This window comes from Bidens hawaiensis, unplaced genomic scaffold (assembly GCF_021521415.1).
Source record: "Bidens hawaiensis isolate Kalapana, Puna unplaced genomic scaffold, B.hawaiensis_p1.1 tig00018483_1, whole genome shotgun sequence".
In the NCBI taxonomy this organism is placed as follows: Eukaryota; Viridiplantae; Streptophyta; class Magnoliopsida; order Asterales; family Asteraceae; genus Bidens; species Bidens hawaiensis.
In genome coordinates, this window is record NW_027492791.1 from 272,371 (window position 1) to 392,571 (window position 120,201).

Here is a 120,201-nt window from a genome sequence, read left to right on the forward strand (position 1 = left end):
AACTTCTCAGTCGACCGTCTTGAAATTAGGTAATTTAGATTGCAAGGATGTCAAGAAGGTGAAAGTGTTAAGACTTAAGATAAGGATAATTGTTGAATCTTCATCATTACAATAAGTGCAAATAGTGAGCCCATTGCCAACCCACCTTCACTTACACAAATTTATTGAGTATTTTATATGCTAAAATCAATCTTTTTATAACTAAATTATCTTATTTTTTGTATGATTGATGAGCATCGGTGGTGTTATATTGACTTAAGTGGTTGACTTGACTTTGGTACTAAAGCATTGAAGCAGAGATATGATGAGAGATCCCAGCAATGGTTGGCGACAATTCTATTAGCACACTTTAGTTTTTGGTTATGATTTTGATTTCCAGTTAGACATGCAGACTAAATTCATTAACGGAGTCGTCTTTAACCTTTGGATGGACTGAGTGGTCTAACACATCCCGCTCCTCTCACTAGTAAGGTTGCAAAAGACGCTATGCGGACCCTAGAAGGCTGACCGGGAAGTTGGGAGTTGATAAATATAAAGAAAATTAATTTTTGGATATTATATATTTATCAAAATAAGCATAATTCACGTCAAAAAAGGGACTCTAGGTTACTCGACGACTTTTGAATGACTTTTAACTAGCTTTTAAAGAATCCTAGCCCGACTTTTGACCGCCTAGTGCAACTTATATTATATATTTATCAAAATAAGCATAATTCACGTCAAAAAAGGGACTCTAGGTTACTCGACGACTTTTGAATGACTTTTAACTAGCTTTTAAAGAATCCTAGCCCGATTTTTGACAGCCTAGTGCAACTTTTAGAAATTCCAAGCCCAACAGTTGACCACCTAGCCCACCTCACCCGACTTTTGACCGACTTTGACCGCCTTCGACTACGAGGACTAGAGGTGCACAAAACAACCGGTTTCAGACCCGACCCGGCAGTTCCTACCCAAAACTAGACCAGACCCTACCTTACCCGCAGATACAGACCGGGTTTTGGGTTTCCCCTGAAACTGTACGTGGAACAGCTTCCGCCAATACCCGGTCAAAACCTGACCCTACCCTACCCGAAACCCGAAAAAAAACCCGTGGAATCAGTCAAAACCTGGTCAAATACCGACTATACCCGGTTCTGGTTCCTGAGAATACCTGGTTTGTGCACCTCTAACGAGAACCGACTAGTCAGCCTTGGATTCCAACTTTTACAACACTGCTCGCTTAGAGGTGCGCATTCCGGTTAACCGGTTAATTCTACTAACCAGTTAATTATTTGGCAGGAAATAACCGGTTAATCTGGTGATGTTCCCGCTTCTCCCACTGTCATTCTTCCCGATTTGCTCCCACTTCTCTCCATTTTCTTATGTTTCTTTCCCGCACCTCGGCAAATTCTCTCCCGGTCCCGTATTTACCTCATCTTTACTAACAATATATATAGTAATTATGCATATCATTCATTGAAAAATTCAAACACTCTACACTGAATTTAGTTGTGTAGGGTTACAACATACTCTTATTTTAAACCAAAACAAGTTAAAAGGTTATTTTAAACCAAAACAACTAACATTACCGGGTTAAACCGAGCATACTCCTAACAAGTTAAAAACCCCGACCGTTTCACAACATCCACAATAACAGTTAATAACAAAGAACCTGAAGTTAGGACTTTGGTATATACATTCATTTCAGGTTACAACGTGCATTCTCATTCTAGAATGTTCAGAGGACACGAAGCTGAGCAAGAAAGGCAGCGCAGAGTTCCAGAAACAGAAACTGAGGCCCGTTCACCCTTTGTAGATCAAGTAGATACTTTTCTTCACGGGTTTTATAAAGCTGCAAGAACACGCGTTCCAACACTCGTTACAAAGTTAATATATGCAGACTAGTTTTAAAAAGGGATTACTCTATAGAATAGTAACCAAGTTTTGAAACTGTTCCAATCAGGTCACTCATAAAATGTTTTGTTCCAATCAGATCACTAAAGTTTCATTTTTGTTCTAATCCTAGATATTTTATATGGATAGCAGGTTATGTAGATTTTTTTTAAATAGTTGGACATTGCAAAATATTGTTTTAAAAACTGAGAAAAAAAATTAAAATTGCAAAAAATTGCAAAAAAAAAAAAAAAAAATCAGATTTTTTTTTGCAATTTTCAGTTTTTACTTAGCAATTTTCTAGATTCTTTTTTTTTTTTTGCAACTTTGCAATTTAAAAATTATTTCTCAATTTTTTAAAAAATATTTTGCAATGCCTAACTATTAGAAATAGAAAAAACCTACATAACCTGCTATCTAAGTCAAATATCTAGGATTAAAACAAAATGAAAACTTTAGTGACCTGATTGGAACAGTTATAAAACTTGGTTACTATTATATAGAGTAATCCCTTTTAAAAATGGTGAAAAGATTGTGTTACCTGGACTTCAAACTTGACGACATTTGGAGATGTCGTGACGATGTCAGCATGCTGTACTATGTTTGCTGACTCATCTCCAAAGTAATGACTACTTTGCATACCGTTGTCGTTTGTTGGACCTTCTTTATGCATTGGGTCCCACCTGCATTTCATGTTGTAGTGGCCTATTTTCTTCCAGCATACATTCAGTTCGTGTAACGCCTTTAAAACTTCGGTCATTATCTCACGAGGGTGGGCCCGCGACTGTTGAAATTAGCCATGAATATCATTAACGGTTAACCAACTACGGACCAAAGAACTATGAGCAATTACTATCTTTGTCAAGCATATAATAATAAACAGGCAAATATAAACGATAACTGAACCTGAAGCCCGAGGGCCCATTTCCTCTCCACCTGGCCCATTTTATTCCTTGATAATCTATGAATCCAGTTGCGCGTTGCGCTATAGGTGACGTGGCAGCCTCGTTTGGATAATTACGGTTGTACCCCTCCTGCATTGACGACGGTGCACAAAAATCAGTTTTAGGGGTGTAAACAAGCCAAGCAGCTCGCGAGCTGATCAAATCGAGCCGAGCTTAAGAGAGCCCGATGCCAATATATAAGCTTGTTTAATAAACGAGCCTAAGCCCGAGCTTGTTTATTATTTCTTTTAAGCTCAAGTTGACTCGCGACCCTAGAAGAGCCCAATATTTATATAACGTTTATATTATATAATATACTAAATGTATATATTTATATAATAATAAATATTATATATAAATTTATGAACAAAATTACTAGATAATTATATATTTTGATAACACATAGATTTATAACTAAAATATATATAAAAATAAATAAAAATGTATATTAATTAATTAAGAAACAATAAACAAGCCAAGCTTGAGCTTTACTTATCGAGCTTGAGTTGGCTGTATAAAAATGTATATATTTATATTATAATAAATATTATATATAAAGTTATGAACAAAATTACTAGATAATATTTATTATGCTAACACATAGTTTTATAACTAAAATATATATAAAAATAAATAAATATGATATTAATTAATTAAGAAAAAATAAACAAGCCAAGCTTGAGCTTTACTTATCGAGCTTGAGTTGGCTCGCGAGCTTATACAAGCTGCCTATAATTTATATGATTTTAATAAAATATATTGAATATATATTTATATAATAATAACCATTACCATTATATATAAAAGTATGATAAAAATAACTAAACAATATATATTATGTTATATATAAAATTTATGATAAAAATACATAAATATTAACTATAAAAGGATATAAATTAGTTAACATATAATAAACGAGCCGAGCTCGAGAAACTACTTGCAAACCAAGCTTGAGCTTTAAAAATATAGCTCAAAACGAACTGAGCTCGAGCTCAAAACGAGCCAAGCTCGTTTGCACCCCTAATAGAAACCTAAAAAGGAAAAAGAATAAATCAAGAGTCAAACTATTGAACTAACCACAGGTTTCTGGAACTCGGCTCCAAGGTAACTCTTTGAGTTACGCAACCTATTATCCAGCAGCAAGTAATACGCAACGGTACCCTAAAAAACAAAACAAAAATTAACATCATAACATAATATCAGTAAAACTACATAAAATAAACAAACAAACAAACAAGCAACCTCATTTTGCACACGGTTGCGTAGCGACTCAACAAGACCATCCCGGTCAAACCCCATCTTAATCACCTCCTTAAGAATATCTTCATCAGTCTGCAACAAAAAAAATTTACCATAATTACCAATTTACCCTTGCGCGACATTCAAGATTCCTAATATGATTTCCAATAATATTCGCATTAGACATTTCAAACCTTTTTAACTTGCTGAGTAGAATCAGGTGGAGCCACGGCTAAGTAACAGGGCAAGTGGGCTTGGAACCATGGGTGTGCACGAATATCCGGGATAGTCATACGTTTCATCGGGTCAACCACGAGCAACCTCGGGATCAAATCCCGAGCACCAGGTGATAAATGGCTAGGAAGTGTATATATCCCACCCTTAAAAACAAATCATGATTAACCACACATAATAGTTTGTTAAGATAATAATATTAATCGTCACACCTTAATTTTCTTAAACAAATTAGGAATATTTTCATTGTCGAAAGGAAGGGTCCCACAAAGAAGAGCGTACAAGATCACACCGCAGCTCCATACATCAACCTCTGGTCCAGCATATAGTTTCCCAGATATAACCTAATTAAACAGCATAATAACACTTAAAAAAATGCACAAATGGGGACCAAACTTGCAATATGATCAAACCACAAGGATCATTTGTGCAAATTTCTCTAATATTTATATAATATATTGTACATAAAATACAATAAACTTCATGATAACTTTTGATACCTCTGGAGCTGCATAATTTGGACTCCCACAACTTGTTTTCAAGAAATGACCGTCACGCATGATATTACTCAAACCGAAATCTGCAATTTTGATATTGCATTTGGCGTCTAATAGCAAATTCTCGGGTTTAAGATCTCGGTGTACCACCATATTACGGTGGCAGTACTCCACGCCGGATATTATCTGCTTAGATACATTGTTGTAAGTTTATATTACATGGTAAAAGTTATTAAATAAAAAGTAAAAAAATGATTTTCACCTGCTGAAAAAAGTTGCGAGCTTCATCCTCGTGCAACCGACCCTTTTCCACAATGTAGTCAAACAGCTCACCGGATTTCACGTATTCACAAACGACATAAATATCCGATGGTGTCTCTACAACCTCGTACAGACGGACTATATGTGGATGCATGAATAATCTTAATATCTTGATCTCTCTTCTTACTGCAAAAGTACAATAATTTATGAGTAAACTGCGGTTTTCGTCCTTGAGGTTTGTCCAAATCTGTGGTTTTAGTCCAATAGTTTCAAACTTGCGATTTTCGTCCTTGTGGTTTCATTTCACTTGCATTTTAACCCGACTACACTAACCCCGTTAAGTCTTGTCGTTAAACGCATCATCGTGCCTCTTACGTTAGGGGCAATTTTTGTCCTTTTTTTCCCAAATAATCCCAACCCCTAATTCACAAGCCCCCTCACATGAGGGGTTGGGGTGTATTTGGGAAAAAAAAAGACAAAAATGTCCCTCGCGTGAGGAGCACGTTGATGGATTTAACAAACAGACTTAACAGGGTTAGTGGGGTCGGGTTTAATTGCAAGTGAAATGAAACCACAGAGACGAAAATCGTAAATTTGAAACTATTGGACTAAAGCCGCAGATTTAGACAAACCACAGGGACGAGAACCGCAGTTTACTCAAAAATTATATAAAGTTATATGACTTTTTATTTAAAACTTGGTCTATAATCATTTCAAAACATTGTTACCGGCTTACCTTTTTCTTCCATATCCATGTTTTTGACCTTGCGACGGTTGAGGATCTTTATAGCAACTTTGTGCCCGGTCAACGTATGTTCTGCAATTTTGACTTTTCCAAATGAACCGATACCAAGCGTTTTCCCGAGCTTATAATTCGTAAGAATGATTCCACACTGCTCCCACCTCGCGCTGACCCCTCCATAGATTATCCTGTAAAAAAAGTTGATTGAAAATAATAAATAACTATTTAACAAAACATTAATATCTTCAACATTAATAAAAGCTTTAACAAACTCAAAATGAAATCTTGGTTTTCGACATAAAGTAACTTATTGGACCAAAGCAATAGCACAAATATTTCAACATGATGACACTCTTGGAAAAATAGGTTAACTTAGCTTGTAAGTCTGTCAAGAAGGAGAAAGTGGCAATTATTACAAAATATCCCAAATTGAAAATCACAAATTTTAAGGGTGTAAACGACCCGACGGCTCTTTTCAGTATCTTTTTCTGCAGCTCGAGCTCGGCTTGTTTAATATTTATAAACTACATCATATATGCTTTTGATTATTCTTATATATTTTGATAAAAACCTGAAACTAGCCTAAGGTTGGGCCGAGCTCGTGTGATACCTTAAACGAGCCAAAGGCGCAAAGCTCAACTTGAGCTCGGTTGTGCAGTGTGAAATTTTAATACATAGAAGTCCAAAAAAGGTAAAACTTAAAAATACACAAGGCTTGACAAGCCTAAACGAGATTCCCATACAAGGCTAGGTAGCAAGCTTTATTTAAGGCGGGCTCAGCTAGAGCACAAAAAAGCTCGGCTCGATTTTTAGCCTTTTCTCGATCCGATCTCAACTAGCTCACTGGTTTGCACCCCTAATAATATTATGAATGCTCACTGAAAAGGGTGTAAGTTACAATCATTTTGGAACATCACAAGATAAAAATCACCAAATCTATACAGTATTCATGAAAGTTATTAAAATAAAATAAAATTATCAAGAAAGCTCAGGATCGGGTACGTTAAGTAACGAGCTTTATTTGAAGACCGGCTCGGCTTGAGCTCAAAGCTTGTTTCGAGCCTTTTATCGATCCGATCTTAACTAGCTCGTGATTGGCTCGTTTGCACCCCTAATAATATCATGAATGCTCACTGAAATGAGATAACTTGCAATCATTTTGAATATGACAACATAAAAAACCTCAAATTGGTACCATATTCATGAAAATAAAGTATAAATTATCAAGAAAGGATACAAATTTGTCTTGAAAACACTAAAAGTGGCTTAAATAATAAGCAGGAAATAATTGGTAATCAAAAAGAACTGAAATTGATTCATTGAATCCAACATGCAACCCCATTGATAGAACTAATCAAAGTTCAAGATTCTTGAAACATATAGATATTGACCTAATTCCTAAACAATCATCCCATACAAGGCTCTAGCTCCAGCTTGATAACTAACCAAGCTTTATTTGAGGCCCGGGCTCAGCTTTAGCTCGAAAAAGCCCAGCCTGGTTCAAGCGTTTTATCGATCTGATCTAAAGTAGCTCGCTCGTTTGCACCCCTAATGATATCATGCATGCTCACTAAAAATTATGTAAGTTACAATCATTTTGGAACATCACAAGATAAGATTCATCAAATCTATACAAAATTCATAAAAATAAAAAAAATTATCAAGAAAGCATTCAAATTGTACAGAAAACACTAAAAGGTAGCTTTATTGATAAGCAGATAATAACTGGTAATCAAAAGGATTTGAAATTGATTCAATTGAACCCAACATGCAAGAATCTTGAAACGGGTAGAAATTGACCTAATTCCCAAATTAAAAAGAGTTACAGATCTGGGTTACGAAATTAAACAAAAACCCATGAAAATTAGGCATCAATACATGCAGAAAGATGAAACAATTGATGGTAATTTGAAGGACTAACCGAGTTAACAGATGAACAGAGTCAAATCATATAAAGTGTTTCCAATGAAATTGTGGCGAATAATAACAATAATAATAATAATAATAATAATAATAATAATAATATTGAAAATGAAAAGAACGGTGGACCTGAAAAGGGTTCAAAGGTGGAAAACTCGAAGCTTTATAGTTCGGTTTGGTTCAGTTATTAATCTAAATTGAAATAGAAGGCATCGGTTATTCTATTTTATTAACCAATTGGTCGGTCTTTGGTTTATTCGGTTAGTTAATCGGTTTTTATTTCGGTCGGGTTAATAACCAAAACATAAGTTAGGAGCATGGTTGCATAAGTCACTAACGTTGTTAGACCTGTTTACCGGTTGTATAAACATTTATATCTATTTTAAATGTTTATATAAAATTTGAATTGTAGCACACTTGGGACAAACAAGTGATTGTGGGATTGAGGCTTGGAGAAGAATATTAAATAGGGTCAATTCCCGGGTCTAGCATAAGAAGTTGGTTTGAAGGAAAACCCGTAAAACCCGATTGTAATTCAAGTCAAATAAACAATACAATATTAATAGGAGAAAATCATGATTAGTATCTAGCATAAACCACGTGTATGCTTAAATCAGACATCATGAACCATTATCAATGACTAATAAAAGATAACCCAAACCAAAATATATTTATTTATCATGAAAATGGTAGTCTGACCATATGAAAGTCAATGTTACAAATTTTGTCTCAAATCGTTGAAACCGGACCCATCAGACCCTAGTAAGACACATACCGTATATTTTTGTCGGTTTTGGATCAGGGTCAGTTGACGATGAGTTATTGAGTCTCAGGCCAAGTCTAGCCTGGAAAAAAAAAATTTGCACACTCCTACACGAAAGGATTAACTCGTGCTTTGCTCGATGATTTTCTTTCGAGTCTCAACATCCGTCAACCTCCTGTTTTCGACTACATGGATATATTAAGATGTATATTTTAGAAGATTGTTTATTTATATTAGAATCTTCTTTATATTATTATTGTAATCCGTTCCATGTATATATATATATATATATTGATTAGGTCATATTTATTTCTCTCTATATATATTTAAAAGGCGAAGTCATATGTTTACAAGTGCCTGCCATTGGTATCACCCTAATTATCAAGTAAGTTTGTGAACTAATTATCATCTTTAATTCTTTATGAACTGTGATTCTTTGCTTTTAACCTTAGTTTGAAGTTGACTTTAGTGGTATCATCAAAAAATCAGTCAAATAATACTTTCATTCACATAAATGCTCCATGCAAAGTTTTTTGTAAAGATAATAAACCAACACAATTATGCATGGTGTTGAATCTTTCTTAGTAAATATGGAGTAATAAACTTTACTCTTATGATAACAATTAATAAATGGCTTAGTTTCGGTTTTCGAAAAATATAAACAGCTCACGATTTAACTTAAAAATTGTCAAAATCGGATCGTGAACACTCGCTTGTTGAGTAGATCTAGTTATTTTCTTTAGTCATATATTCATACCTATGCTGTTGTATATCTTTATTATAACCTTCTTTATCACTAACTAGTGATTCTAATTGTCCTGTTAAATTTTTTTAAACAGCTTGATTTGGGCGCGTTTTGGTGTATCTTTATTTCGACACGTTAAAGTTATTGGCATGGCATCTCTAGGGAACGTTAGTTATACTCGTCTTGCTGATGAGGAGAAAGCGCATACGGAGAATGAAGGAAAATATGATCCACAGTCGGATTACTCACTATCGTCGAAATTCATTTGGCTTGTAGTTTTGGCTGTTCTCGGTTGCGGGCTTATCATTCTCTCGTTCTTCGTCTCCACTGATCACATCGGGTTCAGGGATCTCACAGCAGATGAAAAAGGAGCCGCAGCAGCAACAACAACAGCAACAAAAATGGACGAAACAATATATTATACAATGACAACAATACCAACAACAGACGCGACAATAATAATAACCAAAACACCTTTTTATACAATGACAACAACAGCAAGAAGGTTTACAACTGCAGCATCAACAACAACAATTAAAACACCTTCTGATACAATAACAACAACAGACGCAACAACAACAGTAATTGAAGGATTAATCTTGATAAAGGTTTAAAGTTTAAAGAGTTTGAGTTTGAGTCGGTTTAGTTTATTTAATTAGTAGTAAGTTTTGGTTATTAATTTATTTAGTTTCCTAGTTTGAGTCTAATTAGGTTTCTTGGTGAGCAAGTTAAGGTTTTAGTATAAATAGATGGTTTAGGGTTATTGTATTTTGTGTGGTTTTCGTTCTTAATAATATTGAAAGAGTCGTGAGGAGTTCTCACAAAATTATCGGTATTGTTCGTGTTGCTCGATCCAATTAAGTCCAACAGTAATAACCGAAACACCTTCTTATACACTGACAATAACAACAACAACAACATACGCAACAACAGACACAACAACAGGTGCAATAACAATAACAACAATAACCAAAACACCTTTTTATACATGGACAATAACAACATCATATACAACCATCAACATACAACAACAGCCGCAACAAGTTGGTTATACGACTTCAACGATGATCTGGAATAGTGGTCAAGAAAGCAATCCTTCTGTTGGTTAAATTGGTGTTCGTTTATAGTTCGTGCTTCTAATGCACATGTTTTAATTAGTTGAAAGAAAAACAAAGGCTTTAATTACTTTTTGGATAGAATACTGCAAATTTATTTAGTTTGATTTACCTTACTTATTGTGATGATTTTGACCGAAAAAAATACATACATGTATTTGTGTAGTTGCTTACTTAAGCCAGTTTTTATCATTTTATATTTGTACATTTTATGAAGCCGAGTAAGCCCAAACCGTGAGTAACAGTTAGGTTTGATATGGTTTAAAATTTCAATGGTTTGGTTTGATTTGTTAACAAAACTGTTACTAACGGTTTGGGTCGCGATTTTTAATCCAAAAACTCTCAAAATAGACCGGTTTAAAGCCTGGCACAATAAAAATAATCATCAGAAAGTAAGAAATGGCTCAAATTATACATAACAAGTGTTTGTGTATGCACAAATAATCCTTGACTAGTCGTTCATTACAAGTATAATCGGATTTTTTCCCCATGGGGTCGGTGATCTTTATACCATCGATAAACGGTGAATTTAAGTTGATCTAACAAAATAAAAAACAAAAATTGTTTTTTTTATTTAATGGTCTTTTTTAAGCAATATATAGATATTTAATGGTCTATTTCAAATAGTGTTGAAGATGAGGGGCTTCAGGTGTATTCAAACACAAATGATTGCCAATGAATCCTATGATGACATGCACCACAAAAAGCAAAATTTTGTCCTCTATAAATTGATAATTTTCTACAATCTTCACTTTTGGGAACAAAAACAATAGGCCTTGGTAACTGAACCTGGATCCGACAATCTGATTGTCGGATCCACTTTTCGTCTTCCCTCTGGTGAGGTTCTACCATTATTATTGCATAGGGTGATGGAGCTAATATAATTGCTCTAACAACATAATCATCATCATCAATCATCTCTTTCGGGTCCGCTTCTATGTTCTTTTGTATGAAACTTATTATTTTGATGCATTTCATATTATCAAGAATGCCTTTTGACATTCATATGTTTCTTGTTTCTTTTCTTCTTTATTTGATAGATTCCCATATACACACTCATTCCAAAACCAATAATATTTCGAAAAATGCAAGAAACGCAAATATTGCTTGAATGTTATACACAACACGATTATACACCGCCTACTTTACTCCCTCCCACCATTTTGCATTATCTTTTATGCAATAAGCACATTATGCGGTTCACAACATATTTTGGGTTCTGAAACGAACGTGAACATATCCATATGTATAGAGAAAGAGGCCGGTTTTTTCTACAAAATGATTTTTGCATGCAAAGCGTACGAAAAAATTAACGTTGTGACACGTGTATTTTAGGGCGAGAGAGTATATGTGTCCGTCAAATTAAAGATGGTTTTAAACACACTATTGTAATGGTTTGGACGACCATTATTATTGTTCATACATGTATCATGCACAAACATTTTTATAAATTCTATGCTTGAAGTTTTCATGGATATATATATATATATATATATATATATATATTCCTTCCAAGAATTGAGTTGGGTTGCTTTAAAGATTATATATTGATCCTTATTGCAGAATTCTTGCATTCACTACCTTAATAATCGTTTTTTTACTGAATCAAGAAGACCACAAATTCATTGCACGAAAATGGTTTTACACGATAAGAAAATGAGGAAGCAGAACAAGAATTTAGAAAACAGTGTTCTTGTTCATACATCTTCAAATTCCAATATTAACCGCACTCAGAAGGAATGTCATTCTAATTCTAACGGTACTTTCTTTCGTTTATTTTGCGATTTTCAACGATAAAACTTCGTTTCCTACTAGTCACGCGGTTTATCATTTGCACACTTTGCTTGCAGTGATTTGCAAAGAAGAAACATGGGTTGACTCAGTTAGCAAAGTTGACGAATCTGATTCAGATGTTCACGACGGTATAAAAAATGAACACGGATAAATAAATAATCATGAGAAGAGCACAATTAACTAGAGTAATTTTGTTAACACTAGAGTAATTATTATTACACTATATTATTTTTTATAACATAATTACTCTAGTTCAAAACTGTAATTACTCTAGTTATTTGTATGTTTAGTACATTAGTTTTATTTGTACCGGATCCCACCCTAAATAATTTAAACTTAGATTAAGGAATTTACATTTGTTTAAAAAAACCTTTTTTTGTTAAAATTATATTTACAGATGGTTCTCATAATCCATCAAGTAGTCCACAGATAAAGAAATCATCGGTCACTATGCTTCCGTTGAAGAGGACTTCACTTGAAAGAGAAGAAACCGATGAATTCAGTAAGTTTTACGATCATAACAGTAATTGTTTCGTAAATTTAAACTAACTACGAAGTACAAAACACAAAATAAACACCTTGTTTTGTTCTTGCAGGCATTTCAAAAAGATACTTTTGTCGTCCGCGTGCAGGCTTCTTGGTTCCATGTTGTACAAATGACAAGGCAGCCCCTGGATGTTGGTCCGCCATTGATGCCTCGAGTTTCACTCTTTGAGACGAAAACTTTTTCAAGTAATAATCTTTTTGCATCTTTTAAAAGTTAAAACCAAGGTTGCAAAAGTCGCCGGGCGGACCTTAGGCAGCCCGACTGGGAAGTTGGTCAGGGAGTACTCGGACAGGGTAAATATAAAGAAAACTAATTTTTGGATATTAAATATATGTCAAATATCATAAGTTTACTAATATTTTAAAAAAAAAATAGGTTAATATCAATATATATAAGAGAAATACATTTTTAAATACTAAATTATTTTAAAAGTTGCTAATCATTAATTAAAAAATAATATTCGTTCTTTAATATTACAGAAATACGAATTGTTTTGTTTTAAAGGTCAAAATCGGCCAAAGTTAATCGATAAGATCTGATTCTGGCTAAGATTTACCACCTTTGATCGATTCTTAGTAACTAGGCGGAGTTAAAGAAAGTCATCTCGTCACATAGCTTGTAGCGATTACTCGGGGGGTGCTCGGCCTTGTATACCTACTTTTACAACATTGTTTAAAACATATAATTCACAAAATAATTTAACTATTTTTGCAGACACAAATCAAAGAGTCCTGCCCAAAGTTACTGTCCTTATACTCCAATAGGTATTGACCTCTTTACATCTTCACGAAAAGTCAACCACATTGCGCAATTTCTCGAGCTTCCTTCGGTCAAATGCGATGGAAAACTGCTGATTGTCAATATTCAGGTTCGAAATCTTAATTTTCTTGATTTAAATTTGGTTTCATGAGATACAAATATTTTAAGTTTTTAACTCGCGGTTTTTACTTTCTACAGCTGCCTACTTATCACGCTGCTATGTTCAATGGGGACGGTGATGGCGAAGGTTTGAGTCTTGTTTTGTATTTCAAATTGTCTGAAACATATGAGAAAGATGCATCTTTACAGTTTCAAGAAAGCATTAAGGTAATCAAGAATGAATGTATATCTTTTTATAATTATTTTTTAAATAATTCTAAATTTTTTTTATTTTTGAAGAGTTTTATTGAAGATGAAATGGAGAAAGTGAAGAGATTCACAAAAGAAACGGTCGTGCCGTTTAGAGAAAGATTGAAGATCATGGTGGGCGTTGTGAATCCCGAAGAAATTGTTACCAATGGCACTGAAAGGAAGCTTTTGAATGTTTATAATGAAAAACCAGTCATAGTTTTATCAGGTACACACACATTATGTTGTTCTTAGTTGTAAAATTGATATAAACATGGGGGCAGGTTCAATGCAGAACCGTATATAACACAAGAACCGCATTCAGAGGAGGCTCTGAGGGTGGACGATGTGGGCGCTCGACCGGGGTACGTGTTTTTCAGAGACATAAAAATTTTTAAAAAAAAAACTTGATATTATATATTTATATATATATATATATATATACATATAAACGTTAGTTTTCAAGGGTCCCTTCAAGTTCTTAAATAATTTAACAGTTCTGTAATGATACTCATCCTATATATATATATATATATATATAGAATACCCAAACATTTTAGCTATTAGCTTATTCAGTATGCCATAAACTCATTCTAATACCATGATTTTGCTAATTGTTATGTTTATTGCTATAACTTTAATCTCCGTACAAAAAAATCAGTTTATATTATTTAGTTCGTCTAGGCTTAAGGGGCATATTTTTTCTGTCTCGGCCTGGGTACGTGAATTCTCAGAGTCGCCATTGACCGTTATCTAAGCTTATAGCATGATTATTAAAACACATCATGGTTTTGTGTATTGACATGTTATAAACTTTTATATGATTGTAGGGATCGAATTCTTTGAAATCGACTTGGATATTCATCGGTTTAGTTTCTTAGCAAGAAAGGGATTAGAAGCATTTCGTGCTCGCTTGAAAAATGGGACTCTGAATTTGGGGCTAACTATTCAGGTATTTATGATTGTTGTTTAAATGCTTTGAATTTGCTTAAGGAAATTGACTTGAGTTGGCTTGTAAACGAACTGAACGAACACATACAAGGGCATTATCGTATTTGTTCATTTAACTTTAAACAAACACAAACATGAGCGTGAAAATGAACCAATATTGTGTTCATTTTCATTCGTTTAAAAAATGAACATGTTCGTGTTCATTTGTGTTCGCTTATTTTATATCTAAACGAACAGTTCACGAACATAAATGAATATAACTAAGCAAAGATAAACAAACATATATGAAAGTACGTAAATGAACACAAACAAACATAAACGAGCATAAATGGACACAAGAAAAAAACACAAACGAGCAAATATTAAACATTAAGTAAATGTTCCAAAGTTTCATCCAAACGAACATGAATGAACATATATGGGTGTGCAAGAAACCGAAAAAACCTATCCAAAACCGAAAAAATCCAAACCGAACCGAAACAAAAACCGGCGGTTTGGTTTTACGTTTTTGTAAAAACCGAACCAGCATGTAATAAAAACCGAATAAAACGAACCGAACCGAATTCCTAATTTTTTTTATATTTTATATTAAGTTATTTATAAGAGTTTAATAAATATTTAACTCAAATATTTTTGGTCAAATCTATAACAGTCTACTATTTTACAATTAACAAAATTGTTTATATCTAAATTCATTATTTTTTGCAAACTTTGTTTTCGGCCTAAAATTTTCAAGCTCAAATGGCAAAAACCGAAACCAAACCGAAAAAAACGAAACCGAACGTTTTCAAAAAATCCAAAAAACCAAAGTTTGGTTTTCGGTTTGGTTTTAGCCGAAAACCACACTGAACCGCACAACGCACACCCCTAAATGAATGAACATAAACGAACTTCCCGCGGAACGGTTCAAGAACAGTTCACTGAACGTTCGCTACATTTACATGCCTAGATTTGAGTTTCTTTCTTTTTGGCATAACTTTCTTATATTTTTTTTATATTTTTTGTTACTATATTTATTAAAATATAGGCACAGAAGCCTGAAGAATTGCCAGAAAAAGTGCTATGCTGTTTGAGATTAAACAAGATTGACTTTGTAAATCATGGACAAATTCCCACCATTGTTCCTCATTGATGAAGATTCAACTGCAACTCTTTGTTTTTTCAAGAATGTCACCTACAGAAAGACACAATAAATTAAAGACAACTATACTTATGTTTTCTTTAGTTGATGCTGATCTGAGTGGTGTAACCATGTAAATACACACTGATAAAATATAAACAACATTATCCTTTTTCATGATTCGTAAAATAGACGTGAAAACGTTGAACCATGCACGCGTGTTAACTTGCAGATATTAAACTGAAACGTAAACATAGAAAAAAAAATAGTCTAAACGGTAAAGAGCATTATTCAAGTGGGTTATAAATAATATAGTATATAATGATAATGATGATAATAAAAATATTAAATATATAAATAAATTTACAAAGTATTGGGTTTTTTAAATTAAGTGTAAAGTATACATAGGGTGATTAGGGTCTATTAAATTTCAAATCAAACTATTAGATTTTTTTTAATTTATTAGATGGTGATTAGATGGTGATCTGAGTGAGAGTCGTTTTGATAAATAATGTTGAGGTATGACTTTTTTATTGTATTTTAGAATTTTTTTAAGAGGGTTTTTTACCACAAATTCTTTTTACACTTCTCATTTTTGTCTGCGTTTGCATTTTAACTTTTTCCTAAAAAAATTAACAAATACGGGGATATTATTTAATAAATTAGCATGACCGGTTAAGACCATCCTAAGTATATGATATATGAAGCGTATCAAATAACCGGAAATTCTTCACAATCCTACATTGTTTGCTCTCACAGAATACCAAAATACTCTCGAAATTATATCACAACTAGTATACCGTTTAATGTTTTAAATCAATGCGTCGCCTAAACTTGCAAAATAGTGTTTTTAAGGCTATGCATTGTGATGACAGCGACAATAAGGGCTTATATAGTAGGCCCGAATGTTTCTATTAGGCTTTTAAGATAAACTTGACTCTCATATAAAGTTAAAACCAAACATTATTGTAAACTGTTTATGTTCATAACACGGTTACATAGACCTCTCGCCTCTATATATAAAAAATCGGTAATTACACGTAAAAACACTCTATTCTGTAATAATAAGACTAGCTACCAGTGTAAAACTGTAAATTGAGGACCAAGCCTTTATATTTCATCAACCTTAAATTACAAACATGTACTTGTGCTTCTTGTCCTCCTTTCATTCTTTAGTGCAACCATCCAAGCAAATGGTACAACCTCCAACACACATTTTACCTCTATTCTACATCATATATCTGCATCAATAATCCAAAAGAAACATGTAATTATTAGAGAATATTATAGAATATATTATTAGAGTTTAGGTATTATACTGTTACCATAGTTAGAAAATTGCATTTAATTATGTTTTCTTGTATTTATTTCATTGTACTTCTATATATAGTTGATCAGTAATACATTGTATCTTACAGGCTTTTCATTATTACCATGCAAGCTTCAATTTTTATTTTCCGGGTCATTGTTTCTTGCTTCGAGTAACCACGCCCACAAAAAAAAATTTAAAATTATATACAAAAATGATATTGAGTGTACCTCTTGCAAATCTTGATCTAGAAGCACCTTGTCTTCCATTAGTTCTATGCGGCTTGATAAACGTAGGACCTGCGTATCTAAGCCTGTCTTGTTCAAGATGATCCTGTTGCATAAAACACATTGGGTGGGATCTGGTACAAATAATATTAACCTACTAAACATACAAATAACTAGAGTAATTATGTTATTAAAAAAAGAGTAAACTGCGGTTTTCGTCCTTGTGTTTTGTTCAAATATGCGGTTTTAGTCCAATAGTTTCAAATTTGCGATTTTATCGTCCATGTGGTTTCATTTCACTTGCAATTAAACCCGAATTCATTAACACCGTTAAGTCTGGTCATTAAACCCATCAATGTGCCCCTCACGTGAGGTGCAGTTTTGTCCTTTTTCTCCCCAAATAAACCTCAGTCCTAATTCGCAAGCCCCCTCACGTAAGGGGCTGTGGTGTATTTGGGGGGGAAAAGGACAAAACTGCCCCTTGCGTGAAGGGCACCCTGATGGGTTAAATTACCAGACTTAACAGAATTAGTGAATTCAGGTTTAATTGCAAGTGAAATGAAACCACATGGACGAAAATCGCAAATTTAAAACTATTGGACTAAAGCCGCAGATTTGGACAAACCACAATGACGAAAACCGCAGTTCACTCAAAATAAAATAGTGTAATAATAATCATCTAATTCAAAAGTTATAGTTATTTGTACATTTTTCATGATAAAAGTCATTTGTATCTGATCCAAACCGCAAACCAAATATTTTTTATGTTACAAGATCTTCTATTTATATCTAAAGATGACTTACAGATGATAGATCTTGAGTAGTTGTTGAATCTTGCTCATAGATTGGTTCTATTGACCGAACATTTTGACTTGTTGGGGTCAAAAAACTAACTTGTTTTCGTCGTTTTGTTGACCACCCGAGAGTCCCGTTTGATGTGGTTGCTAATACAGGCAACGTGCATATCGTGTCAGCTTGAGATACATCAGTAATTTGGGAACTCGCAAATGATAAGTCGCTAGTATCACCGGGTCCTCTAGGTACTTTGAAATATGCACTTCGTCGCGCCTAGCCAACCATAAGACCACCATAATAAACACAAGTCAGTTAGATGGTGTTTAACATAATGTTTTGAAAGTGATTATGATATCAGATGATCAAGTTTTAAAGATTAAACCTCGGTTTGTTCTAGCAAAGCTTTTTGTCCTCTTCTCGGATTTTTTAAAGTCGAAGATGCCCGAAGTCTCCCGCCATCTTTCCTTCTGATATTCATCAGTTTACATTTATATTAAAAATTTGAATCACATAAAAATATTTAAAAAATCTAACCCGCAAAAGGTTAATAATATTAATCACCTGCGTGCTTCTTCGCGAAACTTTGCATCAATCTCTTTGCAGGGTGTGTACTTAGGCAAGCTTGAAGGATCACAAGCATACGGTCTCGTACGAAAATACTAAAAATTAACAAAAAGAACTAAAAAAGGCGTTAAAACTATGTTGTATTTAATTTCTTAACATATTCATGCGATCATGCAACTGTTTACCTCGGATTGAAGAGCTGACGTGGCACTCATGCGTTTTTCAGCTTCTATAGAAAGGAAAGATTCAAGTAGATTCACAGCAGATTCTGGGAGATCTTTAAACTCTTCGCGAAGAGAGCTCGCATAAGCATGTCGAGGCTTAGACATTTTTGCGAGAGGAAGTGTCGGCTTATTCCAGTACTCGTTAGATGGGGTGCCACAAAGCATGAAAATTTTATGCAATTGTTCAACCTTAAAATGTTACATTAAGAGTAAAGAATTGGACAAAAGTCGGCCCGTTTTGTATTGGTTATGTGGTAAATATGCTATCTATGTAAAAAATTACAAGAAAATAAACATATTTTCTTAAGTTTCTGATGCAGAAGCATCCGGCCCATTAAGTCGGCCCGTCCAAATGTTTTGTTTTGTTTTTCTAAATAGGATTGGTAGGTCTTTTGTTTAGTTCAGTTGATTGTTTTTAATAAATAAATTCTTAAGGTTTAAGTTTGTTAACCAAATTATTCGGTTTGAATGAAATCATTGCGAGCCATTTGATTGCTAGTCAAAACTGCATCAGTTTCTACCTTTTACGCGTTTCTACTTGATTATATTAAAAACTAAAAACAAATTGCATTTAAATGTTAATTACCTCGGTTCTTCCCTTGAGAACCGGTCTGCGAATAAAAAGCTCAGCGAAAACACACCCGACACTCCACATGTCAACATGCGTTCCATACGTTGTCGACCCTAAAAAAAGCTCGGGAGGACGATACCACAATGTGACCACACGGCTAGTCAACGGCTGCCTGCTGGAAACAAAATTAGCCAGCCCAAAATCAGCTATCTTCAACTGACCTTCATTATTCACTAAAACGTTTGACGTTTTAATGTCCCGATGAAGAACTCCTCGCGAGTGAAAGTGCTCAATCCCCTTCAATAACTGTCTCATGTAACATTTTATCTGCAGCCCATAAAATGTTTTTAGTACATATAATAAAGTTTGAATATTTATATTATTTAGTTTTGGAAACCTGAGAGTCAGTGAATCGGATGTCGGGAGATGATATAAGCCCTGCAAGATCATGTTCCATATACTCGAACACAAGGTAAATGTTTGATGATAAACGAGACGTAATAATTCCTTCGAGTTTAATAATATTCGGATGATCAAGCTTTCTAAGAATCATGATTTCCCGAGCCATAAACCTCACGCTTTCTGGCTGTAAATTGTCGAACCGAACCTTCTTCAAAGCTGTCATTTTACCAGTTCTGAGATCACGGGCCCGGTACACATTACTATATGTTCCTCTACCAATCTGCATTAACAGATAAACAAAAAAACCAAATATTCAATTGTAAACAATTAAACAAACACGTTTAGATACCCTTTTGCTTACACTACGGCTATATTTTTGAAATTCGAAAAACTTTACGCCCGCCACATTATTTAATTAAAATTTAACCAAATGTATTTTAATATATTTTAAATGTATTTTTTTCGTGTTCGTTTTTTATGCACCGAAACGATACTGACCGACTTTCTGACGCGTTCCAGCCGTAAAATTTAAACAAAATATATCCAAATGTATTTTAATAAATTTTAAAATGTTTATTTCCTTTTCGCTTTTTACGCACACTAACGAGCCGAAATGATACCAACCGAATTTCTGAGGCATCCACGCCACATTATTTATGTAAAAGATTTAACCAAATGTATTATAATACATTTTAATATATTTAAAATAATTTTTTTCATTTTCAATTTTTTTGCACCCATATGATACCGACCAAATTTCCGACGCGTCCCCCGCCGCAGCACGTGGGCTCCGTTTGAATAATTTTTTTATTATTTTTTTTTGTATCTAACATTATATATTTTGGGTTTTCTCTTTTATTTGTTATAACAAGTACACCGAAACCAACCAGGTCCCACCCGTTAACCACACGATACAAAACGCTATCAAACATTAAAAATTAAAACCCCGCATCAACGCATGGGTAACCATGCTCGTTAAAAACAATATATAAATCACATTATACCTTTTCGAGCCTCTCGAACCTATCCGATTTCTGCGGAACCCAACCATCAATGGCTTCAGCGGCCACGGCACTAAGCCAAGGTGGCCAACCCGCGGCAACATGCTCCGCAACCGTAGACCTTCCAAACCTTAAACTAAATGTAAATGATGGCTTTTTAACATGCTTATTATTATTATTATTAACATCATCATATTCTAACACCACATCCTTATTACATATCTTATTATTATTATTCTTGAATGAATTATTGGTTTTAGGTGTTACAATGGGATGATGAATATTGGATTTGACAGCATGTTTGGAGCTAATGCAACCCATTTGGATTTAGATTTTTAAGATTTAGATTTAATATATTTGTCCCCAAAACCCATCAAAAGATTTTGGGGAGAATTTGGTTTGAAATTGTTGGTTAATTTCCAAAACAAATGAGACATTGCTAATTGATATTGAATGGCGTTGTGTTTAGGACCAACATGTGTTATGTCTTGTTGTTTATATAGTTTTGGTCCACATATTATTATGGAAATTAAATATGTCTGTACGGGTTGTATAAATGACCAAGGTGTGTTTGTTTTTCCAGAGGTAAAATGTCTGCAATCTGCGGACCATATCTGCAGATATCTGTAGAAGAAGAGGTGGACCAAACCTCTGCAGTCTGCAAGAAGAAAACTGTTTGTTTTTTAACGTTTATAAACTGCTAAAATAAACTGGTGGTGGTGTACGAACTGTGGTAGTGGGTGGTGGTGGTGGTACTGGATGGTGATAGTGGTAATGGCGGATGGTAGGTGGTGGGTGGTGGTGGACGACGGCGGTGGTGGTGCTGGTGGTGAAAGGCGATGGTGGGTGGTGGTGGACGATGGTATATGAAATTAATCTTTTATATATTGATATGACTCATATAGGCTTATGCAAGTCATATAGGCCCGATGCATTATACTGAGATGAGCGTTTATAAAAAAAATAACTAACCTGAAGACAACACATAATATTTTACCATGTGCCAGAAGAAAGAGGTTCCATCCTCGATAAGGAAAAAACAGTTATGATCAAGGGACCACAAAGCACATGTGGCATAGGCATAAAAGGAATCGAGACAGTTATACGGTTACCATTATATGTATATCTTGATCTTAAAGTGTACGTTATTGAAATTTTGATTACCCGTAAATTGGATTCTAACAATCCCACATATTTACTGTCAGACGATAATAATCTCACCTCATAATATAGTTGCCACCGGTCTCAACTTTCACACTAATTATTTTCATTGAACCTCCGTTAAAAAGAACTTAGAGTTAAAAAATTTTCCAAATTCCAAATTGATGTTTTAGGGCATATGACTGGATTGAGGATACGATTCGATTAATGTAAAATTAACCTCGAAACGTTGCTCCAAACGGCTTGATTTTTGTTAATTGGAAGTTTAAACATCTTAATTAAAGTACCATTTCGTCGTTTGGAGCACCGTTTCGAGGTAAGTTTTACATCAATCGACTCGTATCCTTATTCCGATCAAAATCCCTAACGCATCAATTTAAAACTGGAAAAAACTTAACGGCGTTGAGTTTTCTTTAATAGTGTTCCAATGAAAACAATTAATGTGAAAGTTAAGAGCGATGACAACTATTTTCAAATGTGTGATTATTATCAACCAACTGCAAAAGACATGATTATTAAAATTCATCATCATCGTACTCAGTATATCCCAACAATAGCAAAGCTATTGTAGGGTCTGAGGAGGGTAAAATGTAGACAGCCTTACCTCTACCCCGTAGAACAGAGAGGCTGCTTCCGGTGAGACCCCCGGCTCGATAGTAGTTTTGCTTTAAGCCTTGGACATAAGGCACATAACACTCAACCATTAGGACACCGCCGATTGGTGCATGTACCCTTGTCTTTCGGCTATCAACGCCACCACATGATGCCTAATTAACCTTCCGCCACTTTTAACGTTATTTTCACGATATTAGTACAATAACGTCAAAATTAGCGCAATTTCACTTTTACCCACCCGAGGATTCACATACATATAACATATGCATTATATGTGTGCACCACAAGCAGAGCGATATTATTAAAATTCAATTTACCTAAAAAAATTCACAGGCATCCAAAAGCAAAAACATTATAATACCAGTGATATAAATTTCCAGGATCCGCCACTTGTGCCAAGTGACTTCTAGTGCAGTAAGATAAACGAAAATTACATTTACATAATTAAAATAAACAATCGCCCCAATCATATCCGAAGACATTAACCAGCCAATTCACAAAGTTTGAACTCGTTACCCTGCAGCATCTCATAAACAATAAACCGTGTATAACTTAAACAAAATACCCCGTTTAACTCACAGGTCACAAGGCACCTATCATCTAGGTCCACGTATGTATAACTTAAATTTTTATCGTGTAACGTATGCTCCAATTAATCAAGTCGTCTTAACAAATACGCAACCTGCACTTCTTTAGTCAAAGGCATAATCCAGTCCCCATAAATATCAGCAACTAAACTTGGGTTAATCTTGTACACTGGCTCGGGTTCAGCTTCCGTGGGCCCCACATAGACCACCTGCCCGTAAGTCCTCGCTTTTGTTTCAACTCTTCTCTGTATCGCCTCCTCCACAGCCGGATATGTCAGCAATTCCATCAGCTTTTTACCATCCTGCACGAACGAAATTTAAAGATTATACAAACCCAAAAACATTTCCAATAAAATATGTTCAAACTAGGGGTGGCAAATGTGACCCATGGGTTGAATAGGTTGTATTAAAATGTATATAATGGGTCAAACGAAAAAATAAAAATGATTGAACGGGTCAAAACGGGTTGGCATTTCTCAAGGTTTTTTTTTGTATGGAAAGAGAAAAACGGAGAAAACTTTTTAATATTTTTACTTTTTGATTTATATTTCAAGTTATAATTTTTTTAATAATTTTTTTTTGAATTTTTTAATGAGGGGTTTTTGAAATTTCAACCCATTTTGACTCATTTCAAAAACCCCTCATTAAAAAATTCAAAAAAAATAATTAAAAATCATAACACGAAATATAAATAAAAAACTAAAAAAGTAAAAGTACTAAAGTTTCCTCCGTTTTCTCGTTCCATAAAAAGGAAAAAAAACGTCAAACCGTTTTGACCCGTTTCCATCATTTTCTTTTTTTAGTTTGACCCATTCTGATTCATTGTATACATTTTAATACAACTCATTCAACCCAATGGGTCACATTTGCCACCCCTAGTTCATATATTAAAGTATCTTTACTTGTGCTTTAATGGCGGCTTCATAATCATCTGGTGAAGCTTGAAACTTTGCTTCTGCTACAAATTTACCGTAATGAATTCGTTTAGACAGAACCTGCAAGATAAAGATTGTAACTTTATGGTTATAAATCATGCATAAACATGAAAAAAGTTAAAAAGGTCGAATCTTGAACCGGTAAATTGCAGTACCTGCAAGCAGATAGTGTCACATGTTGCAGTTGACCCGCAATTACCATCGTTTCCTTTCTTGACCAGTCTTGGAAGAAGATCTTTAAAGTACATATCCCATATTCTTTTGTTGATATTGATCAAATCAGCACTAGGATGCAACACCTATGCGCAATAAAAAAAAAGCATTATATAACATTTTTAAAATGCTATTTTCTGCTATATATACAGGATTTAACCTGCGGGTATTGCAAAGGAGGCAACATAGATTCAGGCAAGTCATTTGGGAAAAAAGGGTGTTCATCAGGGTTCTTGTATCTTCCAACCTATTTCAAGATCAGTCAAAAAGATTACTTTTTTATTATCTTTTTGATGTTAAACAGCTTCAAACTGCAATGAAACTACCTTAGCGTGAATCTTTTCGGTTTCTCTGACCATGAATTCAAGTAAAGAACCCTGGAAGCCGTCCATGAAGAAAGCTTTCGGGTCATACGTATCCTCATTGTAGCAATACTGAGCTCTTTCAACAAGGCTAAAGATTATGCTATCCTCTTGTCGAATTAAAGAGCTTCGTATACCGTCAAGAGTGTAAATCTCACTCAAATCTACTCTACTTGCATTCTTTATTCTACAAGAATACAAAAATGGATCAAATAAAAGCATAATCTTGAAACAAACCCATAAAAGGGTAAAGGAAACTAATGGACTTAATAATATAGGTTAATTAAATAAAGATAATAAAATTATGAAGTTCCAAGAATAACAACTAGTGGCACTTGTCTTCTAGCTCAATATTGATCATACTATCACAAGTTCAAATCTTGAAACAAACCCATAAAAGGGTAAAAGAAATTAATGAACTTGATGACATAATTTGCTTAATTTAAATAATAAAGTTCCAAGAATAACAACTAGTGGCACCTGTCTTCTGGGTCAAGATTGATCATATTATCACAAAGTTCAAATCTTGAAACAAACCCATAAGGCAAGCCGTAGTGGGGGCGACAAATCCCCACATTTGGGGCGATTTTAGGCGGTAAACCCCCCCCCCCCGGTGCGACATGAACTTGTCGCCGATAAAGGTTAGAAGAATATTAGTATCTTATTAAATGGACCAATGGCAAGCCTTGGGGGGCGACTTTTGGGCTACAACACCACTGTACCCCTAAAATAAAAATCGCCCATTTACCGACATGACGCCACATGTCAAAAATTACCCCATTTTGTAGCCCACCACTACACATAGCCTAACATGGTACAAGAAATTAATGAACTTGAAGACATAATTTGCTTAATTAAAGATAACTAATATCATAAAGTTTCAAGAATAACAACTTGTGACACTTGACTTGGCTCAAGATTGATCAAATTAACAAAAGTTCAAATCTTGAAACAAACCCAAAACAGGGTACAGCAAATTAACCAACTTGATGAAATAATATGCTAAATTAAAGATAATTTAAATCATAAAGTTTTAAGAATAACAACTGGTGACACTTGTCTTCTATTCTTCTAGCTCAATATTGATCATATTATCACAACGTTCAAATCTTGAAACAAACCCATAACAAAGGTACAATAAAGTAACCAACTTTATGACATAAAAAATAATAAAGATTCAAGAAAACTAAAAAAGAGTACCCTAGGGATGCAGAGGCCTGAACAGATTGTATGTGTTTCTTTTGAAACCCATAAATGGCTGGAAAGTTGCAAGCTTTCAACAATGGAGGTGCAAGTTGGCCGGAAAACCTCCAAGATTTTGGCCGGAGGACGGCGGCGGTGGCCGGAGATGCTTGGAATCTCCATAGTTTGGTCTCCATATTAGTTGGAAAAATAATAATAAAGTTGTTAATTTGGTGTCAAGAAAGGCATATAATATAAAATTGGAAGCAAGGTAATTAATTAAAGAAATAGAGATGTGAAATGTGGCCAATGAAGAAGACTAATAAGAAGATGGTGGAGGGTTGGTGGGCTTTGGGGTTAGGTAAACAAGGGTTGGTTTGATACTTTGATTGGTCTACAAAGTGACAAATGAACTTGTGTCCCATAGGTGACTTTCTTAGTTCATTTTTTTTAACGGCCAACTAAGTAACGCCGGATACTTCGTACGCGGCCTCCATTGGTTAAAGGTAGCCCGAGCCGGCCACTAGTCCGGACGGACGGAGCCCCTAGCGGTCCACCTATTGAGGGATTCACCGGATAAAACCCGACCCCCAAGCCCGCCAAACGGCACGACAGCGAGGAGCCGGTAAAACCGGGTGAGATCAGGACCCGAACCCTGGCAAGCCAGGGTCATCCCTCATATCTCTCATATAAGTTGGTGATAGTGAGGTTTGAACCCCCTACCTCTCACTTATCAAATGAGTGCTCTACTATTGAGTCATTGCTCATTTTAGTTATTGGTCTACAAAATATTAGGTATAAATTTTTTATATTTATGTTGATTACCTTAATTAAATGGCACAATTCGTAAATTGCGGTAAATTTGAAGGAGGAAAAGTGTAATTTGTATCCGGTCATCATGAAGTTATAAAAAAAGTAATGTAAGCGGTTTTCCGTGCCAACCCACAACATTAACAACGTATCTAATGTATATGAGACATGGACCATATTTATACGAGCTCATTCACATAACTCACGCCCAACCATCAACATTGGTTACACTTACATGTAGTTAGATAGAAATCAAAGATTAGGAGTATATAAGGTGGATATGCTCACGAGACTTTATAGTTAGGTTGGAAAACTTTTAATATAAAGACCTTTGGCTTTAGCCAATCGGCCTCGGGTCCCACTATTATGGTGAGAACAACTACAAACCTTAGATCTAACCATGATAAGCCATCATCTCTAAGGCATGTAGAAGATTAAATGGTGTCAAGACCAGTTCAGCCTGTTAGATCTAAGTGACAACTACATTAATAGATTTCTACATGCCTACAATCATAGTGATGTTTGTTTGGAAGTTGGTGCACCTTTGATTACATTGTTTCCTAGTTTAATCATTTACTATTTGCTTCAATATTGGATCGATTTAATGATTTTCTGAATTGAACCACGCCCTAATCGAACTGACAATATTAGGCTGATTATGGTTAACAAGATTTCCATACCCGTGTCTGAATCAAACCGACCGATTATATTTATTTTTTAATATTATAGATTCTATTGATTTTTTAATGCTATCATGCTATGTAATACAATAAAAAATATATAAATATGTGTAATAATTGTCAAAAAATTTCAAGGCCGTACTTTGAGGACCAAATAATGCCTAATTATATTTTTGAGTCATTTTTAGCAAGACCCAAATTCCGATTAACTGATTTATAACCAAACTACTATAACCTTCAACCGATTAACCAAAATCGTCATATCCAATCAATTACGGTTATGGTTTTCCATTAACCTACATCTTGGTTATAGTTATGTTTTAGGCCAAAACCGACCCAAACTAAACCATATACCCCCTACTATATATAGTTTATAAACTCAAAATAATTTATAAAACTTTAATTCAACTTATATATACAAGCTTTCTTAAAATACACATGAACAATAATATTTATTTTCGACGATTAAAACCCCCTCAATACTCCTATATTCACATCATTTGTCTTGGTTAAAACCCAAAACCTTCAACTAAACTTGTGTGTCAGATTTAACACCACTTACCAAGTCAACCCAAAGGGGCGCCAAAGTCAAAGGCGTGAGCAGCTTGATAGGCTTGGGAGTGGAGATGAGTATGTGGGCCCGTGTCAACCCAAAGGATGAAACCCCTTCATTTAACCTCAAGCGTCAAACCTTTTAACTAGAGGTGTAAATGACTCAAACCGCGCGCAAGCTTTTTAAGTTCGGCTCATTAAAAAGCTCGATCGAGTCTAAGCCCGAGCTCGAGCCTAACAATAAACTCGTTTAATAAACAAGCCTGCGCTCAAACTTCACTTATCAAGCTTGAGCCGGCTCACAAGCCTAAACGAGTCTGTCATTTATATAATTTTTAAAAGTATATATTTAATAACTATTAAATCATGTATATAATGTTATGTAAAAATATTTAAAAATAACTAAAAAATATATATTATTTTGAACATAATATTATAACCGAAAAAAATATATAAAATAATTAATAAATAGTAAACGACTAACGAGCCGAGCCTAAGCTGAGCTCGAGCTTGTAAATCTACTGACAAGCTCGAGCCTTGATAATAAAGCTCGGAACAAACCGAAAGCTCTGTATAAGTTAAACGAGTCGAGCCCGAACTACAATAATAATATTATTATCATCATCATCATTACATGGTCTCCTTCATCTCCATCCTCCCCTTACAATGCAAGTTCCGACCCCAATCCGGTCACCGGCGTGGTTCTCCACCCGCCGTCTCCTCGAACACAAACTCCATAACTGCACCAACCCACACCACTTAAACCAACTCCACACACTCATTTACAAACACAATCTCCATCAAGACCCATTCATCATCCCTAAACTCATCACCGCCTTCTCACTCTGCCGGAATATTCCCTCAGCCGTCAAAGCCTTTGACCAGGTCAAACACCCCAATACCCACTTACACAACACCTTAATTAGAGCCCATGTGAGTAATAATCACAAAACCCTAGCTTTTACTCTGTTCTTCAATATGCTCAATTCGGGTCTTGTTCCGGATAATTTCACTTACCCATTTCTATTGAAGGCTTGTAATGGTGAAAAGGATTTGAATTTGGTTAAAATGATACATTGTCAAGTTTTGAAATTAGGGTTTTGTTTGGATATTTATGTACCGAATTCGTTGATTGACGCGTACTCGAGGTGTGGTTCGGGTGGCTAAGGAGGTGTTTGGGGTCATGGAGTGTAGAGATGTTGTGTCGTGGAATACGATGATCGGTGGGCTGGTGAAAGCGAATCGGTTAAGTGACGCGCGCCAAATGTTCGATGAAATGCCTGAACGAGACTTGGTGAGTTGGAATACGATATTGGATGGGTACGCTAAGTCGGGGCGGTTAGACGATGCGTTTGAGTTGTTCGAGAGGATGCCGGAGAGGAACGTGGTGTCGTGGTCGACTATGCTTACGGGGTATAGTAAAGTGGGCGATATGGATATGGCACGTATGTTGTTTGATAAAATGCCGGTTAAGAATTTGGTGTCGTGGACGATTATGATAGCCGGGTACGCACAAAAAGCGCTTGCGAAGGAGGCTGTTGAGTTGTTTTTTAAAATGGAGGAAGCGGGGTATCGGCCCGATGATGGAGCGATTATTAGTATTTTATCCGCGTGTGCAGAGTCGGGGTTACTTTGGTTAGGTAAACTCGTGCATCAATCTATTAAACGAAATAAATACCAATGTAGTACGTTAGTCGAAAACGCGTTGATTGATATGTACGCCAAATGCGGAAGCTTAAACAAGGCGTTAAATATATTTAACACGATGAAAATGAAAGATTTAGTTCCTTGGAACGCGATGATTCACGGGCTCGCGATGCACGGGCACGGAAGCGACGCGCTCGATCTTTTTACCGAAATGAAAGAATTAGGATTCGTTCCGGATAAAGTCACATTCATCGGCGTGTTATGCGCGTGTACACACGGCGGTTACATCGACAAAGGGATTCAATATTTCTACACGATGGAACGAGACTACGGGATTCCACCGGAGATCGAACATTGCGGTTGCGTGATCGATCTTTTAGCGCGTGGAGGACGACTCCAAGAAGCTTTTAGGCTAGTTAAAACCATGCCGGTTGAACCAAACATGATAATATGGGGTGCGCTTTTAGGAGCGTGCAGGGTTTATAACGCGGTTGAGCTTGCACAAGAAGTGTTGGAGCATTTGGTTAAGTTAGAGCCCGAGAACGCTGGTAATTATTCGATGTTGTCGAATATATACGCTGCGACCGGGAACTGGGCTGGGGTCGCGGATGTGAGGTTGAGGATGAAGAACACGGGTAATGAGAAGCCGTCGGGGGCGAGTTTGATCGAGTTAGAAGACGGTGTTCATGAGTTTACTGTTAAGAATACTAAGCATCCTGAGTCTGATAAGATTTACCAGATGGTTGATGGATTGAGTGCTCATATTGAGAAGGTTGAGTATTGGCCATATACTGAGTACGATGATGATGATGATGATGATGATGATGATGATGATGATGATATTGAGAAGGTTGAGTATTGGCCAGATGTAATATAATCTTGTTGTATTTATAAATTATAGTCATACTGATATGCCCTTAGATGAAACATAAAACATGGTATGATTAGATTCATTATGTAATTAAGTTTTGTCATATTTTGATATACATGAAATGTTTTGATCCTTTGTTCACTCAAGCATTTTAAACAACTAAAAAAACTGGATTGCGAATATGAAATATGGCAAGCATCTCAAAGTTAAAGGAGGAATCCCGACCATTATTTTATGTGACCCGGGCGCGGGGACATCCCATCTACAATTTCTGTATAAAGAGGGCAACGACGGTCTAAAGGAATGGGCGGATGAAACTGTTCAATATGCTTTCCTCTACGAACCAATGTTCACCACCCAATCATAAGAAGAACAAGGCACCCAGAAGAACACACCTACGGGCTACGTCTAATATGTGGGTGCTCTATATATATCAACTCCTGCAAAAAGAAAGGTAATGGTTTAATTTTGGTACCGTTACAAATATAACCGTTACCGACCAAAATCACATCAATCTTATGGAAAAAATAAAGAAATTCGTCGTGCAACGCACACAAGGGAAAAATATAAGTTATTCATTTAAGGGCAAAACATTAAACCTAGGATGAATCATGAATGTAATCTTGACGACAAGCCCAACTTAAATTGGACTTATATTATTGTTTTGTTTTATAGTTATGCAATATATTTAGGTATTGGTTGATGATAAGCTATTTTATTACCCTTATATTAAACTTTTGTAGTTATTCGATTACCAGTCAACTATCTTTATAGGGTATTTAAACAATTAAAAAAATAAATCTGTGTATTTTTCTCATTTACATATATGTGTATAAAAAGGAAAGTTGATAGCAAATAAGAATAATTAAACATGAACTTTGATGTTTTCCTACTTTTTGGATTAGTTAAATAATCTTATCCCTGTTGAATATCAAGGAATCAATTACCATAAAAGGTTAGATATATAACAAAGAAACTAATGATCATTTTATCTATTTTAATATATACTCTAATTATGGATAGTTTTTAAAATTTCAACACTAAATAAATATTTTGTTAAAACTTAACAATGGAGGTATTTTTTAACTTTAATCAAAATAACAATAGACACAATAATGAAAAATATATATATATATATATATAGGTAAAGGATGGAATACGAAAATCATTTATCGTACAATAGGTACGCGACATCCTGGAACATCGATCTTCAATAACCCTAAAATCATAATTACGCGAGCCGGCCTCCGTCAAACTCTTCTCCCGTCGATTCCGACCACCTTCACCATCGTCGTTCAACGATTCCGTCCACCATCCACCATCGCGACCTTCGTCTACCGTCGTGACCACCATCTTCTTCCGACACAACCATCAATCGTTGCTCACAGGTCAGTTGTCAAATTGAGCAATTGAATTTGAAATTGAAATTTTTGAACCTAATTGATCAATTAACCTTGAAATCGATCCAATTAATCATCAATTTGAAGATTCGATCGATCAATTTTGATAAACTTTAAACCTGAACGTTTAAAGGTTTAACCTTTAAACGTTTAAAGGTTGTGAATTTTGTTGAACGTATTAGTATTTTTAACCTTGAACGTTTAAAGTTTTGCGAATTTTGCTTGAACATTTTAGTGAAACGTATTTCGCGTACGTAATGTACGTTAACTCACCCCTATATATATATACGTTGTAAAAGAATTCAGTGGTGTGGATTGTCTTTAAACAGTCTGTCTTTAACTAGTGGTTTTAATTTGAAACTTTGATAGTATAGTGTTAATCATCGGGTTGATAGATTATATAGGTAAAGCGATGAGCCCGAAAACAACTCATATATTTATAAGTGTCGTGTTTTAAACCCAATACATTAAGGCTCGAATGCATGATCCAAGTTAATCTCTTGACCTCACTTGATAATCTTTACCACAATAAAATCCCCAACCTTTGTTTATATATATATATATATATATATATATATATATATATATAGTGGCGTAGCCATAAATATTTTCCTACGGGTTCGGAAAATTTCGAGGAACGGACGACCGATTGTTTATGACTTAAACTTGGGTTTTTCTACGATTTTGATGTTGAATTTCTATGCGTTCGATGTCAAAATACACTAATATATAACACTAAAACAAAATTGTGTACGAGTCGAGTCCGGTCGAACCCGTTCCCTTAAAGTTGGCTATGATATAATTATATATCAAGCGTTAAAAACGTGTGAATTAAAAATATATGGTCAGTCAGTCAAGTTTCTTTTTGATTAGTAGTTTTTTTTTGTCGTCGGAGTGAACATGCATAAATTATAATTGTTAAGTGATTAGGTGTTCAAACTGCTTATCAATTAATGTCAAAAAGAAAAAAAAAAACTAAACACATTTTTTAATGTGAAATTATATTTGATTTTTTAACGATGGCCAAAAAAAGCTACAAAATCCATTTTATAATTTAATAAAGTATAATACAACTTTTTATCCTTTTCTTCCTTATTTTACTTAAAGCATGTAAAAACTATCAGTATTACGTTGACGTAGTGACACGAATTTGTTCGGTATTAGTTAAGTTTGTTACGGTACCAACACTAAATCGAAAGGTAAATATGTAAGCGCACGAAATAGCATCAACATATGTTCAACTTATGATCAAAGTAACACGAATTTGGTCGGTGTCAGTTAGGTTAATTACAGCACCGACACTAAAACTAAAAAAAATTACTAAATACCCATAAGAGTAGCGACACTCATATAGATTATGATACAGAAAATACCGTTTTTAAAACGATATTTATTCAGTCGGTACAACCAGGGAATGGGCGAAACATAGGCCCCCCCCTCTTTTTCCTCAAGAAACTTTAGAAATAGACAAGCAATAACACTTTTCCAAACGATATTTCGTATTCGTGTTCCTTTGTTAAGGAATTGAGCTTGTTCATGTTCTTTCGTGTCTGTTCGTTAATATTGTAAACAAATATTAACGGACACAGACGGGCGTAACTGGACACGGATTAACACAAATGAACATAAACAAACATATTTAATTTGAGAAATAATATTAAATATAAATTAACATAAAATCAACAAAAAAAAAATCCAAAAATACATACATAATATAATAAAAATAAAAAAACTTATCATTCTATCAAAACAATCTTACTAAAAAATAAATAGCTAAAACAGTAATGGTAAAGTTATAATAAACGAATGTAATCAGACAGACATAAATGAACGTAATCGAGTTCACGAACACAAACGAATGAAAGCGACCATTGTTCATGTTCATCCCGCGAAACTTACCAAACAAAATTCTTTGCCCATTCATTTATTATTTATTAAACAGACGAACATTCCTGAACCCTCCTCGCTTTAAAAAGTTTACAAAATAATAATAATTGAAAAACAATAACAATGATGGAACCCATTTGTAACGTGGGTGGGTGACAAAGAATTGATTGTGACGCCACTTGCCTACATTTCCGTAACTCTTGAGACTTGTGGTTGTGAAAAACTTTTTGCAATTTTCGGATAATAAACTATTTCTATTTTATTCCTCAAATGATTTTTTTTCTAAAGTATATAAATTAACTAGTAATATTTTGTAACAATCGATATAAATCCTACACAAAGAGGAGATATATCAAGTCAATAAGATATCTTATACCTGTATATCAATTAATTTGCAACTAAGGTGTGCGTAGTTCGATTTGGTGTGATTTTGGGCTAACTTTGGTTTTTTGGATTTTAGAAAGCATTAGGTTTCCGTTTTGGTTTCGGTTTTTATTATTTGAGCTTGAAAATTTTAGGCTGAAAAAAAGTTGACAGAAAATGATAAATTTAGGTATAAAATGATTTGATTAATAACTATTATGCATTTGGCAAAAAAATATATGAGTTGCACGTTTATTAAATTCTTATAAATTACTTAGAATAAATAATAAAATAAATAAAAATCTAGAATTTGGTTAAGTTTTTATTACATGCAAAACCAAAATCAAAACGCAAGTTCGGTTTTTATCAAAACGTAAAACCAAACCGTCGGTTTGTATTTATGTTTGGAATTTTCGATTTTGGGTCAATTTTTTTTTCTTTCTTGGACACCCCTATTTACATTCTTAGCAATAGTAGTCGATGATGATCGGTTGGGCTAACTATGTAAGCGTGTGACACTCCTTTCCCATGGACCACCGGTGTGGTGTGCCATGGTCGTAGAGCCTAAGTAACCCCCCCCCCCCACCCCACCCCCCTAATGGTTTCTAAAAACTTAAAGCATAATACAGTGCAACATTATCAATCACGTACTATAATAATAGTTTCTAAAAGCTTAAAAACAAAAGTCATTAACACAATATCATATTACCACGGGACCATTCGGGTAGCTAATTCTTTTAGATAGATTTTTCATAACCTTTTTTATTATTATTAATACTAATGTAATAATCTAAAAGCTTAAACCATACAACTTTATACAAGAATAAAGTTGAAATACTTATATGAAAACACAAGGAAATTTCATAAAGTCCATATCCTAATCCTAACAATTAATAAAATAAAAAAAAGCTTATGAGTCAAGATCATATAATATCCAGTTGTTTTAAATTAAATCAGTTATATAATTTAATATTTTGATGTCACTATAACTATCTTTAAAAAGCATATTTAAAACTTAGAAGGTATTAGCCTACAATCCATTGCCTACCTTATTTAAAACAGTATGAGGTGGAGTCCTTTGAACTTGGAATACTATTGGTATGTCATTTGGTTTGTTTTTGTTTATTAATTATTAGCTAAGGGTAATCGGAGCACTCGCCGAGCAACGCGATTTGAACAACCAATCAAAAAGAATCACCTCACTCATATATGACTGAACCTGATTCATTTATAGTTATGTACTCGAAGTACTTGAATCAATAAACTCAATCAATCATTGTTTTCTTCACCATAGTCTTTGGCTTCTACTTCCTGAAATCACTACCTGATTCCTTTTGCCAAATCATTGGTAGCGGTGTACCTGATCGGATGATTGAACTACCCGAATTACACCTCGATCATCCTAACATATGTAAAACAAAATCCGGTCACAGCAAGGAAAAATAGTTAATGTTTGCCTTATTCTTTATCAGTTAGTTGATTTTTGAGACCAAACGAACCCGTAGATTATCCATTTTTTTCTTTTCGGAATGACAAACTCGGACACTCTTTAATCCTACTTCTAAACATGTATATATATTTTTGACAACCGCAAGACTTGAACTCATGAACTATGTGAAAACAATTTTGTTAAACACCTTGTGTTGACATACCAAAGACTCTTTAGTGATCGACTTAGGGATGAGCGTGGGACAGTACCCGTATCCGTACCCGTACTTGTACCCGTTTGTACTCGTACCAAAATCAATAAAAACACGTACCAATACTCGTACCAAATTTTTCGGTATGGTACGAGTACGGGTACGGGTATTGGTACGGGTATTTTGGTACAATACCCGTTTTTGTACCACTTTGCTTTTTTTATTTCCAAATTTTTGACGATCTTGAAACTGGTACCGATACAAGTAACAAACAACCTGAATTAGTCCGAGCATCGGTACTTGCACAGGTACATGACGGGTACCAAATTAGTACAGGTACCAAATTGGCCATCAATTTATGATAAGATAGTATTGAAGAACCCTAACTCGGTCGCCGACATTAACTGATTTGTTTGTTGGTTCGTGTCTTGGATATTATATTATTTAATTTTGAAGAAACGTTTGGTAGTTTTTCAATAATAACTTGGTTGGAGAATTTATTTTATATATTAAATATGAAGAATCTCAATTAAACCTTTATATAATCCAAACATGTACAAAATACCAAACGTACCCGTACCGTACCCGTACATGTACCCGATTGTACCTGTACCAAAGTTCAACAAAAATGAATACCAATACCCGTACCAAATATGCTAAATTGGTATGAGTACGGATATGTGTACGGGTACGGTACGAGTACAAATACGGGTATTAGGGACAAAATGCTCATCCCTAGATCGACTAATTATCTCATAGAAAACCTTTTATAAAGTTTATTACTTTTTTATAAGTAAAGTATGTATATAAATAGTTGTTCAACTTTGAAGAGAAAGGCAGGAAATTATTAGCATCCATTAAATTTGGTCAATAATTACCTAAATGATTTTTTAGACATAAATATTGTATAGACATCAGACAACACCATTTTTTCCCAACTATGTAATGATAATATTTTATTTAACAATGTTTTTTCCCAACCTTACCTATGATGGATTTCAACTATCCCTAGTTATTTAACACTTAAAGTTCAACTTGAAAACTCTCTAGATAAAAAACCTCAACAATAAGGTAAAACTGCCGCCAATGCACCAACCAACGACCCCCTTTAAGAGAAGTAATCTCGCTACCATTAAGCCAAAAAAAACATGTGGCTTTTTCTTTTGTACGAACAATAAATTCTTTAAATTATCTACTGACTAAATTCACCACATTGGCAAAGGCGAAGGTTATGAAGGACCCAGAGTGTCCTCGGTCACCTCGTTTTTTCGCTTAGTAATGTAAATTTTTGTGATTTTGTCTAAATTTTTTCATAGGTATTGAGTTCGGACACCCCTAAAATATAAGTATGCGACTTCAGTCACCTCTTTGATTAAGTCAGGCTTCATCACTATATATTAGGATACACTTGTTTTTCGATTATGAGAAAACTCACCTCTTGGCTAATAATAATAATAATAATAATAAGGTATATTGGTTTTTATAAATCTTAACCACCGCCTTTTGGCCGCAATCGGTCCCAACTAACAAACTGGCTGCTGATGGTCCAACTTTTAACGTATTTGTTCCCAACGGTCCGTGACTAACATAATCCTAACGCCGTTAGTTGCAGGTCGCCGAAAAAATGTTTTTGGCCGGAAAACTCACATTTTTCTATGAAAGACTCAACATTTTTGTCCCACGCATCTTTGTAACATTTTTTCTGGCGCAACGTTCTTTCGGCCAAAAATGTTTTTTTCTGGCAACTTGTAACTAACGGTGTTAGAATTTCGTTAGTCGCGGACCGTTGAGAATAAATACGTTAAAAGTTGAGACCGTCAGCAACCAAAAGAAGAGATTGAAATTAATAAAAACCAATCTAAATAATAATAATTTTATAATAATCATAAATTATGTAAAGGCAAAAGGCCAAAAGGGACATAAGGTGGAAAGAAAGAGAGAATCTAGAAATTTGAAGTGATATACAAACACATATATGTGAATATGTATGAGTGAATGTATGTATAGCTCTCTCTCTCTCCCTCTATATATATATAAATATAAATAAATATAGTTGAATTATATATTGAGATTTGGTGGGCAAATAAGCAATGAAATTTATGTGTTTCAGAGACCACATCTTGACAAACAAAACAACAACCCTCTTCTCTCTCTCACTTCATTCCAATTCCAGTTCTAATTCTCTCTCATTTCTAGAGAGAGAAAAACTATATTACTATTACTCTCTCTCTATATCTATATAACTATATCTATCTGTATCTATATCTTATCTCAAATCACTCTCTTTCTCGTATCTGTTTGATCAGAACAGTGGCCCAGCGGATCGTAGATTTATTATTATTATTATTATTATTATTATTATTATTATTTTAAAACTCAATTTCACAAAATTCGGAGCTTAATTTCAACGGAATGAGGTAGATTCGTTTCTGATGTAACGGTTATTAGTTTAATTAGGTTAGATTTTGTTGTGAATTTTGAATTATGTTTTTGTTTAATTACACTTGTTATATGTGCTTAGATTGATAATTCAATAATTTAGGTTCATGATTGTATATTATTATTATTATTATTATTATTATTATTATTATTATTGTGTTTGATTTGATTTGGTTTCCTTTTATGTGAAAATTGTTTGGTGGATGAAGTGTGAAACATCAAAAGTTACTTTATTATTATTATCTATATTTGAGAGAGAGACTACATCCTCATATATAGGGGTGCAAGCTTAGCTACTTGAGAGCTTGAGCAGAGCTTTAACTTGTTTAAGGTACTACACGAGCTCAAGCCGAGCTAACGCTCGTTTTAAGGTGTTTCCCAAAATATGTAATTTTATTAAAAACGTATATTAATTTATTAATAAATAATAAACGACCAGATCCCGAGCTTGAAAAAACAACTCACAAGCCGAGCTCGAGCTCTCGTAAGTCAAAACAAGTCAACCTCGGGATCGGCTCGTTTACACAATTACACCCCTGGTTGCATTGTGCAAGCGAGGCAAGCAGCCGAGCCACTCATGAGCTATTCGAGATCAGAGCGATAAAAAGCCCGAACGAGTCGATACTTATTGAGCTCGAGCAGAGCCCAAGCCTCAAAGAAAGCTCGTTTAGTTATCTAGCCCGAGTTCGAGTCTTGTCTGGGAAGATTGTTTAGGTCTGTCGAGCCTTAACGAGCCGAGTGCATATTTTTAGTTGTATCTCTTTTGGACTTCTATGTATTGATCTCACACTTCGAAGCCGGTATCGAGCCGAACTTTGGCTTGCTTAAGGTACTGCAGATGAGCTCGATCCGAACTTAGGCTTGTTAAGATTTTTCTTATAATATATAATAATTAAGAATGCATATAAATTTAATAATAGAATAATAATAAACAAGCCCGACTCACGAGCCGAGCTCGAGCTCTCATAAGTCAAATCGAGTCAAGCTTGGGTTCGGCTCGTTTACACCCTTACTCATATATTGTTTGGCGAGATTCTATATGCTGATATTTTGTTTTCACTGCTTTGTTGGATCATTCATATCCATGCTTCACATATTCAATATCTTGAAATTGATTCAAATTTTCAGTTTGTGCGTACTTTCAAAACTGGAAGCATATTGTTCATCACTGTAAATGATGACAGTTATGTTACTTGATTATAGTGCAGGAATGGCAGCCAAGGTACAAGCTAAAACATATTTTCACAGTTCCATGATGGATCTAAACAACGGTTTGTTCAATGTTATGTGGGACCCGTATCATGATAACCGAAACCAGGGTTACAACTCGTTTTTGATGAGCCAAACCATGGACGGATACCCGGGATATCCAAAAGAACAAATGAAGCAAACTATTTTGAAGCAAGAGTCGATATTCAGGCATCAGGTTAATATTTTTTTCCAAGTTGTGTCTTATTTTATGTATAAAGAATCGAGTTTCGTTTGTATAAAAAATATTTTTTTTTTAATGTTCTAGCTTCAAGAACTTCATCGCGTTTATAAAAGACAGAGAGACTTGATGAATGAAATCAGAATGAAAGACTGTTACAGTTTTACAATACCAGCAAAAGCACCGAATTCGGGTCGTTTTTTAAATCAAGCTTGTTCACAGAGAAGAGTGATTGATTTAGAACTGCCTGCTGATGTGGAAGATGATAATGAAGAAAATCAACCAGTGAAAAATGTTAATAATATAAGCACAAAAAGAGCTTTTAATTCGGCTGATCTTAACGAATCGATTCAGATGGAAGAGGCATCTTCTGCAGCATCTTTTATAACTAAAAACGGTGATTATAGGCAAAATTTATCCACAAATTCACAGTTTTGGTACTCACAAGCTGCGCCGAATAAAGCTAACGAGTGTTTATCAAAGAGAAAAACGTTATTTGGTGTTGAAATCAGCGAAAGTAGCCGTTGTTCATGGGATCAAAATACTTCACCACATGCAGTTTCTAACGGAATCAAGAATCTTGAAACACTGTTGCCTCATTGGCTTACACAAACCAAAGGTAAAGAAACCGTACCTTATCAGATGAACTTAGATTCGTTGCAGCAACATTCTCAGCAGTTTTTCAAGAAATCTGAGAAGCTTCAGACTGATAATTCCCATGGAATTACAAAAATTCTCGGGGTCCCGGTCCCGGTTCAAGATTCAACCGTCCATGACACGAATGCTGAAAATGATAAAAATAACCGTGTTTCAGAATCAAGGCACGTGATTGATTTGAACATGTCTTTTGATGAAGAAGAAGATATTTCTGCAACACCAAACGTTCGAGAAACCGTTGTTAATATTGCTTCAATGGAGATCGACTTAGAGACTCCTGCAGACCTTGAAGCCGAAACAGATGCTGATGATCAAGAGCTTGTTAAATCTGCAGCCGAGGCTATTGTGTCCATTTCATCGTCTGATCCACCGCCAGCTGGCACTTTGCTGATGTGGTTTGCAGAGGTGATTGAATCTGATGCTTGTATTAATATTAAAGATAGTATACCTTTCAGTATGGATGAGTTTGAGTACATGACGTTAAACCTGGAAGAAACCGAGGTGGATAACCTATACTATAAGCCGACGACGGTGACAGAGAACGAAGAAGACGGTGACGGTTTATCGAGAAAACCGGCGATAAAAAAGGGAGTGGGAAAGAGAGGTAGACAGAGGAAAGATTTTCAAAGGGATGTGTTACCGGGAATTGTTACTTTATCAAGGCGAGAAGTGACTGAAGATCTTCAAACATTTGAAGAGGCGTTTAACGGTATTGGCGTGTCGTGGCAGTCGAAGAGGAAAGGTGGCAGGGGCAGGCGGCAGACGGTGGCGCTCAGCCCCCCGCAGCCGGCTCCGGTTGAGGAGAGTGTTTGTCGGGAGGTGGTGGCGTTGGAGGAGAAAAGTCTTAGCGGGTGGGGAAAGAGGACGAGACGGCTGCCTCGACAACGGTGTCAAAATGGTGGTAATCATCAGTCTCTTGCTTTGAAGTGTTAAAAGAGTTAAAACCTTTGTGTTATTGTACATAGACTACAAGTGATGAAATTTGCCTTCAACAAAGTTGGATTATTTTGGTGAGATGAACATCATTTTGTTTTGTGATTTTGGTAGTCTTTGATTCATAAACTTCTTTTTAACAAATTTAAATTCCCAACTAATAGTTGTAATCCCGAACGGTTTCTAAACCAAAGAAAGCCAACGACTTTAACATCTTCGACTACCTTCATAAGTAGGCTTGTGATTAAAGATCACGTCATTACGAGCCCTTCAACACCAAAGATTTGTAAAAATAATCGAGTGAAATCACCCTTCGCCTTTTTCTTCGGGACATTGATAAACTTGTGAAATCTCTGAAAAATCATAGATTGATTACACAAGATTAAAAAACAAGACAAATTAACGGTTCGGCGCTTTACAATGCTCGCCACAACAGGAATGATTCGCTAAATCTTCGATGAGATGTGTAAACTTTAAACCAAGTGAATGTTCTATGCGGATATGTAATATAGTTTTTTTTATATATAGATCTATTTTGAAAACCCAAATCTTTATAAGTTTTCTAAATTTTTATTTCTGTGTTTTTATAATAGAACAAATCTAAACTGTTTTTGAAACAAGAAAATAAAAAGGGTCCTACCGGGAGTCAAACCCAGGTCGCTGGATTCAAAAGTCCAGAGTGCTAACCACTACACCATAGAACCAGTTATGAAAATTAATATAAACAATATAATAATCTGGGGATAAAATTTTAGAATCTCTCAAGACCATTAGCTTTAGCTGTTGTGACTCTTCTGTATTCAGCTGCAGATATTTGTGGTGAGCCGGAGTTTATGACGAAGACGGAAGCCGCTTACCATGTGAAGGCTGAAGGCAGTCTCTAGCCGGAATATGCGAGTGATCTAAAGAGGACTGTATTAATAATGTATAATATAAGGTGTGTTTAATAACACCTATGGGTTGTTATTATATTAATACGGGTAGGATTTTTCACACATGGTACGAGTCACGTATTGTCACATATAGATCGAATAGATCATACGGCCGTATGATTTATCAATAGTGTACACATAGTGTGTGAATGGTAATGGTATGTGTATAAACTATAAAGTAACTACCTTTTTCTAAATTCTTTGTTTTTCATGTAAAACGTTTAAAATAAGAAATAAAAATCAAATAACTGTCCAGTTTAAACACTTCCTTCCAAGGATTCTAATAGTTTTTTATTCAAACAACAAAGATTTAAACATCTATTCAAATATTGCTATATGTTTTAGTAATACAAAAGATATATCAAATAGCCTTTGGCGTAGCGCTACATGACGTTAAATATTCTTATGTGAATATACGATTGATAGAGAGAGCCACCTTCAAGGAATGAAAACATCTATTAATATAATCCCAAAACCAGTTCTCATATGAGTCAACTTAAAATTACACATAAACCCAAGTAAAATAATTACTTAAACCAAAGTATAAAGCCCAATAATAAAGCCCAAATAACATTAGTGTAATACGAGCGCGCACTCCCTCGTCACCTAATTTGCTTAATCTCTAACGTTATTTTCTCAATTGGCACGTTAATCTAATAACACTAAAATTACCAATAAATGGTGCCATATATTTTAGTAATAAAAAATATATATGATAGAAGGATATATCAAAACGCTTTCAGCCTAACAATACAAGATGTTATGTAAGGCTTTATCTTTCTAAACGCTCGATCTTCCCACATCTTGTTAATTGTAATATTTTGAAGCCCTAAAATTTGTCATACATATTTTGTTTTGCAGCCCATCATTTGAGCTTTATAAGACCAGGCGTATTGGCCTAATCGTTGCCTTCAAAATGTGATGAACACCACCCCCATCCTCGTTTTATAAGACCAGGTTCGTTGTGCACACAACGAAGGTGGGATGGGGTAGGGGTGAGCAATAACTGAATCGTTAACCGAAATCGAACCGAAAACCGACGAAACCGAACCGATATAACCGAAAACCGAATTAACCGAAATTAACCGAACCGAACCGAACTCTTCATTTTTTAATTTTTTCTAGCCTTTTTCCCTCTATTTCATGTATTATATGTATTAATAATTTAATACTATCATTTTTATGTGTTTATATCTCCATTTTATATACGAATATCTCAATTTCATATATTTATACCTTCATTTCATGTAGTTATGCATCCATTTCATGTATTTTTAAGCAAAATTTTAACACAAGTTTGATATTGGTTATTAACTGAAATTAACCGAACCGAACCGATAATCGATCGGTTAGGTTGGGTTAATGATAATAACCGAACCGAACCGTGCACACCCCTAGGATGGGGTGGGGGATGGGGGGGTGCAATCAATTTTTATTTTATTTTTAATTTATATTTGTATATATATTTCAAAAAATTAAAATAATAATAATTGTGTAATGATTGAAATGAGGTTACGCGGCATTTTACCAAAAGTCCAATGCATCACATTTTTAAAGGCAATCATTGCTGACTAGAACGCCACATTTTGCACAACCTCCTATGTGCTTAATCTATACTATATATAATGTATGAGAGAACGACAAATTAAGACACTTGGTTTTAAAGGATTTACAAATCAATCAACACATGATACAACCTTTAATGCATCTAGGATAAGGGCAAACTTGTCTACTAAAAGAATCAAATATGTTTATTAAATAATAGTTACAAGATTAACCCCTTCACTTTGATTAAATTTTGTAAATTTTAAAACTAGTTACAACTATGATCCTTGATCTTTCACTCATATGTGATTTTTATTTTCATTTTTAACTCAACTTCTCATGATTTTTAAACGTTGATAATTTTTTCATACGCTAATATTTTTTTTAAAGAAATTACACAATAAAAACGAGCAAGTTTTTTTCTCTCTTTAATTTGAGTATCATATTGTTATATTTTTTTCCATTTTAAAAAATAACATTTTACGTATCAGCGTTTGCGGTCTGGTTTTGATGATTTTACATTAAATCGTGGGTCAAACGGTCGGTAACTGGTTTTTGTCGAAAACCGAAACGAACCTATGAAAATTGAAAACGACCCGCCAAAAGTTAATCCAAAAGTTAATGAAAAAAATCAAACCAATGACCCGTTTGAACATTTTTCGGATTCAAATCGAACAACGAATACCCATAAACTTGTTACATGATTACAAATGTATGTGTTTCCACTTTCCCGCTGCATCGCGCGGGTACCCGTCTAGTTACCACCACGCGCACGGCTTAAAAATCTCATTTTATAAAATGTTATTTCGAGGTAAACTAGGTCTCGATTAACGGTTCAGTTATTGCCCACCCAACCCGGTATTATAGCTACGGCCCAAAACATGTAGGCCTCTTCTTCATTATCCTGATTGATTTGCAGCAGACAGAGAAGACAGCAAATCACTCATATCCAATCTGTAAGAAACCAAACATAATAATAATAATAATAATAATAATAATAATAATAATAATAATATAATATAATATAATATAATATAATATAATATACTATACTTACTTTTGCCTTTAATTTCCGTATCATTCAATTTTTTAGGGTTTAATACCATCGCCTTGTACCAATTTTGTTATTTAGGGTTTATGCTTCGATGTAATTACTGTTGAGTTGTTGTTATTAACTTAATACATATCAGATTAGTATTTAGAAATATATTTATTAAACAATGACTGTTCAGAGATTAGAATTAACTAATAAGATAACCTAACTATGCAAAATTGCTATGGATTTGGTTGCATGTTTTGACTTACGAAAAGCTCGAACTCGGCTCGTGAGTCGTTTTTCAAGTTCAGGCTCGACTAGTTATACGTATTTTTTTAATTATTTTTGCATATACTGGGAAAAACCTTTAATGAGCTTAAGCTCGTCTCGGGACTCGAGCTCGTGTAGTATAGTAAACGAGCCAAAGCGCGGATCATTTTGACTTACGAAAGCTCGAGCTTTTTTTTTTTATCTCGAATTGTGTGAATCGTTTTTTCAAGTTTGGGCTTGACTCGTTTGTTGTTTTGGGAAAAACTTTAAATAAGCTTAAGCTCGTCTCGAGCTTATGTAGTACAATAAACGAGCCAAAGGCCGGCTGTAAATTTAATACATAGAAGTTAAAAGAGATGAAACTTAGAAATACACAAGGCTTGAGCTCGGGTCGATAACTAAACGAGCTTTATTTGAGGCCCGACTTGAGCTCGGAAAAGCTCGACTCGCTTCGGGCTCTTTCTTCGCAAAGCTCGAACTCGGGCCGAGAGTCATTTTTTCAAATTCTGGCTCGGCTTGACTTGTTTATTATTTATTAATTAACTTATATTTTAATTATGTTGTATAGTTTGGGAAACCTTAAACGAGCATAAGCTCTGGTCGAGCTCGTGTAGTACAATAAACGAGCCAAAGTTCGGTTACGCGATGTGAAGTTAATACATAGAAGACAAAAGTGGTTAAAGTTAAAAATACACAAGGCTTGAGCTTGGGCTTGATAATTAAACAAGCTTTATATGAGGTTCAGGCTTGGAAAAGCTTGGCTTGTTTCGAGCATTTTATCGATCCGATCTCGACGTCTCGTGTAGCTCGCAAGCGGCTCGACTCATTTGCACGCTTAGTGTTTTTTATGATTTAAAAACAGTTTTGAATCTGAAAACTACTTTATTGAACTTCTGAGCTCATAGTTATGTTTTTTTTTTGAATCAGACAATTGCAGAAGATACTTGAAGTCTTGAATATATATAAAGTATCCATACATATGTGGAATTTTGCATCCAAATGTCTAGCTGGCACCGGCGGGCTAAGATTTAGAAACCGCTTCAAACCGCTAACACAAAGTGTTCAAGAATCATCAGATGATGAAGCTTCTGCTGTTGTTAGTAAAGAAGAGGGATTAGAGTGTCCGATATGCTGCGAATACTTCAACATAGTCGAAAACGTACCTTATGTTTTATGGTGTGGTCATTCACTCTGTAAAAACTGCATCTTATCTCTTCCGTGGGCCATAGGCAAGATCCAACCTTTACCCGTTCGGTTACCTCTTCTAATATCTTGCCCCTGGTGCAATCTTTTATCGCCTCGCGTTGTAATAAAAGGAACCTTAAAGTTTCCAAGAAAGAATTACTTTCTTCTTTGGATGGTTGAGAGAATGACAAGTGAACAGGTTAAATCAAATGATGATTCGACAATGTTGACTTTGAATGACGGTCAAACGGGCCGATCATCTGGGCCCGCTGCAGGGAACAGTCGTGTTGGTTTTGTTAAGAGGGTGGTGGTTTTTTTGGTTGAAATGACTGCTAAGTTCCCGTTGGTGTTGATCCTTTTGATGATTGTGTTATATGCGGTTCCTGCAAGCGCGATAATACTGGCTTTGTATGTTTTGCTTACTGTTGTGGTTGCGGTTCCTTCGTTTCTGGTTTTGTATTTTTCGTATCCTAGTTTGGATTGGTTGGTGAGGGAGATCGTCGGGTAGTTAAGTTGGTTGGTTCAGTTCGGTTTGTGTGATTACAGTTGGTGTACAAATGGTTTTGTTGTTGTTAGCTGTTTTCTGTGTATATGTGTGCCTTTGGGAGAGGCTATAATGTTTAATTCTGTTGAATAAAAGTGAATTTGTGTAAATAATTAATTCTAGTTAAACAAATGGGTTTATATAATGTTTTTGTTGTGGTTAATGGGTTTATTGTTATATGTGATGGTAGTAAGTGTTGTAAAAAAGAATTAATAAAGTATAATCTTTTTTATTATGTTTTCTAAGAAGTGTAAGTTGGATAAAAAAATGGTTTGATCAAAGATTTAAAGGCTGTGATTTGTGACTGGTTAGAGATTGTAAAAATTTATTTAAAAAAAAGTTATATCGAGTGAATTAACAATGACATGGGAAAGACTTGTTGGATGAGGCTAAACGCATCTTTTTTAAGCAATTAGCTGAAGTGACAAATTTAGTAGTGCAAAAGAGCCGTTCAATAAAATGAGACATGCCTAGTTCAACCGGAACTATTTAGACCATATGTAGTGGGCGTTTTGGAGGAGAAAAAGACGCCCATTCGTGAAGGCATCGATGTGGGAACCAAGTTAAAAAAATCAAGCCTGTTGTCAACGACTATTTCATTAAAAAAGCATATACTTTATTGAAATTAAAATCAATACTTAAACCAAGTCAATCCAATTTTTTAAACACAACCAAAAACTCTTTCTCGTTCCCTACTAAAATTCCATACTCAAATTTTAACGAAAGAACCCAAGCCAATATAAATCCATTCAACCCTCAAGATTCGATTTTGGCCAATTTGCATCAAACAGACTCAACCAAGCCACAACCCATCTTGGCATACATGCCCCGTCTCTAGCCCAAATAAAAAAAGATAACATTATTAAAAATACGGCTTTAGTTTTATTTATTTATTTATAATTATTCTTATGTTATCTTGTAGTATTTTGAATTTTTTTAAAATTTTAATGTAGCTTTTTTATTATTTAATGAAATATTTTTTCTTTTATTTATATAAAAAACAGAAAATAAATTAGAAACATAATAATACAGTAATGATTGCAAGGTGCTTTATATCACTAAATAACTTTTTTATAAAGCCTCGTTGCTGACCGGGAATGGGTAAGACTGTCACTTTTACTCGAAATCCGAACCCGAACCCAAACCCAAACTAACCCGACCTGAAAAACTCAACCCTGAGAAAAGGCCAACCAGAAAAACCCGAATAAACTATTTGTTTAAAAACATGATATTATTAGGTATGTATACCGTATTCGGATCACTCTACACATTTCATTCATTCATATTCCATTTATTATGATTGGTTGATTATTTATTCTTTACGTATCTTTTCTAATAACATTCGTAATAGAAGAAAACTGGTTATGTTTATTTATAATTTGATTATTTACTTAATGAGTAAAAACATATGTTTCTTTAATTTTCACGTTGTAGCTTTTCTTTACTTTTTTATTGTCCTTTTGTTTTCTTATATACCCGAAACCCGGTTAATCTAACCCAAAAAACCGTGAGAGATTTGCGTTGGGCTCGGAGTCTAAAGTTGAAATTTTGAAACTCGAAGAACCCGACTCGCGAACGTGAAAAACAAACCCGAAAAACACTCCTAAAATCCCTACGAATGGGACATCATGTGTCAGATAACACCTGAGAGTGAGACTTTTACCGGTTTACATGTTCTTAGATGATTCCATGGGATCAGCTACATGCACATGCTAATTCACATTTTTGTTAGTATAAAATTCTGAAACATTAGATGTTACATACTCACCTATTGGCTATTGGGATTTGGGACAATCGAATTATTCATTTCTTTTCGCATTAGATATCGTGTTAAATTATGTTAAACCAGGGCTGGCTCCGAAAAGACGGAAGTTTTATTGGGTTAAAGACGAAAATTTTTTTGGACATTCAGTAAAAGGAATATTTTATTGGGTTTAACTAGGTTATGATTTTGAGTTATGTAAAAAACTTTTGTATAAAAGTAAACTTAAAAATGTCTCAAAATAAGGCTTGAATCCACACCTCTTGGTTAGATGTCAGAGATCTTTGCCATTAAACCAAGCTAGTATTTATGTAATTACGTTGAAACATTGATTATACATATTTTTTTTCATAAAAATACACATAATTTTCTTTAAAAAAAAATTCAAGACCTAACGAGGTGTTGGGCCTATGACCGTCGACTACCCTGCTACACCCTTGAGCCGGCCATGTGCTGGAGTATACTTTTGAACTAAAACCAGCATCCCTATAATCATTCGCCATAAACGATATACACGTGAAAACAAAAACTTATCCTATCTATATAACTATATCTATAGAAAAATATTTTTAAAAAAAAAATCAATTATATGATATTACACAATTCACATAATAATAAAAGAAGTAATTAGTGGATTATATTGTGACACTAGACTCACCTGGCGCTCTCTTGAACCATCTTCATTCATCGTCGTCTTGTTATATAAAACTCTGTTCAAACCCTCACTCTTTTCATTTTCACTTCACCCAAAAAACCAATAATAATAATAATAATTCTTTAGAACTTGCTAGAAACAAACCAAACCCTAATACTTTACCATATTCTCACTCAATCTCTCTATCTACACACTTTAATTATTCTTCCATTCATTCACCAGATTCATTCATTCACACTACTACATATGGCGTCATTTTCCGGCGTTGGACTCCTCCACCTTCCGCCGTCATCCGTTTGCTCCGATAAAACGGCGTCGTTTGCTAAACCTAGACGAATTACTCTACGCTCGTTCAAATTGAAGAGTAGTAGGTGTAACGAGGCTTTGTTGCGAGCTGGTACTGGTGGTATATTTGGCGGCAAGAGGTATCGATCGTCGTTTGTTGTTCGGTGTGATGCTTCGTCCAATGGCAGGGTAATATATTATTATTATTATAATACTGTTTTGCTGTTAATTGTTAATTGAATCGATGATTAGGATTGATTGGATTAAGGATATTATGTGGAGTTTAGCATAGTTAGGGAATTAGGGACTAATTAATAGTTGAATGAATGATAGAAACTGAATTTGACTTCCTTAAGACTATAATTAGGACCGGAAATGAACTGTTCGTGAATTGTTTTACGGGAAGTTTGTTTCGTTTAATGAATGAAGGAGCATGGACAAGGAATTTCGTTTGATTCATTAAACGAACGAGCATGAACAGAGCCATGTTTATTCAATTGTGTTTGTGAACATTTGAGAAGGTGTTAGTTTACGTCCGTTTTTTGTTAATGTTTCTTTGTTTATGTTTGTTCATTAAAGGGTTTATATAGTTTTCATGACTTGTCTAGTCTTACCATATAAATTTAAGCAAAATTATTAACTATGAAACACAATTATATTTGAGTATTATGCGATAAGTTTATATGTAAATTAACATATGAATATGAATGTTAAGAAAAACACCAACACAAACTTGATAGCCGGACCGAACAGTTGTCATTGATCATTCTCAGTTAGCCAAATCAAAAAAAATTTATGTCTGTTCATTTGTGTTCGTGAATGAACGAACACGAGCTAAAAGTTTCGTTCGGTTAGGTGTTCGTGGATTATTTGCTCGCCCAATAAAAGCTTAATGGGACGGGCATGACCAAGACCTTGTTCAGTTTTTTACAGCCTTAAGTATAATGTAATAGAATAGGTAGATGGATAGTTGATATTTTCCATGATATACTTATTGACAATGGGACAATTGTATTCACAGATTACTCAACAAGAATTCACAGAGATGGCATGGCAAGCAATTGTGTCTTCTCCTGAAGTTGCAAAGGAGAACAAGCATCAGATTGTGGAGACTGAGCATTTAATGAAAGCTCTGCTGGAACAGAAGAACGGGCTAGCTCGCAGGATATTCTCCAAGGCTGGTGTGGATAATACACGCCTCCTAGAAGCCACTGATAAGTTCATTCAGCGCCAACCAAAGGTGATAGATACGGCGTTCTGTATTAATAATCATATGACACTTAAGCTGTTGCATGCTCTCACCTTGGTTACTTTATATGGCAGGTTATTAGTGAGTCAGCAGGCTCAGTGTTAGGGCGAGATTTGGAAGGCCTGATGCAGAGAGCTAGGGATTACAAGAAAGAGTATGGTGACTCATTTGTTTCTGTTGAGCATCTGGTGCTTGGTTTTGTGCAAGATAACCGATTTGGGAAACAATTGTTCAAGGAGTTTCAAATCTCATTGAAAACGTTAAAGAATGCAATAGAATCAATCAGAGGAAAGCAAACAGTAATAGACCAGGGTACATACAGTTTATTCATGTTTGATCATATGTTCTTGTTAATCCAAGTGATCCTAATATGTTTTTGAACTTCAGATCCTGAAGGGAAGTATGAATCATTAGAGAAGTATGGTAAAGATTTAACTGCCATGGCTAGAGAAGGAAAGCTTGACCCTGTTATTGGAAGAGATGATGAAATACGCAGATGCATCCAGATTCTCTCAAGAAGAACCAAGAACAATCCTGTGCTCATTGGTGAACCAGGTGTTGGAAAGACTGCAATTTCTGAAGGGTAAGTTACTAAGATAATACCTTTTTGTAAAACCACAAGAAGCCAATGAAGACTTGAAGCCTTAATTTACTCTACTGCATTTGACAGGCTAGCTCAGAGGATAGTGCAAGGTGATGTGCCTCAAGCATTAATGAATCGGAAGGTGTGTAATACTATACTGTGAACTTATAACAGTCTCATCAATATTGTTTACATTAACTGACCTGTTATTCGTATATTAGTTGATATCTCTTGACATGGGTGCGCTTATTGCTGGTGCAAAATATCGTGGAGAGTTTGAAGATCGACTCAAGGCAGTCTTGAAAGAGGTTACAGAATCGGATGGCCAGATTATACTTTTCATTGATGAGATTCATACTGTTGTTGGAGCCGGTATATTTAACTCCAAATGATCTTTTGTATTATGAAATATACTAAATATGATCTAATTCTAAAGTTCATTCGTGTTTGTAGGGGCTACAAATGGTGCAATGGATGCTGGCAATCTGTTGAAGCCGATGCTTGGTCGTGGAGAGTTGAGATGCATTGGTGCAACAACATTAGACGAGTATCGTAAATATATCGAAAAAGATCCTGCATTGGAACGCCGTTTTCAACAAGTTTATGTTGACCAACCGACAGTTGAAGATACGGTTTCCATACTTCGTGGACTGCGTGAAAGATATGAACTGCATCATGGAGTACGTATTTCAGATAGTGCACTTGTTGAAGCTGCAATTCTCTCAGATCGTTACATCAGTGGACGATTTTTACCAGATAAAGGTACTACAGTTAATTATAGCCATTGATCAACTGATCACCTCTTTACCTCATATATTTTAGTTACCTCATATTTGCATGATCAGCATGATCAGATATTAAAGTGTGTATGTGCTTGTTGTGAATTGCAGCCATTGATCTGGTAGATGAAGCTGCAGCTAAACTGAAAATGGAGATTACTTCAAAACCAACTGCGCTTGATGAGATCAATCGTGCGGTTTTGAAACTGGAAATGGAGAGGCTATCACTCACTAGTGATACAGATAAAGCTTCAAAGGACAGGTTGAATCGGCTCGAGGCTGAGCTGGCACTCTTGAAGGAAAGGCAAGCTGAGTTGACTGAACAATGGGAACATGAAAAGAGTGTCATGACTAATATGCAATCAATTAAAGAAGAAGTGAGTCAACATCTGATTTATTTTATGCTTTTTGTTTGTTCATGATAACATGAACTAAATGGTCATTATTTGCAGATTGATCGGGTTAATCTAGAGATACAGCAAGCAGAGCGTGAGTATGATCTAAACCGTGCAGCTGAGTTGAAATACGGGAGTTTGAACTCACTGTTACGTCAGCTTGAAACTGCTGAAAAAGAGTTAGTTGAGTATATGAGTTCGGGTAAGTCGATGCTTCGTGAAGAGGTTACGGGTGATGACATTGCAGAGATCGTGAGCAAATGGACGGGAATTCCACTTTCAAAACTGAAACAATCTGAGAGAGAGAAACTCTTATATTTGGAAGACGAGTTACACAAACGTGTTGTGGGTCAGGATCCCGCGGTGACGGCAGTAGCCGAAGCAATCCAACGGTCTCGAGCCGGATTATCTGATCCTCACCGTCCAATAGCAAGTTTCATGTTCATGGGACCTACGGGAGTGGGAAAACCGAGCTGGCAAAAGCACTTGCTTCTTACTTGTTCAACACTGAGGAGGCTCTTGTGAGGATAGACATGAGTGAATACATGGAGAAGCATGCGGTTTCTAGGTTAATAGGTGCACCACCTGGATATGTCGGGTATGAGGAAGGTGGACAGTTGACCGAGACCGTACGCAGGAGGCCGTATGCAGTTATCTTGTTTGATGAAATTGAAAAGGCTCATGCTGATGTGTTCAATGTGTTCCTCCAGATTTTGGATGATGGTAGGGTGACCGACTCACAAGGTCGTACGGTCAGCTTCACTAACACCGTCATCATCATGACATCAAACGTGGGCTCACAGTACATACTAGACACAGATGATGACTCCGCGCCGAAAGAACAAGCGTACGAGACCATAAAACGAAGAGTCATGGATGCAGCCAGGTCAATCTTCCGGCCCGAGTTCATGAACCGGGTCGATGAGTATATAGTCTTCCAACCCCTCGACCGCTCACAAATCAACAGAATCGTCCGATTACAGGTACGCTGCACACTTAAACCTTTAAAAGTGTTTGATTTAATCATTTAACATTTTAACAAACTGTTGCTGAATAAATTTTATATTTTGTGATCACTAGTTGGAGCGGGTACAGAAGAGGATAGCAGACCGGAAGCTAAAGATTCAAGTAAGTGAAGCTGCAGTTGAGCTTCTTGGGAGTCTCGGGTATGATCCAAACTATGGTGCTAGACCTGTGAAGCGGGTGATCCAACAGTACGTTGAAAACGAGCTTGTGAAGGGTATTTTGAGAGGAGACTTTAAAGACGAGGACACCATATCGGTTGACACCGAAGTCACGGCTTTCTCAAACGGTCAACTCCCTCAACAAAAGCTAGTCTTCAAGCGATTTGACTCGCAGCCTGGTGACGCACTCGAGGGTCAGGAAGCCTTTTCGCAAACTGTCTAGATTATGAACCGGAATGTAGATGATGTATACAATTATAATGTTTTTACCATTAGCAGATACAGCATGTACATGAACATTAACTATGCATAATAAATGCTTATGCTGAGTTTTTTTTTCTTTTTGCCACTTTTGAGAATCAAATCTACATTATATTATATATTTATAATTATAATTTATACAGATACAGATTACATTGTCATGACTTAGCTTCTAGGTAAGAATTGCAGCATCATTGCTCGGGTCTTGTGATCGGACGAAAGCCCGAGCTCACGCATCTCCTGATACAACTTGGTAGCCGACTCGATCTTTTCCCTTAGACAAAAACCTTGAACTGCAGCATTGTAAAGATGCGCATTCGGTGGAACTAGCTGCACATCGGTTCAAACCATATTAAACAAACCGAACACGAAACTGTATATAAAAGTATTGGTTCAACTTACTTTCAAAATCTCATGAACTTCATCATAAAGAGAACCCCAAATGCAAGACCTAATAAGTGACAACAGAGTCAAGGTATCTGGACTTTCCTTTTGATGAACCATGTGTTGGTACACTTGCAACGCGACTTTCGGCTCGTTTCCTACTTCACAAGCTCCAATCACCCGACAATAAGACGTAACCGGAACCGACAACCCCAAATCCTCCATCTCCCATAGAATCTGCAAAGCTCGTCTCCAAGCACCAACTCGCTTACAAGCCGTTAGTGCAGTGTTATACAAATGCAACCCGAGCGCAGACGGGGTCTCATGTTGAACCTTTTCAAAAAGCCGAAGCGCATCACCGTACCGCTCGGCTCTACACAATGCAACAAGCAGCGCGTTCCATGTGTATGATGTCGGAACATGCCCTAAAGATTTCATGCAATCGTAAACCTTAAACGCAAGGTTTACTCGACCGTTATTCCCAAGCGAGTGAATCAACGCATTGAATACGATAATATTTGGATTCTCTTTTCGTTTCATCATACCCCGAAACACGCTCAACGCAAAATCCCATCGTCCGTCTTTCGCAAACGCGATTATCACCGCTTCCATGGTACGTGTATCCGGTTCTACCCGGTTTTGAACCATTTCAAGATACGCCTCAATCGCCAATCCATACTGACTACACGCAAGAAACGTTGTAACCAATAACCAATACGTTACTAAATTCCCAACACAGTTAATATTATTCATCGTTCTCCAAACGAACTCCGTTTTCACCCAATCTTTATTATCCCGACACAACGTCAACATCATGTTAAACAAAACCTGATCAAGATTCTTCGTGTGGACTTCATCCGTAACAAGCGTTTCAAACAATTCAAACGCGGAATCAAAGCCTCTAGCTTTCGCAACCCCTTGTAATATTAAATTATAACTATGCCCGCTTATACGATCACTCAACTTCATCGAATCAAACACGTGTAACGCATCATCAAACTCCTCATTCCTCAACAAACACGACAACAAAGCGTTAAACGCGTGCGACTCGGGTTTCAACCCCATGAAATCCATCGAAGCGTAGAGCTCGAGTGCGCTTCGAACCTTATCCGACCGACTAAGCTTCAACAGGCGCCAAGATAGATTCTTTTCATCTCTTTCCTCTAAAAACTGCAGCCTGTTCTCATAAACATCATCATCATCATCATCATTATTATCATGTTCATGTTCTTTAACATCCGATTCGTATGCGATTGAAGCATTGGGTACTGATTTGTGAATATAATTTAGGGGTTTTGGGTTTGCACACCAAGTGTTCGACGAAATGTCTGAACGAAGAATTTGAGAGAATCTTGAATTGGGCAAGTGGGTATTGTAGTATTCGAATAATCCAAGAGCTGGCATGTGTAATATAACAGAAGTGGTTAAAGATGCAGCCATAAAACCAGAGTTGAGCTTCAAGTTTCAAACTTGTTGGAATGAGCTTTGGGAGCAATTTGAACTACCCTTAGAAAGACAAAAAAGGAAGTATCTATTATCCAAACAATGTACCATTTATTATGCACAATGTACCTATTTATCATCCATTTATCAAATGAATTAAATGACCAAAAAATGTCCATTTAACCAATGGAAATCGATAATTAGACCTGGGCAGGTTTTTATTACCAATCCGATAGTTTTTAGATCCAACCAGCATTTATTGCGTGTCCTGGTACGGACGGGCCGCTAGTTTATTTTCCAGGTATTGGCGGAAAACAAGTATAATATAAGGAAGCTAGTTTTATATTAGCGGAAACTAGTTCTATGTTGACTGAAGCTAGTATAATATTAGTACGATCCATGTGCAGTATTCTCTGTCTTATCTGATAAATCATTATGTGTAACACGCGCTTAGTTTATCTGAATGTTATTCATGATTCAAAGATTAGTTCAGGCATTTGTTCAAAAACCAAGATTGAAATCAACATCGAGCTCGACTAAGCTTGAGTTAGGCTTGTTTAACTTACAGAGCACTCAAGTTTTGCTAGTTTCGAGTTCTATTTTCAAAACTAGAGCACAAATAATTTTTCTCTCGAGCTTGTTTTTTATAGTTAAAGAAACATATTTTAATTATTTATAATTATTCTTATGTATTTATTTAATTATATTTAATTAGTTTTGTTATAGTTCTATACACAACATTATTTTTAATAAAGATATTAAACAAAAACCATATACATAATAATATAAATAATAGGATTGTTTAGGTTGATCTGGGTTGATTTACTACTAAACAAACTTATTTTTAGGTTTAAACAAGCTTCAGCTCAAGCTCAAGCTTATATGGGCTCAGCTTGATTCGAGTTTTTACAAACCAATCTCGAGCGTGAGAAGCTTGGCGTGCTTACACTTGCGCTTAGGGCTGTAAGCGAACCAGACGTCTAGCGGGAAGTTCATGTATTATGTTTGTCTGTTTAATAAACGAACCAAACATGAATAAAAAATTTCGTTCAGTAAGCTTAACGAACGAACATGAACAGATGTCATGTTCGTGAACGTTCGGTAACGTCCGTCCATTTACTATGTTAAGTGATGTGGTTATAAATTTGTGGACGAATTTGTATGGATAATGGATTAATGATTTTTTTTGAATTAGTATATATTCGTTTATGTTGGTTTGTTCATTAGAGCCGTTATGTCTGTGTTTTAATTAATGTTCATCAATTAGTATTTGTGTGTAAGTTTCTCAATTAGTGTCCGTTTACAATACTAACAAATTCACACGAACAAACGAAATAGAACAAGTTCTCGTCCGGTTCGGTTCAATCCGATTAGTTGAGCTAAAACCCTTTTCGTCGCCCGGTTCCCATAAACCCCTTTTCATTCTCGTTCACAAATTCACGAGCAACGATCAAATGGAAGAAAAAGACGAGCTTGCACAAACTGGTAAGCTCAAATCAACAATTCTTGGACTGTAATCAGTACCCTCTTATCTGGGTATTGCTCAATTAGACGATCAGGTTAATCTTTATTAATAAAGTTACAACCTTTTTATGAATTCAAGAACCTTTTATTGTAATTGTTTACAGATAAGGTTGAAGAAGATGATGAAGAACAAGGTGTAATTGAAGATGAAAACATAACAGTGGGTGACGTGGAGGATGAGGGGATGAAGAATAAGATGGAAGGAATGGCGTCAGTTGCTTTGTTACCCGATGGCTCGATTTCGGGTCATTTTGTTCACCTTCCTCATTCTGTTTGTTATGGCATTCATGGAACTGGTATTTTTTTGCTTATATTTGTCTTGATTAGAGGTTTATTTCCATTTCATTTGTATGGGTCGGGTCGGTTTTGGGAAAAAACCGAACCAAAATCAGAAATGTCGGTTTTCAATTTCAAAAAAAAAAAAAAAAACGTTTGGTTTCGGTTTTTTCAGTTTTGGAAAAATCCAACCAAAAACCGAAATGTTGGTTTTTGGGTTCTTAAAAATTATGACTGGTCAGTTCGGTTTTGGGAAAAAAATTGAAGTAGGTTTTTGAGTGTTTATAACTGTCTGGTTTCGGATTCTTCGGTTTTGGGTGAAAACCAGACCAAAAATCGAAATGCCGGTTTTTGTGTTTTTAAAAGCATTCGGTGTCAGTTCTGGGAAAAGTCAAGAAAGAACCGAAAACCTAAATGCTGGTTTCTGAGGTTTTGAAAACCGTTCGGTTACGGTTTTGGTTTGGGTTCGGTTCAGTTTGGGAAAAACCCGAAATGTCGGCTTTTCAATATTTAAAACCGTTCGGTTTCGTTTTTTTGGTTTGGGTTCGGTTCAGCTTGGGAAAAACCCGAAATCTCGGCTTTTCTATATTTAAAAACCGTTCGGTTTCGGTTTTTTGGTTTTGGGAAAAAACTAAACAGAAATGTCGGTTCAGCTTTTGAACACCGTACGCTTTCGATTTTGCGTTTGGGTTCGGTTTCGCCATCTGGGTTTGAAGAGTTTAGGCTGAAAAAAAATTGGCCAAATATTGTGAATTTAAAATTTGAATCCATTAGTTTGGTTCGATTTTTACGAAAACATAAAACCAAACCGTCGGTTTTCTCATATTCGAATTGTTTTATTCGGTTTCATGCACACCCCTAACTTTTGGTGATACATGTGTTACACCATGAAAACAGAGATAGCTTGTGAAAGGGAATGCAGCCGGGGCGAGGACTACCGGTTGGTCAAACTAACCATAATTGACTTCAATGTATGTGTTCTGATGTTCCTTTAGCCTGTTTTGACGTTTATCTTTAATAGTTGTTTCTACGTGTTGCAGAGCAAGAAAGAACAAGATGTTGTCGTTGAAAGACGAGGCCATGATGCTGCTCGGTTATGTAACGTTGATCATGCTCACGGGTAATAAATCTTTCCAGGGGTGTAAACAAGCCGAGCCTGAGCTCGGCTAGTTTCAAGCTCTGGCTCATGAAACATTTTTTCAAACTCGGACTCAGCTCATTTATTATTTATTAATTAAATTATTTAAATTATACATGTTTTTAAATACTTTTCTATATTTTGAGAAAATCTTAAATGATGAGCCAAAGCTCGGCTGTGTAGTGTCAAATTATTACATAGAACTCCAAAGGAGGTGAAACCATGAAACTTAAATATACACAAGGCTCGGGCTCGAAAAAACTTGGCTTGTTTCGAGCTTTTTATCTATTCGATCTCGAGTAGAAGCTGCTCGGCTCGTTTGCACCGCTAAAATTTTCCAACAGAATATTTAGATATTCTCTTTTGATATTATGTGGTACTGAATGTTTCTATTTATATGGTCCATTTGTACAAAGATGGGAGAAGGATGTTGTTAATTTGGTAGACCAAAAGCACAAGAAGAACAAGATTGTGATATCTTTCGAGTGTGAAACGCTTAAAGCAGATGAAGCAGCCGAAGAGCATGTTAGGCGGTTCATGCCTAAATTAACTGGCATGGATGCTGTTGGTAAGCATTTCGGTTGTTAATACAAGTGAATTTGCGCTTTTCGGTTGTTAATCAACGCCTTAAATTTGCAGTTAATATTGGGAAGATGAGTATTGCTGGCTTGGACTTCAAGGCCGAAGTGAGACCTGCAGAGCAAAGTTGCTAAACATAGGATCCAAGTAACATTTTCAAGCTAACATCTGGTTGCAGCTTTAATCATTTTGACTTGATTTTCTGCTTATTGATGACTTTAGTTTAGTGTTTCATAATTATCATCAACCGCCTTAATTATTCGGCCACCAAGTGTAATCTTGTTTATAATTGCATAAACGCATGATAACGAATTACTGATGATGAACTAATGAGGTAATAACCGAGGCGTGTCAATTGCTGGTTGAAAACTATTTCCAAACTCGTTTTTTGCCAAATATTAACGCGTTTTTCGCCAGGTAACTTTTATACATAACCCGTTTTATGCCAAAAATATGAGCCCCCCCCCCCCCCACACACACACATTCTCATCCAAGCTTCACACTGGTCGTGGACCAATGCGAGGCGCTGCTCGATCTTAAGTCAGGAGTTTTATTTCTTTATCATTGTTTTTGTAAACCGATACAGACCATGATCACAGTGTCTCTTATTAACATGGTAACGATCACCACTTCTTGTCCCACTAACATGATTTAATCACCGAAAGATGCGTCACTAATGTGGCAGTGAACGCAAAGACGCTAGCGATTATCATGGATGTTTAATAATACTTACAACGTCATATTTTCGCGTCCTCCTCTTGGGAACATGTCAACAACATAACTGGGAATTGGTTTATTATAAAACACCATAGTTAATCATGTGCCTGCAAAATAATTTCAAACATTTTCGGCTTGGTTAGTGACTTGAACGTCTTAAAACGCATTTGACACGAATACCTTGGGCGTAATATATGTACAACAATGTTAACTTAATCGATCACCGAGTGTTTATAATTAATACTCGCTTGATATAATCTTGGTTATAGTTGCAGAAACACCTGATAACAATGATTAAACTTAAGTATAGATAAAAGCAGTAGTATATAATAGAATAATAAGAATGAAGATTAACATGTTGATTGATCCCACATCGATGGGAGGATATAAAAAAAGAGGCCAGGTCTGGATGCATAAAAGGAGGCGTTGGGGGCATTGTTAAAGTTATCTTTGCGCTAGGGGCAATGATGCAGCTAATGAGGTAATAACCGAGGCGCGTCAATTGCTGGTTGAAAACTATTTCCAAACCCCCTTCTTGGCTTTGGGTCTCCCATAGTCATTGAGAATTTGAATTTTTAGAAGGACTCCCTTTTTTAGGGTAAAGTCCTACAATTTATTGTTTTTAAGTTTTTGTTTCTACTTTTTAGTAAATTTGTCTTTTGATGTTTTCTTTTATCTGTTTCAAATAGTTTTTTAACAAAAATTCTTATAAATAGCCTATTTAATGTATAAAAAAAGCTATTTTTTCAAATTTTTTATCTGTTTCAAGTAGTTTATGATGTCTTTGTAAGTTTAACCATTCATTAATAATCAACCTTAAAACGAGTTGAAATCAACAACAAAGAAAGCTTTGATGCAAACCATGTAAAATTCACGAATACATAAACAAAACTAGATGTCTAAAATATGTCCAACCTGAAAAAAATTGGCAAGTGTGATAAGTATGATTTAAATTCCACAAGTCTTGTAAAAAGTATTATTTTTAGCTATTTGTTGATATAACTTGTCGAACCTAAACTAATCGATTAAAGAAACCGGGCTTGTGTAAGTTACCAATTGTTTTTATGTTTAGTTTCCGGGATGTTTTGAACTTACACAAGTACAACTCGCTTTCAAAGAAGAGCATTCTTAAGTTTTTTATTTAACAATTTGGAAAAAGAAAAGATAATCTTGAGTTTTTTTTAAGAAAAGAAAGAGAATGGAAAGAAAACTTAGGCCTTTTTTCTTTTAAAATTTTCCAACCAAATATAACATAATTGTGTAGAAAAAGTTTATAACTCAATATAACACTTTCTTTTCTTTTATTTTAACTCGAGAATTCCTTTTAAGTATATAATTTCCTTTCATTTCTTTCTCTATCCAATCTTATCATTTACTTTCCTTGTATTTTAAACCCGAGAATGCAGTGTAAATGTTCCAAGTTATTTTGTTTGATTGCGACTTGGTGCTTGGGTAAAAAGAGGAACACGTTAGTCCATAACAAAGAGTATCAAGCAGATAAAAAAATCTTGGATCAAAAAGAATTTACTGCACATATACAAAATATTTCCTCATGATTACAAATCCCTCCATCAACTGAAACTTGACACAATTATGCAAAAATTTTATAAAAAAAACAAACAAAATAATGACTTTCAATGACTTATCAAGTTCAAAACTGAAAGAATCATAATTTTTCGACCTAATTAAGGTATTGCATCTTTCTTCTTGTTGCATTCAGGCTCGTTACAAGCGACAAGTAGCACTCGTCATCCTGCGCATGATTCCTATCGGCTAAAAATATACTCGCCTCACAACGAGCAAAGCTGTAAAATTGTCCAAATAAAGAAACTGTTATGTTTACATACCAAAAGAATGAATCTTCTTACATCGGTTAAGCTTCCATTAACCGGCAGATTCTAGCCGATTTCTTGCTTCTAGCTTGAACAAAATTTGAGCTTTTAATATCATTGTCACACCCTTTAGTTTTATGCACTTGAACACAACCAACCACTACTCCAAGATGTGGCAGTTCTTGACAAACTCGTTTGAATAGTTGACGTATTTTGACCAAAAAGGGCGAAGATGCTCGTACCCTATTTGTAACCACGGTTTTGATTGACCGTTGTAATGTATTACAGCCGCCCTTTTTACACTCTCGATGCTTGTATTCTTTTGGTATCCTAACCCTAACATGTGCCATGATGGTTCAATCGGTTGAACATGACCTCTAAATGCAATCAAAGCCGGTGGTAAAGTCCCAAGTTTCCATAATGTCAAATTCGACCTCAGGTTCTACAACAATAAATCACACATTCACATTAATTATAAATAACAAAAAAAACATGAATATGTATATACACGCATACGTTTATAGAGGCGCTTTCTTTTCAGAACCAATAGCAAGTTGAGAACCGCACATTTTGCTTGAACAAAAAAATAAAATAAAACTAAAAAATAAATGTTTATTTATCTATCACCGCTCTTTCTTCGATTTTATCTCCTCTCTCATTTTTTTAATATATAAAACTGTGAACACATGAATATATGCATTTAGATAAAACACTATCAACTTTATATTCTTTTAAAATAAATCTTAAAAATATTGAAATCTGCATGTACAATGCTTTAGGCAGTTCTTGCAGTTCTCAACATATTACTGGTTCTTAAATAAACGATCTCTTATGTGTGTGCATGTGTGTAAAGATGTGCGTGTGCTCGGTTATTCTATGTGCTTGTTTACCTCTTTGAACCATGCATGATATGTTTCTCTAATGTTCGTTTTCCGCCACGCGTGCAAGTCAAAAACATTCATCCCATAAGCCCACGCACACTCGTTTGGGTCCAAACTTTTAGCTACCAGTGGGTGAGAAAAATTAAAGTAATTTCTAAACCGTTTAGACATAACCCATAAATCTTCCCCTTTACACGTTTCAACCGCCCCGTTGACTTTTCCATTAAGGTCAATTTCCCATAGTGGAGATAAATCGCGTTGAATCACCACATCATCATCCAAGAAAACAACTTTATCAAGATTCGGAAAAAGCTGCATGATAAAAGTGTTTAAAGGTTTGTTAAAACATCAGCAATGTGAAATGACCAAAAAGGGCATGTAGTCATGTGTTAAGTATTTAGGTTACCTCTGGGAGATATATGCGAAGATGATTAAGCAATGATATGTATTTAGGGCTTCTAGCCTGCAATTTAGAGGCAAACATTCTCGGAGAAGTATTATCACCAAGATTAGCCCCGGATACATGATTTCCATGATAATAATTCCGAATCTCGTTATGATTTTCCATAGCTTCAAGAACCGGAACATTGTCTCGGGTCAACCAGTCAAACTGATGAACACCTTTGACTTCAACAATAGCAGAAGAGACGGGATTTAAGGCAAACCATGAGTGCATGCCTGCATACGTCTTTTTATCCGTTATCACATGAAAAACTATTTTCTCGGGCGTTAGAGATGACTTGACTGCAGACGTGACTACAACTGACGCCGCCAGAATATTGTCAGTCGAAAGGATAAAATGGTAATACGAATTATCGGATAAAAGCGGAAGTAATTCCGGTGACGGTAACTGTCTCCTTGCATGAGCGTTAGATGAGTATTCGTCAGTCAACCGTAACGAAAGACAATGAATGCCTTTCGGAACCGAACTTGCTGCGAAATGTTTGTTCATAAGTTCTTGTAGTTTAGATTCTCTCATCTCCCTCTCGGATCGTTCCATCTGTCAATTTCATTGGCAAAATGTTCGGTTCATAAACATGTATACAATAGCAAAATCAAAATATAATTATCGATTTCATTGTTCATATTCATACCATCTCTTTCAATACAATAGCAAAATCTTTGGCGCTGTATGCGTTGGTATTGATTTCCGAGACAAGTTGTGTGAAGTTATCCGGGATTTTTAGGTCCGATGGAACCTGCTCGGTTTTGACTTGATTAAGGATGTGGTAGAGGTCTTTGACCAGTCGCTGTTACACCGAAGGACAAGCGTCTTGAAATAAATGTAAAAAGTAAAAAAGTAAAAAAGTGAGAAACTTTTTATTTAATTTACCACTGAATCATCACCCCTTCCAAGAAGCTTTGGACCCAAACGCCTACCTAAACAATCTGCAGCATATAAGTGTTAATTAATGAGAACTGTCTGCCTCATGCTATATAAACATTTATAGTTACAAGAAATGAATCACAAACATATAAAGTACGGTAGTAGGTGCAAAGAGTTAACACTCATTAACCAAAAAGGGTAAACAATAACCAACAGAAACATGTGCAAGAGAGAACAGCGAGACTGTAGATGCAACGGTACACGTTAACTTTAACAAAAACAAGAGTCTACTATGGAGACTTGTGAGGGTAAACATGGATCTAAAATACTTTGCAACATTCAAAATCAAATCAATTAAAAAAACTAGGAGATTAAAAAGTAGAATCAGATTGCTTGTTAACAATATATTCATCAAGTCAAGAAACAGTCTTGTTGCCAGAACTTTAATAACATCAACAACCCAAATCAAGATCTCGAACCCGAACCACAAACTATCAAAATCAAGAACCAACCAACAATAATTCCAAGATCAAGAACCCAAATCCCAATTTCACATTAATAATACCATCAACAAAAACAAGACCAAGAACCCGAACCCGAACCACAAATTAACAAAATCAAGAACCAACAACCAAATAACTCCAAGATCAAGAACCCAAACCCCAATTTCACATTAATCATACCAACAACAAAAACAAGATCAAGAACCCGAACCCGAACCATAAATTAAAAAAATCAAGAAACAACAACCAAACAATTCCAAGATCAAGAACCCAAATCCCATTTTCACATTAATCATATCATCAACAAAAACAAGATCAAGAACCCGAACCCGAAGCAGAACCACAAACTAACAAAATCAAGAAACAACCACCAAATCATTCCAAGATCATAAGCCCAAGCCCAAGCCCGAGCCACAAACTAACAAAATCAAAAACCAACCAACAAATCATTTCAAGATCAAGAACCCAAAATCCCAATTTCACATTAATCATATCATCAACAAATACAAGATCAAGAACCCGAACCACAAATTAACAAAATCAAGAAACTAACCACCAAATCATTCCAATATCAAGAACCCAAATCCCAATTTCACGTTAAACATACCATCAACAAAAACAAGACCAAGAACCCGAACAACAAATTAACAAAATCAAGAACCAACAACCAAATAACTCCAAGATCAAGAACCCAAATCCCAAATTTCACATTAACCATACCATCAACAAAAACAAGATCAAAAACCCAAACCGGAACCCGAACCGCAAATTAACAAAATCAAGAAACCAACCAACCAAATAATTCCAAGATCAAGAACCCAAATTTAACACAGATCAATAAGAGTACCTATAGACGAGCACTTATTAACACCTTCCAATGTAACCAAAGCCGTAAGAATAAAGACAAACGGCAACAAGAAAGCAAGAACAAGAATGGTATGAAACAGAGTCCTGTAAGAAATATGACGAGCTGCAACTTTGATCTTCATCAAATCAATAAACCCATTACTGCTCGATATCGTTAAGCTTCTCATGCTAGGTGAGAAGTGTAGCTGCATAATGAATATAATAATCCCCTAATTCCCCAAGATTCGTAATAATAAAACCCTAACCCTAATAAATCCAATTTCCACCGAATTAAACGCGAAATTATCGATCTTTATCCACTTTTGCATCATACCCAGATCCCAATTGCTTGAATCGGTAACAATTGATGATTTTTTTTTTGAAATTAGGGTTCAATTGACGCGAAATTAGGGTTTTTAAAGATGGGTTTGATCTGGGGTTGAAGAGAATTAGATGGAGGTGATGATTAATTGGGATTCAAACGGTCGGATCGAAGGATATTAATGGCGTCTGAATCAAATATCGTTTATTAGTCAAAACCGTGTTCATATCATATACAGGAGATTGAGAATATCATTTAAGGAAAATTGATATTAATAATCCCAACAATCAACTCTATTGGTTAATAATAATCCCAATTAACAGTGTGACCGGTAATAATTCCAACTATCAGCTTTGTTACCAATAACAATCCCAGTTAAATAAAACAGTTAACTCCGTTAATTATTGATGACATGACACGCGACGTGGCATGTGACTGTTAAACAAGGTGGTTATTGTTCAAACTGGGTCGAGCCTAGAACTTTTGGACGGGTTGAAAAATATAAATACAAATTATCGGGCTAATTTTCTTTGAGAGGATTGAAAGATACATAACGATTAGAAAAGCTGGCTGTAGAAACGAACTAGCTTAATTTTCTTTGAGGAAGATCAAGAACCCAAATTTAACACAGATCAATAAGAGTACCTATAGACGAGCACTTATTAACACCTTCCAATGTAACCAAAGCCGTAAGAATAAAGACAAACGGCAACAAGAAAGCAAGAACAAGAATGGTATGAAACAGAGTCCTGTAAGAAATATGACGAGCTGCAACTTTGATCTTCATCAAATCAATAAACCCATTACTGCTCGATATCGTTAAGCTTCTCATGCTAGGTGAGAAGTGTAGCTGCATAATGAATATAATAATCCCCTAATTCCCCAAGATTCGTAATAATAAAACCCTAACCCTAATAAATCCAATTTCCACCGAATTAAACGCGAAATTATCGATCTTTATCCACTTTTGCATCATACCCAGATCCCAATTGCTTGAATCGGTAACAATTGATGATTTTTTTTTTGAAATTAGGGTTCAATTGACGCGAAATTAGGGTTTTTAAAGATGGGTTTGATCTGGGGTTGAAGAGAATTAGATGGAGGTGATGATTAATTGGGATTCAAACGGTCGGATCGAAGGATATTAATGGCGTCTGAATCAAATATCGTTTATTAGTCAAAACCGTGTTCATATCATATACAGGAGATTGAGAATATCATTTAAGGAAAATTGATATTAATAATCCCAACAATCAACTCTATTGGTTAATAATAATCCCAATTAACAGTGTGACCGGTAATAATTCCAACTATCAGCTTTGTTACCAATAACAATCCCAGTTAAATAAAACAGTTAACTCCGTTAATTATTGATGACATGACACGCGACGTGGCATGTGACTGTTAAACAAGGTGGTTATTGTTCAAACTGGGTCGAGCCTAGAACTTTTGGACGGGTTGAAAAATATAAATACAAATTATCGGGCTAATTTTCTTTGAGAGGATTGAAAGATACATAACGATTAGAAAAGCTGGCTGTAGAAACGAACTAGCTTAATTTTCTTTGAGGGGATATCAGAATTTGATCTGTATATTTAAGATTTAAAATAAAATGAAAAAGTACACCTCATCGCCAAGTAATCACCACGTCACGCGCCATGTCATCAATAATTAACGGAATTAACTGTTTTATTTAACTGGGATTGTTATTGGCAACAAAACTGATAGTTGGGATTTTAGTTAGGATTATTATTGGCCAATAGTTGATAGTTTGGATTATTAATATTCAATTTTCCTTATTATTATATGTATGTAATGTTATTATAGATAGATATAGATATATATGTACCTTGTTGTTTGTTAAGATGTTTTAATCATATACCGTTATGTTTATGTAACGGCAGCGGACGATGAACCGGTCGTCTTACTGGTTATTTATTGTTTACCATGGTATTTGATTTTCGTGTTCGGTCTAACTGGTTTGATTGTTGGATTAGTGGTTTAATTGGTATAATGGTCGAACGGGTTGAACCAAGTTTAATAGACAAATAATATTGTAAAATAATATAAATTAACAGGGTCGTCTCGGAGATTTCGATGCTCAAAAAATTGGGCCTTGAATGAATTTTTTTACCTGAAATATTTTGGTCTAATTAAATAAACTGACAATGATTCTTAAACTGAGGTCTCAGAAGGAAAAGAAAAATTGGAATGTTGGTCCGATCTTCCGTTCTGATTTACAGGACCAAGTAGCTGAAATGGGGAACGGTTAAAGAGGCTTAACCGATTGGTTTTGTGCTTTATTCCTGGTCGAATGGGATAGTTCGATCTGGTTGAAAACACTCATTATAATCTTTTAAAAACGTTAGTTTATTAATAGGATTTGAACTAAAACAATAACTTTTTATTTCTTTTATAAACATATATATATAAACTTATTTACTTTTTAGAAAACAAATGAAACAAAATTAATAAAGTAAACATGACATCAAATACCTATCCTTTCTCAATCACAACAGACTTTCAATTTATTTTGAAAGTGTCACTGTGTTATCTTAGCATTTAATTTATAAGTAATCAATAATTCAGATTTTTCTAGGCGTTTTATTATTATTATTATTATTATTATTATTATTATTATTTTTTTTTTTTTTTTGTTTATTCTTGCTTAACATATACATGTAATATACATCTATATGTTTTATGTCTTCTGAAGTAAACAAAATGAGTTGATGTCAGGACATGAGATGACATTAAAAATGAATTAAGATTAAAATTAGAAACAAGTATACTCATTTGCTGACGCTACATATTTGGGATAACAATTAATGAGATTTCCTGTTAGGCTGTTATTATTGTTATCATTAAATAGTGTTTTACACATTTTCCTATTAAAAATATTCATTCATTGTATGACCGATTTGGATTCTCATTTGGAAAAGTTTTAATAAAATTTAATTAATTCAGTCGTGAACATTAAACAACAAATATATGTTTTATTTTCATCCGATTTACATCATAAAAATAAATTTTGCATATGAATACAATTTGAAAACAATATTGTTTTAACTTATGTCACGAGTAGGATTCTTATATGACTCGTCGAATGTTAAATAATCCAGGCTGGTATATAAAAAACATATATGATGTTTGAGTGACTATGTGTTAAAGTTGTGCTATTTCTAGGATTATTAATGTTTAGACTTGTTTGTATGTATGGGTGAATGGGTGATTAATCTTTAAACTTCTTCAAATTATTATATGTTTAGCAAACACTTTAACTTATTACGACATCGTCTAACTAGAACAAAGGTTAATTTGATAATCAGTCCATTTTTTTAAATATAGTGGCTAGAGACGAAAGGGGTTGGTAATGATGACAAAATCTGTAATGTTGATGACTTCAGTCATACTCGTGGGTGATTAGTAGTGGTTTAAAATGATATTATGAATTTAAAATGCATTTTTAAATCAGTAACGGGTTCATAAACTTTTGTCATGGGACATGAATTTTTAGACATCGATATCGATTGTCTATCATCAAATTTAAATATAAAACATAAACATGGTTCTTAATATGGGAAACTTATACATGTAAACATATAGCTATGATGAAAATTAGCTACAAGTGATATTAAAAGGATTTAAACCCATTAATTAATCAATGAAAAAGTAATACATTCTAGAATAACTTATGCTATAAAACCAACCACCATGCGCCCATGCCACATGACGTTACAGATGATATAATTTAACATTTTAAAAAACTAATTAATGATTCATGGAGTGCACGTCTTATACCTTATATCAAATATCAAACCAATGAATACTTAAAATTGTTTTTAAAGAGTCATATATCCTTTCACAATCTAATAAACCATTACATCAATATTTTGAGCCTTTTAAGACTTTTGATGTTTTAGTAATACTCTTATGTTAAAAAGTTTTTTGTTGTAATGTTATAAAATCTTTTAATGGTTAATTTGTTACACAGGTTGACTTGCCTAGACTGTTACTTTTTAGGCTCCTACTGACTTGACACTATCACCTTATATCCAGAAATCATGAGTCATCTATGCGACTCGTATTACCTATAATTTTGGTTTTTTTGTCATACATTGTTACCTATTAAATATACAAGTCGTATGAATGTATTTGAGTCATATAGACCTATACAAATGATATATAGGCCCTATACGAGGTATATATAGAACATATACAAGGCATATCTCTTTTTAGTATTGAACTATATGTATATTGTACTCTATGAAGCATTTCCGTATTCAACTCGTATAGGCTCAGAAGGGTTGGTGTATGCAACAAACGTCTGTAGTCTAGCTTTCGCATCCCCTTTTTTATTTTTCTGAAACGACGAATAACAATTATGCGTGTGCAATACATATGGGACAAAGATTATCCAAAAGCACAAAAGTCCAAGTCTAAACTAGGGCCGTCCAAACCGTTCGTCGCTCAAACTCGCTCGCTCGGAAATTGTTCAAAAAATGCTCGCTCGTTTTTACGCTTGATTGAAAACGAGCCGCTCTGCTCGGTTCGGTTTGTAAACGAGCCAAGCAACGAGCAAAGGTCCGCTCGGTTCGGTTCGGCTCAAATATTTTTAATTTGTTTTATATATAATTATATATGAACAAGTATATAAATATATAGACAAAACACATAAATATAAGCTTACAATTATTTTTACCCCTTTAAATTTTTCATATTCCGTTAATTTTATAGTTTTATTTGTTCGATTCAAGTTTTTAAGATACTAGAAGTTTGTTTAAATAATCATTATATCTCACTTCAAACTTATTTTTTAATAAAAAATTACAATATATTACACGTTTGTTTAGAAACTACTAATTTATTTATAAAATATATTGTTTACAACCTTCAAATTTGTTTTTATTGAAAATTTTAAAATGAAAAAGAAATAAATAATGCTCGAAATCGCTCGACGTTCGTTCGAAAAATGCTCGATTCGATTTTGGCTCGTTTCGGTTTTCGCTTGGTTCGAATTTCAGCAGTTCGGTTCGGTTCGGTTGTAAACGAGCCAAGCAACGAGCAAGCCTTCGCTCGGTTCGGCTCGGCTCGTGAAAAGCCCTAGTCTAAACAAAGTAAGGTGCACATGGTTTGAAATAGTTTGATTCTATTCTTGCATGATACTATTAAACTCATAAAATTCAACCTTAAAAGATGTCAAAGTCCAATGGCCCTTTCAAAGGCCCTACATTTTAGTGCATTCCATAATTACCATTAAACTTTTGTTTTGTCATTCTTGTTTCTTTGTTCTAAGGTATCATCTATCTTATCCATATAAGGTGCAAACAAGACAAGCCGATCACAAGCTACTCAAGCTTGGATCGATAAAAAGCTAGAAACAAGCCAAGCTTTTCCAAGCTTCAGCAGAGCCCGAGCCTCAAATAAAGCTCGCTTAGTAACGGAGTCCAAGCCCAAACTTTGTATGGTAAGCTCGTTTAGGCCCGTCGAGCTGTATCAACCCTTGTGTATTTTTAAGTTTCTCCTTCTTTGAACTTCTATGCATTAGTTTCACGGTACTACACGAGATCGAGCTGAGCCAAGGCTCGTTTAAGGTTTTGCTCAAAATATAAATAATAATAAAAAACATATATAAATTAATTAATGAATAAAAAACAAGCGAGCACGAGTCAAGCCCAAGCTTGAAAAATCAACTCACGAGCCGAGCTCGAGCTTTAGAAAAAGAGCTGGAATCAAGCCGAACTTGAGCTCTCGTAAGGTAAAACGAGCCGAGCTAGAGTCCAGTCGACCTCGGGCTCAGCTCATTTGCACCACAAAAATTAACAAGATATAACATTTACAAATGCAGTTATCAGTAAACCAATAGTTAAAATCACATCTTGATGACATAGATTATTAACTTTTAACATTTAAGCATCTAATGTGATACAAATGGCAAGAAAAAAAAAAGCACATATATATGGTAAAAACTTATCATTAAACACCACCAGCTTCCTGTAATTTCTTCCACATAGAAGCATGCTTTTGGCCTGCAAGATGGAATCTAAAAACCGCATCACTATTGCAAACAACATTGCAAATTCCACAAAGTCTCACAGCATTCTCATCGGCTCCGCCTGCAACAACCTTCCTTCTCTTCGTCTCCAAATCTTGTGCAGTCTCCGCCTTCTTTTTTATTCCAAGATTGCCCTTTTTCAGGTTTTCTGACGGTCCTATGATCGGGTTGCTTGTAGCAACAGAAGCTGCAGGGTTTAACTTCTCCACATTTTTTATGTGTTTCTTGCCTAATTTATGTTTATCAAGAATGTCCTTCGAGTTGCACTCAATTTTACATATCTCGCACCATGCTGACTGAGCGATTTTTGGTTTCTTTGGGATCTTTTTCCAGGGCCCACGAGGCTTGACGGTTGGAATTTGATTGGTCCACGTGGTTTGAGTAGGGATTACTGGTAATAGATGCTGTGAAACATCTTGATGTATTGTTCCACCCTGCAAAAATTAATGGCATTAGTTGATCCTGATCATGGGTCAGTTTTGGGACTTTGAGTTTTGAAAACCGTCCGGTTTCGGTTATTTCAGCTGGCTTTTTCGGTTTTGCCATTTCAGCTTGAAAAAATTGGGCCGAAAAAAAATTATCCAATAATAATGAACGTGGGCTAATATTTTTTTTAGGTAATAATTAATTGATCTTTTAGACATTTGGACTAAAATATGTGTGCTAAACTACATATTAAATTATTATAAATTACTTGAAATTCAAAATAAAAAATGAAAACAGAAAACATATAAATTCAGTTTTTAATTTTAGTTACACGCAAAACTGAAACCGAACGAAAATTTCGGTTCTTAGATAAACATAAAACCAGATCGCCGGTTTCTGTTTCGATTCAGTTATTCAGTTTGGTAAAAAAAAATTGTTTTTTGTTGTAATTTTTTTTTTCAGATTGTTTTTTTTTGGTTTCATGCATACCTCTAGTCACGGTTGTAAAATCCTGACTAAGCACCGATTAATCGCTAGTCGTTACACCACTGAGTAGTTGCTGTTTAATCGCTATTTGCTCAAGATTGAAAATTTTATACCTAAAACTTAGTATAAATATTTGGAAAGTTACATATAAATTCCAATCCGATTAATCGTACCGCCCGACTAGTGCCTAGCTATTTCTATAACCAATGTATCATATCATAGATGTTGTATTATGCATAAAGATCTCTACACTGTAAACTGTACCAAGTATGCAACTATTTATTAAGCTAAAAATCGCATATTGGAAACTGAAACAAACCCTAATAATAATAATAATAATAATTGAAAAAGAGCTTACTTACAATATCGTAAAGATTATTTCCATATTGCTGAACGGACTCCTCCGGCGGCCAATTATGCTCGGCGGAGTAAGTGTAGGGCCCACCAGGGTGGCTAACTGAATACGATTGGAAGTATGGGTCAACGGCAGGTGGATATTGGTGTGGCTGATGAAGAGGATACGGGTTAGGGTTAGGGTTTTGAGGGTGGTAGAATTGAGGGGTGTATGGATCGGAAAAGGATGTAAATGTTGGTTGCATTCCGGCAGGTCAATTTTGGAATTTGACGGCGGTGGTGGTGGAATGTCACGGCGGAGATGAGCTTTTGGGAATATTGGGGATTGTTTTGATGGCTAATGGTTTTGTATAGTTATTGGTTTTTTTTATTATTTTGAACTATAATTTAACTAATAAATTGGTTGCTGACGGTTTCGTTTTTAATGTATTTTTTTAACGGTCCGCGACTGATGGAACACTAAAGACAACGTTAGTTGCAGGGCATCGGAAAAATGTTTTTGGACGGAAAACTCAACATGTACGTCCAAACACCTTTGTAAACTTGGATCGAATCTTTATAAACCATTTTCTAGTAAAAGCCCCAATTATTGAGGTTGTCAGAATCAATTGGTGGTGGTTTGTTGGTTGGTGGTGATGGCAGTGTTCATGTGGTGTTTTCCGGCTAAAAACGTTTTTTCGGCTACCTGCTACTAACGACGTTAGGCATCTGTTAGTGCGGGCCGTTGGGAGCAAATACGTTAAAAGATTGGACCGTCAACAGCCAATACGTTAATTAGGATCAGCAGCGATCAAAAGATGATAGTTATATTAATAAAAACCAGTATACCTTTTGTATATAGTCCTTTGAGTATAAAATATTATTTATAGTTGTAGTCCTCGTGTATTAATGCATAACACCATGTGATGGTTTTAAATTCATTTCTTATTCGTTAAAGAGTGGTGTTTACATCAAAATAGAAGTTAAACGACCAAGAGGTTGTGTCGTTAGCCCGTTTTAAATAGAAAAATTAAGTCGTTTAAAAGTTCCGTTCTTAGATCTCGAGGTCAATCGTCACAAAAATTACATCCTTGTACTTCTAGTTCTATATGAATGAGTATTCCCAACGGAGAGAAGCATCTTATTCTTTTAGCTACCACAACACTTGACACATTTACTACTTCAATTTATTATACCCAAACGATATACTTTATTCTCACGTCAAATGTTGGTCACAACGAAAACCCTCATGTTCTATCTACGGCGAGACTAATATAATCCTTTTTGTATGATCCAATTCTCTAATGCTAGTTTTGGTTGTGAGCATAATTCTATACTTAAGCGTGTTTGAATAAGAGCAATTTAAGAATGAACGTCCTCCTGAAAATCTTCACTCGGGCAACCAAAACAAAGCCTCGAGCTCCTTACAGCCAACATATATGTTATCCATTGAATACCATATTTCCGTTTCAACGAATTCTATAAACCAAACTACTTCGACAAGTCGTAAACAAAACTATTAAGGTTCGACGAAGTGGAAAACAATGTGACAATATCATTAAGTACAACAAAGAAAGAATGTAAGCCCACATAACTGTTTTTTCACTACATGAACAAAATCAAGAATAAAGAACTAACCAGCCAAAAATAATGAGAATTTAAATCACCTCCTTCAAGCCAAAGCAGGCATGTCCTTGATCCAAGCATCCAATGATTTACCGATCGAGTAAACAATAAAACCGATTTCTCTCAGTTTCTCACCATCAACAACATTCCTACCGTCAAACACAAAAGCAGGTTTCTGCATGTTATCATAAATCCTCTGATAATCCAGTGTTTTAAACTCGTCCCACTCGGTTAAAATACACACAGCATGAGCATCTTTAGTCGCTTCATAAGCACTCCAAACAACACCAACTTGTTTAACCGTGGTTGGACTCATCGGCTGCAGGTGCAGAGGATGGTCCCAGTCAAATTTCTTCATGGAAAGATCTCTTTGAATTTGATCCTCGGTTACTTGCGGATCGTAAATGCTCAAAACAGCCTGGTCGCCTAACAAACCCTTGCACACATCAATGGCTGGTGTTTCACGTGTGTCACCCGTGTCCTTCTTGAAGGCGAATCCAAGAATAGCAATCTTCTTGTTTGACACTGTGTTGAACATGGATGCCACGACCCGGTTTACAAAACGGGTCTTTTGGTAATCGTTAATCTTTATGACTTGTTTCCAGTATTCAGCCACTTCTGGGAGACCGTTGCACTCACAGATGTAAACCAGGCTCAAAATGTCTTTTTGGAAACAAGAACCACCGAAACCGACACTCGCGTTTAAAAACCTTGCACCGATTCGTTTATCTTTTCCAACTGCATACGCCACTTGTGTAACATTTGCACCCGTGGCTTCACAGAGAGCTGACATGGCGTTAACCGAAGAGATTCTTTGCGCCAAGAAAGCGTTCGCAGCAAGTTTGGATAACTCTGCAGACCATAAGTTTGTTGTGATTATGTTTTCTTCAGGGACCCATTGAGCATACACGTCTTTCAATGTTTTGATTGCTTTCTGTCCACCTGATGTTTCCCTGCCACCAATGAGGACTCGGTCGGGTTTGAAAAGATCTTGAATTGCGGTACCCTCAGCAAGAAACTCTGGGTTCGAAAGAATCTGAAACTTGATCCCTTTGCTATTATGTGTCAGAATCTTTTCGATAGCTTCAGCTGTTTTGACTGGAACAGTTGATTTCTCAACTACAATCTTGTCTGATTTTGACACGTCAGCGATCATACGAGCAGCACTTTCCCAGTATGTGAGATCAGCGGCTTTACCAGCACCAAGACCGCGTGTCTTTGTTGGGGTGTTGACTGAAACGAATACTATGTCAGCCTCGCGTACATGTTTCTCTACATCAGTGCTGAAAAAGAGGTTTTTGCCTCTGCACTTCTTTACAACATCATCAAGGCCCGGTTCATAAATAGGGAGCTGCTCACTGTTCCAGGCTGTGATGCGAGGTACAGAAATATCAACCACTACCACTTCGACAGCAGGGCACTTATGTGCTATCACAGCCATGGTGGGCCCACCAACATATCCAGCTCCAATGCAGCAGATCTTCTCCATCTTCTCGTATTCCTGTAGGACACGTTTTCTGAATTAGCATATCTATGATCCTTTATCATATAGCTCAAAGTTTACATTTTGCTAGTAAAGGAAAGGTAACTTACAAGTTTCAAGTTTAGAATAAGACATAATAGTATTATCACTGTCACACCATTAAATGACTTCTAACCTCAAGAAACTTTATAAGCCACTAATCTAAAAGACATGGAATTGCTTTTCTGAATAAAAGGGGAACAAAATGCCAACAGATCCCATCCAGATTTGCATCCAAAATGATTATCACAGTTAACATATATGATATATCCTACAAAGCAATTCAAGATGAATACTTCTAAAGAAGAAAATTAAGCGATATGAAAGCTGCATACCGCATATTAATAAGCAGAGGAGAAATTCTAGGTTATATGTAACAAACTCTAGCAGTCCAATAAGAGTAGGGGTGCAAACGAGCCAAGTTGCTCATGAGCTACTCGATATCGGATCGATTAAAAGCTTGAAACGAGCCCAGATTTTTCGAGCTTAGCCTAGCCCGAGCCTCAAATAACTCAAGCCTTGTGTATTTTTAAGATTTATACCTATTTTAGACTTCTATATATTAATTTCACACTACACAGCCAAGCTTTTGCTCAATTATGGTAATACACAAGCTCGAGCTGAGCTTAGGCCCGCTTAAGATTCTTCTCAAAATACATAAAAATAAGTCAAAACATATATAATTACAAATTAATTAATAAATAATAAACGAGCCGAGCCCGAGCTTTAAAAAAAAGACTAACGAGCTAATCTCAAGCTTCAAAAAAAAAGAGCTCGAGTTTGAGCACTCGTAAGTCAGTAACGAGCTCAGACTCGGCTCGTTTACGCCCCTAAATAAGCGTATTGCTAGCCTTTTAACATGCAGATCTGCTCCAAATGTAAGCAACCACAAAAACTAGTCATTTCATCTATCTCAAATTCAAAAATCCTAATTAAAACACGATATAAACCCTAGATCATGTATTCACCTCAATTAACCAACACAGATCTATAATCAACCATTTCAATTCACATTTCATAACCTACGCTCCTACAGCCTAAAATTCACCTTACTAGTACACAATTACATAACAATCTTCAATAAAAACCTAATTCACCTAATATCAATAGATCTGATCACACATAAATATACATTTAACGTATAAATCACTAACATCGAGTGAAGAACCCTAACAAATCAAAATCGTATAATTATGAATCGTAAATGTTATACCTTTTAGATCCACGTTCAGAGTGTGTGTGTGTGTGTGTGTGTGTGAAATTGAGATCAGTTAGTTAGTTAGTTAGTTAGTTAGTTAGTTATTTGTAGTATTGAACATATAAAGCGGGGAGTTGTTTATATAGTTTTCTTAAAGTACCGAAGTTACCCTTGGGTTTTAATAAATGACATTTGAGTCTTGATGACGTAAACGAACCGAACGTTTAGTAAACCGTTCGAGCGGGATGCACCTTTACTTAATAAACGAACGAACATGAAAAAACATTGACTAAACTGTTTAAACCTTGCTTTGTTTCAATCGATCGCTCTACATGTTCATATTGCTACATCTAGTTCTCTGTAACTACTTCCACTGGTTAAATTAATTTATCTTGTTTTATTTATTCAAAAACATGTAATTTAAAACTATAGTTATTTATTAATCATCTTTTTATATTTATTTAAACATATCTAAGACTGAGTCACAAATTTGGCATATTATTGGGTCAAACTTCCCACTATCGGATCATTTGAGGACATGCCCTTTGAAAAGGAAACAAATCACGTTGGTGACGGTTTTTGCTACGTTGTGGAGGCTTTGGTTACAAAGAAACGATGGGATTTTATCCGAGAGGATCGTTCCCTCTAGCAAAGTTTTGGAAGACATAAAAGAATTAACTTTTCTGTGGCTTGCTAATCGATCAAAATTCACTGTTGAAGAATGGAGATGTTGGTCTGAGTTTTATTTGGATGGTGGTGACGGTGTAGATTAAAACTCTTTTTCCTTTTGTTTTTTGTTTTGTTTTGGAGTTTTGCTCAGCTTCTTGCTGGGCGTATGTTTTAATTTTCTCCTTTGGATTGAATGAAAGTTTTGCTATTTCAAAAAAAAAAAAGTATTTTTAACACTTGCCAATCACATTTTCTATGAAATTCATTTTTTAATCCATGTAATTGCATCTCACAACACTTTTATTTTCCTATTTTATTTTTAAGATTTACAGCTATAAATAATAATAATAATAATAATAATAATAATAAAAAGTATTCTAATTTCACTAAATTAAGGTTTAGAGCACAAGTCATGTGAACAAAAGAGTTTTATTTTACCGGTATAGCTAATTTTAATAATGTTTTATGAACTGGTGTTACTCAAGCGTCGGGTAAGTAAATAACATGTCAAAACTACTATATGAAAATATATAATACATAAAACTTGTTACAACGATTGTATTGTCAAGAAACCCCAAACTTACGATAAATCTCCCTTGACCCCCACAGATGACCAACACTTCCTCACAATCGGTTAGTCTTCAACAAAGATAGAGGTCTCTATGTGACCAAACTCTTATGTGACAACGATAATGCGTAATGAATCTACACACACCCCAGATAGCATAAACCATAAGCTTCGGGTGATCAGCATATGTCATGGAGTGGAAATGGAGTGAAATATTGGGGCTACATCAGCACCATTATATAAAACTGGACCTGATCAGTCGGATCGTAAATCTTTTACATAACTAATCCCTAATCGAAACGTTTTGTAAACGGGTTAAACATGTTGGCCTGTATCATGCTTTCATTCAACTAGTAAAACATGCTAACATGAGCAATCTATTAATTAAATAGATGAAATAAATGAGTCTGTAAGACCATGACAGCCTAAAAGTAATGTTCATGTGATGTAGTTTCTATCCATAAACCATTATAGCCAACAAACTGAGCACCAAATGCCTTGAAACCATGATGTTGCATCAATAAACCACATAGATATCAAAACTTACTTCAAATAAGACACCAAAATCCTTAAAAAAACCATGTCAAAAACACATAGTAATCATGCAGAACAACAAATAAACATTTGAATCCAACTCTACTCTTCTTCCTCTGCATCTTTCTTCTTCTTTTTCTTCTCTTTTTTCTTCTTCTCACTCTTACTCTCTTCTTCTGCAACACCATCTTTATCCTTCTTTTTCTTCTTCTTTTCAGATTTCTCCCCATCACCATTCTCAGCCGAAACACCCACATCCGCTACCGCCTCCACGTCACCGTCTTTCTTCTTTTTCTTCTTCTTCTTCTTCTTCTTCTTCTTCTTCTTCTCCGTAGTCTCACCTTCCACCTTCTCCTCTTCTTCAACCTTCTTCTTCTTCAAAACCGGTGTTTCTTTAACACCTGCAGCATCATCTTCCAACTTACGTTTCCGCCCTTCATCACCATCTTCACCATCCTTATCCTTCTTCTTTTTCTTCTTCTTCTCACTATCAACTTTAACCGCCTCTACACCTTCCACCGCCTGCTCAGCCGGTTCAGCTGCAGCAGCAAGCCCAGCCACCATCGAATCCCCACCAGTCGGAAGAACAACATTCCTCACCCACTCAGCCGGCGTCTTCTCATTCGGCTTCCCATGCTTACTCAACTTCCCTTCCGAAATCAGCTTCTTCTTCATCGAAGCCGTCGGTCCCAACCCCCACTTCCTCGGATACATATCCCTATCCATCACCACCCTCTTAATCTTCGCCACAACCCCATGATCACACGTCGCCATCACCGCCGTCGTCATCTCCGCAATCCCCAACGCAATCGCCTCCCCTTTCGTCGTCATCAAAACCACCTCCTCCCCATTCTCAATCCCGTTCTCAAACCTCAACAACCCCGGGATCATCAACTTCGCACCATAACATATCGCATTCACCGCCGAATCCTTCACCACCAACCTCTTATAACTCGTCAACAACACCTCCAACGGCATAACCACGCGTCTCAAATACGCCTCGTCCCGATAATTATCAAACATCCATTGCGCGTCCATAACATCATGCATCGTTGCCATATTATCCTTTTCCCCCATTATCCCCGACCGCACACGTCTCAACTCCTGCATATGTCCACCGACTCCCAAAATCAACCCTAAATGAACGCACAACGTCCGAACATACGTCCCGGCCTCACACGATATCCAAAACACAACCAAATGTTTATCGGCATCATATTCCAACAACTTACTTTCATAAATAGTTCTAATCCTAAGCTGCCGCTTAACGGCGGAAATCAACGGAGGCCGTTGAAACACGGCACCGGTTAACGTTTCCAAAGCCCTAGCTACTTTGGCAACATCCGGTACGGATGAATGTAACCTAGCTACACATACATACTCCTTACCGGCGCCTTGTTGCGATTTGACTAACCTAGTGGCACGGTCAATACATACGATTAAGTTACCGGTGACTTTTGGATCTAATGTGCCGCTGTGGCCGGTTTTCTCGACACGTAGGATGCGTTTAATCCACGCGACTACTTCGTGTGAGCTAGGGTTTGCAGGTTTGTCTAGGTTGATAACGCCGTACCTGATGTATTCGGCTATTGGACGTTTGAGTGGTGAGTAGCCGGACGGGAGTGGCGTGTAGTGGCCGGTACGGACGTTTAATCGGTCGTAGTTTTTTAAGAGGATTGGCCAGTCGGAGGTGTTGATTGTCGGTGTGAGGGTTTGTGGTTTGATTAGGTAATCGGCGTCGGTGGATGGTGGTTCGGTGGTGGTGGAATCGGTGTCTTTTGACTTGGACTTCTTTTTCTTCTTATCGGAGCGGTGGATGTCGACGTCTGACATGGCGGCGGTGGTGGAAGTAGTTGCCGGAGTTGTTAACAACTAGGGTTTTGGAAGATAAGAGTTAAGGGGTTTAGGGTTTTGAGGGATGTTAAGTTGTTAACAACTAGTAAAAAACCAGCCGCGTTGCGGCATTGTAGACACGCAAATTTGGTCGGTATTAGTTGAGCTCGTTACGGTACCAACACTAAATTCAAAAAAAATTAGTAAACGTCCAAAACATAATGACACTCATATAGCTTATGATGCATAAAAGTAACACATGCACAACGTTATTTGGTTGGCATATCCTCCGTGTTGCAACAAAAAGTCGACACAAATTCAGTGGTGTTGGTTAGGTTCGTTTGGTAGAAACTAAATAGCAAAAATTTCGATTAGGTTCGTTGCGTAAAAAGTTTACATAACAAAAAAAAAATTATAAACAAAACAAAAATTCATATTGTGACCGAATAATAATATGGCACGTGGCATAGAAGGTTTTTGATGCACCGAACATGCCTTTTAATTATATTCTATGTATAATTATGATTTAACCTATAAAATTAGGTTAAACTATAGAAAATTATCTTGTTCTTTAAATTGAAAACGATAATATTTTTATTATATACCAAATCATAAAAATAATTGAGGTTTTTTGTGAACTAAATAAAGACAGAAGACTGTTGAATAAAAATAATGATGAAAGAAATTGTCATTCTTAAAGTACAACATGTGTAAAGTTAATGTTGTTTGCATTAAACAATGTAGTAGTACATTACGTGATAGTTGAACATGCTTGTATCTTGTGTATATATAGTTGTATATTTTATTAATAGTATGAGTTTGTGAGTGAGATGGAGTTTGCAAATTAGTATATATATAATGTGTGTGAATTTATGTGTGTTTATTTTAAGAAAAATATTATTTTATTTTAAGGTTTATATTTTAAAATAAACTATATTGTAGTGACGTCAATTTGGTTGGTATAGATTAATTTTGTACGTTTTCAATGCTAGATACAGAAAAAATGTAAACATCTAGAGCAGGAATTTGCCTGGTAACAATTAGGTTCGTGGCGGTACCAACACGAAAGCCCAAAAAATGATTTAAACATAAAATGTATATATGTATATATAAAAAATGGGTAAACTCGGACGTTGCTACGGCTAGTCGATGTGAATTCAATTGGTGTCAGTTAGATCTTGTAAAATGAACAAATTTAAAAGGAAAAAAAACGTAAAAAAAAACATATGTTTGTTAAAAAAACAAATCTAACTCCTCTAATAAAAGACTACCATTAAGTGCCACTTGTCAAATTCTCATCAATTCTTAGACTTTTTAACCCATCTTTCAAATATGAATCCGATGGGTCATTACCCACCATGTGTGTAATTCGGATCTAGATCTTTTATTCCTTCTTAAACCTTAAATCACACAACTATCCAAACTCCCATCCATCCCCCTCTCCTGGTCATTACCCACCCTCCACGGCAGCCACTACCACCATTGCCCGCACCGCCACTCCACGACCTCTTTCCGGTTTCCACACATCCATCCATCCATCGATAACTCTCCTTCAACGCCAAATATGAATACCGGACCGGGAATCTTCTTCGATATCGGCAAGGAAGCCAAAGGTTATTTCAATTCATTTCAATTCACTATTATATTCATATTCAATTCGCCCTAATTTGTTTGTTTGACCTAATTAAAAACAAACAAATTAATTTCCAGTGTCGTTAATAAGTTTTTGTTTGAATACTAGCAAAGGTACTGGCTGATCTCGCCTACAAACATTCATATGACTTCTACTTTGACTCCCCATATTCAATTGAAACAAGAAACAAAGTAAATATTTCTTTACATGATATTCATATTTATTTATAAAAAGTATTTTGAAATAATTTAATTTTGTTGACACAGGGGTTTGATGTTCCGTGGTGGAAAAAGGCTTTAGGACAGAAGTTAACAGGCATGATTAACGAAATCGGTTTATACATTATAATTTGTGGTCAACGGGCTGTGTTGACCGAGTGTTTTGTTCAGGTGGAAAGATGGATATTTATCGCAGTATATATAAGAAGCTCATCGACCGGTGTATCTCGGTTACTGTGTCCAAGTGGATGGTGAAAAATAGCGCGGAATCTGAAAATATTAATTGGTAAATGCTACGTACTGTCATGAAGAACCAAATGTGCATTCACTAAACTTTTATCGAGTAAGTTGTTTTTTTTATTTGTTGGGTTTTCGATTTGTAATGTTAAGTTTTAAATAATAATTAAAACAAAAATAAAGATCATTTCAAATTTTGTTTAAAAAAGTCAATATATTTTAGGTTACGTTTAAAATGTTGTTTTTTTTTATAATATTTCATTATGCATAGTCAATCAAATTATAAACTCATTTTAACAAAAATTATGAGTGGTCAAACTCAACAAAAATACAGATTATTTCAAATTAGTTTAAAAAAATCAATGTATTTTAGGTTATGTTTAAAATGTTGTTTTTATTATAATTTTTCGTTATGCATAGTCAATCAAATAAAAACTCATTTTAACAAACATTATGACTGGTCAAACTCATTGCACCTTAGGAAATACATTCAAATTAGAAACTCACCTTAACCAAAATAAAGATATTTTTAGGAAACATTTCGTTTTTTTATAAAATACTATAACCAATTTTGAGTTTAAACATAATTAAATAAAATCCTATAATTGAATATTGCCAAATATAAAATTTACCAACTCACACTAATTTGGGTTTCAATGTCTCTAAATTTCAATATACTTTGTTATATATAATTTATATAGACGTTATGTAGTCTCAAACAAATACAACAGATTATATTTTATTAACTTATTAGGTTATGTTTAAAATGTTGTTTTTATTGTAATTTTTCTTATTTTTAGTCAAACAAATTAGAAACTCATTTTAGGTAGGTATATGAGTGGTCAAACACATATGACTTTAGAAAATAAATTCAAATTAAAAACTCATTTTAACCAAAATTAAACATATTTTTAGGAGATAATTTCATTTTTTAAATTACAAACTCATTTTTAACCAAAAATAAAGATTTTTAGGAAACGGTTTCAGATTACTTTTATATCACATAATATCAAATTTAACAAATAACACTATTTCCGGTTTCAATATCTTTAAATTTAATAAATTCGTTATATTGACATTATGTATATCATTTTTTTATAAGTTATATTTTTAGAAAATGATGTAGTCAAAAAGAAATACAACATCAAAATTTAAGGTTACGTTTAAAATGTTGTTTTTATTATAATTTTTCATTATGCATAGTCAATCACATTATAAACTCATTTTAACAAAAATTATGAGTGGTCAAACTCATAGGACTTTAGGAAATAAATTCAAATTAGTTAACTCATTTTAACCAAAAATAAAGATATTTTTACGAAATATTTCATTTTTTATTTAAAATAGTATAACCAATTTTGACTTTAAACATAATTAAATAAAATCCTCTAATTGAACATTGCCAAATTTAAAACGTAACAACTTCCACTTATTTGGATTTCAATATCTCTAAATTTCAATATAATTAAAAATATCCCGTATTTTTAGTATTCTTCAATTTTCCAGCTGATGAAGTCGAGTACTTAAGTTCAGATACCATATGCAGTTCAGAATATATCAATGACACTGTTGATACAACTTTATACTCTCCTGAACTGCTTAATGGACTAAGAATATCCGGACTACCAAACCACAAACTGGTGCTAAAAGTTGGTGTTCCTGTTATGCTCCTTAGAAATCTTAACCAGAAAGAAGGCTTATGTAACGGTACTCGACTACAGATTATATCTTTAGGCACTCGTGTAATTGAAGCCAAAATTATTTCTGGAACTAACATTGGTCATAGAGTTTTGATTCATAGATCGTCACTGACTCCATCAGATAACAAAATAGCCTTCGAGTTTCAAAGACGGAAATTTCCTCTTGCAGTATGTTTTGCGATGACGATAAACAAAAGCCAAGGTCAATCATTATCAAGGGTGGGTTTGTACTTAAAGGAACCCGTGTTCTCACATGGACAACTATACGTCGCCTTGTCAAGAGTTACAAGCAGGTGTGGATTAAAGATTCTGATTCTTGATAAACAAGGTAATCTGACCAATACAACAACAAATGTTGTGTACAAGGAAATTTTCTCTTATTTATAAAATACTTGTGTAAATTTTATCCTTGTAATTTTAGTGTACTTTGTAATTGTATTAACAATATATGACAATCGTGTTATTAATTGTATTTTGCTTAATGTTTAAATATTAAAATTTTCGTTAATTGCCCGTGTATTACACGGGTCTCAAACTAGTGAAATATTATAAAAGATAACTAGTGACACCTACAACTCATTTCAAACTTAAGTATGATGTACACCGTCTTAAAACCAACACATGAGGGGTAAATCAACCTCACATATCAGCAACACAATTGACGTTTAGAAACGGATTCGTATTTGACAACTTAAAATCTTTAACCAAGGTAGTTGGATGCCACTTATTGTGTTTGCAAAACATAGTATATTCGACATATGCATATGGTGTGAAGTGTCTTTCCTATGATGACCATATAGTGGAATTTCACTTTTGTGTACGGTAAAGCTAGAAGATACCACCGTAGCTTTATGCCTTTATGATGGTCCTAAAATTCATGTTCCATGAATATTCTAATGTTCTTTGTGGCTTTTTGGGTGTCTTCTTTTATACTATGTATTGATTCCTTGTTGTTACGTGTAATGTATACTTGCATGTGATACATTCAAAGTAGTTTAATGTAAAAAGTCATGGTCTATATAGATTTTTCAATTTAATCACCTTCATGTACGTGTGTTCGAAGATGGTTTACCACTTAACCGTGTTTTGGGACAACTTGCATCATGTTATCGAACTTTTTTTTGTTTGTAAATCATGTTACGACCATGTTTTGGTATAAAGATAAATAAAGAAGTATTATTTAGTTAAATAGAGATAGATATCGGGAATGGAAAGTGATAGTTTTTAAAAGATATATAAATTTTAGAAAAAAGTGTTTTTTCTATTAAATAATAAGGATGGGGTGGCGAAACTAATGTAGATGCTCTTAGACGTTATACAAATTTACACAATGGACTATATCATAAAGGTAAATTGTATCTTTTGTTTTCAAAGTTGCTTAAGTTTGATCTAGTTATTAGTTTCTTTTATAACAATAAAAAAATTGTTTATAGGTTATTGTTTTTCAATACTCAATTTTTCTCATCATCGAATAGGCAAATATTAAAGTTGGGGCATAACCTAACAACTTATTATCAAGCAATTGAAAAACCTGAGATAAAAGATCTTATTAAATTAATGTTTTAAAAATACAAGTTTTACAACAACATAATGTCATGTGCTTTGGATAATGAGTTGAGTTAATGTCATTTATACGGGTCCATCGAAACTCATGATCTTCAAGTACCACAAAGAGCTTCAAACCATTAAGCTGGCATGATTCTTGGCTTCCTAAGGTCCTCCGAAATGAGAACATGTTGTTGAAAGTTTGTAACATGGAAATCATGAAAAGTTATGAGTTTAATTTGCAAAGTAAAAGGTTGAAACTGAAATAATTTTATAAGCCGGTACAAAATATTCTTCTAATGGAATTCGATGTTATGTAATGTTACATAAGATGTGTCGAGGATGTTCAAGAACATAAATGATAATCAATATCGAACACGCCAAAAAATCTAACTCAAAAAACATATAACACAAACAACTTTATCTAATAACCATAGTAGATAAACCAAACTCGAATAACTATATCATGTTATTAGACCGAGTTGTAAATTGACTTCAACCTCCAAAATACATAACTCGGTTGGGTCGTTATGTTTGGGTCGAGATTCAGAAATTATCTAGCAAATGTATTTATTGATTATTATATAAGTATATGAAATAATAAAACAAGAACTATATAAACAATAAACTTGTTTAGGCTTACGAGTCGGTACAAGCTCAACACGTACGTGAAGTTCGGGCTCGGGCTCTAGCTCGTTTATTAATAAAAGTTTGAGCTCACCGTGCATAATTAACAGGAAAGGATAAAAGACGTTGAATCAAAAAGTCAACAACCCTAAACGTACGTCTTTCGAAGCTCAATTTTCACAGTCGTCTGTGCGTGGATTTGAATTACGTTTGCAGGTAATCAGTCAATCAATCAATCGGAGAATTACAATTATAATTCTATTGCTTCATTGTGTATTTTGAAACCCTAGAAATAGATGTAATTGACTAATTATGTTATTATTATTATTATTATTATTTGCAGATGAGTCATTCAGTGGATCACAATTCAACTGTTAATAATAATAATCGTAAGTTTGAATTTAGAAGCTGCTTTCACCATAATATTATTATTATTGACTACAGTTTGAATTTAGAAGCTGCAAGTAAGCTGAAATTAGTACATATTATTAATTCTAGGTTTTTATTGTGAAATCATACAGATCACATTATGACTTATATTCATCATCACACTAATTATTTTATTATTATTATTATTCAAAAGCTTATAATTAATCATACTTATTAAAAGCCCTCGCATTTACGCCTAGTTTGTCTCGGCAGAGAAGGAAAAAAAAGTTTAATCTTCAATGCAATTATACTAATCCTAAATTCGAAAGAATAAGAATTGTGGTTGAAGAATTAAACTGATTCCAACAAACACCAAAGCCTGGAGTTAGGGCTGCGGCATCGCCGTATGAGTAAATTATTAAAGTCGAAGATTGGGGCTGTGTGGAACCAAGAAGGTGACAGGAACATGAGAAGATAAAAGACGAGGAGTGCGACTGAAACTTAGATCTAGGAGAGGTCAAAGGAATTACATTGAACATTTTGTTATTCAAGTTTTGGAATTACTTTTGAATCTTGACTACTTTGTAACTTTTGGTAGCATTAAACGTTATATAATAACTTCATTTTATCTGAAGAATAGTATTATTTTACTTGTACACAAGTAACATAATATATTTTTAAATTTATTATTTAAGCGCACTTTTTTTTCTCTTAGGCCCTCGCTTTTTTTGCGCTTAGCGAATTTGATAACTATGCTTATAATAAATCATCTTGTATTTGTTAGCCTGTGTTAATATGAGGATACAAACTGATACGATCCCGGTTGTATCAGGAACAGTTAAGGCCAATAACCGACTGTGGCGGTATTAGATTAGATTAGGTTTCTAGTCATTTGTTGGTCGTCTTTGTTTTTAATCTCAATGCAGTACTGTAATTTGGAGAAATTTCACTTCTCGAATTGGGCCTTTTTATTAAACCAAATCATATGTTGCCTCTTGATTTCGCGAGGTTCTAACGCAAACAGTCCAAAAAAGTTTTTTTATTTTTTATTGTTTTTAATATAACTGACTTTACTGTTCTATTTTAATTGAATTTTTATTTTCTTTCTACTAGAGCATGGAAGCAAAGGCCTGGAAGTTTTTGTTGGTGGTTTGGCCCGTTCTCTTACTGAAGATAAGGTTCGCAAGGTCAGTCATCTCTTCATACTCATCACTTGGTTGTTAAAATTCATGTTTTTTTTAATTCTTTGGGCTTTGTAACTTTATATTATTCTCAGTATTTGTTTATGCATTTAAGGTTACCGAGTTGTATGTGCGTTTTTGTTTTTGCTTTTCATTATATGCTATAGTGTTACGTTTGATGTTTCAACAGTGTTGCATTTGAACTACCGTAACTTTGATTCCTGTTTCTTTAGGTGTTCTCAGCTTGTGGAGAAATTACGGACATTCGATTGATAAAGGATCAAACAGGAAACCTTAAGGTGATCTGTTTGTATACCTTTACTGCATAAGCTTTAATGATAAACTATTTCTAATATTCTTATACTTGTTTCTAACTTACCTGTTTCTTTGCATAATATATACACAGGGTTTTGGCTTTATACATTTTGCAACAAAAGACGCTGCTGACAAAGCTCTGAAGGAGTTGAATGGATCTATGGTAAAGAATAATCTCTCAACACTTATAGTTAATACTCTCTATAAAGGACAACCGAAATGAATGTTTGGAGGTATAAACTTGATCTTTTTTACTCTGTATGTTTCAGCTAGACGGAAAAAGGATACATCTGCTGCACAGGACACACTATTTATTGGAAACCTTAACAAGGGTTTGTTTTAATCTGTTCGTAATACTGTTAATTTTCATGCCTAAAATATATCACTTTTCTTTATCTTAGTAATTTTTGTGTGTAGGGTGTAGTGCTGATGATTTTAATAAGGTTATTCGGCAGGTGAATACATATTTTCTTGGTTATATTTGTTTTTGTTGGTCATAATTTCATGTAACCAACTGTTTTGGTGGTATAGGTTTTCCCAGATGATGTTTCCATTGATCTTTCACAGCCCCCAAATGAAGCTGCTGCTAACAAAAAGGTCAAGAACCGTGGTTTTGCTTTTGTGAAGTTTTCATCTCATGCTGTAAGTTATCTGTATACCTATCTCATCATCTTGTTGATCGGTCAAAGTTCAGTTTAGACTAATGTGATATCACAGGCCGCATCACGTGCATTTAGGCTTGGTTCTAAACCAGGTTTTGTTCTTGGTGGTTCAATGCATCCTTCTGTTAAATGGGCTGAGGAGGATGCTGGAGTTGATTCAGAAGAACTTGCTAAGGTATTAATTTGTTTCATTTTGTTATGCATTGTTTGCTGACTTGTTGTACATATATTTTATACTTCATTATTGTATATCCAGATAAAAATAGCATTTGTCAGAAACTTACCCTCCAATACTGATGAAAACTACTTGAAGTTACTCTTTGGTCCCTTTGGAACGGTCAGAGATACATATACTGCAGTTTATATATTTATATCTAACTTTTAGTTAGATTAATTGCAAGTTTTGATTGTTTGCAATTTTGCATGTTTTTTTCAGATAGAAAAAGTGGTGGTGCATAACAAAGGCACTTCTTTTGTTGGATTTGTTCATTTTGCTGAAAGATCAGTAAGTGACATAATTTACTTTAGCACTCGGTTAATTATAATTTCTTACTTTGCTTCTATATGTACTATGTAGCACCTTGATAGTGCCATAGGGAGGCTAAATGAAAAGGTTGTCTCAGGGCCAAAAGGCGGTCCATCGGTTAAACTACAGGTACTGATAGTGTTGGTTACTGTAGGTTTTTAGTTAGTTATTTATAAAGGAGAAACAAATAAATCTTTTCATCATCCAAACTCATCTACATGATAATAATAGGTTGAAGCTGCAAGGCCTATGGATAAGAAAAGGAAAAGGGCTTATGAAGATCCCCAAGTCACTAAGTTCCAACCTCAGATTCACAATTCGGTATTAAATTCCTTCAATGGCCACCACGAAGACACACATCAAAAGGATTATAATTATTTGATCGATAATAATGTTTTTTAGGTTTTCATTCGCACTTAATTTGATATATGCGTTGTTCTTATTATTAGGAACCGATAGGTGCTGATCCCCATGAAGCTGCTGTTCTGCAGCTACCGGTTGCTGTCAGAGAGCGGCTCCTTCGGATTTTACGGCTTGGTATTGCCACTCGATACGATGTATGTTTTCACTTTTTAAATAACACACTCGCGCACACTACATATCAAGAAGTTGACGTGGTAAGTTTTTGATATTTTTTGTTAATTCTTTGGCAGATTGAAGTTGAATCCTTAACTAGTCTTGCAGAATTACCTGAATCTGCAGCCATATTAGTCCTTGATCAGGTTAATGACGTCTCCATTGAATATTTGAATCTCTATATTATATAAAATAAATATTAGTTTAAAATTTTTATAACTTGATTGAGCTGTACATTTTTCTACAGTTCATGATATCTGGAGCCGATGAGTATGACAAGAGAGCATATCTCACATCTCTAATTTCTAAGGTATGTGTTCTGTTTTCACGGTTATAGGTTGATTATTAGTTTTAGGCAGAATTTCATGTGTGTGCTCTTAAAACTTCAAAAAGTTCATAGTATCGTATACGTCCTTTCAATATACATGAAACATTCATAAATACTCAATTCTATTAAAATGATTATAGACCATTAAATTCCCATTTTACCCCTAGACAGTACATAAAGTACAATATTTTTTTAGAACATCATGTATCTAAAACCCCAAAACATCAATCTAATTCGCTTCTGACAAAATAAGTACCAGGCACGTGATTGTCAAGTAAAACTCTTGATTAATTCAATGTTTAAAAAAACACTAAAGCTCTCATACTGAGATGGTTTATTCTCTTGTAATAATAGCTACCCCAATACACGAAATAAAAACAAGAAACATGAGTATCATTCCACCTTCACAATTTTTTACTAAAACAGTTATACGTCAATACAAAGCTACCCTCAATTCAGTTTCTGCAAGATGCAGAAGAACAGAAGATAACATCAAAGGGGCGGCTAGTTTAGTTTTTGCAAATTTAATCTATCAATAATTTTTTAATCTAATTGCCCTTCTGCAAGATGCAAAAACAACAAAATAAGTACCAAACACGTGATTGTCAAGTAAAACTCTTTGATTAATTCAATGCTTAAAAAACACTAAAGCTCTTATGTTGATATGGTTTGGTCTCATGTAATAATAGCTTTCATAATCCGCAAAATAAAAACAAGCAACACTAGTATCATTCTACCTTCCCAATTTTTTACTAAAACAGTTAATACAGTTATACATCAATCGAAAGCTAGTTCAGCTTTTGCAAATTTAGGGGGTGTTTGGGATTCCTTATTTTACCTCCTTATAACTTTTCATTAAGTTAATAAGTTACTAAAGTGTAACTTATGGAACTTTTCCTCTCACAATATAAGCAATCCCAAACACCTTATTACTTTTCAAAAAGTTAATAAGTTATAAGTTGATAAAAATAAGCAATCCCAAACACCCCCTTAATCTATCAATAATTTTTATTTTGCATACAGTACCAGCGGGACAAACTTGAATTGAACCAACTACCTCCAAGTTTGTCAAGATTAAGGGACACTAATGTTAGGGATCCAGTGAGCACGGGCTTCCACAATAGGACCCATCTTTCAGCCCTTGATTCTCTTGCCTTGCATGTTGACTCGAGTGTGCCTAGGTTTGTTTCTTATACACCAAGCAATTTGGTTATATATAGTTCATCACATATATTTAATGGATTTTTTTGATAATCAGTAAAAGCGATGTACTGTTAATATGATCCAAGTATCCAACACGATTATTATTGATAATTAGCAAAAAAGTAAACATAAGACTAAGCCTGTTTCGAGTGCAATTGTCTCTCCCAGATCCCATTAATGCTTTATAGACCTTAAGTCAATAGTCTAATAAGCATAATCAACTTATGCACATTCCCATACTTATATAAGCAACAATAAATATAATATTATCATTTTCATACTTATGCATAAAACTAACCAGAGTCTAGTCTAATTGTAGCATTCAACTGCCGTCGAGCTAGGTCGGGCATCATGTTAAAATGGGTCTGGGTCAAAAACAGGTTATAAGAAAAGACGGGTCAAGTTACCAATAATGCTTTATAAACCCTCACTCAATAGTCAATCAAGCATAATCAATATATACTTCTACACATACTTAAGTTAACTCCCATAATAACGAAATATGATAATACACATACTTTGGCCTAAAAGTTTTGTAGTGCATAAAACTAACAAAGAGTCTAGGCAATTAATCGTAGCATTTACATCTCGTCGAGCTGGGTTAGGTATTAGGTCAAATGGGGTTGTGTCAAAAGTCAAAACAGGTTTTCTTCTAAGGAATAAACGAGCAAAATGCAGGTTGACCCGTTTGGTCAAACACTTTTATTTGTTTTTTCACCACTTGTTTATTTATATGTGTGTAATGCAGGTCAGACAGTTATGCATCACGTTATTCTTCGTTATATTCAGATTACCGTTTACCAAGTCACGCAGGTGTTTCAAGAGCAGAAGAAAGAAATTCGTTTCACCTGCAGGAGTTACCGGGGTCTTCTTCTACAGTTAATTACAACCGGTATTTAACAAATTCAAATATTCCAACAGCTTATGGAAGCATGGAGGAAATGAGCCCCAACCCGTCACACCAATTCCCACACTCGTCTTCAATAATATCTTATCCAAAGCCTGAACAAGATGTGGACCGTATACCTGCACCATCTAGTGACGGTCCAGCTGCTCGTCCCCAAATGAGATTTGACCCATTTACTGGTCAACCTTACAAGTTTGACCCATTCACCGGTGAACCCATTGTTCCAGAAAGTGTGCCTAGCCCGTATGAGAACACGTACCGACTATGAGCAAATTCTTTTATCGTTTCTCAACCGAAACAAGGGTTGGTTTAAGTTGATGCAGTTTATGTTAACTGTTAAGAGATGCTTGTTTAATGTACATTAGTGGAATTCTTTTAATTATTTTTAAAGTATAAGAAAACTTGTAGCCGAGTTTTAGCTTGAGTACTTAATACATGATACTTAGCGAAATATACAAGCGATAAATGTATTATTATTATTATTATTATTATTATTATTATCATCATCATCACCTAAGCAAATGATATAGTGATTTGTAAAACATATACTAAATAGTGTTAAATAATGATTTTTTAATTAGTTTTTTTTATGTGATTAGTATATTTTTTAATAATATACATTCTAAGAATAAGAACTATATAAAATGACTCAAAATGTGCTTTAAAATGTGCCGGATAGAACAAGATAAAACAAACGTTGTTGTCATCAAAGTTTATTAAATTCTTCGAATCTAATCACGTGCCTTAGCTGCCATGTGGCCGTACAACTTTATTTACATGCACTCAAAATTCAGAGAAAATGAAAGAGAAAGTATTCATTTGTTGTATGTTATAGCTTTATGTATTATTAGTCATAATAACTCTACATCTATAATTATTATATATGTTTGGTTGTGCATCAAGTATCAACTTTTACTTATGAGTCATTATTCAAATAATCACATTGAAGAGTACCCAAAAATAACAAACGTGTATCCATTAATAGTATACTATTATACTTATTTGATATGATTTGTTTACTATCATTTCACATTAAGTAATACATGAGTAAAAGGTATAGATGGTGCTAATGTGTGTTATGTCTAGTATTAACTAGTTATGTCATGTACATATATAACATTTGATATAAAGTATATACTAAGGGTACTCGGGGCACTCTTTAGGTTCTCCATTTGGTTACTCAATAAGCTCACCAACACCAGCGTTGCCACCAGGTCGGCTTCCTAATTCGGATTACCTTTCCGGCTGTACTACTCGAGGGAGAATGAGGGGGTTGTTGAGATGCTATGTGGAGCGTGGTTGGGTTGTTGTGGCACCCGTGTGCTTTTGTACATTCTGAACACCACTTCAATTAATTTGGGCTCATTTGGGTAGTTTTAAGTTGTCTTCTCATGCGTCATCCTTCACTTAACCACATACTGTTCTCCTTTGTCATTTTTTTGTCTCACGCGCCAAAAAGACACGTGTCAGTCTCTAGTTAAGTGGTCATTTAATAAATTCTATGGCTATTTTGGTAATTATTTTACTCAACATGACTATGAAACTATCCTTGTATGTATCTAATGTAGGATTGTACAAGGTGCATTGGAAGATTGTACTTGGAAAATGAGGGGTAGTTGGCTTGCCAGCAGAAGCTGCTGGGAATGTGAAGAACATGTGGTACAAGTCATATGCTGTCTGTCTGTCTGTCACAAACAACATTAATCCTATATTCCTATGTTTGCATGTGCATGCGCCGCTTTGCGCACTATCCACATTTCACATGACCCCTCTTCATTTCCTATGTAACCTTTTATTTTATTTCAAAGTTATTTTAATGACACACTTGTAATTTTATTTTAAAAATTAAATAGTTTGGTAATTCGTAGATCAAATTGATCACCCTTCGGTAAGAATTACATAACGTGGTGACCCAGACTACCTATCTTAGAGGAAACCCATCACATATTGTTTCAGGCAAGACTTTCAACTCACGATCTCTAGGCATGTATGTAAACGGACCGAACGTTTGGTGAAGTGAATCATTCGGCGGGAAGTTCGTTTATTTAATAAGCGAGCGAAAATGAACAAAAAGTTTGTGTTCGTTTAATTAAACGAATGGACATGAACACGTATGTTCGTGAACGTTCGTTTATATTTGTTCATACATGTTCGTTTATGTTTCTTTGTGTTCAGTTAAGTTTGTTTGTGTTCATTTAAGTATGTTCATATATGCTCAATTATGTTTGTAAACTGTTCGTTTAGATTTTAGATAAACAAACATGCTATTTTTTAAACAGACGAACATGAGCACCGAGTATTTTTTTCAATTAGTTGGTCATGTTCGTATTTGTTTATAGTTAAATATATAAACGAATACGAATATACCCTTGTTCATATTCTCTCGGTTAGTACATGCCTACGACTTCTCATAAAGAAATCATGGACTAAACATTAGACTAAATGACTTTCGTATTTAATACTTATAAAAGACTTGTACTACTAGTAACCGACGATTCCATAATAATAATAATAATAACAATAGTGACTTTCATTCCTAATCTTAAAGTTACCCATTAAAGAATTTTGGGTGTCAACACCCGTCCAACATGTTACATGTAATTATTAAACACAAAAGCACGAGTACGATAAAAACAAGGGGTATTTTGGTAAAATGGGGACTAGGTGGACCCCATTGGCATGTGCTGTTTCAAATATGAGTGCCATCTTCTTCCCGCTACAAATCTTTCAAAGTCAAGCGAGATATCCTTCTTTTGTCGTTTTCTGCCTAATTACATCATTACCACCCTTTAACACATTCAATCTCAACTATACATGTACAAGTAGGAAAAAATTCATTACATTATAGCATTCCCAACATGTACTTTATAAAACTATGAGTGAGTTTTCTATATTATATTATATTATATTATATGTTGTGAGTAGAGGTAGCAGTAGTTCAAGGTTTCAGAGGCCTTAATCAAACTATAATGTTATAGCCATTGATAAAAAGGAAATTGATATAAACCCTCCTTCCCAAAACTTGATACTGACAATTGAATTATTATTAGTGATAAATCTTTTACTATTCAATAAAGTTCAACTCTGTAATATTTAAGTTTAAGGGTTCAATTAAGAAGCTGATAACAAATTAACAATGCTCTAATCAATATTTACATAATTAAATAGATAATTAGATTTAGATACCCTAACTTTGAAAGTTTGACACAATAAAATTTGAGAGCTGTAAACCATTTGGTCATTGTTCAAATTGTTCGCATTAATTATTGAGCAAATATGTTAAATACAACTATCCTGTCATATAAACATGCCTTCGAACCATGCAAACGAGACTAAAATATTTGATTACGACATTATAGGGGTAGTTCAATAAGAGAAGCTGCATCTACTTGAATAAAGACAAAATGTGGTCCCGAACTGACGAAAAAGACAAGTAACGGCCAATATCAAGTGAACCCCCCCCCCCTCAAAACTGCATCAACAGAAATCTCCTGGATAACGACATGAAGTGATCCCCCGATGGGACCAACGACAATATAGTACTTGTAGAGGCGAAAATGAGAATGGCATTTTCGTAAATAGCGCGCAAAACCAAGGGCAAAACCAAACAATCCCAATTACTTAAACCCCAAAACTTTCATTACTCGACAACGAATCCCACCAACTAACCACCTTTCAAATTCCGGTTATGGGATCAACACCAAGAAAACTAAAGAATATTCCGGTGACAAAACACACAACATCTAATTCCAAACCTCGTCCTAGGAAAAGAAAACCAACATTTAAAACAACATGTTCTGTCTCCGACAAGCTTGAGGCTCTCAAGAACCTCATACCACCTCAGGAAATTGACGGCGCTGCCACGTCATCAACCGATAAATTGTTTAAGGAAACCGCTGATTACATTCTTCTTCTAAGAAATCAAGTATCCATCTTACAAAAATTAGTCGATTTTTATGGATCATCTTCATCATCCCATGTACAGCAATAATTATCGTTGTTATTATTATTATTGTTATATAATTCTTTATTTCAGTTTTGGTATTGAGCTTTAGATTTTGAATCTCGGATTAATATAAGCTTATTATTGTTATATAATTTTTAATTTTGTATGGTTGATTGATCGATTAGGTAGAAGCTCCGGCTCGCAGTGGCGGACCCAGGATTTTTTGTCAATGGGGTCCCAATTTTTCCGGTTTACAAAATTTTTGGGTCGGTCGTTATTCGGGTCGGGTCGAGAGGAGGAACATAATAAAACACTAAAATATGGTGTCATCGGAAACGAGTAAGCAGAAAGAATATAGATTAGAAACTAGATAGAACATACACTTTTAATTCATTTTTATTCATACCCGAAAAACATAAGCGTAAGCTATATATATATGGTCTTACATGAATAACCAAGACATGAAAAACTAACTCTTACACAAATAAATGATTAATTATAATATACATACACAAGATAAATAATTTAAGTATATGTAAAACTCATGTTGTCATTATATATGTTGCATGGTGATAATGGTTATATGGGATAAACTAAAGTGATAATGGTTATATGGGATAAACTAAAGAAAAAACACAAATACCCTAACTAAATAACTAATATTGACTAGAATATTAAAAAAACAACAAAAACTGGGTATGGTGGGGCTTGAACCTGCAACCTCTCAAAGAAAAAACAAGGGACTTTCCACTAGACTAGTTCAGCCTTAATAGTATGGGTTCCAAGTATTAATTTTTATGGGGTCCTTACAAAATTTAATATATCGTCTCTAAGTAATTTTTAAAAAACATTGGTGTCCCGGGACCCCGATGGGAACTATGTGGGTCCGCCCCTGCCGGCTCGGCTTGTTTTAACTTACAAGATCTTGAGCTCGGCTGGTGAGTCATAAGTCATTTCTCGCTTATTAGTTATCAATTAAATTATATACGTTTTTTAATATATTTTTTCAAGAAATCGGATCGAGCTAGTGTAGTACCATAAATTAGGGGTGTGAAACTCTGAAACGAAACCAAAAATCAGACAGGAACCATTGAATCCGTTTAGCTAAATGGTTCAGCTTCGGGTCAACCTTATGGGTTTGCGGGTTAACCTGTTTAACCTATTTGATTTTTATATTATTTTCCAAGCATTGTTTTAGGTAATTAATTAAATTGGTTGGGTGTCTCTTATAATAATAATAATAGACATGTAAGTGTTTACATAAATCTTTGTTTATTTTGATGTCAATGTAAATGTAAATTTAAAGTAATAATATGTAAAAACAATAAAAAATAAAAAATTCCGGGTCAAACAGGTTTTGTTCGGGCTAACATGTGAATGAGCGGGTCGTCTTCGGGTTCACGTGTCTTGCACGATTTTCAGGCATGTGTTCATGTCAAATTTTTGGTTGGTGTCGGGCTGGACTTGATGACACGCGAGCACCATCCGTTTAACACCCCTACCTCAAATGAGTCAAAGCTCGATAGTTTAGTGTGATTTTTAATATTTAGAAAACCTAAATAGGTAAAACATAAAAATACAAAGGCTTGTTAAAGTTCGACGAGCCTAAACGAGCTTCCCATACAATTTCAAAATTTGAGCAAGACGAAAGTAATTGATTTGAAAACGATCTAGGCATAGTGAATGAAGTGCCAATAAAGGTAATAGTGTGACATAACAGGAATGGGATATTAATATATTATAAGGAATGACTCATGGTGTGACTAGGGCTGTTTAAAAAGTTCATGGCTCGAAGCCCGCTTGAAAAAAGCTCGGAGAAAGCTCGCTTGAAATCGGTTCGATTGTAAACGAGCCGAGCCTAGCTCGACTCGATTTCTAAACGAGCCGAGCCTGAGCTAGCCCCGGCTCGACTCGAGCTCGCTCGATAGGCTCGAACTATTTTATTTTAATTTATTATATATATATATATATACACATGCATATAATTATCTAGTCCAAAATCCAAATATATAATATATGGGCTTCTTTTCTCAATTGAATATCCATGTAGCCCAATACAATTAAAATCCAAAATAACCATACAATAATAAAACCCTAAATTTGTTTTACATATGACAGATTAGAACTATAGAACTAACAAGCGCCTCTTCTGCCTTCATCTTCTTCAACCCTAGATCAACAAATCGGACCTCCTCTCCACCACCATCAGTTCGTCGGTCACATGTCTCCACCACTACCAGCCGCAGCCGCTCACCAGTCACCACTACCAGCCACAGCCGCTCAACAACAACAACAACGTTAAACAGCCGCTTACCATTGTTATTATTGTTATCAATCAATCAATCAATCTTCCTCTACTTTAAACAACGTTAATTAATTCCTCTTTATTGTTATTATTGTTATCAATCAATCAATAATAACAATAAAGCGAGCGAATCGGAGTCCGAATTGTGGCATAGGAGAATGGGGCACATTCATCTTCGGAAGATGAACAACATTGTCAAGAATGGACTTGTGCTGGGCGTTCCCTTGAAGAATTTCAATTTTGAAGATAAATGTATAGCGTGCAAGAAGAGAAAGCAGCACAAGAAATCCCATCACACCAAGAAGGTCAATTCTATTGTCAGTACTCTAGAGTTGCTTCACATGGATCTCTTCGGTCCCGTGAATGCAAAAAGTCTAGGAGGTACTTCTTATTGCTTGGTGATCACTGATGACTACTCACGATATTCGTGGGTATATTTCCTGAAATCAAAAGACGAAACGGCTCAGATGGTGAAAAATTTGATTACCAAAGTTGAGAACGTTATGGATAAAAGGGTTAAGTTCATCAGGAGTGACAATGGAAAGGAGTTCAAGAATTTTGAGATGGAGATCTTCTGCCTTCAGAAAGGGATTGAACACCAATACAGCGTTCCGTATACACCACAACAGAATGGAGTGGCTGAAAGGAAGAACAGAACGTTAATTGAAGGAGCCAGAACAATGCTGGCTGATTCGAAGCTTCCTGTGATGTTTTGGGCTGAAGCTGTTGCTACAGCCTGTTATGTTCTGAATAGAGTCTTAACTGTTAAAAGACTTGGTAAAACGTGTTATGAGCTTATGCATGGGAGAAAGCCCAACTTGAGTGGTCTTGAACCATTCGGGTCCCCTTGTTCGATTTTAAAGACAAATTCTAAATTTGGTGAAGTAGCCGATGAAGGAATCTTAGTCGGTTATGTTGTTGGGACTCCCAACAGACGTGTCTTTAATACATCGACCAGCAAGGTTGAGGTGGTGTGTAACACCGATATCACAAGTTACCAACCGCCAAAACCAAGCAACGGACCTGCTGAGTTTTTCGACTATGTTAAACTTTTTAAGTCTTTTAACATACCGTATTTGGATATTGCTGAAGAAGAAGAGAGAGTTGCTACGAAGATGATCCTTGATGAGGAAGAAAATCTATTGCAAAGACAGCTGATCGATAAATGTCAACCTTTCTCATCAAATGCTATCGATACCCCTGCTGCCTCGACTGAAGAAGAATTTTTCAATCCATTTCACTCTCAGCATGAAACAACCATTGACGAGCTCTCTTCTAACTTGGAAGACAATTTGCATGTCGGTTCTGTTCCGACCACGAGAATTCATAAAGATCACCCTTTGGAGAATGTGATTGGTGATGTGTCCTCCGGTGTACAAACAAGACGTAGCTTGAATGAGCACACCTGTGTTTACACAAGCATCAAGGAGACAGGCATGATCAACGAATGCTTGTACACCTGCTTTATCAGCCAGATTGAACCGAAGAATTATCAAATGGCTCTCAAGGACAGCTCGTGGGTCGAAGCTATGCAAGAAGAGTTGGCTCAATTCAAGAAAATGGAAGTTTGGACTTTGGTTGAAAAACCGAAGCATGTGCATGCGATAGGCACAAAATGGGTGTTTAAGTGCAAGAGAGATGATAATGGGATTATCATAAGAAACAAGGCGAGGCTAGTCGTTAAAGGTTTTAATCAACAAGAGGGGATTGATTATAATGAAGTGTTCGCTCCTGTCGCAAGGTTGGAAGCCATTAGATTGTTTTTGGCGTTCGCTGCTTATAAGAAGATGAAGGTATTTCAGTTGGATGTGAAGAGTGCGTTTCTGAATGGGAAAGTTGATGAGGTAGTGTATGTTGAGCAACCTCCGGGTTTTCCTGACCCAGACTTTCCTGATCACGTGTACAAGTTAAGCAAGGCATTGTATGGACTACATCAGGCACCTCGTGCCTGGTATTCAACTTTATCAGATTACTTGCTTGAAAATGGGTTTGAAAGAGGGAAGATAGATAGCACATTGTTCTTCAAGAGAGATGGAAGCGACTTCCTGCTGGTGCAAGTCTACGTGGATGATATTATCTTTGCTGCATCAAAAGTCTCCATGTGTCAAGATTTTGAGGCCGTCATGAAAAAGAGGTTTGAAATGAGTGCTATGGGTGAACTAACTTTCTTTTTAGGATTGCAGGTTGATCAGAAGAAGGATGGGATGTTCATTCATCAGACCAAGTATGTCCATGATGTGCTCAAACGCTTCAAGATGGAGGACAGCACTCCATTCGACACTCCAATCTGCGTCAATCACAAATTGGGTGCTGAGTCAGACGGTGATGCAGATGTGGACCCAACTCAATATCGGGCTATTATAGGTTCTTTAATGTACTTAACTGCTTCTAGGCCTGATATAATGTTTGCTGTTTGTCTTTGTGCACGCTTTCAGGCAAACCCAAAAGAATCTCATCTGAAGGGTGTGAAGAGGATACTGAGGTATCTCAAGGGCAAGCCGAAGCTGGGGTTGTGGTACCCGAGAGGAGGAGACTTGGAGCTAGTCGCTTACACAGATTCTGATTATGGAGGGTGCAATCAGAGTCGGAAGTCAACAACTGGAGGATGTCAGTTTCTTGGTGGCAGATTGGTGTCGTGGCAATGCAAGAAGCAGACTTCAGTCGCAATTTCAACCTGTGAAGCAGAATACATGGCAGCATCCAACTGCTGCTCCCAGGTTCTTTGGATTCAACAATAGTTGCGCGACTATGGTCTGAATTTCTTACTTACTCCTGTTTGCATTGATAACACAGCTGCTATCTCAGTAACTAACAATCCTGTGAAGCACAGTAAAACTAAACATATTGAACTACGTCATCATTTTATACGGGATTGTGCTGAGAAGAAACTGATTGTGCTTGAAAAGGTGGATACGCTTGATAATTTCGCTGATCTTTATACTAAAGCGTTTGACAAAACAAGATTTCAAAACCTTATCGAGCTGAATGGGATGATCAATCCCGAGTAACCATGCTTTTCATGTTATTTAAAAAAAAAAAAAAAAAAAAAACGTCACTATCGCTTAAAACTTTGTCGGTTGCCTCAGTTTGAAGGACTTGTATTCGGATATGTTTTGGTCCTCATTTTCTACTTGTAGAATTTGAGGATAGCCATTAACCAAAGGACTGAAAGTGACCGGGGCGGTTTATGATGAGTTTTCATTCTTTCGCTTAAAATTAGTCGATCATACTTAGTTAGAAGGACACATACTTGTATGTGGTCGGTCCAGTTGATCCATTGGATCTTCGGGATAGCCGTTTACCTGAAGACTTTGTTTTGGTCGGGGCGATTAATGTTAAAAATTTTTTTAAGGGAAATGAAATTATTTTTCCAGTCTACTACTTCGTAAGAAGTTCGTTTGCTATGTTTAACAGAAAATTGATCCAACCTTGGAAAATGATAGATATACTGATTCTGTGTGCTTAACTAGTGAAGTTATTAGGCTTAAAAGGCTTTAGGACAGTCATTGTATGTCATGGTAACTTTTTATGGTGCGTAAAAGTAGATGTGATACAAACTAAAACTACTCGATTTTACGTGGAAACTCCTTAAGAGTTTTGCATGTCTTCATATATATCTTTCCGAATGATAGGCAGAAATGTGATTACTCAGTCATACACGAGCCCGTAAGTGTTCTGATTCCCGTGAAGATAGCGTTTCAAGAAACTGCAGTGATCCAGATTCGGGACTTGCAGTTGTTTACTACTCTGAAGTCTATATGAATGTTTGATTAAAAAAAAAAAAAAAAATTATTATGAGTTATGAAAACATTCTAGAGCTGAAAATGTCAAGACTTCTCAATCATGGAGTAAGAAAGAGAACGGGAAGCAGATGAAGAGTACTTACAAACTTAATCAGACACTATGGGTCGAAGTCAATTCGGGGTGACTTGGGGAAAGCCAAATACGCTTTGAGAATAGATAGGAGGCATCATAATCTCTGAGTTGTTGCCCACTTAAATTTTGAGGAATAATTGAACCTAACTCGTATCACAGAAATGATGAAAACCATCTTAAGTTATTTACCTGCCTACAACCTGTTTCCTTCTGTCATAATACAGCTAAACACGGATCTATGTGACAGTCACGTAGTTAGTATGATTCCTGTTCGGATCTTTTCTAAAACGAAGTAGTCCCTATCGAGACTGAAATTTGATCCCTTGTACTTAATTTTTTAAAAAAAGTTTTTTCGTACTTAGGTAGCTTATGATTTTATAACTGGTTACTTGGACTTGATCGTGTTATTTAATTCTTAAAGGGAAGATTTAAAAGTTAATTGCAAAATGTTCAAATTATAAGGGTTGATTTTGTAAATATAGGCGATGTTGTTAAACAGGCGAACTTGTGAATAACTTCGCCTAGGCGAAGTTAACCGTAACTTCGCCTGTATAACTCCGCCCCTATATAAGGATTTTCAAAGGTCATTCGTTCATTATTTTATACATCAGCGAACTTATTCTCGAATATCACAGCGAACTTAACTCGATTATCATCTGATTATCTTTTTCGATTTCAATCAGTATTCAAGGTGTGTTTGGGTTCTATATCTTATAATAGATGTTCAATGTTGTTAACCCTAGGTTGTTTCGACACCCGGTTAGCGACCTCGGACGTTCGAACCTTATACCCGATTTCAAAGCTTGTTTTTACGTGTTCATGAGCAAACTGATCGTCCGGATTGCCTTAATATCATGTGTTTTAGTCTCCTAAATCGTCAAAATTGACTGACACACCAGATTTTCGACGATTGAATCAACCTTACTGTCGCCGTTTCAGATTCAGGCGAACTTAAGGTTTAGGCGAAGTTATCCGTAACTTCGCCTGAGGCTCAACTTCGCCTGAGGCGATGTTGTGGTGAGGCGAAGTTATCATTAACTTCGCCTGGACCTTTTAATTTTTTAATTATTAGACGAACTTAAAGATGAAGCGAAGTTGTTCCCAACTTCGCCCCAACTTTAACTTCGCCTATACAGATTTTATCACAACTTCGCACATGGTAACAAGCGAACTTGTGGTACGCCTTAACGTTTATCTAACTTGGTTCGTTTGTTGCAGATATGGCTGCAGTAGCAGGTGCTGGAGGTGCTGGAGGTGACGATGGAGATAATCAGAGGCAATTCTTCCCGGGTCATAACATGTATATCACCTTAGACCCGGAAGCGAGCGGTGTTGAGGATTACCGCGAGATAATCACATTCCTCATTCGCTCGAGGATATTCCACGCTATCACTACGACTCTGCCGATATCCTTACCCAATATCGAGGATTTCTGGCAGACTGTGGAATACAATTGCCGCGTTGAGTCCCCGGTTATGCGAGCAACCGTCAACAATCAAGAGGTTCAGTTCTCATTTGAACAGATACCGGTGGCTTTACGGTTCAGTGAGGAGACTAGGGATGACCCTACAGAGTTTGTGGCTCAGTTCCGTGATGGAGCGTTTCTAAGAATGGGCTATTCTGGTCCATTGGGCGATACCCAGAGACGGAAGGGGTTCCTGCTTGATCAGTGGCGCTTCCTCATGCACGTCATGATTGTGTGTATGTCTGGGAGGAAGGCGGGTACTGACGGAATGGGTGCGACCATGCAGTCAGCAATGACTGCTCTGACTTATAACAAACGTTATAGCTTTAGTCAGATGGTCTTTTACGAGATCGATAGACAGAGAAGAGCGATGGCTCGTGAGAGGTTCATCATGTATCCAAGATTCATTCAGATGATCTTGAATCATGTTGCTCCCAAGTTGCCTCAACGACGTCCAATACGATACGTGGAGAGTGTAAGCAAACGTATCTTCGTTCAATGCCGCACATCCAGTGCGAGGAGCAAGCCTGAACTGCGTCCAAGGCATACTCCACTATTCGGGTACTTAATAAACCCGGGGTATGTGCCAGCTCGTGGGGATGAGTTCAGAGACCCTCAACCACGACAGGTAGGAGCACCTCGAGATGTACCTGCTGTGCCTGTTGTGTCGGCTGAGGAGGATGTAGACATTGATGCTGCATTTGGCGGCCAAGGATTCTTCGACATGGACCGGTTTGATCCGCAAGAAGAGGTGCAGGTCTCTGCTGCACAGGTTCGTGAAGTGAATGTTACTAGAGCAGCTACGACGGTGGCTGACTCAGATCTTGATGATGTTATGGATGAGGCGAGAAGGATGTTGGTGACTCGAGAGAGGACGTTAGGGAAGAGAAAGAGGACAGTTGATGATACTGAGTCAGAAGAAGAAGAAGAGGATATTCACAAGTTGATTAGACGTTCAAGACGGGAAAGGACAGGTGCAGGTATGGGAGCTGGAGAGACTTCAAGAGTTGTACGTTTCGCTCCATCCGCACTGTCAGGTATGTCGATTGTTCCTACATCTGTACAGGTTACAAGTTTAAGCGCCGCGGAAGTTCCCGTGGTGGCTACATCAGCTGTCGCCATCCCATCCATCACACTACAGATGACGACTCCGGAGATTGTGTCTTTACCACCTCCAACGCTTACTCCTTCAGAGGTGGTGGCACAATTTGTAGAGTCGAAAGTCGTTGCAACTGCAGGGTTGTCGGTCACGATACCACCTGCGGTTACGTCCACAACTGCTTCTGATGTCCCGGTTACATTCGAGATCCCTGCTGAGTATACTCAAGACACATCTAACATGAGGTTTGATTTCGATGCAACCCTCTCAGACTCGGAGAGAATAGCTGCACTTGAGCGGGTCGTGGCTGAACAATCAAGGGTGAATCTTGTCCAGACCCAGGCTATTCAGCGCCTTGTAGCAGAGAATCAACTACAGTCGTCCCTCCTGGTTGAACATGGGCGAATTATAGATGCTATGAAGGAGTTCTTGGCATCTCAGGGGGAGACAAGCTGTAGAGGCGACGAGTTAAGGACAAAGAAGAGAAATGATAGAGACGATGATCCCAATGCATCGAAAGGTGCAGGTGGTGAGTTGCCAAGAACTACTCAAGCTCTTGGGACTTCCACAGCTCAGGGGGAGTCTCCAGGTGTAGTTGGTGGTGATGAGGTGGTGATGGTTGATGATGAAGATGATGTGATTGATGCTTTGAAAGAATTAGATGATGATATGCTAGATGATGATGTGATGTTTGATGATGATGTGCTGCCTATTGAGGAGATTGAAAAGATTGGCGCACAGATTGTGATTGAAGAAGATGTTGAAGAAGGTGAAATAGTAGAAGAAAATATTGAACACGAGATCCCAGATATTGAGAAAACAGATATGGGTAATGAGACAGTAATCGATGAGACTGAATGGAAAGAGCAGCCTAGGTGGAAGGAAGGCTATGCTCAGTGGTTCGTCAAAACGAAGAAACCAGCGGTCCCTACAATGTTTAAGAAGAGTTACAATATTAAAGGCTATGCTGAAGCGAAGAAAGGGATTATTTGCTGGATCTATGATGAGCAGTTGAAGCTCTTTGTGATTAAACGATATGATGGGATCCAATACTTTAAGAGAACGTTGAGATCTCTCAATACATTGCCTGAATGTGAGGTGAAGGATTTGGCTAGATTGGGGCTGATTAATAGAAGCGACGACAACATGGCGAGAGTTATTGGGAAGATCGTGTGGAAAGAAAGTATTAAAGAAAAGAAGTTTGAGTTATTAAAGCCACAGAAGGGAAAGCTAGTGGAAGATAAAGAAAGGGGAATGAGAGCAGATGGCAAGCCATGGATGGTAATGAAGTACAAACCGATCCGATGCATTAAGGAGGTTCCAATGAAGACTATGCCTCAAGATGTGCTGAAGAATCTTAAATAGTGGTATGTTGATTGCCAGACTGCTGAAGCGGTGATGGAAGACGAGGATGAACAAGAGCTCCTAAGAGTTTACGATCCGATGCATTTGGTAAACTTATCGCAAGCTGATCTGAAGGTGCTTAATGAGAAGAAAATCTTTTATATTCTTGCTTGGAAGGATGAAGCGAGGAAGTATCAAAGAGTTGTGTCAGTTTGTGTTAGAGAAGGAGTGCATGCGTGAAGATACAAGATTGAAGATTACAAGACAAGCGCTTAAAGATCAAGATATGAAGCTACTGCCAAGGGGGGAGTCTGTTGGTGCATAATGTCAGTAGTTCATAGTCTAGTGTCTGTAATCGAGTCTGTAATGTTTAATTATGTTTTGTATGTTTAAGCGAAGTTACTGAAAAGTTCGCTTAACAGGCGAACTTGTTAGTCAAGCGAAGTTATGGACAACTTCGCCTGAACATGCCAGGCGAAGTTGTCGTGTATAAATAGTCCTAGGTTACGGCTTGGTTTGTAATCGTTGTTTAAGTTCGTGTCAGTTGTTCAAGTTCATTGTAACGTGAGGACGAGAGTCTGTAACAGTGATATTACATCACGTGTTTGAGTTATAATATATAACGTGTGTTCGTTTCGTGTGTTCGTGTGATTCGTGCTCTATACTCGTAACGATCTACGCAGGGATTCCGCACCTGAGTAGACCGAGATATCTCGTGCGATCCGTCCAGGGAACCTACAAAGAATCTTTATACCCAACCCTTCACTCCTTCCCTATATATACACACCCATCTTCTTCATTTTACTCTTGCTACATCTCCAAAAACTCTCTCAAAAACTCCATAGATTCAAGGTTGTTATTTCTTATGTATTCTTGAAGTTTTGACTTCTCAAGTCAAACTAACTATAGTCTTTCATTCTAACTTGTTCATCTAACATTACTAACTCTTGAATATGGTGGTACAACATATATATAATACACACCCCTTGTTTCCTTTATTTGTTACTTCACCGACTTTGGTTGGTTAAGTTTCGAATGTTATAAGGCAAGGCTTCATGGAGGACTTCGTGTTCTTGATATATATTTACACACACATAACTTATTATACATATCACTTATGACTAACTTCTAACCCTTTAGTTTGTTCATCTTATTTACAAGTTCCATGGTGTGGGTTTGTATAAGACTAACCTCGGTTTAACCGAAACTAGTCCAAATCGGAAACCGAACTTTTGTTTACTAGTTTTGTTAAAATAGTTGTTTAAACATGTTTATTGCTAGATTTGAGTTTCAAAAATCATTTTTACAAGTTCTTTGATATTAAGCATATGGAATCCATCTATGAACTCGTTGGGAGATGGAAACCGAACTAAACCGAAACTTTTGCTTAAAAGACTTGTAGTTAACTTTTTTTGTTGTAAAATTTAAGTTTTCTTCATTTATAAACCAATATACAAGTTCTATGATATTTGGGCATGTAGAAACCATCTATGAACTATTTGTGAGATGGAGACCGAACCAAACCGAACTATACCGACTTTTACTCGCTTAACGTGCGTTGTTAGTTCTAAACAATAGATCTACATACTTGGTTAAGTGTTAGTATGTTTTAATGAGTTATCTCATAACAATTAATATTTTGGAAAGTTGACTTTGGGTTTGACCATTTGTCAAGACCCGAACCGACAACCCGAACACTCATTAAAAACCCGTTTTAGTATCTTTAGCCTAATGGAACTTGCATTTTAGCATTTTCCCCACGTTATTACTTAACATTGGTTAAGTAAATATTAAGGTTAGATACTTTAACCCGGTTTTGAGCAAACTTACATTTTTTAAAAGGGTTATTATTATAAATTCTTAAGTAGTTACATTTTAAACCTTGAACTTTAATTGATTAGTTTTTGCAACAATTATTTTATTTAAAGATCTTCAAGACAACCTTTCTAAATCCAAGACTTTCTTTTATTTAGGCTTCATACGTTAAACTCGTCGTTCCGGCAAATCTCCAAATAATCAATCTTTCAAGTTTATTACTTGAATGTGAGTAACTTCATACCCCGTTTCCTATATTTTATTTTGGGGGTGACATTTCAACTTATCTAAACTAAATGTTTTATTCTTGGGTCTTAAACCACAAACGTTGTTGTATACCTTACTTGAATAATTGCTCGATTTGGTGTTCTATGCTTATTTGACTATGTGTTTATCGCTTTTGGATGGTGGAACTATAAATCCTAGACCATTTGGCAACCCCTCATGGCAAGGTGTCGTTAACGTAATGCAATTAACGATAACTATAAAATCCTAAACTATTTGGCAACCCCTTATAGTTGGGTGTCGCTAACTTGTTAGCGATAACTATTTATCCAAGTTTATAGCTATTATTTATGGTTTTGTATACTAGTTTTGTGGTTTTTCATACTATATATCTATTGTTCAAACTTATGAATTGCTCACCAACCTTTGTGTTGATAAAATTTATTTTATGAATGTTACAGGTTTGCATCTAGGTTGATTATGGAGTTCGGTGAAGAAAACGTCACAAATACCGTTAGGATATTAGCAAAAATGAACAATATTTGATTTGCTATATTTTTTTATATTATGTTGTATTTGAGTTATGAATATTTGGTTATGTGACATTTTCGATGTTGTGAAATGAAATGAGTTTGTTAAATATTGTTGCTTTAAATAGTGTCATGCGCTTATGAGCAATCGTTGCACCCCGGCATGTTCCGCCGCCTTTGGTCGGGGTGTGACAGATTGGTATCAGAGCCATGACAATTAAGATAGGTGGTTAGACGTAACGACCTAGAATTGTTATGCTTAGGGTCCTATACGTGTGTTAATACGTGTTTACTCTATCTAATTGTTCATATCGCATGTTTATTTATTAACTTATTTAAAATTCACCAATATCCTAAATGATCACATACACACACTTTCATATTATTTCCAAGGTATCCTTACCTTAAAATGCAAAAAGTAGATTTTCATTGTGTTTTATGGATTACAAGATTAACTTGGATCCCGTTGTTTCAAATCCCTTAAAGGTTGCGTTTTTTTCGGGTTTGTAGCCATCATAGGAAACGAGAAATTATAAAATGACCATTTGACAAAAAGATTCCAAGAATCAAAGGTGATTTACTTACCTGGGATGGTTGAGTTATAATGCTCGTTTTCTAGGCCATAAATCGTGTTATAAATGTCAATACTTTAAGTAGTCGAATGCGAGCGTTCCGGTCGCCATCCTAATTTTCGGTGTTAAAAAAACAGAACTACGGTGATTTCGTGGACTAGTGTTTTGACATGACGTTATATCTCGATTTATTGTGTTATTATCGTTATTTGAGTCGAAAACATGAAAAAGTTTCGGTGGTTCGTACACATGTTTAGACTCCAATATGTTGTTTTATAAAACTTTTTAGTGTTGGAATATCAAGTCATGGTGGTTCATGCACGATTTTTCCAACTCTATAAATCTCAAAATATCAAATTTTTAAGCTTTAAATTCTCAAAAAAAAAAAAAAAAAACATTTACTATTGTTTTCGGTTTTGTTATTTATAAACAAAGTTTTATATTTTATCTAACACTAACATCTTCTCCATACTAACTCTAGGATTCACAAATCAAAAATCGAAATCTTATTTTATTTTATACACCTTTATATTCATTTCCTTTTTACCCAAAAACTTATCCGATTTTCTTTATAATTTTTTAGCATGCCTCCGCTAAGACGCCAACCGCGCAAGAACTCCACTCGACGTATGGCCGCCATCATCGCCAAGCAAATGGCCGCCGTGATTCCCGAACTAATAACCCAAATACAAGCAAACCAACCCGCACCCATTGTTGCACCTATTGAGCCCAAACCCGCATCCTACCTGCTTAAACAATTTACTAGTGCCAACCCGTCCGAATTCTATGGAACCAACTGTGCGACTACGTTGTTGTAGTGGTTCGAATATGTGGAGAATGTGTTTTTACACAGCGAATGCCCCGAAGCGAAAAAGACAAACTTCGCTTCAAGCATGTTTAGGGGAACCGCCCTAACATGGTGGGGTAGTGTCATGCACCTCTAAGGTACGGATGTGGCCATGGCTCTTCCATGGGCCGAGCTCAAGGCGCTGATGAAGAAGAAATTCTGTCCTAAACACGAGCTCCAAAAGCTTGAGGTAGAATTTTGGGACCTAAAACAAGAAGGTGGTGATAACGCCGCTTACTCGCTCCGTTTCCACGAGCTAAGCGTTCTTGTACCTCACTTGGTCACCCCAACCGAACGTGAAATTGACAAATATATTGGGGGTTTACCGATGAAAATACGGGACTCAGTCATGAGTAGCAAACCCGCGAACCTTGAGGAAGCCATCACGTTAGCCGGTTGGCTATCGGAAAATCTCGTGAAGGAGGGTACCCTAACCCTCAAGAAAACAATCAAGAAAGACAAAACCGAGCCCGCTACCCAAGCCAAGATTGAACCTGCACCACAAGCTATAAACTACTCCAACTCCTCCCGACACAACAACAACAACAAGAAGAAACCCAAGACTAATTACCGAAACTTTGCCGTCACCCAACCTCAACCACCACAACAAGCCCAAACTTTTCCCCAAAACCGAAAACCTTATATTGGTAACTCTCCACTATGTAACACTTGCCAACTTCACCACCCAACGAACTCGCCGTGTCGCCATTGTACAATTTGTAACCGATTTGGTCACTTCTCCAACACATGCCGATCCACCCAACGAAAGCAACCCAACCAACCTAACCCACCAACCCAACCAAGAAACTTTCCCCAAAATGCCCAAAACCGCTATGCAACATACCCATCAAACCAACCCCAACAACCCGGAGCTTGCTTTAATTGTGGTGATCCCAACCATTTCCGCCAAATTGCCCACGTTTTGCTTTTGCCAACCAAGCTCAAACCGTAACCATACCATACTACCAAACACAAGCTTACCAAGTTCAAACTTACCAACCCCAAATTCCCCAACTCAATGCACCACTCATCCAACCCATCCAAACAATCTAAGCACCACCTCCACCTCCACAACAAGCACATCAAGTCAACCATGGTAATCAAGGGCGGGCGTTTATGATGAATGCAAATCAAGCTCAAGTGGCAAACGATGTTGTGAACGGTATGTTTTTGGTGAACTATCATTTGGCTTATATTTTATTTGATACCGGTGCCGATAGAAGTTTTATTTCTTTGAAATTTGAGTCGAAACTTGCGATGCCTCGAACTAAGCTTTCCCGACCGTTCTCTGTTGAAGTCGCCAATGGCAATTTTATTACCATCAATTTCGTCGTCCGCGATTGCTCTCTTATTCTTTCTAAGCATAAATTCTCCATCGATCTCATACCGATGCAAATGGGTAGCTTCGATGTCATAGTAGGCATGGATTGGTTGTCTTTGCACCGTGCCGAAGTCGTTTGTTTTGATAAATTCATTCGCATTCCGCTTGTCAACGGAAAGGTTCTTAAGGTCTTTGGAAACACAACGTCTCGAAGGCTAAATCTCATGTCGTGTGCTCAATCGCAAAAGTACTTACGCCAAAAGTACGTTCCGTTTTTAGCTCTCTTGGTGACAAAAGACAAAAAGGAAAGGAAGATCCAAGATATTCCTATTGTTCGTGATTTCCTTGATGTCTTTCCCGATGATGTTACCGGTCTTCCTCCCGTTCGTCCGATTGAATTCCAAATCGATCTTGTGCCCGGCGCGATGCCCGTGGCCAAGGCTCCTTATCGTCTAGCCCCGTCGGAAATGCAAGAACTATCAAACCAACTCGAAGAACTTTCCGATAAAGGCTTCATTCGTCCAAGCTCTTCTCCTTGGGGCGCTCCTGTTCTCTTCGTGAAAAAGAAGGATGGTTCGTTTCGTATGTGCATCGATTATCGAGAACTCAACAAACTTACTATTAAAAATCGTTATCCATTGCCACGTATCGACGACTTATTCGACCAACTTCAAGGTGCAACTTGTTTCTCCAAAATTGATCTTTGATCGGGTTATCATCAATTGCGTGTTCGCGAAGAAGACATTCCAAAAACCGCTTTCCGTACTCGATATGGACATTTCGAATTTTTGGTTATGCCCTTCGGGTTAACAAATGCACCCGCGGTGTTTATGGACCTCATGAACCGCGTTTGTAAACCATTCATTGATAAATTCGTTATTGTCTTTATTGATGACATCCTTATCTTCTCTAAATCCAAAGCCGAACATGAACATCATTTGCGAGCTCCTTAGAAACGAACAACTCTATGCCAAATTCTCCAAATGTGAATTTTGGCTCGAGGAAGTTCAATTTTAGGGACATATCGTAAACGACAAAGGTATTCATGTTGATCCCGCTAAAATTGAGGCTGTTAAGGATTGGAAAACTCCAACGACTCCCACGGAAATTCGATCCTTCCTCGGTTTGGCCGGATATTATCGGCGTTTCATTCGGAATTTTTCCAAGATCTCTTTGCCTCTTACCTCTCTCACCCATAAAGGACAACCCTTCGATTGGGGTTCGAAGCAAGAGGAAGCCTTTTGTACTCTCAAGGACATGCTTTGCAATGCTCCTATTCTAACTCTTCCCGATGGAAACGACGATTTTGTTGTATTTTGTGATGCATCCCATCAAGGACATGGTTGTGTTCTCATGCAACGAGGTCAAGTCATCGCATACGCATCAAGGCAACTTAAGGTCAACGAGAAGAACTATACGACTCACGATCTCGAACTTGGTGTTGTCGTTTTTGCTCTCAAAATATGGAGACATTATCTTTATGGAACAAAATGTGTGGTTTTACCGATCATAAAAGCCTTCAACACATTTTTGACCAAAAAGATCTCAACATGAGACAACGACGATGGGCCGAATTACTTAGTGATTACGACTGCGAGATTCGCTAACACCCCGGTAAAGCGAATGTTGTCGCCGACGCCCTAAGTCTAAAGGTTAATGTTAAATCCGTTCTGCTTCTAAGCGTCATTGTTCAAACCGATCTTCAAATTCGTATCTTTCAAGCTCAACGCACCTCCGTTGAAGAAGGTAGCATGTATGACGAAATGTCATGTGGAGCCGAACTTCAACTCGAAACCAAACCCGATGGTCTTTTGTATTTTCTCAATTGTTTGTGGGTTCCCGATCGCGATGACCTTCGTACTTGTATTCTTGACGAAGCTCATAATTCGCACTATTCCGTTCATCCCGGTGCGGATAAGATGTACTTCGATCTTCGTGCTACCTTTTGGTGGCCTGGTATGAAAAAGGACGTAGCGTTGTTTGTATCTAAATGTCTTACTTGCTCGAAAGTCAAAGCCGAACATCAAAGACCTTTTGGTCTACTCGAGCAACCACCGATTCCCGTTTGGAAATGGGAAGACATTGCTATGGACTTTATCACCAAATTACCCAAAACCCAAAAAGGCAACGATAGCATTTGGGTGATCATCGATCGATTAACCAAATCTGCTCATTTCATTCCGATCCGCGAGAAGTATTCTGTCGAGCAGCTTGCTCAAATCTATGTTCGGGAAATCGTGTGCCGACACGGTTTGCCATTGTCTATCATCTCCGACCGCGATGCCCGTTTTACCTCTCATTTTTGGCGTTCACTTCAAGAAGCTTTGGGAACACGTCTCGATCTTAGCACCGCTTATCATCCTCAAACGGACGGTCAATCCGAACGTACAATCCAAACACTCGAGGAAATGCTACGAGCATGTGTTCTTGATTTCGGTGGGAATTGGGATTCTCATCTTCCTTTCATCGAGTTCTCCTACAACAATAGCTACCACTCTAGCATTGATGTGGCTCCTTTTCAAGCTCTTTACGGTCGTAAATGTCGTTCCCCGATTTGTTGGAACGAAATCGGTGAAGCTCAAATCACGGGACCCGAAATGGTCCAAGAAGCCACCGACGTCATTGATCAAATCCGTAAAAATCTCCTAACCGCTAGAAATCGTCAAAAGAGTTACGTCGACAAACGGCGAAAACCGATCGAATTTAATGTTGATGATCTTGTCCTTCTAAAAGTAACTCCTTGGAAGGGGGTAGTCCGTTTTGGAAATAAGGGTAAACTAGCTCCTCGTTTCGTTGGTCCTTTTAAAATTCTTGAACGTGTTGGGAAAGTAGCGTATCGACTTGAACTACCGCAAGAACTTGCCGGTGTTCATCCGACATTTCATGTTTCGAATCTCAAAAAGTGCCTAGCCGAGGGTAATTTTCATATACCCCTCGATGAAGTTCATGTTGATGAGTCTATGATTATGGTTGAACGACCCGTTGAGATTATGGATCGCAACGAGAAGAAAACCAAGCGTAGTCGTATTCGGTTAGTAAAAGTTTGTTGGGAATCACGGCGTGGCGCGGAGTTTACTTAGGAGCGAGAAGACGCAATGAAAGAGAAGTATCCACATTTGTTTGCATCGTCGTCTTTATCTTAATTTCGGGACGAAATTTCCTAAAGTAGGGAATACTGTGACATTCGTCAATTTCGGGTCACTTTTGTTATATAAACCGACCCGTTTGTAACCCGAACATTTCAAATATATAAAATATTGGATCTTGTCATATAAAATATATAAATATATAAAATATTGGTTTTTTTATATTATGCATTGTTTGACCATTTAAACATACCCATTTTTATGCAAACCATAAAAGAATCTTTATACCCAACCCTTCACTCCTTCCCTATATATACACACCCATCTTCTTCATTTTACTCTTGCTACATCTCCAAAAACTCTCTCAAAAACTCCATAGATTCAAGGTTGTTATTTCTTATGTATTCTTAAAGTTTTGACTTCTCAAGTCAAACTAACTATAGTCTTTCATTCTAACTTGTTCATCTAACATTACTAACTCTTGAATATGGTGGTACAACATATATATAATACACACCCCTTGTTTCCTTTATTTGTTACTTCACCGACTTTGGTTGGTTAAGTTTCGAATGTTATAAGGCAAGGCTTCATGGAGGACTTCGTGTTTTTGATATATATTTACACACACATAACTTATTATACATGTCACTTATGACTAACTTCTAACCCTTTAGTTTGTTCATCTTATTTACAAGTTCCATGGTGTGGGTTTGTATAAGACTAACCTCGGTTTAACCGAAACTAGTCCAAATCAGAAACCGAACTTTTGTTTACTAGTTTTGTTAAAATAGTTGTTTAAACATGTTTATTGCTAGATTTGAGTTTCAAAAATCATTTTTACAAGTTCTTTGATATTAAGCATATGGAATCCATCTATGAACTCGTTGGGAGATGGAAACCGAACTAAACCGAAACTTTTGCTTAAAAGACTTGTAGTTAACTTTTTTTGTTGTAAAATTTAAGTTTTCTTCATTTATAAACCAATATACAAGTTCTATGATATTTGGGCATGTAGAAACCATCTATGAACTATTTGTGAGATGGAGACCGAACCAAACCGAACTATACCGACTTTTACTCGCTTAACGTGCGTTATTAGTTCTAAACAATAGATCTACATACTTGGTTAAGTGTTAGTATGTTTTAATGAGTTATCTCATAACAATTAATATTTTGGAAAGTTGACTTTGGGTTTGACCATTTGTCAAGACCCGAACCGACAACCCGAACACTCATTAAAAACCCGTTTTAGTATCTTTAGCCTAATGGAACTTGCATTTTAGCATTTTCCCCACGTTATTACTTAACATTGGTTAAGTAAATATTAAGGTTATATACTTTAACCCGGTTTTGAGCAAACTTACATTTTTTAAAAGGGTTATTATTATAAATTCTTAAATAGTTACATTTTAAACCTTGAACTTTAATTGATTAGTTTTTGCAACAATTATTTTATTTAAAGATCTTCAAGACAACCTTTCTAAATCCAAGACTTTCTTTTATTTAGGCTTCATACGTTAAACTCGTCGTTCCGGCAAATCTCCAAATAATCAATCTTTCAAGTTTATTACTTGAATGTGAGTAACTTCATACCCCGTTTCCTATCTTTTATTTTGGGGGTGACATTTCAACTTATCTAAACTAAATGTTTTATACTTGGGTCTTAAACCACAAACGTTGTTGTATACCTTACTTGAATAATTGCTCGATTTGGTGTTCTATGCTTATTTGACTATGTGTTTATCGCTTTTGGATGGTGGAACTATAAATCCTAGACCATTTGGCAACCCCTCATGGCAAGGTGTCGTTAACGTAATGCAATTAACGATAACTATAAAATCCTAAACTATTTGGCAACCCCTTATAGTTGGGTGTCGCTAACTTGTTAGCGATAACTATTTATCCAAGTTTATAACTATTATTTATGGTTTTGTATACTAGTTTTGTGGCTTTTCATACTATATATCTATTATTCAAACTTATGAATTGCTCACCAACCTTTGTGTTGATAAACTTTATTTTATGAATGTTACAGGTTTGCATCTAGGTTGATTATGGAGTTCGGTGAAGAAAACGTCACAAATACCGTTAGGATATTAGCAAAAATGAACAATATTTGATTTGCTATATTTTGTTATATTTTGTTGTATTTGAGTTATGAATATTTGGTTATGTGACATTTTCGATGTTGTGAAATGAAATGAGTTTGTTAAATATTGTTGCTTTAAATAGTGTCATGCGCTTATGAGCAATCGTTGCACCCCGGCATGTTCCGCCGCCTTTGGTCGGGGTGTGACATCGAGTCAAATCGAGTCGAGCCGAGCCGACTCGATTTAAAACCGAGCCGAGCTTGAGCTCATATTTTTGGCTCGATTAAGATTCGAGCTCGAGCTCGAGCTGGCCTTGGCTCGTGAACAGGCCTAGGTGTGACAAAGGAAATGTTGGAATTAATTACATCATGATTTATTTGGTTATTAACTTATTATAAAATAATCTCCATTTTGTTTGTTATATTTTATAAGTAATGGACTTATCTATATCTATACTATAACAAACAAGAGCAAATTAAGACACTCATTTTTAAGTAATTTACAACACTTAAAGCATGAGGTACATGTGTTACTAAGGGTAAACATGTCTTTTAAACACAATCCATTCAACTTACAAGTTTGGTCCCTCATCTTTAACCATATTATGTTTTTAATTTAGCTTGTAAACTAACTTCCCACCCATGATTTTTAAACGACTATAGCCTTTTCATACGCTAATATTTTTATAAACAAATTGCACCATAAAAACGAGCATTTTATTCTCTTTAATTTGGATATGATATTGTTGTAATTTTTTTTTCATTTTAAATAAATTAATATGTTACGTAGGGGTGTTCAGTGTCGGTTTTGATGGTTTTTAAGTTAAACTTGTGAGTTCAACCGTTAATACTAATTTTTTGTCGTCCAAAACCAAACTCAACCATTGAAAGTTGAAACTGAATCGTTACTACCGGCTTGGTTCCAGTTTGGTTTCACAGTTTAAACTTTAATAATAAATTTAGTTTAAAATAATTATTAACTTAAATGTACCATCAATTTTAACTAAAAATTAACATAATATGATACTTGACACTTGAGATGATCATAAATAAATAATAATAATTTTAGCCACATAAATGGTAAATATTAATGGAAGATTTAGGACGTGAAATACTAACAACAAATATTACAAAATGAATCATATTGCAATTAGGTTAATTTACAGTCTTTTCTGGTTTCATATGGCCGGTTGCCGATATAAACCGTGAACCAACCGTTCACTACGTTTTGAAAATTTTGAAACCGACCAACAAACCGAAAGAAAAAATAAATCAAACCAATGACCGATTTAAACTATTTCAAGGTTTTAACCAAACTATAAACACTTATATTTGTACGTGATTAGCAGGTTCAACCACCCGCTGCATCGTTCGAACACCCGTCTAGTGATCTCTCTATTAATGTTTCCTTTTCTAGCATGACATCATGTTAATATATATGGTTATTTCAATTCAATAGTAAATCAAATTGAAAATAAGATGAGATTTAGTGTTCATGACATATCCATACAAAAATATCCTTCAACTTGTTTTGAAGGGAAGTGTGATACTTTATAATTTAGGGCCGTTCAAACAGCTCGTCGCTCGAACTCGTTCGCCGCTCGTTTGGAAAATGCTCGAAAAATGCTCGCTCGTTTTTACGCTCGATTGAAAACGAGCCGCTCTGCTCGGTTCGGTTTGTAAACGAGCCAAGCAACGAGCAAAGGTTTGCTCGGTTCGGTTCGGCTCGAATATTTTTTATGTATTTTATATATAATTATATATGAACAAATATATAAATATATAGACAAAACACATAAATATAAGTTTACAATTATTTTTACCCCTTAAAATTTTTTATATTCCGTCAATTTTACAGTTTTATTTGTTCGATTCAAGTTTTTAGATTACTAGAAGTTTGTTTAAATGATCATTATATCTCACTTCAAACTTATTTTTCAATAAAAATTACAATATATTACACGTTTGTCTAGAAACTACTAATTTATTTATAAAATATATTATTTACAACCTTCAAATTTGTTTTTTATTGAAAATTTTAAAGTGAAAAAAATAAATAATGCTCGAAATCGCTCGACGTTCGTTCGAAAAATGCTAGATTCGATTTTGGCTCGTTTCGGTTTTCGCTCGGTTCGAATTTCAGCCGTTCGGTTCGGTTGTAAACGAGCCAAGCAACGAGCAAGTCTTCGCTCGGCTCGTGAACAGCCCTAACTTTATATTATTGTATCGGAGTTGTGATTCATATGGGCTGGTTTGTGAATTAAGCATTTAACTGACAAGGCCCACAAACATAATAATCAGGGCCTGATTGGGCTCACAAACGCTCGCCATTTGTCCGTAACATATCAACGGGTGTTTTAACTCAAGCATGCACACTGGCATAGAGGTGCATGCCAACCGAGTATTTTCAGGAACCTGAACCGGGGTATGGTTAACAAAAGTCAAAACCAAGTCGGTTAGGACCCGGTTCCGAGTATAGTCGGTATTTGGTCGGGTTTTGCAATGTATTTTTTCCAGTGGCGGATCCAGAAATTTTTTTCACATGGGTCGGGAATTTTTATGATCGGTACTAATACAACTGTCGGGTCGAATTGGGTCTGGTCGGGTCGAATCGGGTCGATTCGGGTCATATATATAAAAGAAAGGATTACCAAACAAAA

General features: G+C 35.6%; 11 protein-coding genes, 1 non-coding gene and 5 pseudogenes across 16 annotated transcripts; 8 read left to right on the forward strand and 9 right to left on the reverse strand.

Annotated features, from left to right (window-relative positions):
* Positions 1-1,483: 1,483 nt before the first annotated feature.
* LOC143556175 (SNF1-related protein kinase catalytic subunit alpha KIN10-like) lies at positions 1,484-7,641 on the reverse strand (annotated as a pseudogene). Its single transcript, XR_013139333.1, has 11 exons — positions 7,516-7,641; positions 5,784-5,977; positions 5,049-5,233; positions 4,790-4,972; positions 4,502-4,633; positions 4,250-4,435; positions 4,059-4,148; positions 3,894-3,977; positions 2,779-2,906; positions 2,414-2,656; positions 1,484-1,831 (listed from the first exon to the last, which is right to left on the reverse strand). The product of XR_013139333.1 is annotated as an SNF1-related protein kinase catalytic subunit alpha KIN10-like (transcript).
* A 9,135-nt stretch (positions 7,642-16,776) lies between these two features.
* LOC143556142 (cyclin-dependent kinase C-2 C-like) lies at positions 16,777-21,265 on the reverse strand. The gene is made up of 9 exons (XM_077045553.1): positions 20,948-21,265; positions 19,939-20,223; positions 19,557-19,868; positions 18,932-19,159; positions 18,744-18,841; positions 18,565-18,649; positions 18,192-18,455; positions 17,391-17,493; positions 16,777-17,092 (listed from the first exon to the last, which is right to left on the reverse strand). The coding sequence occupies exons 1-9, from the start codon at positions 21,263-21,265 to the stop codon at positions 17,085-17,087; spliced, it is 1,701 nt and encodes a 566-aa protein (XP_076901668.1). The 3' UTR covers positions 16,777-17,084.
* Positions 21,266-23,194: 1,929 nt separating this feature from the next.
* LOC143556156 (chorismate mutase 1, chloroplastic-like) lies at positions 23,195-26,253 on the reverse strand. Its single transcript, XM_077045563.1, has 6 exons — positions 26,018-26,253; positions 24,782-25,004; positions 24,616-24,702; positions 24,398-24,541; positions 24,210-24,302; positions 23,195-23,609 (listed from the first exon to the last, which is right to left on the reverse strand). The coding sequence occupies exons 1-6, from the start codon at positions 26,194-26,196 to the stop codon at positions 23,373-23,375; spliced, it is 963 nt and encodes a 320-aa protein (XP_076901678.1). The 5' UTR covers positions 26,197-26,253; the 3' UTR covers positions 23,195-23,372.
* Positions 26,254-28,656: 2,403 nt separating this feature from the next.
* On the forward strand, positions 28,657-30,663 carry LOC143556176 (pentatricopeptide repeat-containing protein At3g29230-like; annotated as a pseudogene). Its single transcript, XR_013139334.1, has 2 exons — positions 28,657-30,460; positions 30,539-30,663. The product of XR_013139334.1 is annotated as a pentatricopeptide repeat-containing protein At3g29230-like (transcript).
* A 7,296-nt stretch (positions 30,664-37,959) lies between these two features.
* On the forward strand, positions 37,960-41,438 carry LOC143556177 (uncharacterized). 2 transcript variants are annotated; one of them, XM_077045581.1, is made up of 3 exons: positions 37,960-38,266; positions 39,497-39,714; positions 39,805-41,438. In XM_077045581.1, exons 2-3 carry the CDS (start codon positions 39,499-39,501, stop codon positions 41,305-41,307), a joined length of 1,719 nt encoding a protein of 572 aa, XP_076901696.1. In that variant the 5' UTR covers positions 37,960-38,266; positions 39,497-39,498; the 3' UTR covers positions 41,308-41,438. The 2 variants fall into 2 exon arrangements, with proteins under 2 accessions (XP_076901696.1, XP_076901695.1); XM_077045580.1 differs by having other exon boundaries at positions 37,962-38,266; positions 39,492-39,714; positions 39,805-41,437.
* A 500-nt stretch (positions 41,439-41,938) lies between these two features.
* Positions 41,939-42,011, reverse strand: TRNAK-UUU (transfer RNA lysine (anticodon UUU)). The gene has a single exon. It is a non-coding gene; the product is annotated as a tRNA-Lys (tRNA).
* Positions 42,012-44,657: 2,646 nt separating this feature from the next.
* Positions 44,658-46,892, forward strand: LOC143556157 (uncharacterized). The gene is made up of 2 exons (XM_077045564.1): positions 44,658-44,740; positions 46,018-46,892. The coding sequence occupies exon 2, from the start codon at positions 46,070-46,072 to the stop codon at positions 46,781-46,783; it is 714 nt and encodes a 237-aa protein (XP_076901679.1). The 5' UTR covers positions 44,658-44,740; positions 46,018-46,069; the 3' UTR covers positions 46,784-46,892.
* Positions 46,893-49,407: 2,515 nt separating this feature from the next.
* LOC143556178 (chaperone protein ClpB3, chloroplastic-like) lies at positions 49,408-54,089 on the forward strand (annotated as a pseudogene). Its single transcript, XR_013139335.1, has 10 exons — positions 49,408-49,710; positions 50,543-50,761; positions 50,845-51,082; positions 51,158-51,353; positions 51,441-51,495; positions 51,575-51,725; positions 51,807-52,115; positions 52,244-52,509; positions 52,585-53,510; positions 53,608-54,089. The product of XR_013139335.1 is annotated as a chaperone protein ClpB3, chloroplastic-like (transcript).
* On the reverse strand, positions 54,000-55,855 carry LOC143556180 (pentatricopeptide repeat-containing protein At3g29290-like). The gene is made up of 2 exons (XM_077045582.1): positions 54,375-55,855; positions 54,000-54,302 (listed from the first exon to the last, which is right to left on the reverse strand). Exons 1-2 carry the CDS (start codon positions 55,794-55,796, stop codon positions 54,138-54,140), a joined length of 1,587 nt encoding a protein of 528 aa, XP_076901697.1. The 5' UTR covers positions 55,797-55,855; the 3' UTR covers positions 54,000-54,137.
* Positions 55,856-57,234: 1,379 nt separating this feature from the next.
* Positions 57,235-59,466, forward strand: LOC143556158 (uncharacterized). Its single transcript, XM_077045565.1, has 6 exons — positions 57,235-57,284; positions 57,428-57,619; positions 58,497-58,570; positions 58,640-58,719; positions 59,154-59,305; positions 59,377-59,466. The coding sequence occupies exons 1-6, from the start codon at positions 57,254-57,256 to the stop codon at positions 59,448-59,450; spliced, it is 603 nt and encodes a 200-aa protein (XP_076901680.1). The 5' UTR covers positions 57,235-57,253; the 3' UTR covers positions 59,451-59,466.
* Positions 59,467-60,479: 1,013 nt separating this feature from the next.
* Positions 60,480-60,617, forward strand: LOC143556190 (U4 spliceosomal RNA; annotated as a pseudogene).
* A 931-nt stretch (positions 60,618-61,548) lies between these two features.
* On the reverse strand, positions 61,549-65,985 carry LOC143556181 (putative galacturonosyltransferase 13). The gene is made up of 6 exons (XM_077045583.1): positions 65,424-65,985; positions 64,080-64,135; positions 63,841-63,996; positions 63,153-63,746; positions 62,756-63,058; positions 61,549-62,307 (listed from the first exon to the last, which is right to left on the reverse strand). Exons 1-6 carry the CDS (start codon positions 65,632-65,634, stop codon positions 62,026-62,028), a joined length of 1,602 nt encoding a protein of 533 aa, XP_076901698.1. The 5' UTR covers positions 65,635-65,985; the 3' UTR covers positions 61,549-62,025.
* A 5,514-nt stretch (positions 65,986-71,499) lies between these two features.
* On the reverse strand, positions 71,500-73,416 carry LOC143556160 (uncharacterized). The gene is made up of 2 exons (XM_077045566.1): positions 73,074-73,416; positions 71,500-72,233 (listed from the first exon to the last, which is right to left on the reverse strand). The coding sequence occupies exons 1-2, from the start codon at positions 73,308-73,310 to the stop codon at positions 71,721-71,723; spliced, it is 750 nt and encodes a 249-aa protein (XP_076901681.1). The 5' UTR covers positions 73,311-73,416; the 3' UTR covers positions 71,500-71,720.
* A 1,274-nt stretch (positions 73,417-74,690) lies between these two features.
* Positions 74,691-76,389, reverse strand: LOC143556161 (UDP-glucose 6-dehydrogenase 3-like). Its single transcript, XM_077045567.1, has one exon. It carries the CDS (start codon positions 76,157-76,159, stop codon positions 74,717-74,719), a length of 1,443 nt encoding a protein of 480 aa, XP_076901682.1. The 5' UTR covers positions 76,160-76,389; the 3' UTR covers positions 74,691-74,716.
* Positions 76,390-79,191: 2,802 nt separating this feature from the next.
* Positions 79,192-81,018, reverse strand: LOC143556182 (H/ACA ribonucleoprotein complex subunit 4 pseudogene; annotated as a pseudogene).
* A 5,959-nt stretch (positions 81,019-86,977) lies between these two features.
* LOC143556143 (glycine-rich RNA-binding protein 4, mitochondrial-like) lies at positions 86,978-89,042 on the forward strand. Its single transcript, XM_077045554.1, has 5 exons — positions 86,978-87,170; positions 87,298-87,343; positions 88,437-88,510; positions 88,738-88,803; positions 88,911-89,042. The coding sequence occupies exons 2-5, from the start codon at positions 87,298-87,300 to the stop codon at positions 89,040-89,042; spliced, it is 318 nt and encodes a 105-aa protein (XP_076901669.1). The 5' UTR covers positions 86,978-87,170.
* Positions 89,043-93,482, forward strand: LOC143556144 (uncharacterized). The gene is made up of 13 exons (XM_077045555.1): positions 89,043-89,151; positions 89,237-89,274; positions 89,351-89,461; positions 89,537-89,656; positions 89,738-89,818; positions 89,918-89,986; positions 90,059-90,136; positions 90,239-90,400; positions 90,457-90,564; positions 90,661-90,729; positions 90,831-90,893; positions 91,935-92,092; positions 92,863-93,482. The coding sequence occupies exons 1-13, from the start codon at positions 89,043-89,045 to the stop codon at positions 93,287-93,289; spliced, it is 1,593 nt and encodes a 530-aa protein (XP_076901670.1). The 3' UTR covers positions 93,290-93,482.
* Positions 93,483-120,201: the final 26,719 nt, after the last annotated feature.

Bases quoted from the DNA above. Each gene is read 5' to 3' on its own strand.
- LOC143556142 (XM_077045553.1), bottom strand. From the start codon at position 21,265: ATGGGTTGCATTAGCTCCAAACATGCTGTCAAATCCAATATTCATCAT. The intron at 20,224-20,947 runs GTATAATGTGAT...CTGTTAATGCAG, and splicing joins GGTTCGAGAGGCTCGAAAAG to ATTGGTAGAGGAACATATAG. The intron at 19,160-19,556 runs GTAATTAACATT...TAACATTTTAAG, and splicing joins TTCTCAAGGGAAGAACCGAG to GTTGAACAATTGCATAAAAT.
- LOC143556156 (XM_077045563.1), bottom strand. From the start codon at position 26,196: ATGGAGACCAAACTATGGAGATTCCAAGCATCTCCGGCCACCGCCGCC. The intron at 25,005-26,017 runs GTACTCTTTTTT...GTATTCTTGTAG, and splicing joins CAGGCCTCTGCATCCCTAGG to AATAAAGAATGCAAGTAGAG. The intron at 24,303-24,397 runs GTACTGCAATTT...TTTATCTTGCAG, and splicing joins GTGACACTATCTGCTTGCAG to GTTCTGTCTAAACGAATTCA.
- LOC143556177 (XM_077045580.1), top strand. The intron at 39,715-39,804 runs GTTAATATTTTT...TTAATGTTCTAG, and splicing joins AGTCGATATTCAGGCATCAG to CTTCAAGAACTTCATCGCGT.
- LOC143556157 (XM_077045564.1), top strand. From the start codon at position 46,070: ATGTGGAATTTTGCATCCAAATGTCTAGCTGGCACCGGCGGGCTAAGA.
- LOC143556180 (XM_077045582.1), bottom strand. From the start codon at position 55,796: ATGGCTGCATCTTTAACCACTTCTGTTATATTACACATGCCAGCTCTT. The intron at 54,303-54,374 runs GTAAGTTGAACC...ACCGATGTGCAG, and splicing joins AAGTTCATGAGATTTTGAAA to CTAGTTCCACCGAATGCGCA.
- LOC143556158 (XM_077045565.1), top strand. From the start codon at position 57,254: ATGGAAGAAAAAGACGAGCTTGCACAAACTG. The intron at 57,285-57,427 runs GTAAGCTCAAAT...AATTGTTTACAG, and splicing joins AGACGAGCTTGCACAAACTG to ATAAGGTTGAAGAAGATGAT. The intron at 58,571-58,639 runs GTATGTGTTCTG...TACGTGTTGCAG, and splicing joins TAACCATAATTGACTTCAAT to AGCAAGAAAGAACAAGATGT.
- LOC143556181 (XM_077045583.1), bottom strand. From the start codon at position 65,634: ATGCAGCTACACTTCTCACCTAGCATGAGAAGCTTAACGATATCGAGC. The intron at 64,136-65,423 runs GTACTCTTATTG...TATATGCTGCAG, and splicing joins TAATAAGTGCTCGTCTATAG to ATTGTTTAGGTAGGCGTTTG. The intron at 63,059-63,152 runs GTAACCTAAATA...TTTATCATGCAG, and splicing joins TTCGCATATATCTCCCAGAG to CTTTTTCCGAATCTTGATAA.
- LOC143556160 (XM_077045566.1), bottom strand. From the start codon at position 73,310: ATGCAACCAACATTTACATCCTTTTCCGATCCATACACCCCTCAATTC. The intron at 72,234-73,073 runs GTAAGTAAGCTC...TAATTTTTGCAG, and splicing joins GAAATAATCTTTACGATATT to GGTGGAACAATACATCAAGA.
- LOC143556161 (XM_077045567.1), bottom strand. From the start codon at position 76,159: ATGGAGAAGATCTGCTGCATTGGAGCTGGATATGTTGGTGGGCCCACC.
- LOC143556143 (XM_077045554.1), top strand. From the start codon at position 87,298: ATGAGTCATTCAGTGGATCACAATTCAACTGTTAATAATAATAATC. The intron at 87,344-88,436 runs GTAAGTTTGAAT...TCTTTCTACTAG, and splicing joins AACTGTTAATAATAATAATC to AGCATGGAAGCAAAGGCCTG. The intron at 88,511-88,737 runs GTCAGTCATCTC...CTGTTTCTTTAG, and splicing joins CTGAAGATAAGGTTCGCAAG to GTGTTCTCAGCTTGTGGAGA.
- LOC143556144 (XM_077045555.1), top strand. From the start codon at position 89,043: ATGTTTGGAGGTATAAACTTGATCTTTTTTACTCTGTATGTTTCAGCT. The intron at 89,987-90,058 runs GTAAGTGACATA...TGTACTATGTAG, and splicing joins TTCATTTTGCTGAAAGATCA to CACCTTGATAGTGCCATAGG. The intron at 90,401-90,456 runs GTTTTTTAGGTT...TCTTATTATTAG, and splicing joins ATTATTTGATCGATAATAAT to GAACCGATAGGTGCTGATCC.